General features: G+C 40.9%; 5 protein-coding genes and 5 long non-coding RNA genes across 16 annotated transcripts; 4 read left to right on the plus strand and 6 right to left on the minus strand.

Annotated features, from left to right (window-relative positions):
- Positions 1-230: 230 nt before the first annotated feature.
- LOC110953535 (potassium/sodium hyperpolarization-activated cyclic nucleotide-gated channel 2-like) lies at positions 231-38,012 on the plus strand. Its single transcript, XM_022197602.2, has 8 exons — positions 231-1,468; positions 4,460-4,883; positions 6,819-6,980; positions 17,512-17,730; positions 30,450-30,596; positions 30,775-31,015; positions 31,127-31,291; positions 31,861-38,012. Exons 1-8 carry the CDS (start codon positions 279-281, stop codon positions 32,808-32,810), a joined length of 3,498 nt encoding a protein of 1,165 aa, XP_022053294.1. The 5' UTR covers positions 231-278; the 3' UTR covers positions 32,811-38,012.
- LOC110953539 (uncharacterized) lies at positions 6,987-63,623 on the minus strand. 6 transcript variants are annotated; one of them, XR_007944221.1, is made up of 7 exons: positions 63,513-63,623; positions 62,545-62,688; positions 59,848-60,033; positions 59,226-59,282; positions 55,352-55,404; positions 54,483-54,585; positions 52,277-53,036 (listed from the first exon to the last, which is right to left on the minus strand). It is a non-coding gene; the product is annotated as an uncharacterized LOC110953539 (long non-coding RNA). The 6 variants fall into 6 exon arrangements; XR_007944220.1 differs by having other exon boundaries at positions 59,848-61,982; XR_007944223.1 differs by lacking the exon at positions 52,277-53,036 and adding an exon at positions 6,987-8,617 and having other exon boundaries at positions 59,848-62,688.
- Positions 63,573-69,856, plus strand: LOC110953538 (spindlin-Z-like). Of its 2 annotated transcripts, none has more exons than XM_022197605.2 (5): positions 63,573-63,655; positions 64,294-64,335; positions 65,150-65,409; positions 67,667-67,900; positions 68,731-69,856. In XM_022197605.2, exons 2-5 carry the CDS (start codon positions 64,316-64,318, stop codon positions 68,934-68,936), a joined length of 720 nt encoding a protein of 239 aa, XP_022053297.1. In that variant the 5' UTR covers positions 63,573-63,655; positions 64,294-64,315; the 3' UTR covers positions 68,937-69,856. The 2 variants fall into 2 exon arrangements, with proteins under 2 accessions (XP_022053297.1, XP_022053298.1); XM_022197606.2 differs by lacking the exon at positions 63,573-63,655 and adding an exon at positions 63,662-63,735.
- Positions 69,857-77,210: 7,354 nt separating this feature from the next.
- Positions 77,211-80,045, minus strand: LOC127535392 (uncharacterized). The gene is made up of 2 exons (XR_007944240.1): positions 79,425-80,045; positions 77,211-77,788 (listed from the first exon to the last, which is right to left on the minus strand). It is a non-coding gene; the product is annotated as an uncharacterized LOC127535392 (long non-coding RNA).
- An 8,867-nt stretch (positions 80,046-88,912) lies between these two features.
- Positions 88,913-94,855, minus strand: LOC110953541 (fizzy-related protein homolog). The gene is made up of 11 exons (XM_051953254.1): positions 94,663-94,855; positions 93,746-93,819; positions 91,911-92,039; positions 91,649-91,712; positions 90,773-90,903; positions 90,602-90,687; positions 90,324-90,507; positions 90,061-90,126; positions 89,501-89,603; positions 89,163-89,346; positions 88,913-89,026 (listed from the first exon to the last, which is right to left on the minus strand). The coding sequence occupies exons 2-10, from the start codon at positions 93,812-93,814 to the stop codon at positions 89,186-89,188; spliced, it is 993 nt and encodes a 330-aa protein (XP_051809214.1). The 5' UTR covers positions 93,815-93,819; positions 94,663-94,855; the 3' UTR covers positions 88,913-89,026; positions 89,163-89,185.
- An 891-nt stretch (positions 94,856-95,746) lies between these two features.
- plekhj1 (pleckstrin homology domain containing, family J member 1) lies at positions 95,747-102,718 on the minus strand. Its single transcript, XM_051953256.1, has 6 exons — positions 102,357-102,718; positions 102,155-102,225; positions 101,928-101,993; positions 100,985-101,075; positions 97,935-97,998; positions 95,747-97,312 (listed from the first exon to the last, which is right to left on the minus strand). Exons 1-6 carry the CDS (start codon positions 102,548-102,550, stop codon positions 97,220-97,222), a joined length of 579 nt encoding a protein of 192 aa, XP_051809216.1. The 5' UTR covers positions 102,551-102,718; the 3' UTR covers positions 95,747-97,219.
- Positions 102,719-103,007: 289 nt separating this feature from the next.
- sf3a2 (splicing factor 3a, subunit 2) lies at positions 103,008-107,068 on the plus strand. Its single transcript, XM_051953255.1, has 8 exons — positions 103,008-103,060; positions 104,520-104,814; positions 104,934-104,980; positions 105,398-105,507; positions 105,622-105,671; positions 106,086-106,226; positions 106,313-106,381; positions 106,471-107,068. Exons 2-8 carry the CDS (start codon positions 104,617-104,619, stop codon positions 106,702-106,704), a joined length of 849 nt encoding a protein of 282 aa, XP_051809215.1. The 5' UTR covers positions 103,008-103,060; positions 104,520-104,616; the 3' UTR covers positions 106,705-107,068.
- LOC127535389 (uncharacterized) lies at positions 106,742-108,240 on the minus strand. Its single transcript, XR_007944235.1, has 2 exons — positions 108,140-108,240; positions 106,742-108,048 (listed from the first exon to the last, which is right to left on the minus strand). It is a non-coding gene; the product is annotated as an uncharacterized LOC127535389 (long non-coding RNA).
- A 90-nt stretch (positions 108,241-108,330) lies between these two features.
- LOC127535613 (uncharacterized) lies at positions 108,331-110,061 on the minus strand. Its single transcript, XR_007944490.1, has 4 exons — positions 109,990-110,061; positions 109,368-109,468; positions 108,704-108,732; positions 108,331-108,621 (listed from the first exon to the last, which is right to left on the minus strand). It is a non-coding gene; the product is annotated as an uncharacterized LOC127535613 (long non-coding RNA).
- Positions 110,062-119,860: 9,799 nt separating this feature from the next.
- On the plus strand, positions 119,861-133,725 carry LOC127535322 (uncharacterized). The gene is made up of 3 exons (XR_007944177.1): positions 119,861-121,223; positions 125,908-125,968; positions 126,106-133,725. It is a non-coding gene; the product is annotated as an uncharacterized LOC127535322 (long non-coding RNA).
- Positions 133,726-144,179: the final 10,454 nt, after the last annotated feature.

Genomic DNA, 144,179 nt, shown 5'->3' on the forward strand with positions numbered 1-144,179 from the left:
GCTGGAGGTCATGGACTGGATGAGAGGCCTCAGCAGCCTGGAAGAGCAGCATCAGCTAATAGTTTAATGATGTCTGATGCAGTCAAAGGCCTCAATTAGTTTGACGCTTAAGCATTTCTGACACGATGACTAGTGAAAATATAAGTGTAGTTTGCAAATAAGTCACGTCCAGCCCTCCCTCTCTCCTCGCTCCCCTCTCCCTCCCCTTTCTGCCCCTCTCCATCTCCCCTCTGTCTCTGATTGGCTTTCTCCAAACATAATTGGAGGCAAAATTTGATATGCTCAATGTCATGGACAGGAATGAGGTTTCACCGGCGTCTGCTGCCACCATGAAAAAGAAGGCGGTGGGCGGCAATGGATGCAGCCACATCAGCGCACCCAAGGCTGTCGCATCTAAATGCACAAGGAGCAACAGCGGACACAACTGTCTGGACTCCGGTTCTGCCGGCGCACCTTGCGGTAAGCAGCCCGGTGTGACGAGCAACGTCGTGATGGACGAGACGGAGGACGGAGAAGAGGAGTCCAAGTTTCAGCATCCGCGGTTGCGCCGAGCCGGGGGGAGCGGCAGCGGCGGAGGTGGAGGAGGAGGAGGCGGCGGCAGTATCAGGATGAAGAACTTTACGCCAGGAGGGGGAGCCGCGTCCTCGGCTTCCAGGAGAAACTCCAACAAGGAGCCCAGCCTTACGCACATAGAGGACGCTCCTGCCGCCCCACGGCCCACTGCTGCCTCCAGAGCTACTGAGACACCCTGTCCGGGCGATGCTGCCCAGCGCGGCGACACCAGCAGAGCATCTGGGGCGGAGGCGTCGGCATCAGCGGTCGCGGGAGAGGTTTTAAACGCGACAGCAGGTGATGCTTGCAACGGCGCCGCTCCAATTTCCAGCATGAAATGCAACAAGAACGGAGAATGCAGGAGGGACTCGGGTACCGGGAGCCTGCGCTCAATCATCTCCAAGCAGGAGAAGCAGACAGGGGGGTCGGGGAGAGCCGAGGACGGAGGCAGCGCCAAGCGAGGAGCCTGTAACTCGACCACCGCCAGCATGGACGGCTCGATCACGCCAGGCGGGTCCCTGACCGGGGGCCACGGTGGAGAGAGCGCAAACCCCGGCGCTACCCCGGTCTCCAGCGGTGTCCCTGAGAAAAAGGACTCCAAGGTGTCCTTCTCTAACGCGCCAAGCCGAAAAGCCTCATCCTCGCTGCATGGCCCGACTCAGACTCAGACCCAGCAGCCGAGGAACTCTGTCACTTTCCAGAAGCCGGAGGATGGACCGCCAATTGTGCCCGCCGAGGATGCGGAACCTCGGGGCAGCCAAGCCAGCTTCATGCAGCGGCAGTTTAGTAGTATGCTGCAGCCTGGAGTTAACAAATTCTCCTTACGCATGTATGGTAGTCAGAAAGCAGTGGAGAGGGAGCAGGAGAGGGTAAAATCAGCTGGAAATTGGATTATCCACCCTTACAGCGATTTCAGGTAAGAGCTGGAGCTGCCATTGGATGCACGTTGGAAGTCATGAGGGGCCCGTGAGGGTCCTCATTGTCACCTACAACTTACTTTAGAGTGAGTAGCCTAAGCACTCCCTAGGAACACATGCAGGGTTATTGTTCACAGCTACCGGCTGCTAATTTCTGCTTCCATCTCCTAAGATCCAATTTGTAGAGGTTTCAACCAATCCACATACAACGAGCTGCCGTCAACCCCGCAAACAACCTGTTGTCAGGCAAATCGACTTTAGCAAAGAGTGTCCTTTCAAGGTTGTAAACAAGTCTGTACAGTAGCATGTCTGGGATGCTCAACAAGCCAGGCCTGCTAATACAGCTCGACTTTTCGTTGCAGTGCGCGCACATTTAACAATGAGGACAGCGCTCCGACGCTGATTCTTGGTAATTTGAGACAGAGTTCTGTTTTTTGGAGGATCTGATGAATAATTGTTGTAGTCTGCTCTGCGACACGAGCCGTGCTGACAGGATGTAGGCTATGTGTGTGTGTCTGTGTGTGTGTGTGTGTGTGTGTGTGTGTGTCTGTGTGATGCACTCAGTAATGGAATGTCACCTTGAGCCAAGTGTGCGAAAACCTCAAGCATGCTCACTGGAGACACATCCGCCTGCACGGCTTCCCAGATCCTGCATTTTAATGACGGATCCGATCTGTTTGTCGCGCCTTTAACCCGGCTGGACATCCAGCAGCGATTTTGTCATTCAAATATTTCGTGAAATCCACGAGCCAAGAGGTGCTCCTCGTGACTGAGGCTGTGTGAGCGGTCTTTTATTCGACACGTATCAGTCGCTGAATTGTATTTGGGTCAGAAACCCAGCAGGTTTTTCCTGCCGGCTCGGTTTCAGCACCACAGGGAGTGGACAGCTCCCATCTCATTTGGAGTCGGCTCGCGCGTTTTGAGCGCTACCTTTAAACAAACCCACCCTCTTCCTCCTCCTCCTCTTCCTCTTCCTCCTCCTCCACAGCGCCATTCATGTTTGGCCCATTTGTATCACATAACGCCGAGTCAGTGGACCACTCAAGGCTAAACTTGAGACACACACTCAACAGCAGAGATGTAATTTGACTGCAGGTCACTTTGAATACCTTTCTGGGGTTTTTTGCCACGCAAACTCCCCACACGGTGTGGAGCCCTAGCTGCTCCTTCCTCCTGGTTCTTAATGCAGATTCATGCACCGTCAAAGTTGCCTCAGACATGAGGATCAGGGCGGTTATTGTTGTTCCCGTGGAGTGGAGGAGTCAGAGCTTGTTGCATAAGTCGCAGTGTAATGACTCAGCGCTGCACCTGTCCTGCAGAGAATCCTCTGACGGGCTCAAACCTCAGTACTTTTACTCCGTCCGTCCCAGCTGCCAGCCTGTCACATCACTGCTGGCAGTAAACAGTAAGACAGTGTCTCCCTGATACCTATGCACACTGTAAAGTCACTGAGAGCTCCAAATGTGGCCTTTAGATGATCCTCATCCTTCTAGTATGAGACCTCGACCCACTTAACCAGCTCTCCTGCAGTCCTGATACTTCATGACATTTCCTGGTTTTATGAGAATCATTACTAAGCCTGGTTATGAACTGATCAGAACATCCACAAGTGAAATAATGCTTCTCTTTGTGGTATCTCACACACCTCAGCTATACAGCATGATTTCCTTGTACTCTATCGGTTAGATTAGTTTTATCAGTACTTTCTGTGCAGCACAGTGTCACAGATCCATAATTAATCAATTTATGTTATTGGGGTTTCTTCATGATTTAGCCCAAAAAATAAGTAACATCACAATGTCGGTCCACATATCTCTTTATCCGAAACAAAATTAATTTTTTTGGTTTATATGTAGTACAAAAAATACAAAAGACATAACAGTTCGGCACAACACAGCCCCTCACAGATCCCTAATGAGACAGTTTGTGTTTATGTTACTGGAGTTTTATAACAGTTTCTTTATCAGGAGTCCAGTTGAGCCCAGAAAATGAGTAACATCACAGCGTAGATTAACACATCTCTTTATCTGTGAATGACCTGTTGGCAGACAAAATAAATTAAAGATATGTTTGTTTGTCCATAATGCAGATAACAGACAAAACATAAAGCTGCCAACAGTATTTTCTGTGCAGCACAGACCCTCACAGATCCACAAAATAATCCATTTGTGTTCATGTTATTGGGATTTTGTAACTGTTTCTTAATGAGAAATCCAAGCTCAGAAAAAGCCCCGAGTAACAACAAAAATAGGTAACAAACAACACCACATAACACATAAAACATAAACCATTGCCCAATTTGGCAGAATAACACATAGTTGCAAATAATAAGGGCCTCAGAGTCATGTATGTTGTGTTTTCATAAGGTAGAAAAGAGTAGAACAAAATGATCAAGACTTTGTACACATAGAACACTTAAGTGGAGCATTGTCAAAAAAACACAAGGATGAAAGCACCTCCTATCTGTTCACCCACCACTTAAGCATTCAAAATGCAGCCTAAAGAGCAAATTTAGTTCAAACATTAAACCTGGACCGCTCCAATAGTGGCTCATTTAGTTGTGTTATAAAAGTGCAAAATTTACACAAGCACTGGTTTAAATACATGTCAATCTTGCAGGGAAAAAAGTGAATCCAGCAGAATGTGTTCTTCTCATTATTCTCTGCATGTTCAGGCAGGCAAAATGTAGCTCCAGGACTTTGTTTACACTTTTCCGTCTTGAATTGGGAAGTCTCTTGTTGCTCTCGGCTTTCCACAGCAACTCCCGTTTCTTATCTGACTCTATTTTTGTCTTTTCTCCCCCCTCCCCCTTCCCCCACCTATACTCCACACACACACACACACACACACACACACACACACACACACACACACACACACACACACACACACACACACACACACACACACACACACACACACAACACACACCCATGTAAAAACACTGTCACGTACACATCCCGTCTACACACCACACGCATGCCTGCTAGGTTCTACTGGGATTTTACAATGCTGCTGTTTATGGTGGGCAACCTGATCATCATCCCTGTGGGCATCACCTTCTTCAAGGACGAGACCACGACGCCCTGGATCATCTTCAACGTGGTCTCCGACACCTTCTTCCTCATGGACCTGGTGCTCAACTTCCGCACTGGAATCATCATTGAGGACAACTCGGACATAATTTTGGACCCTAAGACCATTAAGAAGAAGTATCTAAAAACGTGGTTCATTGTAGACTTTATCTCCTCCATTCCAGTGGATTACATATTCCTCATAGTGGAGAAAGGGATCGACTCGGAAGTGTACAAGACTGCTCGGGCCTTGAGGATCGTCCGCTTTACCAAGATCCTAAGTCTTCTGAGGCTCCTGAGGCTCTCCAGATTAATACGCTACATTCACCAATGGGAAGAGGTAAGAACACACTTTTCGTGGTTGTCCCTGAGCAGATACAGCGTTATATTAACTCCTATCACAGGAAGAAACCACCCAGTGTAGTCAGCGATCAAAGATCACTGATTTGCCTCCAATATGCTGCTGCTGGCTCATGACCAAAGCAACAATCTGCCTCTCTGTCAGCTCCAAGTAGCCTTCACCTGGAGGCTCGGTATTAATGTTCTCACCTGCCACCTGGTGAGAAATATATAATGTCAGCAGGATGTTTGAGCTTTAACAAACGCTGCATTCTAATTACTGTTATTGTCACACAGCCCCCCACCCCCCACCCCACCCCTCTGTTTGACCTGCCAGTCCCACAGGTGGCATCAGGCAATCTAATAAGCAGCCTATTACCAGGGCAAACATAGTTAATCAATTAAGGCACCAGAGGAAGAGCAGGTGAGTTAGAGCGTGATGATAATATGAAGCACTAGGAGGCCATTGACTGTGATTATACAAGTCACTAAGTGTTCATTTAAAGCGAGTGGAAAGCTTAAGGAAGATGGTATTTCTGCAGAGACTTCAGAGGTGAAGAATGGGTGCTGTTGCTAGGTAGAATAACTCAACTAAGTGTCCCCAGCCCTGCCCTTCGTGGCAGCTCAGCTTTTATCCACTCTGTGAGGAATGCTGCACTTTTTTTTGGGAGGGTGCTGCTTTGGCTGCTCCTCACACTCTGTCCTAAGCTGAAGGAGAACAGTCCGGGATGCAGGAGGTCCAATGATGTCACAAGATCACTTGACTTTTCGCTTATGCCAGTATTGGCAGCCCGGTGTTGGCATTTTGCAGTCGTGAGCAGTGCAGTGGGGCTCGGCTGCTCACTTGACCTTTGGATAATTGGATTTCTGAAGATATGATGTGATATGCACACATAGACACACACACACAGTGGTGCATGATGGGAGGCGATACTCGCAATGCATGGAGAATGAGGGTGGAGATGAGACGCTGGCACGTGCAGACACGGCCCAGTTTGAATGCCAAAAAATCCGACAGCAACTTTCTCAACACCTGCGTCAGCCGCACTGTGTCCGGTACAGCGTCTCTCATCCATCTTCAGTGAAAAATGATGAGCACTTCCTCTATTTTGTCAGTTACAGATTGATAAAAACTGACAGTGAAAACCTCATAAAGGTTAAAGCTGCATTTAGAAAGATCAGTGCATGTGATTCATGTCCAGTCTCATTCCTCATCACTCCCATCACTGAGTATCACTTCTCTCCTCAGCCGTACTGAGTAAGAGATGACCTATTTCTTATTCCTTCAAAGTAGACATTATCAGACCTTCCCACATGTTTTACAATGAAGACTGCTGTAATTGCTGCTCATTTAGCCCTTTCACAGATTCTTGTTTTATTTGAGCAGGCATTAAGCTGTTAAGCAGCATGACAGTGTGCTTTCTTGGGGTCAGTCAGGTGATACATGATTGGCCTAAGTGACTGTCCAGTGGCTGAGGATGATTGATGTGTGAGACGACACAGACTATCAGTTGTTGAGGATCATGATGCTTCCTGTCCGTCACTCTGTGTGTGTGAATGTGTGCATGTGACGGCCCGTCTGTCTGCCTTGACAGCACGTCTTTGTGCCTGCAGGCTTGCGTGAGTGTTTTGTGTATGTGACTGAGCCGAACTTGCGATGACTGATGCTGTGTGTCCCCGTGTAACAAATGTCCTGCCTGCTCCTGCTGTGTTTGACGGGAAACTGCCCCCCCTCACCCCCCTACTCATAAATCAAACTTGGTACAGTCCAAAGCAGCTGAGTGGGAAGACAGTACTGCCACTAAGATATGAATTCAAAGTCTTAAGTATTTAAAAAAAAAAGAAAAAAAGCCAGGCCCAGATGCAACAAATTTTTTGTCTGCACATGTCTCCGCTCACTTTCAGCTCCTCTCCCTGTCTCATTCTCTTGCTTCAGATCTTCCATATGACCTACGACCTGGCCAGTGCAGTGATGCGGATCTTTAACTTGATTGGTATGATGCTGCTGCTGTGTCACTGGGACGGCTGCCTGCAGTTCCTGGTCCCCATGCTGCAGGACTTTCCCTCAGACTGCTGGGTGTCCCTCAACAAGATGGAGGTATGTATGAGGTAGTCGTGTCCATCCATACTGAGTTGATCACATCACCCCAGAGCTGGATGTGCATCTTTAATTCTGATTGTGAAAGAGCCAATCGTGGTCACAGAGTGTTGATTCAAGTGTCTGACCATCGTTAGAAAATATTGGCTAACTGCCAGTCAATATTTGCAAACATGACAAACTTCTTCTTGTTGTGTGCTGCAATAAAAAAACACTGTGCTTTAGGGAGGTAGTTGGAAAAAGCAAAACTGTGAATTATGACAAAACCTATTTTACACATCAAATGTGGCTTTAAAGGTGCTTGAGTGCGCAACTAAATATGTACAAGAAAGTTGTTTAATTCCCCTTGTCACTTCAGAGGAAACTGTGTGAGTTGTGATCAACGTCAAGTGATGCCATTTGAAGTTAGCAGATATCTGTTGCCGACTCCTCAGAACAGCTCAAAGCTACATCAGCCACTGTTAGCACAACACACCTGACTCTCTCAGGCCGGAAGCAGTTTTGCTTCTCATGAGCTCCGATTGGGGTCATGCGTTGCTGAACTGAAGAAGAATTCAAGTTTTTAAGCTGCAGTCAAATCAGACACCACCAGACGTCATACAACACAAGTCCTGCTTGACTCAGCTGTTCAGATTGATGGTGACATATGTAGCCGGAAGAATGTGTGGATTAATAAAGACAGTATAGCTGACTCTACTCAAAGACTGCCGATAAAGACAGCCAAACCCTCTGTGACGTCACCCATAGGTTTCTTGGACAGCCGTTTTGAAGGTCACTGTGGTGAATCTGGGTATCATCTTCTCGGCAGTGACTTACTCCTCCTAACTCGCGGCTAACGCCAATTGAACAAATACATGAAGTGTATGCAGCTACGCCATTAACTATGCATCACTTTAAGCCTTAATAGAATTTACAGGTGAAATATAAAAAAATTCACCCTAGTACAGTTGCCATGAACCCAAAAAAACAGCTATAAAGACACAAACCGGTTTTGTATCAGGCTGTAAACATGTTTATTTCTGCTATGAAGTCAGACAGTTTTGCTTGGCGGTCTATGCTGACTGATTCACTTTTGGAGTCAGCTTCATGTGGCCATCTGAGGAACTGCAGTTTTTAAACCCCAGAGGTTGATTTTTGGGCTTTATACAAAAAATGTCCGTGGTAAGTCTGACATTGTTGTAGGATTGTTTGAATACACTTTAAATGACCATAAAATAAACATTTATCCCTGTCAGACCATCTTTTTTGATATTACTCACACAAAAGTACTAAGACATCGGGGCTACAGAGGTATTAATCCTGATGTCATACTAATTATCAGGGAATTGTTTATGATTCAGATTTAGAATTGAAAATCTTCCTTTAAAGGGTAACCTATGATAAATGTACATCCTGATCAATTTAAAATGCAGATAAGGTTGGCAATGGAAGCTCCATATACCAGCACAGAGCACTGTACTACTTAGAAAACCTTTGTGAGCCTGAGTTATGTTTGTCGCAATTTTATTATGATGATTCAGAAGGAAAAGTGAGAATTTCTTTCAGACACATCAAATAATTCACTAATTCCTCACCTCCTACAGCAGCCTTCAGCCGTGCCAGACGTAGACAGCGAACACTGGTTGCCAGCGAAGGAGCTGTAAACAAAAAAAAAAAAAAGACCAGAGAGATTTAAGCACCTCTCGATCCCTCCGTGCCTCCTCTTCTGCATGGTGGGGCGATGACATGAAAGATAAAAGGGGAAAAAAAGAGGGAAAGGAGAGGGGGATATGGCCAGGCAGCTGGGCTCTTTGTTGCCATGTCTCTCTCAGAGAGATAAAAGCTGGTTGTTTATAGGTCTGTCTGTCAACCCAGCCTTTTACTGAGCGAGGGGAGACCACAGCAACCCAGACACAAGGCACAAGTCCAAATGGGGTTTTAAACAGATTGGGTCCCGCTCCGAGATGTTGTCTGGGTCGGCCACTACTGCTTGTAAATTTCAGATTTGAAGAATTTGCTCGGTGAGAGCAGTGAGCCCTGTTTTTATTGCTGTACAAAAGTAATTCTGGTAAAAACAAGTTAATGTGACGATGGGAGTAAATATCCTCTTTGCCATATTGATGAAAGGAAAGGGATTCCTCTTTGTTTAATGTGCCAGATGGAAAGCATAGTTTTACAGATGCTATTTTGTAGAGCTGGCTTATGCTGACAAAATCATATGTGTGTGTTTACTTAGAATGTCAATACTAATAATCGAGGACACTTTGGGTGAGATGAATCGTGCTTTCATATAATATTAATCAATATTAAGCTATGGTGACTTGATCACAGAAAAAAAGTACAATAAGTATGCGCTACGGTGGCAAAACTGGCAGAGCAGTTGCTGCTATCACTGAGCTAAATAAGTCATCGAAGTCCAGAAATCGAAGTCAATTCCAGGCTGGTCGGACCATTACTGCACGCCACTCCCCTGCTTTAACTCCCATTATCCTGCTATATTTCCTTCCTGCCTGTTTTCACTGAATGGCAAAATTGCAGTTAAAAAAACGACAATATTTTAGGTATAGCGAAACATGCAGATGTTTTGAGAGTATTTTTAACACTTCACACAAGAGACAGCGTGTCCTATGCCGTGTTGGTACACTGCAGAGTTGGAAGTCTAGGATGATGAAGTTTGGGGCTGACAGCCGACTGACTCCTCCAGTGTTCCCTCCCGCTGTATAATCAAAGACAGCCAGTCTCCAGAGAGCCGTCACTCTCAAACTAAAGGGCCACTTTGGCATAGTACAGGCTGCATACAGCCACCTGAGACCACCCCCCTATTGAGTGGCTGACAACTTGTAACATTAGCCATTGTGCTGCAGCCAGACCATCCATCAAGGCTCACACCCTACAGCGGCTCTGGTGGTGTGCGGCCCACAGGCAGGACCCATGGAGGGCGTTGAGAACACTTTGTGACTCTGGATGACATCCACTAACCAGTAATTGGATTCGGCCGAACTTGTACCACCTCGGGGAACTTAGTTTGTTTTAGCAGTGCTTCCATCTCTCTCATATGTGTTTGGCATAAGCTTTATGAAGCTTGACAACCACAAAGTTAATTCCCATGCTAGCATGCAGGTAGAGCCTTGCTGTGTCAAAGTACAGGGGTGACTGAGTAATAACAGTGACGGCAGTACTAACTATCAGACACTGGGTGTATAGTTTCAACACTGTAATTACAGCTGTGTGTGCACCCATCTCTCGCTGTAGCCTCATCACAGAGACGTCTCTTTCCCATTATCCCCCACTGCCATCAGCAGGAGGTGCTCTGCAGTACAGTGGTCTGCTTGCTTGGAGACGATAAGCCAGTAATCACTATGTAGGGTGCCAAATCACTTTATTTACACACCGCAATCAGTTTGACCAAACAACATTACAGGTTTGCGGCGTGAAATTTCAGATTTGATTTATCATACACAGTAGTACAGAAACAATATATGAACATGGAAAGCCAAAGCTGCTGTCTGACCTCTGTAAATACTAAGAGGTGTTTGTTTCCTGGCTGAGGAGAGAAAAGGATGTGATTATCTCAAGTCCCACAGGAACTCCAGTGTTTTCATTCTAAAGGTTCTCGCTGTGCTGATCACAAGCAAACGCTGCTAGTGAACTGTGAGATTAGTTATGCTGAAAACTACTCAAGCAGGGCTGTGCTGAAGGCAGAGTAACAGGTACTTTGTTACATATTGGCACAGTAAGAAGAATGACTCTGGCATCCCGACTGTAACTAATTCCCAAATACATGTATCCTGCCAATGCTCCAAATCTGTGGGCAATATTTCATTATCAAGTGTAATATTTCTCTGCTACCTAAGAATCTGAGCCAGTATTACTCCTTACTTTCTTATTCAAGTCTTAGTTTAGTTATTCTGTTTTTTAAAAATATTTTGTCGTACTTACATCTTACCGGTTTTTCGTAGCTGATGCATTTATTCTCATGTTATGTCATTTTGTTCTCTAAATAGTAAGAAAATTCCATCTAATCTCATCAAACAATCTCTGGTTCAGTAATGGTTTCCATAAGGGTGACCATTTAATGTGGGAAGAAAGTTTTCTCATAGATTATATTACGAGAAAAAGAAAACACTCAAAGCAAACCCAGTCTGCTGACGGCAGATTTGCAGATCATTGTCACCATCATCTTCTCAGATTTTACACATGAAGCTCAGGCTGCTGCTCACAGTTAAACAAATCTATTGTATAATGTCTTTTGTAGCCCTGAATCTCTAAAGTCTTATATTAATAAAAACATTTTAGGGACAAAGAGTCAGCATATGTTGGCCTCTGTATCAACATATACCTCGTCTCTTTTTGTCTGTCTTTCCCAGTTTTACCACTCCATCCTACATTAGTATGACAAATTGCTTACAAGTGCTCTTTGTACACCCGAAAACATTGTTATCTGCACTTGTAACTGCTTGTGCTGTGCAGGATTACAACAACATTGGCAGGACATTTAGGGAGATACACATATTTACTATCTGCCAAAGAGTTAAAAAACAGGATTAATGCCACTTATGTCTGTACTGTCAATGTGAAGCTATATTTAGGAGGTGGTTAAATTTGTCTCGCGCAGAAATGGGAGCTATGCGGAAACAGCTTGCTTTACAAAAGGTTAAAAATACATAAAACAAAGCCGCACAGCACCTCTAAAGTTCACAAATTAACATTTGATGTTTTTTTTGTTTAATCCCTGCTCAGACAGAAATGTAGAAATGACACGTTGAGGTTTCATGCTGCAGCTTGTCCCTGTTTTCAGTCTCGTAGCTGAGCTGAAGTCCTCCTTCTGTCTCTACTTATCCCACAGATATGAGACTGGTGTCTGGCTTCTCAGAATAAAATGATCTAAGCAGGCTTCCTATAACTGAAATCTCCAGTTTTGTTGTTAATTTGTGTGAGAGTTGAGTCACTCAGGGTACCTACACTCGACCAGGCAGCCATCACAGAGCGTCCACTTTTCTTTTTTGACCTTCCAGTGAACTGTCTTGGGAGGATGCTCTGCCTCCCACATTTAGAATAAACATTTCACCGTCCACCCTGCAGATTACAAAGAGACCACGCACACTGAGGCAGACGAGAAGAAAGGAATAAAGAGACAGAGTCAGAGAGGAAGCAGCAGACTGAGCTGACTGTACAATACCCTCAGATAAGCCATTGTAAACTAAACTGGTGGGTGTGTGGCAGGGCCAGTGTGTCGATTATCTTCTGATATTTGTCCAGCTTATCGGCCGTCCGACACATAGAGTTATTGGTCATTTAGTGCGATATAACTCCATTTTCCATTATCTTCTCAGCCGTGTCTCTGTTATTTCTTCCATCACTGCACCAGACACTCCTCCTAGCGATGCCAGCGGTGTGGCTCTGGGAATGACTCTGTTGATTGGTGTGTTGCTCTGTCTACTGCTTTGGTCTACTGTGGACATTACTGCTACTGGATGGTTAGCGGTTCAAGTTAGTGCAGACATTCATGGATCCTGAAAGATGAATCCTAATGATTTTGTCATCCTTCTGGTTTTCCTCTGACCTCACCAGCAGGATGTGTCACCATTCATCATGTGTTTTGTGCTACTTAGTAGGGCTGGGCGATATGGCCAAAAAATAAAATCGCGATTTTTTTTTAGTCATCTTGGACGATTACGATTTTAATCGATTTTTGTTGTTTCTTTGCGGTCTGTTTGCTATGGCTAGTGCTAGCCATGCCGCACTCCCGTAGCTGCGGGCACTCTTCCCATTCTTTAGGATGCCTCTGCCGGAGGTGCTGAAAGAGGTTAGTTGTGCTGCTACTCTTCGTTTTCACAGTACTTTTGCAAACCTTGCACATGACTGTAGTTTGCTCTGTGTCAGTCTTGTCAAAGCTGAACCACTTCCATATAATCGACGTAACATGAGGCCCTTTTTTCGCGACCAACTCTTCGTCTGCTGTTCCGTCCGCCATGACGGGGATGTGAGTGTTTTGGTGGGAGCAGATGAGAGGCGGAAGCAAACGCCAGTGCACAAGTCGTGAAAGGCAGAAGAAGAATCTGTATTGCTATATATTTAAGCTCGCCTCGATTTTACGATTTGGCAAATTTTCAAATTGTCAGGTTTTAAAAAGGCAAATTAATCGAATTAATTCGATTTATTGCCCAGGCCTACTACTTAGCTTCAGGAAATTAAAAAAACAAACTGTCAACCAGCACCACCAGTGGCTTCATATAATCTCACAAGTGACTTGTAATGTGTTATCAAGTAATGTGTATAAAAGCATTTACACTGTCAGCAGGACTTTTAAACATTAATCTCACTGTAAAAGAACAGTTTTTAATTTTAATATTTGGAACAATTTGCTGCTATTTTATAGGTAACTAATAACTTTAAAAAAGTACTCCTTTACACGTCAACCATAAAACAAGTAAAAACTGCAAATAATGCCCACATTAAAAATCTGTAGTTTTTACAAAGGATCATTTGTTCTCCTGAAACTTTGACCATAAAATTCCACAGTTTTTGCTGTATTTAGATCAGCAAAAATATAATTATTTAACAAATATTTGTATTTTTAAAGAAGAAATATGGAAACAATTTTGTAAACTGTTACTTTATATATTTTTACAGATTATCCACATTCTGTTAAATTACATGAAACATCTAGTAAAAATCACAGAAAAATAACATTAATTTTTTTTAACTGTAACAATAAAATACCAAAACTGTACATAACGTTTACATTGAAAAATGTATGTGCATTTTTTTTTACAAATAGTGAAAAATGTGACTGTAACTTCACACAGTTTTGCTGTATTTAAATCAGCTAAAAATGTCATCATTTTACAGATATTTGCAGTTTTTAATGCTACAATATTCAGTAACTAACACTCTTGTTGACAGACTTTCACACGTTTTAAATGTAATTATATTCTGAAGTGCTTCTTATCAGTCAGATTTTGTTTACAATAAGAATTACGTTATCTCAGTGCCGCTTTCATGGGTACAGAACAGTTCACCTTCACAGTTTCACTTCTTGAACTCACGTAACTTCCCTGCACGCGGCCACACTTTACCTTTGCATCCACATCTGAGGCCTCAGGCACAACAAGCCTGCAGCAGCCGATACAAAGAGGCATTTTAAGACACCGCTTGATAAATTTAAAGCCCCCTGTGTTATCAGTCAACTTCAAAAAGACTATCTGCAGCTAATGGAGACGCCGATTACCAACAAAGCAGCGGATAGTTCCCAAACTGAAATCTCCGGGGAGGGCTGTTGAGACTTATGAGGATATGGAGTCTCTCCTTCTCTCCTGCCTGTGCTATTTCAGAATCAAAGTGCTCATCGTTCATCTATTATTCAATCTGTTTCACTCCACTGTTTCTCTTTCTGTTTTCACATACAACATTTAGCCTCAGCCCACTTGGTGGAGCTATATTTATTTTTGGACTCTTGATTTTCCTCTGCTCATATGGAGAGATCCTTCTATCACTATGCGCCTTTTAATTTGTGTTGCTTCGATGATAACAGAAGACATGTGCTGCTCTGTTCTACCTGTGATCCTTTCCTCTCACATCTAATGATTACTTCCATAATTGATGAGAGTGTTACGGGTCTGATTATAAAAAAAAAAACAAAATTGAAAGGAAAAAAACATTTCCAGAGCCCAACAAAGTCGTTAAAACCTCAAATATTAATTTAGAATCATATAAATTAGAGTAAAGTAGCTAATATTCACAGGTGAGAAGTTCAAATTGTTGACACTTAACTTTCAGTTGACAAACATATCTTCCTTCTTTCAATCAGTTATACACTGATTTATAATAATATGCCATGCAGTAGTATATGTTGCTAGTGTTTGATTGTGCATCTCGTAAATGTTTCATATAAAATGAAGAAAATGTTCCATGAGTTGACAAAACCCACCTAATTCTGGAGCTAAATAAAGAATTAAATTCATAAATTTTTCAGAAAAATGCATTTACCCCTCCAAAAATGTTTTTATTTTTCCTGTAGTTATGTGAAATGAGCAGGAGAAGAGTTTCATGTTTTATAATCTAATACAGGGGTGAGCAAACTTTTTGGCTCAGGAGCCACATTGACTTTTGAAATTCGACAGACGGGCCAGACCAGCATCAGATGGTTGGAGATTGTGCAAACTAATATGAATTACATGTTAAAGACAATACTGACAAAGTAAAGAATACTCACATTCAGTTTCAGTGGGAACAGTGTTGTTGGTCACCCTTTTCTGCCAGTGCATCAAAGTCTGGTGTCAGTTTGGTTGTGGCAATTCTCGGGATGGATCTGAGGTGTTCATCAGTTAACTGGGATCTGTGGTGTGCTTTGTTGGTGTTCGTCACGTCTGCTCACACACGTAGGTAGATCCCAACAACACCAGCATCCTCTGTGCCATCTTACCAATGTTTGGAAACTTGGTTCCACTTAATAAAGCGTAAAAGTCATTCAGTGTTAAGGGAGCTAAACTTCTCCTTTAAGACCGAGTCACTCTGAAGATCGATCAGTTCCAACTGCAACTCCTGAGGTGCTGTTTCTGGGTCTTGTGACAAAGGGTCTATGGAGCAAAAGCTTTTTGGAGCCAATCCTAGTGGACAGTGTGATATTGCAAGTTTTTGACACTTCCGGGTGGGCTTCAATTTTGGAGCCAGATGCTACGTCCATCTTTATATACAGTCTATGGTGGTGGCATTGGAGAGTTTACACCACTGCTTTTTCCTCCTCTGGATGACCCAGACACCCTGTCCTACAGTCCTCTCCACATGTTTTCCCCTTCATGGATTCCATGGTCAAAAATTCCTCCGTTATCTTAAAATGTTCATTAATCCCTTTAATAAAACAATAAAAGCTGAGCAGTGTCTTTTATGTCATTACTTTCGTCCAGTGCTAATGAATACAGCTTGAAGGACTCTGCTTTTTCGTTCAGTGAGCTGGCCAAGTCTTCGTCGATTAGTTCAACACGGCTTGCAATTGCCTTTGCAATTTTGAATGCTAGCAAATAACTTGCCTTCGCACTTGACTCTTGAATCGTAGTTTGCAGAAAAAACGTATTTTGCTGAGTGTGTAAACTGGCTGCCAGCCTCTGAGCCGTGGCTGTCCGTTCTTGCGCTGACTGGTTGCTAGCGTAGTTAGCATGCTTCGTGGAAAAGTGCCGGCTGATATTGCATTCTTTAAAAACCGCAACAGTTTCATTGCAGATAAAACATACATCCTTTGAAAGGACTTCAGTAAAAAAATATTTAATAGTCCACTCCTTCTGAAACACTCGACACTCACTGTCGACTTTTCGTTTCTTTGATTCACTTATTGTTACAGCAGGGCTGAATGCCGTTGTGAAGTAGAAGAAGAGAAAATAAATCAACAAAGGTCACGTGTCTGGAGAGCGCCATCTAGTGGAGACAACAGAAACGTCGGGTACTGCAGGGGAAGGCCAAATGAGTGTGGTCTTTACTGTAATTTCATCAATTCTAATATTGACAAAATTATTTCGCGGGCCGGATTGAAAAGCCCAACGGGCCGTAGTTTGCCCATGCCTGATCTAATAAAAGTACAATAAAAGACTGCTAATGCGATTCTTTACAGTAGGTTATAGAGAGGATATATGTAGTTGATATTCTTTTCTATCTGAGTGCGACCTGATGGTGTGTTTCTCTCTGTCTGAATGTATGAGGAACCCTGATGGAAGATGATGTTTTTTGTGCTCTTGAAAGCAGATTTTTAGGATGCTGTTTTTAGCTCCCATTCACAGGAGCTTTCATAATGCACTTTCATTACACAGGCAACTGCGGGAGTTTATCTGGTAGAAACAAAATAAATTACACACAACCAAAAATCTCAGTTGCTTTTCTACTTTTGGCTTTTTCTTGAATGAATGGCATCGGCAGTGTGCTCAGGCAGAGGTCACTGAAGTCACCACTCAGTGCTGCTGGAAGAAAAGAGGAGAAACAAAGGAAGCTGGGTGGACAGAAACATCGGTCCTGTTGAGTTTGTTGCTCAGTCATCTGCCTCTTTAGTGACAAGGTGTTCCTCAGCACAAAGCTACAGCAAAATATCGCTGAGGCTTTATTTACATTAATGAAATCATACCGAGTGATCAGTGCATGTTCTCAAAGTGGTCGCAGATTAATGCCTCGAGGTGTCTGAGCAAGTTCCAGCCGAAGGTTTCTCCCTTCATGAATCTCCACAAGCAGCCTGGTGACCGCTGGCTGGCTGTCATCGTCTGTAGTAGATTCCTATTCACACTGCTCTGAAAGGGCATATTTAATGACCTCTCATTATCATTCCCCTCTGAGGAAATAATTTCCAAACCGTCTCTACTTTACTGATTAGGCCTCGAAGGATTCCCCGATGTTGTTTCCACTTCCTCCCCTTTCCTTTCAAATACAACTCCGTCCCTGGAGTTCTCATTTGTATAAGTGTTTTTCCATGACCTCCCTGTCCCCACAGCTTTTCTTCTAGTTGCCTTCTGTCATCTTTTTATGTAGCGCTGATGTTGTTAACTGTTTGTTCCCCCATCTTTTCTTCCCACAGAATGACACCTGGTCTGAGCTCTACTCCTTTGCTGTCTTCAAGGCAATGAGCCACATGCTGTGCATCGGTTATGGCCGTCAGGCCCCAGAGAGTCTATCAGATATCTGGCTCACCATGCTGAGTATGATTGTAGGAGCCACTTGCTATGCTGTTTTCATTGGCCATGCAACAGCTCTCATCCAGTCCCTGGACTCCTCCAGACGGCAGTATCAGGAAAAGGTGAGGAAACAACTCTGTCCCATGTTTTCAACACTGTTTTTCTATTAAAACTCCTTAACCAGCTGAATTCCCACGAGGTTCTGGGCAGCTCATATTTTTACTCACTGTGGGCTCATTTTTCACTGCAATATAAAGTCCTGCACCTCTCTGGAAACCACATAACCGTTGTTTGAAGTACAGTTAGATCGAAATAGACTTTTCGCAATGTGACAAAGATATACTGCCATAAATCTAAAAATAGATTATGATGGAAATTGAGGTGTTTTGGTGATCTATTTTGAAAAATTTATTTAAAAAAAAAAGAAATAAGCACGTGCAAATGTTTTCCAAGTGCCACAGGTGTTACCTTTACTAGAAAAAAGGGGACTGTCCGCAGTATAAATATTTTACACCTTACATTATTAATTTGTTTCCATACAGTCTGCAGTTTAGCCCGGTTCAGTCACATGACTGTCGGTAGCAGCTGAGTCACTAATGGCTTTACAACTGCACCAAGCAACACAGGATTTTTTTTTTTTTTTTTTTTACAGAATCTCTTTAGAACAAAAGGTATTATTTACATTACTAATATAAATAAAGTGAATTTAATGGAATATAAAGATTCAAGCTTTGTTGTTTCTCTTTCGGGGCAAGTTTTAACATTTGGGAATGCACTTATTCACCTACTGGCAAAGTGTTTTCTGAAGGTAGCAAATTCATGTACCAACCCTTCTAATAGCGTAAGTTTATACATTATATTACACATCTCCTTTGTTTATTCTGTTGTTTAATTTGCTGCCAAATGAAACTTAAATGAATCATCTCTACACTGCAGTTTTTGGACAGATTTAATTGATATATGAAAAGTTAAGTTTGATCACGACAAGCCAAATTAGACGTATACTTCTCTATTCTGTCCCAGCCTTTGTTCTTAACTAAGAAAATGACAGCATGACACAGACATACATGGTTGATAAATGATGCAACAAAAGGTTCTCCACATATATTTTTAGGTTTAAGTGTTTTGAAAGGTCATGTGGATGAAATAAATGTTAGCACATGTTTAACAAAGCTTGATAAAAGGCTCCAAAAACTCAGACTGACATTATATCTTATTAATGAAGCCTCAAAAGATATTGATGTATGAGCGTCTCTGTGTCCTTACCAAGGTCTATTTATAGTTGATGACAGAATTATAGTGTCACAATACCTCACATATTGAGTAATGACTTCATTGAGTTCCTCACAGTGAATTTTACAGATGTTAAATTTGGGCTCACTGATATCAGACAATACTCAGTACTGTGTCTGCTGCTGTGTTGAGTTTGTTGTGGTGTGAACAGCATGTAGAAGGATAAAGTTGGATGTGTGGCAGCACAGCATTGTTGTACTCAGTGAGCCTGACAGTGCGGCTGAAGAGCTCCTTCAGTAATCATTTTTAAAATTCTCTCATTAACACGTGCCGCTTTGTTCATCTTTGGCTGCGGCTGAGTTTGCATTTTTAAACATTTGTTGCTGATTAAACGTAAATGTCATGTAACATCAGTTATTTATCTCCAAACAGGGCAGGATTTCTAGGGTATATTTTTAAATGAAAACCTGCAAACACGTGGCGCAACTGCAGTGTGGCATCAATGAACACCAAAGCGTTCACATCATGACCTTAACCAAGCACCACCGACCACTACATGCACTGTCATTATTGTTTGACTATCGGACATCTTTGGCAGCAGAGATGTGCATCAGAGCGGTGCTGCAGCAGTGGCCTGTGGTGGTAGCAGCACAGCCGCTCTGTTTCCAAGCAGAGTCTTGCTGGCTGGGGAGCAGGGGGAGTGCTGCTGGCGCTCAGCAGCCAATCAGAGGCTGCGGGTGTGTTTGGCCAGGTAGAGCCACGTTGCCAGGGGCCGGGCGTGTGTGTGTGTGTGTGTGTGCGTGTGTGATATGATGTCCCCTTGGGCAGCAGCAGAATTGATGAGGCAGCAGACCTGTGTGTCCTGCCAATGTCATCCTGAAGGTGACGTAAGCAACCATGGCTGCCTCCCTCGCTTATTCTCTCCCCTCCCGATCACTCACTCACTCACTCACTGGGTCTCACTCCACCTGCACTCTGTTTCATCGCTTATGCATCTTTAACTATCCCACTTCACATGATCTCATCCACCCCCTCAGTTCTGATCCCCTCCACCACTTAAATATCTCCACCTGATTTCCTGCTTTATCTCCCTCTTAATCTCCCTCTCTTTCTCTCTGTCCTCACCTCCTGATCTAAATTTCTCTCCACTTATTTCCTCCTCTTCCCCTCTCTCTCTTCCTCTATCCTTTCTGCTGGTGGTGTCCTTGAAAGGTGCAGTGCTACTGCTAACAGGCTGCTACAGGGAGCAAACTGAGGGGGAGGGGAAAACCTGTGGGAGACGGAGTCCTGGTGCACTGCAAGATATTTGAACACTGTGTATTTCATATCATTTGCAGTGTTTTTTTTGTTGACTTGCTCATCTGGCTAGCATCGTGTGTGTGGAAGGCCCCGTAGGATTTAGTTTGTGCTACGTGGCAGGACACTTGAGTACAAATCATGTCCAATAAATGGTTTAGAAGACCACCATTCAGCAATTTGAGTGCTGACTGGAGCTCTTGTTTTCACCATTTGTCCTGGATGATGGAAGTTAAAAGGGCTAAAGAGAAGTCTATTGTGTTTCATCTGGAAGAGGTAGTTTTTGTCCACAGAGGGGTCACTACAGTGTGCAAGCTGCCCAAAAAAGAATCAATCATTCATACACCTTTTTTCCTGTTTTTTAGTTTTAAATATCGGCGATCAATGACAATAAACTGAAGTCTTACATATTTAAGAGCTGCAATGAGCTGTACAAGTTTGTCTAATCCTCAGACAGCCTGTATTTTTTGTTCAGTTTAAGGATAAACTTCAGAAACATACGTGCTTTGACATCAGAAATTTATTCATGATTCTGTGTGTATTCACTAGTATTTAGCCATTTTTCTAATACGTCCTTCACCCATCCCAGAAGACGGAGTATTTCTGCTGAGGGCAGGAAAGCGCCTTTCCCTCGCACCCCCCTTTTCTGACCAGTTGTCAGATTTTTTTTTCCTTGCAAAGTTTTTTTCTGCTGCTTTGCGGGGATTAGTATTTGAGCTGAAGACGTGTTTATTAAAAAAAATGCACAGAGCAGAGAAGTGCCAGCCATGCCAGTGTGGCTGATGCTGATGCTGCTGGGGGAATTCGCCATGCCTCCAGATAGGACTGTGAGTGACATTTTTATCATTTGGAGAGTGTTAGCAAAACAAGTCTGCTGGCAGTCTGCTACAGCCCCCAGTGTGGAATCAAGCTCGCATTGTGTGGAGCTTTCCGTTTCGGCCCAGAAGTAATGTCGGAGTCACAATTCACACAGGTTAAATTTAGGGAGAATTTGGCTTGGTGGCTTTGGAGCAGAGACCTATGAGTTATTTATACACAGTAGCAGCACACGGTGACACATAGCAGAGGGGCAGATACATAAAAGTAGCTGCCTTACTTGTACCGCCCTCTGTAGATTTAGATTTAATACAATGAAAATGATGCAGGTGATGAATTTGGGAATTCATGACTAGAGATGATGACATCTGACTGTGAGCTTATGGAGGTTTATCTGACCACCATGCTGCCTTAATTGTTCATCTCACACGCTGGCGTTCAAAGAAAGTGGCCCTTAAAATTGTATAATAACCTGAGTATATCTTAATATGTCTTACAGATTGCATCAGATAAGATTGACACTCGTAGGTGATGTTGTAATATTGCATCAGCCGTTACTTTATAAAGCACACTCTGCAAGAGTTCCTGGCTTGTGTCAGCATGGTTCTTTTTGAGCTTTTCCATTTAAAATTACAAACTGAAGCAACTCAAGGACTTTTGATAACACTTTCTGGAACAAAACGTTTGTACAAAGGTTACAAAAGCACATTTCAAGATATATTAGTTACCTTTGCTTTAACTAATATCTTTAATAAATGTTTAGTTCACACATCAATTTGTAATGCTTGTCATAAATGTAACTGGGATTGCAAAAAAAAAAAAAGGCTAAAAATGTGAAACTCCGTATAAGTGATGCACTGTCTTTGATGAAAAGTGTGCATTTTCATCGTCCACAGTTTGATTTCTGTCCAGGGAACCTTTCTTGCATGTCATTTATCGTTCTGTCTGCACCAAAATGCCAAAAATGTGTTGTTTGGCCATTTGAAATCATATCATGCATCATTCTGTGATTCCGACGTTAACCCATTTTGTGTAGAACTATGCAAATTCATTAGAAAATGCATCATTAAAAAGCCCCACACACTCGTCATCCAACAGGTCTTTTCACTTATTTTATCTAATTAAACTCGTCTAATACTGTATTCACACAGGGTCAGCCAAATGTGAAAAAACAAGCAAAAACTGTCATTAATCTAACTTAGGAGTGTTGATGCATTACTGCTGGATAGCACTAACAAGCCTTGTAGTCACACCATTTAAACAGCCACATGAGCTACTTTGTGGTGTCACATATTAATGGTGGTTCATTAACAAGTGAAACCAAAGACAAACAATGCACAGATCCTTTTAACTGGGATGAATCTATTGTGTTTGTGTCAGGAAGAGACCACATCAATGCTGTGGTTAGTTACGCTTTCAGCTCTTTTCAAAAGAAGGAATGTCTAACTCAGACTAACTGCAGTTCATCATTATGCTCTAACAATATGACATGAGTGCAGCATGAGGACCGTGTGAGCATTAGGTGCTATTCTTGATCGATGCTGCTACTTTTTTTTTTTTTTTTTTTTTTTTTTTTTTACATCTGTTAGAGTGCAAGACAAGACACGTTTATCATTATAATAGGTTACTGAAGTTTGTTCTAATTTGCCAGAATAAGTGAAAACTCCTGCGTCTGCGTTCAAGGCCTTTAACAGTCACTTGTTATGATGTGGTCTGACTGGACTTTCCTCTCAAGTCATTTCTGTTTGAGAGTGACACCATGGATGGATTATACAAACTGGATTCCGGGCTCAAAGATGCTGCCCACTCATCGCAGAGATAAAAAAAGATTTGTATCCAAAAAAGGAAAACAAAACATCCCTAATGTGTATTGTGCAACCAACATGTGGGGTGAGTTGCACAATCCATGGTGTATGAGCTTCCATTCAGTCTTTCAAGTCCTTCCAATTCGCAGCATTTTTCATCTGAAGGTGCTCCACAACATAAAATCAGATCATTATAAAATTATAGAGAAAACTCAACAAATCCAAAGATTCCTTGGGAAAGCCTTTGGGAACAGTGGTAGGTTAAAACTCAACTACCAGGCTCAGGGAGGGTGGTGATCTGCCTCAATCAACTGGGGAAAGAGTAAAGAGAAAAACGAAAATGTAAGAAGGTAGAAACGGACAGACAATGCATGAGAGAACAATAAACGGTGATAAGGTTGGTGAGGCCAGAAACCACGGATCAGAAACATGTTGGTCCACAGCCAGAGATACCTGCAGAGAGGACAAAACACAAACTGCAGGAGATAGAAGACACAAAGTTAGCAACATGCAATGGTGACATAAAAGTGTATGGAGAGAGAAAGAGACAAGAGTAGAGGAGAGGTGCTCAGTGCATCATGCTAGTCCCCCAACAGCCAAGAGACCTACAGCGAAATATCTAAGTGATGGTTCAGGCTTACCTGTGTTAGCCCAAAACTGTAAGATTTTACCAAAAGGAAAGTTTCAAAGTCTAATCTTAAGAGTAGAAAGAATGTTTGGCTCCTGAATCTAAACTAGGAATTGGTTCTACAGCACAGAAAACTAGTAACTGAAGGCCCTTTCTCCTGGAATCTCAAAGAGCCACATGTAAGCCTGCATTGTGCTCTGTTCTGATAAGCTGGTACTGTGAGATCTTTAAGAGACACTGGAGCTCGGTCAATAAGGGCTTTGTATATGACGAGAAGAAGTTTAAATTTGATACTGGATTTTACAGGGAGCCAATAAAGTGAAGCTAATATGGGAGAAATATGATCTGAACTCTGGCTGCAGCATTTTGGATCAACTTGAGGTTTTTCACATAGTTATTGGAATATCTGTAAGATATTCTTTGCATGAAGTATTTGTTATTTTAGTCTAACCTAGAATACCAAATGCGTGGACCAGTTTTTCAGTATCACTCTGAGATAAGATGATCCTCATTTTGACAGCATTGCACGGATCCTTGACACTTGGTTTTTATGTGATTTAAAGGACATGTTCTGGTCAAAAATAACTCCAAGTTTTCTCACAGTAACACTGGAGTTTAAGGCAAAACCATCCCTAATGATTAAACATTGTGTTTGTGAGATGTTTAAAGCCAGATACAATAACTTCAATTTTGTCTGAATTGACAAAACGCTGGAGTTTATGTCTTCACAGCATGCTTGAAGTTTGAGTAACTATTTAGTTTTATTCAGCTTCATAGACACTGTAGTTGAGTGTCATCTGCATAGCAATGATAGGTTTACGTAATGTTTCCTCATATTTTAGTGTCAAAGGAGCATGTATGAGGAAAAAAAGCATTGGTCCTAGTACACAACCCTGTGGTCCTCCATAACTAACTCATGTGTGTGCATTGTTTGATAGTCATAAACGTGAATGAGCTGGAAAAAGATGATTTAAACCAGCTTAATGCAGTTTCTTTAATTCCAATGACATGTTCCAGTCTCTGTAATAAAGTGTTGTGATGATCTGTATGAAAAGCAGCACTGAGATGCTGAGTCATGATGTCAGATCGAGGTTAGCCTCTGCTCCATTAGATGCAGTAACTAAAAGCAATTTCTAATTCACCTTTTCTGTCATCTGCTACTGTGAAAAAATAAATACAGCATGTTCCTGTGGATTTCTGTCCATATTCTAAGGATTAGTGCTATATTTGCCATAAAAAAATAGAAACTTTGGTGAGTTAATGATTGCTAAAAACTACAGCCCCCATGAAGCAAACCTACATATGTGGTAACATTACTTAGTTTTGTCTATATCGCACATCAATGGTCTCTTCTGAAGTAATTTTCTAACTTATCTAGTTGTAATCTCTGAAGTGTAGAATCTATACTTCTGTATTGATGCGTGATCAGTTACACAGCAGCCACATTAAAAACTGTTTGTGAAGCAGTTTTGTTGTGAAGCCCGAATTACATTTGTTGTGAAGATTTTGGATGCTTTTCAAAGGTCTTTTATCCAGTCAAATATTTTAACTTCTCATAGGATGCAGAGCAAGAGCATACACAAGAGTAGGACCCTTAAACTGGAGCAGCTAAATGACATTCAGCCATCAGTCATTTTATCATTTACTCCTGTGCATTTCCCTCCCTGCCAAAATGTGTACTGTGAAAAATGTCTGTAATTATTTATAATTATTACAGCTTTAAAATAATTATTTAGAGCATTACAAATATTTCTGAGTCATTTCTTTGTTCTACTACACGTGTATACCGAGAAATTTGCAAATGATTTGAGAAAAAATTGCAGTTTCTGATTTTGTACTTTGCTTTTTTGGTGACAGAAGCTTCCTTTGGTTTACACTGAGAACATGGATTGAGCCTCTGAGACATGCAAAAGAACACAGTATACTCATTTACTGTAACGCTACACAGGTACACGCTTTGCATCGATCATCATCTCCTAATGGCCTCTCAGGGTTTTACATTAAATCAGCTCTAACCTGAGTCAGCAAGACAGAGAACAGAGAGTGGTTTGAGCTCGCTCTGTCTAGATGTGGCCCGGGACAGTGAACAAGGTTGTTTTTTTTTAACTTTATCCTCCTCCTCTTCTTCCTCTTTGTACCACTACTACCATCAACAACAATGATCTGTCTTCCTGTAGTCAAACAGCTTGTCACTGATCGCTCTAATTATCCAAAAGCAGGCTGGCTTGGCAACGATAGTGGCCAAAGAGATTCCTACACTAACGGCTACAACTAAAACTGTGTGTCTTTAGTTGTGCCAGATGATATTCATTGCTCTTGTAAAAAAAAAGAAAAAAAAAATGTGTCTCATGAGCAAACCTTATCACCCAGTCTCCTGTGGCTGTCGCTCCCTTTGACTGAATTATAAAATTTCCTGTATTTCCTTAGAAGCTTCATTTCATTTAATGAGACTTTGTAGTGTGTGAGACCCCACAGTGTGTTGTTCCTCCCTCTGTACACATCTCTGAATTGAAGACAGACAAGACAAGCTCTGACTTACCGCTATCAGATCTTTCTCTCTTTGGCGAATGTGCTTCATAATGTAATGAGGCGATTTAGCAGGGAATGAAGTGAATGAATTATACATCCACATAGCCGTTCGGGATGAACCTGAATTAGAATTTCCAATGGAGAGAAGTTGTGGGATGAATGGGCGGGAGGCAAACTGAAAGACGAGGATATGAGAGGAAGGAAAAGGCTGACGGGTCAGTAGTTAATGGGCTTAAAAATGGAAAAATGTAATCAGCGTCAAAGACAAAATTTTCTTCTGAATGACAAATAAGACTTCCCAAACAGCAGCTTAGATGACAAAATGTCAGTGGAGCGTTTTGTTGCCGTATACACTGTCATCAAAGTGCCACAGAAAATGGCTGTCATTTTCGCTCTCATTTGGGTGTTTGTCAGTCCCCTCTGGGTGCTGTGACGCAGCGTCCAAACGCTTGTTCCTCTCCTCGGTGACACTGGAAAGATTTCAGGTTGGTGATGATCGATACAGCACACTGTGACATGGCACTCAAAGTCAAGTCATTAGGCTGAATGCCACCATCTAAGTTCAATCGGAAAGGCTTTAGCTGCCTCGTCTGCTCAGTCTTAGCTGAGTCACAAGCTGCTGGAATGAGTTTCACGCCGAACCACAGCTGCTCGGTCACGTCTGTGAGGTTCTCCCTCGCTGCCAGATCACCCCACACCTACACTTTCCTCACAATCATCACTTCTGTTCCACGAACTGCAGTGTTAGCATCGGCATGTCAGGTAAAGACTTGTGACACAGGGTCATGTCTTCAGGCTGCTCTCCATCTGTAGATGTCAGGAAGCAAAGTCGCTCACGCAGGTGAGACTCGGAGTTGTGTAACTCCATCAGAAGAGCTGTGCAGCTGCTGCACCCCACCAGGCTTTTTCTTACATAGTTGCTGAATAATTCAAATGTTGCATGTTTGGATTATTTATGTTTATGTTATATTCCTGAAGGATGCTCTGTGGATATCAGTCAGAAGTTTGCATTGCCTTTTCTGGGCAAAGTGGCAGTGCTTTTCTCTGCCTTCTCTGCAGAACAATCTGCTGTCATGGTAAAGCAACTTCCCTTCTGCAGAAACAGTGTGGTGTGACTCCAGAGGGTACCATTAACTTACACCGCCGAAAGTATTAGTTTTCATTGTTGTGGCTCAGTAATCCAGCTCAGTGGATTTAAAATATTACAGGAACCATGAGACTGAGCTTTTACCCCCTACTGCTGCTCATGTGGTATGCAGGCATTATGTAGAGTATTTGTGGACTGCAGTATTATATAAGTTTCTATGGGTTATAATCATACCTTTCTTAATCGGAATGGTCAAATACAAAAACAAGACAATGCTAGGCGCTATGTGAGACCTTCAGCTAAATACACTGTAAAATAAAATGAAAAAAAAAACACAAACATAATCAAACAAAGGTTAAATAACTGGCAGCAATGGAAGCGAAACAAAAAAGGAAGAATGAAGATACAATAGTCTTATTCAAAAATAGTGCAAAAGTATTTCCAATATATGACAATTTACAGTACGAACCAATTGTTTATCAGCTTAAGAAAGCAGAAACAACATTGTATAAACAATATAATACAATTTCTGTCAAAAATACAAAGCAAAAAAAAAGAGAGAAATTATTGGCATGATGCATAAAATAACTACTGGGTTGTTCATTTCCAGATAATATCTGTCATATTACAGAAAAAATAGAAGAGACCAGAGTTATTTTGTGTAAAATTAGTATTATTTGTACGTTTTTTTTTTTTTTTTTTTTACTGTGGTTATTATGTTAGTTATCTTTGGGAATCAGTGTTTGCTATGATCACTTCACATCTTCGTATCTTAACGTTTTCTAATTAGCTAAAACCATAGCACACACACAGCTGAGGCCATCTTTAGTGTTAGGTAAATTATTACACATTTATTATGCATCCACCTGACAAGAATGTGAAGGCTAAATATCTACAAATCTATAAAGAGAAAAGCTGAAAAGCATATATTATGGCTCATTTTGCTCAGAAGTAGACCTGCAGCCCTTTATAGTCCCTCAAAGCTGGAACAATTCACCTGAATAATATTCATAAATGTGCAGCCACAGGGGCAAAAACGGAAAAGCTCTCGACTAGCAGATTAGTCACCAATCTTCCTTTGTGATTCTATGTGCTCCATTCACTCAGACTGAAGGTAAAAAGTAACTGAAATGTGCTGAAGCTGGCTTGAGTGAAAACCTGGCAGAGCCTCACCAGGAAGCTGCCAGACATCTGCTGGTACCTACAGGTCAAACGCTAAAGCCTGTCATTGACCGCAAAAGATTAGCATCTCAGTGGGAAGCAGGAAGATGTTGTACAGGTTTATGTTTAGCTGTAGCTACTCTTGCATAGTTTCTCTCATTAAGCCTTTTATTACTAAGTATTGTTTCATTTCATATCCAATCCGCTGCAGCAAAGATCTAAGAATGCACCGAAATGTTGAATGAAATGGTGCTCGCAGTCTGCTTAGTTCAAAGACAAAACCCTCTCTAGTGCAGTCCTCCAGCAAGCTAATGCTCTATTTGGCAGTTTTAAACTAAATAAATCCGAATCCACAGCATGTAATATCTTCCTTTGCCCATCCTCCACCTCTGTGCTAAGGTTCACTAAATTTAGCTCAGAAGTTTTTGCATAATCTTGCTTGTAGACAGACAAAATCAACAGCACTCAAATCATACCCGACCTAAGATCTCGACTTAGTGTGCGACTCGGAAGTTTTTCTGCACGATATTACAACTGCTGCACTGCTGTCATGAAGCCAGGAAATAAGAAAAGTGCAGATTTCTTTGCCCTGTGCTGTGAGGATCTGAGACAGAAATTCTCCCTGTGTACACACATGCATTCAGTTGTGTGCGGCTTAAAATCTTTGTTTGCCAAATGTGCCTTTCCTTTGAAAACAGAGAGCTGTACCGTCTGTTTCTGATAGTAAACAATTCTCAGTTTAGGAATTTATATGCTGCTCTTGAGGATTCGGAGCTTGTAACAGTGTTTGAGCAGGTGGCCCTCACTGTTTTGCTCGGGGCCTCTGACAGGACGCACAACTGCTGACAAGATGTTGTCTGTAGCAGAAGTGAACCGGGGACCTCGTAGGTGTGGGCCGGTTCTGCTCCTCCGAAGCTGCTGAAGCTGATGTCAGGGGATGTTGGTTGATGCCAGTGGACAGTTTTCAGAGTTTTAGGACCGCCGGGATAGATGTGGGATGATGACTTCCTCAGTTCCTCAAAGTTGTGACTACACAATATCTGCCAGCCCGCTGACTTCTCCAAATTATGTTTTGGACAGCTTTATAGGTTCTGGGTTGAGCCGTGCTCTCGTGAAGCTTTCCATGTGAGCTGGGTTGAAGTGCACACAGTCTGACAGCCAAATACAAGGAGAAATCTTCTTCTCTCAACCATTCACTGTCGGTTCTGTTTACCGCCACATCTATCACTTCCTCCTCTGCAGCCCGGACACGTACTTTTTGGTTTCTCAGAGGTCAGTTTGGATGGATTGTGATTAGCATATCCCAACAATAGAAGCTGATTGTTTGTGTTGCCTCCGTGTTGAACATTTGACTTTCTATTGATCTGCCATCGATTAACTTCTAGGTAGCACTGATCGAAGGGCGACTGTGTTCATTTCAGCCGTGTGGCTGTTTGTATTGTGTTTGTTGACACGGTGGAAGAAATGCGGCTGGAATACAATACTGTTGTATAATGACCCGTGCACTGTTTTTTCACATGATCTGATCCTGTGTGCTTTCAAACAAGTGTAACAAGCTGAACCTACATGAACACTACATGCATTTTTAAAAGGTTGGTGGCTTTTTACATGTGATTTATTCATTTCGCTCGGCGTCCTACTTTATGTAAAGAATGAGTTTGACCATATTCTATGTTTTTCTTCCTGTCAACAACCCCTTGAAAAGACCAAAACTAGCAGCAGGCCACAAATGTTTGCAGTTTTTAGCTTTCAACTCATAACAGGACTGAATATGCATTTTTTGGGACTCTTTTAGTGGCAGATTAATACTGAGTTGATGCTTGAATGAGTATTTACAGCAGAAGTACAGTATGTTTAGAATTCACTCAGACTAAGCTATAGTGCACTGTAATACGAGAACATGTCACCTGTTGCATTGGTGGTTTGGGGACAGCAATGTCTTTGACGCAGACGCATAGGCCTAACATATGGTTAATCCTTGTTAATCAGATCAATCATTTGCTGCTTGTAGTGGTTTTCTGGTATTAAGTATAAACAATATAAATGTAAAATGTCACCAGAATGACCCTCTAACAGAGAGAACATGATTCAACAATGCTGACATACAGTGCACACTACAGTATAAGCATCTTGCTCATTTACAGCCCCCATTCCATCCTGATTAGGCCTTTTAATGCAATAGCTGACAGTAGGTCGACAAAAACATTTTTTTCTGCCTGGTTTTCGAGATAAGTACATGCACTGCATTAACAGAACATCATCCCTGTCCATCCCACTCTCTCTTAGTACAAACAAGTGGAGCAGTACATGTCCTTCCACAAGCTACCTGCTGACTTCCGACAGAAAATCCATGACTACTACGAGCACAGATACCAGGGCAAGATGTTTGACGAGGAGAGTATCCTGGGAGAACTCAGCGAGCCTCTCAGAGAGGTGAGACTGAAAAATGAGACATTTAATTTCAGTGTGCAATTTTATGATTGTATGTTGCAATTTTTTTTCCTGAGATACAGGATAGACTTATACACTTACCCTGTTGCATGCAGAAGGAAACACTTGATTTACATGCTTGACTGTTTGTGTTTGCACCAAACTTTGTGCCTTTTCTTAGGAAATTGTCAACTTCAACTGTCGCAAGCTGGTGGCATCGATGCCACTGTTCGCCAACGCAGAGCCAAACTTTGTAACAGCCATGCTGACTAAGCTACATTTTGAGGTGTTCCAGCCCCACGATTACATTATTAGAGAAGGCACCATTGGCAAGAAAATGTACTTCATCCAGCATGGAGTCTGCAGCGTCATTACCAAGGGAACCCTTGCAATGAAGCTCTCCGATGGTTCTTATTTTGGAGGTTTGGAGATGCATTTTTTTACTATTACTGGATTTTTTTTTTGGTGATGCTATTTGGCTGTTTTTGCCTTTTGTTTTTTAAGCTGTTGCATTTTCTCTTCCCCTGTTTCAGAGATCTGTTTATTGACAAGAGGTCGGCGAACAGCCAGCGTGCGAGCAGAGACTTACTGTCGGCTCTACTCTCTGTCTGTTGACCACTTCAATGAGGTGCTGGAAGAATATCCCATGATGAGACGAGCCTTCGAGACTGTTGCCATTGACCGTCTAGATCGCATAGGTAACAAAAAACAAATAAAATCAAAGCAAAATTTCAGATTCAAAGCAGAGCAGAAATAAGAAACTTAAATTGGAACGAGGGAAATGATCCTCCATGAGCTGAACTTATGGGTACATTTATGCTGTCAGACATATGACTAGCAGTATGAAGGCATTTAGCATTTGTATGCTATGTATCAACAGCTAAGTCACTGCAGTTGAGTCCTTTTTTAATAAAAGGTTTGAAACAAATCTCTTGCACAGAAAACAAAAGGAAATGTTTACAGAATATTAATGTTGAAATAGGCAGTAAAATGAGCTGCACTGTTCCCTCAGAATGACACAGGACACTGTAACAGTAGATGACAGTACAGGGTGACACATCCACTTTCCTCAGGGCTCGTCCTGCTGGAGAATGTACCTTGTCTGAAGGACATCATATGCTATATGTAACTCATATTGTTCTCTTTTAAACCCTCCTCTTTCCGTGTATTTACACTTTGTTCATCTTATCCCTGTCCTGTCCTTTTCTCTTTTCTGTTCCCTAACTTTGCCTTTAATAATTGTCCATGTTTTCATTTCCCCCTGCAGGTAAAAAAAACTCCATCCTGATGCACAAGGTTCAGCATGATCTCAACTCTGGTGTCTTCAACAACCAGGAGAACGAGATGATCCAGGAGATCGTCAAGTACGACCGTGAGATGGTGAAGCTGGTGGACCTGCAGCGGCCGCGGGCCATGTCTATGACCCCCTCTATCGGCGGCATCTTTGCTCCTCCCGGTCAGCCGCCGACAGGCTCTGCTATTGCCACCCTCCAGCAAGCTGTGGCCATGAGCTTCTGTCCTCAGATGGCGAGTCCTTTGGTGGGTCCAGGGACTCTGCAGTCCCCTCGTATGGTGCGAAGATTCCAGGTTATGCAGAACCTGTCCAGTCCAGTTTCCATGTCTCCTCTTCAGTCTCAACCCCCTCAGACGCTCGGAGGGGCGTTTGGATCTGCAATTTCGAGCCCACCGGTTCAAAGCCCGCTCGCAGCTACAGGACGGACTTTCCAGTACATGGCGAGCGCAGGACCCTCTGGGTCCCAGTTGTCCCTAGTACAGCACCATGCACCCAGCCCCACACAGACCCAGCAGAGGCCTGCCTCACACAAGAGCACCCACTCCCTTCATACGGGCAGCTTGAGCCAGGATACCCGAGCCCTGTCTGCCTCCCAGCCTTCACTCCCTCAGGAGGGAACACCACAAGCTGCCTCCGCAGCCCCCAGTCCTCCGTCCTCCACCCGCGTCTCCAACACCTCCATCGGCCCCCCGCAGCCTCCTCACCCGAGCATGCCAGGGCCCTCGGGGGTGGGGAGATCAGCGGTTGCCCAACAGAGGGTGGCCTTTGCCTCCACACCTCCTCCCGGCGGACCTGCTGGAATGGGGGCAGTAGCAGCAGCTGCTGGATCAGGACCTCCAGAATCTGGAGTTCCCAAGAAAGATTCAATTGTCAGCCTTCCAGAGCTAGACTCTGCCAGATCCCGGCTGTCTTCCAACTTGTGACCCTGGTAGAGTTCAGGAAAGAGGCCTTTTTTGTAGGAGAATCTGTTTGGTTTAGGTCAATCCAGCTGATCTATCAGCCTGCTAAATGACCAATCAGCTGCTGCCAGTGCCACCAGTCATTCGACCTGAATGCACTGTGTGCTGGTGTCAGCAGAAGGAAAAGAGCTACTCAAAGTCTTGAGACACTTTGGCTAGGAGGAGTCTATACAATTAAACTAGTATAACTTAAGGTTGGACTGGTCTAGTCTACTGTGCCAGCACCTTTAGTCTTAGTATCACCCCTTTCACTCTGCTTCCAAACACCTACTGTATATCGCTGTCTTTACTGTAAAGATATGAAGAAAAGTACGATTAATGTAACTATTGCATACTGTGTAGAATCCATGCAATGCAATCTAGCAGGAGCTGGACTTAAAAATGAAAATCAGGGACTTGAGGTCAAATGACAATGACATTTTAAGCGTTCAAAAGTGTTTTGAGTGTAATTTTTCTGTATAAGCTGTTGTAGCAAAAGAACACATCGCTCTTCATATTGTTTAAACTAGTAGTGGAAATAGTGTTTTAGACCGCTGGTCGATCTTACATCGATGTGTAAATAGTTGATGAAAAAAGTACGGAAGGATATTATATTCATTGTATCTACCCAAACCAAAGTTGAGCTTGAACACCAAGTCTGGTCGTGTCTGTATCAACTAAAAAAGAAACATAGAAGAAAATGCCATTTATTTAACTGCCTTGATTCAACGTTAGAAGCCATATATTTGGTTTGTGTGTATGTATATATGTGGGTGTAAGTTTGTGTGCGTGAGTTTGTTGATACGTTTTGGTTCCATTTTCAGAGAATGGACTCACACTCTCTACACTGCTTTGTCAAGCACGACTGGTTTGACATGCTGACGGCGGCACTGACCCGCTTTCATGAAACATCTGGAAAGCGGTCAGCTGTTTGTTTGGCGCACTGATTGTAACCCAGAAGGCAAAGGTGGTTAAATAATCTGAGCTTTATCGAAAGGAAACATTTGTGAACAACCCATACTGTATACTTGCTTGTTTCTGTCTAGGTTTATTGATTAACACATGCAATATAATTCTGCAATACTCTACCCCGCCTATATATAAATATATATGAATATAAATATCTATACATATGCTGTACAGGAAAGTGAACTTCTTTCTTTTTCCTTTTGTTTTTCTTTTCAATGTGAAATCTTAAAGAATCCAGCAGCTATTGTGGCTTCACTTGAGGTATTGTAATCCAGTGACCATGTTGTTACCTTAACCAAAAATGTTTGTGGGAATGAAAGAACGTGCAGTGTCATTTTCGTTTAAAACAGACGGGACAAACTGCTTCAAACTGGTTTAGAGTCACAGGAGGAGTCCATGCTTGAGTTCAGCAAGTCAGATCCTCGAAAACGTCACTTTAAAGCCCATTTTAAGATATCAAACTGTAAAATGAGCGGAGCTGGCTGGGTGGGTTTGGGTGGACAATATGGGGCACCCACGCCTCACTTGTAAAAAAAAAAAAAAAAAAAGTATTTGCTCCATATTGAAGTCTCTTTGTGCCCCATTTCACTCCAAAACCCCTGTGAATGTCTCAACATTTCGATCCATAACAATCCCACGGTTCAAATTCTGGGATTGGGTTGAGGCTTTGGTTACATTTGTTCTAAATATACTGTTGAACCTAAGCTCCTTCTCCTGCTGAATGTATGCCATATGGGAAGGAAGACAGCTAATCAGATATAAACTGCCATGTAAATAACGGGACAGAGATTTAAAGAGGCTTTTATGATGCAAGGGGGTTGTGGGGATTGCTGTATGTGTTGCTGAGTGTCTGTGTGATCTTTTTAGGTTTGATGATGCTTCTCTGGGTTGAACGTTGCTGTATTTAACCTGTATGCTACAACCCAATCCCTAGATCTAACATGAGAGGATAATTTTCTTTTTTTTTTTCCCATTTATCTATTGAAGTTGAGCGAGAGCGAAACACTTTGAACTCCTCGGTCCAAAGCGAGCACTGAGGACATCCAGTTAAGCACCTTGTGTTGCACTACAACCTTGTCATCAAAATGAAAATCGATGCTCTATTCTCTTAAAATGGTTGCAGTACTTCTCCCGCGCCCATTATCTGGTTAAACTGTAAGGATGAAAAGTGAATCCAATTGGGAAACAAAATAGGCAGCTGATTCATTGTGCTAAACAAACACGGCAACCAACTTTTTCAGCTCGGAACATCGATCCGGAGCCAAACTGTAAAATCAATGCGATGGACATTTCACTCAGGTTTGCTACCTTTCCAGAGAGATGTATTGATTGCCGCCGCGTGGCTTTCCATTGATTTATGTAGACTCGTCTATCCTCCCATAATCAACTTGTTGATTTAACCATGCTGAAAGATTCCCCTTGAATTTTGATTGGCTAGGAAAAGCACGGAGGATAACACTTAGATTGTCATTAGCGTAACTCTCTGCCATTTGGTTTTGATCTCCAATCCTGAGAGCTGTTTAAATCTTGAAACAAGGTGTAGGTGATTGTTTTTATCCAAGGGCTTCATTATATGGCTTGTAAATCTTGGCTCATCGTAACTGTAGAGAACCCACATTTTCCCCTTTGTGTTTGATCAGTAACATGCACTAAACCCTGTTCTTTGTCATACCTGGGTTACAATGCCGTGACCCGCTTCATCAGCAACACGGGAACTTTGTATTGCTTTTTTCCTATGGGAAAGGTACATGCCAAAATGCCAATACGATTGTGAATGAAGTCCATTTGAGTCAGTGGCTGTTGTGTGCTTCAATACTGTTCCAGTGCAATCAGTTGGTCCTCTTCCCTGTTCCTTTGTGCTAATACCAGAGTTTGCCCTATTAAGCTGCTATCAGGACTGTGCTGATATTATTTGAATGAGTCCACAGTCAGTGAGAGCAAGATGGAAGGAGAGTCAAAGAGCTAATGTTTCAGGCAATATCAGCCACCGTCTCTGTTTCATTGCATCCATCCAGTAAGATATGTAGTGTGTAACTCACTCCCACTCAAAGGATGGCATCCCAGACACTTTGATCAGTACCACTCTGTTTGAACCCGCAACCATGATGCTGATACAGCTCTGGCCAAGCACGTACTTCTGTCAGTAATCTGTTTTGTGTCTGTGTCACAAGTGTGTTCAGTCAGCTGACTTGGAGCCGCTGTCGACAAGTTGTGTGTGCGTGACATAGCGCTGTGTTTGCCTGATGACGGTGGGTTCAAAGTGTGATTGTTTATTGGTTCTTCTTCTGGACCTTGCTGTGAAGTGGGATTGAAATCCCCTCATACATGTTTGACACTGACTGACAATTATTGAGAATATCTAAGTTTCAAACCTCTCATTCTTGCTGTACCAGATATTAAGGGTACTGAATGCCTTGGTGTTGATATGTTAGCAAATCAGGGTATTATTTTTGTTTGTGAAACTGTCTTTGATTTATTGGTATATTTCGTTTGGTTGTTGTTTTAAAATTTGTTTTTACAATGTGCCCCATGCACACGGACTGTATATACCTTGTGCCTAGTACATCTAGTTTCCACATAGTCTATTTTTGTGGTATGTATGTGCCTGTAAAAATGCAAATACGTGTTTTTATTTTCAACTTGCAATATATGTAAAAAAACCATTAGATGAAGACTAGTATTGCTGAATTACAATGACAATGTCAGTATATATAATTTTCCCTGATACGGGAAACACAAAATTGCACATTTTTGTTGGTTTGAGCCTTCCAACACCATGCGCGCTGTACTCTGTACTTTCATGTTCTGTACATATGGTATACACAGAGATGTGGGGCACATTGTTGTGTTTTTACCACAACCTGCTGTATAAGAAACATTTTCTACAGTGAGAGGGTGAGCTCTGACAGGCTTCTGGTGGATATCGGCAGTCTAGACGTTAGCTTAGATGACCTGCTTGCTGCAAAGAGCCAAAAATTACGGAAAGTAATAATTAAAACTGTGGAGATGTTTGCACAATATCAATAGAGTAACAAAAGTAGACTGTGCACATGCTGGAAAATTGTTCTCAGACTATACTGTTGCACAGTCCTTTACACTCTGACGCTGGTTGCACACTGATCTGGTGTTTGCCATTAAAGAAAGAAAAAAATAAAGTTCTCTCCAAGGCTGAATTTGACTCATGAACCACAGCAGTCACGAGCTTGACCCCTGGTTGAGTTACCTTGACAGACAATAGCAGAGTGCATGCTTGTATTTTTCTTATCTAAGCAGAGTTCTGTGTATGATTCTTAGTGGGACCTTCAAATCTAGACATTGTCGTGTACCAACTACTGTACAATGATTTTATTTAGTCTACCAGTTAAAATTTTGTGTCGTAGCTACTGTAGCCTGCTTAGCTTACCTAAGCCTTCTCTCTGCTTCAGGACTCTGTGTGCTTGAGTTTGTGTGTGCGTGTGTGTGTTCCTGTGCCTTTCCTTCTATAATGTTGGTCCCACTTGAGAATATGATGCCATTTAGGGGTTTGACACCCACATGAAGCTGAGAGAGATGCCAGCACAAGCTGGAGAGTCTTAAATGGTCACATTTGTTCTACAAAAAAGGAAACCACCAAAAAAAAAAAAAAACAACAAAAAACACTGTAATGCTCCTAGAAATTACTCTAGCACATCCCTAGACTTAGTAGCATTCCACAGCCTGCACGAGCAGCTCAGTGTGGGCATCCAGACACACTTTACCAGCACCATGTAGACAACAGCACAGATATCTGACACAGCATGTGTTCTCTCTCTGTCTCTCTCTTTCTCTCTCTTTGGAGGCCAGTCTGCAACCATCTCAGGCTGTGCTCGGCTTTTGCTCTTAACAATAAGGTATTTCAGAACTCCAGCTCTGTCTAAGTTGATGTCTCTAAATCCAGGGACAATTTAGCTCCCAGCCCGAGCCACGGCGCTACCAGGTCAATCTGAAAGGATCGAGGCGGGGTTGCCTGGGATGGTGTTCTGTCTGAGATGGGCAGCTCGTGGCGAGGGCGCGGGGCTGATTTGAACCTGAGTCCAAAAAGGCTGTCTTGTCCACCACCTCTGCTGGCCGAGAACACAGAGCCACACCCTGGTCTCTCTCAATAAGCTGGTCTGTCAGTCAGTGGCAATGTTGTTTAAGCGTTCGTAAACAGACGATACATTGTTGTGCAATAAAAAGATGAGCGCATTGGCATACTTATATCTGCGTGTGGACTTTTATTTGTCTGTGTCTCTGTTGCTTCGCATGCTGTGTGTATGTGTGTGAAGCTTTAACATATACCAGGTAACACACGTGCACGCAAACACACACACACACACATCAACTTTGTTAATCAGCAGCTAACCCCTCCACCCACATCCTACCCCACATCAGATGAGATCTTTCTCTCTCTCTGCAGACAGGAGCTCTGCTGCATCCCTGATGAGATGTCTGAGCTCAGCCTAAGAGCTTTCCGCTTGTGTGTGTGTGTGTGTGTGTGTGTGTGTGTGTGTGCGCGCATGTGAACACAAACACATGGCACCACACAGCAGTAAGTGAAATTTTTCCGGTACCTAAGAGGGTGTGCATGCGCATGCAAGCCCCAATTTTGTATTTGTCTATCGGAGAGAGAGAGAGTAAATGAACCAGTGGCAGGACTGTGTGTGAAAAAGGGTGGATGGGTGTGTGTGCGTCACAGATGAGGGCAGTCCAAGGACACACTCCTCTGGCAGCCTGGGAGCAGCATCCACCCATTCCCTCTCTGTCTATATCCTTTCCTTTACACACACACACACACAAACCGGCGTCTGGCTGCTCAGTGATTATGCACGACACACTGAGATAGAAAGATTAAAATTACATGCAAGGTGAGATTTCGGCACAAGAGCCAGTCATGTTGCCTCCTCAGATCTACATGTAGCTGGTACAAATGTGGGTGAGGCCATCCGCAGTGCGTGTCCGTACTTTTACCTTGACGTGACATAATGTCCTCTCTCTTTCGCTCTATCGACACTCTCTCTCTCTCTCTCTCTCTCTCTCTCTCTCTCTCTCTCTCTCTCTCTCTCTCTCTCTATTTCATTGTAATTCAATGAGGAAGCAATGTACTGATAGTGGCTGCAGGCAGATACTACACCAAGTTGTGAAGCTATATGAGTGCGAGTATATAGTTTCATCCTGCATATGGCTGAGGATTGTCCTCTACCTTGTTTCCTCTGCAGTGCTGGTCCTCTACTTTGTCCCTGGCTGTCCTACTTCAATTAATCATATCAGCATCTCCTGCACAACCCTCCTGGCTGTTTACCTCCAGAGGGCAATTTGCTTATTTAGCTCCTTACTAGTATCCTCGTCCCTTCCCATCCATCTCCTTCCAGTTCGCCCGCACTGTTAAGAACACCTGGGCTTCATCGCTCTCCTATTATGTCCATTTTTAGAGGCTAAAAAAACATTTGTGCCCCCTCCCCGGATCTTCCCATTAAGCAAAAAGTGCATTCACAAAAACAGACCTGCTTTGTTGTTTGCTGTAACATTTGCCAGTGTTTCTTGTAAATGTGCACAGAAACCTGAGGAAGACACTCATGCATAAATTTTCACCTTTCCTGCCCCAACATGCCTCGGCCATGTCTCTCTGCTCTGGTGGGTACATCTGGAGGAAACACAGCTGAAATCTGAATACCAGGGATTAGCATTTGGTCCACAACTCCGAGTCCAAGAATGAGTCAGTGAGCGAGACAGAGAGAGCAGAAAAAGACGGAGCGAGCTACAGTAAATCATCTCACAGCCGCAGGCAGCCTCAGTAACATCACAGTTTGCTGGACAGTGGGCTGGGGAGGAAGTGAGAAGTGCGTCAAGCTAAAATGATCAAGAGAAAAACACACAGATAGCGACAAGAGAGGAGGGTCACGTGATCTGCTAAAGGCTGTGCCATTCTCTTTACACAAAATATTTAATTTAAAATGCTAGCTTTCGTCTCTGGGGGTGTTTCAGTCACCTATTTAGAACAGAAATCTAAATTATTAGGAAAATTGTGGCAAACACTGTATAGTTAGTGAATTAACCAAAGACAGATGTTCAAAATGCCTTATTTGAACGGAGAAATTATATAAATCTAGACTTGTGATGTGCTCCAGCACCCCCACGACCCTAGTGAGACTTGTGATGCACAGCTCTTTAGAAAAATCGATCCACATGCTCGAGTATTTAACAGTATCTGTAAGTTTGCTTACAACAGCAAATTACACAATGAAAAGTTCACCTTAGGGGAAAAGATGGCGGAGGAGGACAACAGCAGTAACAAGGGCACAGTCTACACATACATGCAATGTCTTAAACGATGATTCTGAAAGGTTGTCTTTTTCATTATGACCGTTTAAATGTTTCTTTATAAGAAAGTACCAGTTTTCAAAGTAAAAGAGCAATTAAGCTAAACTTTAGACAAGGCTTTTGTCTGTCCAAACTAAGACATAAACTCCTCCCTTCCCAGGCTCAAAAGTACTAAAAGCTTTTAACATAAAGCTGAGAGAGGAGGCAGAGGAGCTGGGAGGGTGTCTGCTGGGCTCTCTGGGAGCAGCTGGCCTGAGCAACACTCCATGCATCTGCTCCGCTAAACACTTCCATTACAGACGACCCAGAAATGTTCATGAAGCCCCGGCCAAAAGAACAGGAGAGAAATACAGAGGATGAAGCTAAAGCCTGGGAGCAGAGATAGCATATTGTAGAACTCACAGAGAATGAAAAAGGAAAATCTCCAGGCAGATATTAATGCCTTTTCTCCCCCACAAGGACTTTGTTTTGTTAGCAAAACATTTAATCTCCTCTGGTCTTTAGGCTCTTTCAGCTGTGATTGTTTTGCGACAGGAAACGAAGGCCCCGCTCAATAATTTCACTCCATCATCCACTTCCACCAATAATATTTGCTCTGGGCCGCCAACTGAAGCGATGAGAGCCAGGACAATGCTTTGCTTCTGAATCATCTCATCTGTTCTGCTCTGTCAAGGTCTGTACTCAGTGACACTGTGGCTATTCATCAGCGCAGACACACTCACACGTTCACACATTGTCACGCACACACACACAGCCAAGACAAAAATATCCACCACCCGAGTGCAAAGCTTTTATTAACTAATTGCATATTAACTTTCCACCCAATCGCTGTGTGTTAGTGTGTCATCGCAGACATTTGTCAGCTAATTGTAAAGGTGCCCTGTGGGGCTTTTGATAATTTTTACAGCTGGAACTACGATTTTTTAGCAGCGAGTCCTGCTTCTGTTTCTGTCCTGCACATGCATGAACATTTGGATTGCATGATACATCACGCTAATGGATTCACTACAGGTCCAGATAGCAAACTATGGGTGAATCAATGTTGAATCTATGTTGAGACCTAACATAGAAATTATACAGAAGCGCAAGGTTGATAAAATGTTGCATCAACGTTTGCTTTTCAACCATAAATCACACTTTACCCAATAGCAAAAGATGTTAATCAATGTTGAATTAGGTTTAAGAAGGTTGAATTGTGGTTACGGTTGAAGATTGATGGTTGGATCAACGTTGATTCACAACATTTTGTCAACATTGAAGTTGTGTTTAAAAGATACCATTGAATCTACATTGTATTTTGGTTTAATTAAAATGTTTGACAGGTCAATGTTTAATTAATGTTGAATCTATGTTTGCAAACATGTAATCTATGTAAGCAAACGTTGACTCAATATTTTATCAACCTTGCGCTTTCCTGTATAATTTCTACGTTAGGTCTCAACATAGATTCAACATTGATTCACCCATAGTTTGCTATCTGGGGTGGCACCAAGAACAAAGGCAGAGAAGAAGAAGACTGATAAACAAAGCAGGCTTCAATGTTCAAAAAACTGGCTTTGCTTTCTAAGCAAGCTAGCTAACTTGAAAAATTAAATCTAAATATATATTATAGTGTAAAGCCTTCATTATACCCCCTGTGCACAGGCATTCGGACATCTATGGACATTACAGAGGCATAGTTGTTATTATACAACTCTCAACATGACTTACAGTCTCTTAGAGGACTCCATTCCACAGGCTACATGTGCAGCATGCTGTTATTGCTGTGCAGACTGACTGACTCCATGAACAGAGCTGGCAGACCCTTGAATTCTCCCAACTGCAGAAAGCATGACTCTAACTTAAGGGCGTTCCTGTATTGAATCTGGTTTGTGTTCCTGTAATCAAGCGAAAGATGAACAAAATCAAGGGGGGAAAAGATTTGAGAGAAAACAAAGTGATCTCAAAATGAAGCAAGCAAATGACTTGGTCTTTTCTTTTTGATAACACTTTCTGTTTTCAGCCCCCGCTTCTTCCCTCTCTCACTTCTCAGACACCTTTAACCTTGGCTAAGCGGGTTCCAAAGCCCTCTCTGTTTGCCAGAGCAGTGAACTACAAAGCGAGATTAATGGGCTAGTGAGGTACGTTGAGCCAAAAGCCAGAGTCTCTTTTACCCTTCTACATCACCATGGTTACTGATGCTGCACAGTTAGCCTGCCTCCAGAGGAGGTTCTTTAGGAGTTTGGTATTTGCCGTCTTTTACCAATTCTTTCTCTAACAAGATTCTCCATAATAATAATAATCATCCATCGATTGTCCATACACACACGTTCACATGCTTTTTTACTTGGTCTCAATTTGGCTGACAAGCTGATCTTACAGTGCTGGTGTTGTAACTATAGAACACAGACGAGAAATTGATGAGTCTGTAGGTATTTATCACAGAAAATATCCAATCATACAATAATTCCACTTTGATTTGGCCAAAACCTAAAAGTGTTTCCCACATTCTTCATTAGGGGAACAGTGTCAGATAAAAAATACACTTGTCTAGAATCTTGTTTAAAATGTATGAGACATAAAGTGTAAGAGCTGCAATGTGCAGCTGTCACATCAGAAATAAGTAACTGGCATTGAGTGCACTGATGGGTAAATAGCTGTATTCACTTAAACTGTCATATTCTTCACAGCTGTCCATTATTACAACCTGCTCCTCTTGACTGAAGTAGGCAGCACATAATTTGTACATTTTGACATTTAGAAAAGTAATATACATCAAACTCACCCTTTGAGAGGAGTGTGCACAGAAAGGGAAGAAAAGCCTGGATTAAGAATTACAACTGATAAACCCCATCGTCTGATTGAGGTTTAAGGGTTTGTTGAACTAGCTAACATGAGGAAAGCCTGGTTATGTTGTGCTTGCTTTGTAGTGCGCCCCTTTGTGTGAGGTTTTTGCTTCGTGTCTTTTGGTTTTCCCAAGTTCGACTCCCCTTTTGCTCATGATTTGTTTGATGTTGATCGGTGCAAAATGTCACTATTTCATTCTAGATTCCTCAATCAATAGTTTGTACAAAAATATTCATATTTCTAATTTCTATGGCATACATTTGATGCTGAGGTGAAGTGTGTAAAGATGGTTTAAACTGTGAAGGACTGCATGAAATTTGCTTTAAACCACCTCTGGTAAAAGTCATCAAGTAGCTGCATGGCCCCTTGCAAATAAAATAAAAACACAGAACCTTAAAGCAAACAACAGCAAGGATTTCTTTCATCTTGACTCAGCTTGTAAGGGCAAAGAAGCAGCATTGCAAAACTTGCTTGATCAAGGTCATTTTTCCTGTCTGGACACTGCTCCACAGTCACTGTGTTGATGTGGATGAGTGGAGGCAGCGAGCAAGTGACAGGAAACAGAGAAAACTCTAAACAAGATAAACCGTTTGCTGCTGTGACCCTCTAATAGAGCTGTTAATTCTGGCTGTGTAGGGCTCCTCGTTGTTGTTGAGCATCAGCCCAGAGGCCGGTCTGTTCTGCTCTGTCACTGTGTTTGCCGATGTGACCATAATCACTAATACACTGCGGTGGTGTCTTGCATTTTGGAGTAGAATCCAGTCCTCTGTGCAGAAACATAATCTCTCGTAGTGATTTTAAGTGGCCTTAGTAAAGATTGATGAATGTGCTGAGGCATTTCAAGCAGGACATTGTTTCTGGGTGGGGGGTTAGGGGGTTGGGTGGGCGGCAGCAGTGATGGTCTAATTGTCAGGAGGATAGAGAAACCCTACAGCATCCATCATCTTCACACAGAGCACCCCTGGGTCCTAACAGCACCCTCGTCTGTCTCACCTGGGAACAAACAGACCTTGGGCAAGTCCTGCTAAGACAAGCAAATACAATAAAAATGTCCTCCAGCCTCTGTGCCCAGCATCGTGTCTGATGAGTCTCTGCTGTGTCTGCTTGTTTGTTTCTCATTAGAACATGACATATTTGCCTTTCTTTACTTCAAGGAAGCTCTGCACAGCTTTAGAAGTCTGGACAGTCGAACAACTACAAATGTGTGAGTCTCCATAGTCCACCACACTCTTTAGGTTTGCGAAAATATAGACTTGCAAACATGCAAGCTACATAGAACATACAAACTTTAAAGCAGCGATGCTTTAGTTATAATGAGCATTTCACTTCTACAATATTGAAGCAGGTAATGCAGGCAAACAGAGTGCACTGATGCACTGTCCAATTGGAAGTTGAGTTTTCAACCACCTATTTGGTTTTGGGTCACAGTGACAGCAAGCTAAGCAGATCATTCCAGATGTCTCTCTCCCCAGCAATATTTTCTAGCTCTTCTGGGGAGAATCCTGAGGCGTTCCCAGGCCAGATGAGATATGTAATCCTCTGACAAGTTCTGGGTCTACCCCAGGGTCTTCTCCCAGTTTAACATCCCAGTAAAACCTCAGAAAGAGATGTCAGATAGTTCCTGTCAACACAAAAGCAAGCAACTCCACTGTGAGTTCCCTCTGGATGTTCAAGCTCCTCATCCTGTCTCTCTCTTGTTTAGCCCAGTTATCCTACGGGAAAAACCCAAACATTTTATCCACTTGCATCTGTACTCTTATTCTTTCAGTTACTACCCAGAACTCATGAAGACCATCTCGTAAATACAGAGCCTATCTTTCTCTTCACCCCAAAGTGCCATACAATGTCTGCATTACTGCTGACACTGTCCCATCCATCTGTTTACCTCAAGTTCCATTTTTCTGTTGCTCAAGAACAAAATTATGAGATACCTAAACTGTTTTGCTTGGGGCAACTCACGTCTAACCCAGAGGTGTCCAATGGTCTCAGACTTGGAGGTGCTGCCTATCATAGCACAAATTAAAAAAACAAAATTGGGTCTATTGCCATGAACCCAAGATAGTTTGCTGACCTGCTTCCCAAAGGAGACTGTTCCACAGCCTGTAGTTGAGACCGAGGATCTTAAATTGGAATCTAAATTTAATTTGAAGCTGGTGTTGTGACATCAGAATAGGGGGGATATGAGAGTGATTTAAAATCTTATTTCACAATATTGCTGCAGAATTTTGGATTCACTATAAACGAGCAACAGCATCTTGAACTAGGCAGGACTGAAGGGACTTGCATTAGTCAAAACAAAATGAATAACACAAACAGGATCAGAGACAAGGGCAACACTGGTGGAGACCACATCTTTGATGTTGTGCTGATAATATGAACACAACTCTAACTTTGACTACACAATGGATGGCTTGTAACAAGAGCACCGATACTCCATACTCCCACAGAACCCCTATAATGTTTCCCAGGGGAACACGGCGTTGGTTCGACTGGTTCCACAGTTGGTTGTAGCCTTTCCATATCCCTTACAACACTATAGAATGAACTTTTCCAGGGAGGCTGAGCACTTTGATGCTCTAATAATTGGCCCTCATCTTTCAGCTAAACTTTTTGAAAATGGAAACCACCACCCAGATCCATCAAAAACAACTTTGGTGTCACTATTTTGTCAGACCTCCATCACTCTTGCCTGGGCTCAGCAGCAGCCAGCACCGTGGTGATTGGTTTAAAGAAATGCAAACAAGCCAAAGTGTTTCTTTCTGCTATGGTGTATTGATAATGAGGTGTAGTCAGACCATTCTCCAGTGCTAACGTAGTGCTGTGGACATAGATCTGGCCTGTAAGACTAGGTCTAGGTCAACCACAGCTTTAGTTTGGTTTTAGTTTTGCTGAAGGAAATGAGAAAGCATCAAGTTTTGAATCTTGGCCAAACAACGGTCTAGAAACAACCAAATTTTCAGTTTTCCTCCACAATGGATAAACTTTCTTAGAAACATTGGATTAGCATGCATCATGGCTGTACACATACAGAGGCAATACAAATGAAGATGGGAACTGTTTTAATACCTATAATCAGCAAATTAATGTTTTTATGTGTAATTTGTCTATATTTTTCATGTTAAACCAGTATAGTGTGTCTGTGCTGTGTGTTCAGTGTGTGGGTGCAGAAAAGCCTTAATGTTTTTCAATTGCCGCCTTCTAATAATTATTTGTGTCAACAGCCGCCTCTGCAATTAAGATGAGAAACATTTGAAATTATGATAAAAGCAGTTTCAATTAATGTGTCTGATTGTCTGAATATAGTTTTAAAAGCTTTACCAGGGGCAGGGGCTGCAAAAACACTCAGAAAGTCTGACCTGCAACAAGGATTCTGCTGAGAAAACAAACAAATACATCTTATTAAAGTCGGCAGTACAAAACATTAGCAAGTAAAAGGAGGATGGGTTGGTGGAGGAAGTGCCAGGAGCAGACAGTGTAGGCATGAGTGAATCAGCAGAGTAACAGTGAGACGTATCAGGTCTAAAAGGCCACGCTGTGAGCCTGCGTGAATATGACTGGACATTGTTAGTCAGCTGGTGGACAAGAGGCTTTGCTCAGCTTTTTGTTTGTATGAGATATTGGGCAGTTCACTTGTTTACACATGCCCCTGAACAGTTCTTCTGCCAATATAACTTTCTCTCAGAGATCAGTACGACTCACTTTGTATTGACATTTCAAAATGTTGTCACTCACAGATGCAGTCTTGAGGAAGGACGGATTACCAACCGAGCAAAGTGGGAAGCTGCTGCAGTTTCATCCATCTCCACTTTTGATTAGTAACGAATGTTTCAAGTTATTTAAGCCACACTAAAGTACAGTATTAGCTCAGCATTTTTTCACCAAGTGTTTGAAAAACAACTTTTACTTTGAAGCATATACCAAAGGGCTCTTTCATCAGAGGGCACAAAACATTACGACGATACGGTCCTGTCATCCTTTTGGCCTCACTGATGGGGAAAATTGACAAAAATTGTGGGAAAATTTGACTTGAAGTCTTTCTTTCTCATCAGGCATTGATTAAATAGCTAGTAAAAACTCATCTGTGGATCAAATTTGCATTTTAATATATTTTTTCTCTTAAAATATTCCCCTCATACCTCCTTTAGAATGTGCTCACCCTTCTCCACCAAGCCCTCCACCTTTGACTGCTGCTGGAGCACACCAGCTCACTCCTCTGCTCAAACACTGTAAAACTACTCTGCGCTTCAGATTCCACACTGTTTAAAGACAGAGGGTTAATTTAAACACTTTTGATTTTCAAAATTTCATTTTGACTGATTACAGTACATACAGACTTTTTTTGACTGAAAAAAAAAACACATTAATTTAAATTTTTTGGTCAAAAAATCTTCTGCAATTATTCAAGATATCTCTCATTTATCAAACAAATCTATGTAAAATTAACCAATACAGTTTTTTTGTTTATGTCCATAATTTTGTATTTTAGAAATCTATTTACAATATTAAAGTGAGTTTAACAGTTTCTGAGCGTATTTTAACAATCTTTTATGTTGAAAAAAACACATTTTCTTGAAAATATGGACATTGTATGGTCATTTGGCGTTAAAGGCTTTGATCTTCTTTTTTTACATAAGAAATGTAAATTCACAATCTATTTTTGTAGATTTAATGGTAATTTTTTGTATTTCAAAAATGTCGGAAAAAATTTTGGAATAAGAAAGAAAGATTTTGGAATATTTCTGAAATATTTACAGTGAGAAGAAGAATAACGATACAGAAAGTTCCAGTCTGCAAATTGACAGGATTATTTCTATATGTTAGTTACATGTAAAATCTTAGAAGTCTATCTCTGAGCCTACCATCAGCTCACTGCAGTTAAATGAACAGCCATGGTGTTGACTACTCTTCTCACGCTTGATGTCTTCCAGCATATAAAAACCACATTATGGACATCTTAACAAGGTAAAAAGAAAGCCTGAGTTTCATCGAACAATATTTGTTTACTTGCATGTAAAATGATTATGTGGTTTGAATTAGCATTCTACACTTTTTTCTACTTTGTTGCATTCTCCAGATGTTTTTCCAGTAGATCCAAACATTCTTCTGCACAGTAGATTTGTAACTACAATGACAACGTCCTGAAAAATTTTAACCTGCATTGTTGGAAAGGTGAGCAGTTGTACTTTAAAAAAAAAAGACAATTACAACCAATTTTCTGCAATGTCAAGTAATAACTTACAATTCCTTTGACGCCCTAAATGGCAAAAATCTGTGGAAAAAATTGACTGAAGAAAGGATGACATGCAGAATGCAGAATGAAATGATGTATCCATTAAAAACCACTCATCCATTGATCCATCCATTTTGGGATATCACCTTGTTCCATGACAATCTGGGCAAAACCGCTGTGGAAAGCATGATCTCCTGCATCACATCTGCTTTTCATGTGACACCACAAACCTTTTTTTAATAAGAGGTGACTAATGGAAATGACACACTGAGCTTGAAGAAAAAGTCAAGAAAGTCAAGACAACCTATTTTTCAGAATGACGTGGCTGATGTGAGGTTCCCTCTGATTTGTAGAGATGTAATTTCTAAACTAAGCCCATGTCAACATGTCTTCCTGGTGTCATCATGACAGGTCACAGCTGACGTCACAAAGAGTTCATACATCGTGTTAGACTGTTAGACCTCAGATAGTCATCAACATTTTGATTATTTTTTGATCTGTGATTCAAACAGGTCTGGTCCTGGGGTCTTTCATGCTGTCAAATTAAGACTGACCTACTGATCCTTCATAAATACAGAGAGGACATAATCTTATTAAGCCAGTCTGACAAAAAAACAAAAAAACCCTAAATGACCTTATGACACCATTGGTGGCAATATCACTCAGTCCACCACTTAAAATATCTTCCACAAATAACTTCCACAAAGTTTTGTAGCCTCCAGACATCCATGGTTCAGAGTCCACGAGAACGAGTCTCTAATGCTGTGGCAGAATCTGTGCACATCTTTAGGTAAACCTTCACAAAGCAACTAGCATGACTGTAGACTTTTATAGTCCTTTCTCACAGAACTAAACAAAGGCAGCTCCATTTAAACTTTGAGCGCAGTGCACTATGACGTATCTGTGCAAAACAAGACATCGTATTTTTGGGGTTCTTGCAACAACCTAAAAGCTTCCAGCTTTAAGATATAAGGTAACATAGTCCTCTTTGTTCCGTGACTTGTTTTCAGATTTGGGGCAAAAGTTAAAAATCTCAATTCTATTGTTCAGACAAGAAAAGAGTTAAATTTAGCCAAATTGTTCACAAAAATGTTTGTTCAACTGGTGAGAAAATTTTCGACCATCAAGTTAATCCACAGATGGTCAGGTCAGGCTTTGAATTACAATGATCAGATAGCGACCAGCAAACAGACTCTCTTCTGACTTTAAAAAGCAACTTTAAACAGCTTAATCAAATGACACAATGCCACAGATGACAAGAGAAAGACAATAACAGATTGTTGCCATACTGGATGCTACTTATCGTTGTAGTTAGGCCCTTGAAAGTTCACAACTCCAAGAAATTGTGTCAGACATCACGGTATGATGGACAAACTGCCACATGATGCTCTGAATGTCCAACTCTGTGATCCTGTCTAACAACATTCCTGCTAAATTTGCAGAGCCCTTTAAGAACAGTGAGAAAACATTCCACAAGTAGCATCAACAGCCTCATTAAACCTATGCATCTCAGATATGTGGCACCATGCATGCAATTACTGACATGTGATTCTGCTCTATGACCCAACTCTCCATCTTCCTGTTATCATTTCCAATACACTCTTGCTTAGTTGATTCACGAGGTCCATTCTGTTGCAGAGATGCTGTATGTCAAAGCAACAAACACTCTCCTGTTAGAATAGATAGAATTTGATAAAATATTACACACTGCATTTCCCTTTTCATGCAGTATAAAAAAACCTGATCCGTTTTGCCTCTATGATTTCGAACATTTGTGACGGCTGATAGTAACGTCAAGCAGAAATCTGGTAACATGTGCCTGATATTAGGAAAAATAATCACGAGAAATAAAACTGTGATTCTCGCCGATTATCAGGCTGACATTAAGTAAGTCCTTTAACCTCAATGTGCTGGTAATTGATCCATCTTGGCCTGACGAGGACAATAATCGCTGCCGGATTTACATTTTACACCCTCCACACACATGCTCTCACATTACAAATGCACTTCATTGTTCCCATGATCCTACTAGACTCTATTCCTAATCGAATAAAGTGGACATGGAGGCTCATTTTCTTCCCCCTGCCTCTGTCTTCTATCAGACCACCGCTGCTGCTGCTGAGGCCACCCCACGGCTAAGAAACACAACCCACTGCACGCTTGTATTTTCCATTGTCTCTGCTGGAGTTAATTCTCCACCCCACCAGGCTGGAGAGCTGGTGTTATCTAGGATGGCAGAATACCCAGGGCCTCTCCCTTCTCCTCCTCTCCTCAGATATCTCAGTAGGGTCTATTTCTGTCCCAGCATCTCTCTGTTTTCAGCAAAGTGCCTCTGACGTCTCTCTCTGCACTAAACAGATGAGGGCTGTCAGTGATGGGTATTCAGCTGAAGATCATTCTGCAAACCAAAAGAATTTAAACACTGTCTCGTCCTTTTTTGTTGTTTTTTTTTTGTGTGAATTTTACCAGATTATGTTTCCCACTACAATCACTTTTCTAGAAGAGAAGCGATAATAGAACAACGGATGTGTGATGATGAGTTTTCAAATTTGCTGTCCCTCTTTTGTCTGATTGAAAGTCATTAGAATGATGAGATGCTATTTTTATGTACAAAAGCAATTAAGTAATGAGACATATATGATTAGTAGAAGCGCGGCGGCAGGATGGGGTGATGGAGTGTGAAAAGGGCAAGGGGGATAAAGGGGTGAAGGAAGCAGAAATGAGAAGAGGGGATTATTTACAAAGAAAAAAAATCATCTGTAAAATTGCTGAGTCACTGGATGGGTAAAGCTGCAGACCGGCTCTCTTTCTCCTTCTGTCTCCTCCTCACCCACAAGCCCCACACCAAGAGACACAGCTCGTCCCCACCCCGCTGCAAAAACACACTTACGCACACACAGCCCAAGAGGAAGGAGGATGAGGCATATTGTTACTCCACAGCTACCCCGTGGAATCGGCTGTGCTGTCGTCATAGGGATTTATTACAACCGACCGGATCGCAGCAAAGTGAAGAAAAACAGCCATTTATCTGCAAACTAAAGCAACAGATTGGAGGCCTTGCAGTCAGATGACGTGTCTTTGACATCAGTTCCTGGTATGCTTGGGCACAACGTCACATCCCAAATGGCCTTTTTGCATTGTTGCAAGTTCCAGTGTTCGCCACAAAGAGCAGGTTGAGGACTTAATGCCATTTTAACAGTCGCAGCCGCTGGTCACAGATGGCATTTTGTGGATTTTGCCACATTTCCATTGCATGCATCGTTTTGCTTCTGCATTATGAGCAGGGTGCTATGACATTTTCCCAGATCAACATGTCTTCCCATATGTTGCTCTGTGGCTACAAAACCTCTGACTTCATATAAATTCATTCACACGCTCCACTTACCGGAAAGCCACAGCCCTCCGCAGAAATTAGTGTGTGAAAATCAGTGATTGGCAAAGCTTGATAATCCTATCTATTACACTGCTCAGTGAGCAGAATGCATTTATATGATTGCTCAGGATGGATTATTTTTATAGTTGTACTTGCCAACAGTGACTATATAACAACTGCAGCAGGCTGGAAAAGATGTTACGAGGCTGGTGGAAGTTCAAACGACTGTCAATGAATGTCTGACAGTGTCAATGAAACCAGAGCCACAGTCGGTTCTCATGTGGTGCTCGTGTGAAAGTTTCAACCTTGTGAATCTCAAGCAGTTTCTGAATGTTTTCTTTTTCTCCTGTTACATTTTTACTCCCTGTGGCCTCATTTTTCACTGAAATATAAAGTCCTGTACACTGTTAAAAAAAAAGAAGCTGTTTTTACAGTAAAATTCCGGCAGCTGGTTGCCAGAATGCTATCGTAAAATTACGGTAAAGCATTTTCTGCATTTACGGCAAAGTAATACATTGATATTGTCGATTTTAGGATTAAAAAACATGTTTCATTCTATATTTTACTATAAGAAAAGTTTTAACCTTTAAAAATTTTGAAAATTTACATGAAAATACTATATAAAATAAAGTTTGTGTAACTTGTGTAGCAATAATATATGTATTTTTAGCAAAAATTGTGGTTACAGCCGTCATAAATACTAAAGCATATGTCCCTTATTAACACCAAAATATATCAGTTTGACCAGTAACTGTATTTATTACATGTAATAAATGCAGAAATTGTCATTTTGCTTGTTATAAATATGGCAGCACAACAGTATGTACATTTAACTGGTAAAAACTGTATTCTTTTTGAGAATTAAATGTAAAAATTACAGTAGTATACATATTATGGCATTTTTCCATTAAAAATGTACAGGAGTCGAGAAATATATTTTTTAAGAGAAAAACTAAAAAAAAAAAAAGACTTGTCTGTTTTCACTTTTCTCCTGATTAACCTATTTACGGTGATTCAGTGTTATAAAAAATGCATCAAAGTGTTTTAGAGTTCACAGATTACCTTTTACTTCATTCACATTACATAATCTGCTGTTTCATCTTACATTTATTTGATGGTGACTCAAACTACCACTGACTACTTGCAGATTTAAGTCTTAGAAATGTGCTTCTATTTTTATTAAAGTATTGATCAGGATGCGTCTTCTTTTCCTACAGCTTTAATGTGCTCTTTGTTGATGTTCACGATCCATTAACGTCCTCTAGAGTGACGAAATATACGATGCATTACATTGGAAACAATTAGCTGACGATATAAATACACGCTCCGATCAAGCATTTGTTTTTTGAGTGGGGAAATAACACTTGTACGCACACACACATATACCGTTAATACAGCCTGAAGCATGCAGACGAGGGGGAGGCCATCAGTGGAGCTCCTGTGAAATCAGCAGGCAACATTAGGAATCGATCACCAGAGAAGCACCCCCTGCTGTCTGTGCAACAGTGACAGGAAGAAGACACATCAGGAGAGGAGAGGAGAGGAGAGGAGAGGAGAGGAGAGGAGAGGAGAGGAGAGGAGAGGAGAGGAGAGGAGAGGAGAGGAGAGGAGAGGAGAGGAGAGGAGAGGAGTCAGGAGAGATACAGTATGACTCAGGGCTATGAAGTCAGAGTGGGTTTATGCAGAGATTAAAGGATTGAAGAACAAGGGAGAGAAAGCGTGGGCAGGCAGACACAGAGTCCATAAGAGTCCAGAAGGCTGCTGGAGAGACTACAGAGAGCAACACCGAACAGTTACTCATCAAAATAAACTGTAGATCCAATAGTACCTCTGGAGGGAGTGGCGATCAATATATTAGTACTGTTTAATATCTCAGAGGGGAATGAAAAGCTTGAATCCTGGCGTAGTGGCAGACAACCAGAGGCCTGTGTCCTCTAAGGTGGCTGTCACACGGTAAATGAAGCTGTCCCGTAAGCAGGCAGTGTCAGATTGCTTCTCCTCCACAGCTACTCTGTGCATCAATAACATGTCGAAGTGTCCTTGAGCAAGACACTAAAACCTTCCCAGTTATGGCAACTAAAGAGGCTTTCAAGTAAATTTGAAAAAGCACAATTTCCCACTGTGACAAGCAGATCAATCTGGAAAATTTCCATAATACTTTATATGTCATTCTCATCCAGGTATACTCATAAATTATAAATACTTCGACAGCTACCAGAGGGTATCGGTAAAGAACGGGGTGGCTATTGTTCGCAAGAAAAAATAAATATGATTACAAACTGCTGTGATGCTGTGCGCTATAATTAGTTTTTAAATTAACCCTGTAAAACCCACTGATGCAAAACACACAAAATCAGTTTTATTTTTTAAATTATATTTTATTATTATTTGTATCAAAATAAATATAAATTATTTTTGCATTTTTTATATTTGAGTTTTACAGATTTTATATAAATATATATATACACACACATATATAAACATATTTTATATATATAAAAAATATTTTGAAATATTAATTTAATGTATTTTTTATTTAAATATATATCTGTTATTTTTGCTCTTTTTTTTTCCATATTTGGGTTTTACAGGGTTAATAATAGCTCACATAAGTACCCGAGTGCAGTGTCACTCATTGTGATGAACAGACTGAAATTATCATTCAACTCATATCATTGCTTTGGTTTTATGACTCACAACTCTGTGGTACTGATTCTCCTGTACTGCTCTTATCAGCGTTGTTTTCAGCCGCAGCAGGAAGTTGTTTTCAGTAAAAGCCTCTGTACACTCCTGCTCAGCACCAAACAGCAAGACACACTGACTCAGCAACTAGCCCACGACATAGTGGATCATTTAGCAGCTAAAGAGGCAAATATTAGCCTCAGGAGTTAGCGACCAAACACTACAGCATCAGAGGGCAGTGAACACAGTGAGTACTTACATTTCCCAGGTGTCCAGTAACACGACTCCAAATGGATGATAATGTTGCTCCAGAACTGCTGGATTTGACATCAAACTGTTGTTGTGTTCACAGCCTGTTTCTGCTGCAGAAAAAAAAAGTCAGTTATCAGAGATTCAGGGTTTTCTGACAGACTTCAAGTTACCATCAAACTGAAACAGCTGGAACAGTTTTACAAAACAAGATGGAGCTGAGATTACATGAAAACACGAAAGTGAGCAGAAAAGTCTTGGTTAACATCCAGCTTCTGCGACTATTAAGCCACAGAGTAGTCTGCAGGAGTGGAAAGTAGCTAAGAACATCTACTAAAGTACGAAACTGAAACATGTTTTTTTTAGATTGTATTCATTCTGTGCGACTTTGCGGCACCACTCCACCACATTTTAGTTAAAAATTGTACTTTCTGCACCACTATATTTATTGACAGCTTTTTCTTAGTGAATAATACACCAAAGCTTTTAAAATAGAACACACTGTAAAAGATTAATCCAGTTGTTTCCAAAATTTTCAAGCTTTACACAAAAAGCAGCATGTAGTTTAAACTACATTTCAGGTGACTATGAATAGTTTTCATCTCTCTACATTTTACGACTCATTTTCAAAAAGTAGACTTTTGTCTTTTCTTGTTTTTTTTATTTTATTTTATGAGGACCTGTCATCTTTATCTGCTGTCTTTGAAAATAAAACCAGCTGTAAAGCTGTTCAAAGTAGCTCCACCTGCAGCAGTAACCTGAGGCTGACACACTGATGCTTCACGTTTAATAATCTAATGATGTTAATATATCAGTCAGAGGGATCAAATCAGTGTTTTTACTTTACCGTGCAAAACTGCATTTTGTTGTAATACTTACTTCCTTTAACGCAGGATCCTTCATGGAAAAGTTATACCACTGCTTGACCGAACCTACCGAGAAAATAGGACGAAGTTTTAATATTGACAAGTACTGTAGTAGAAGGGCACAGTGTGTATGTTCATATATAACATTTTAAAACTGTACATTAATGCTTCTTTCACCACATGGTCACGCTTGCTTGATTGAGGTCAAAAGATCTCATGTCACACACACACACACACACACACACACACACACACACACACACACACACACACACACACACACACACACACACACAGATGCATCCACTCACTCATGCTTCCCTTTCTCGTTCTGGTGGCTGTGTTAATTAGAGTTGTGCATAAATGGAGGCAGATGTACTCCACCTCATTCTTGGGGTCAATTAGCTGTGACAGCTAGAGCTACACAATCCTAAGACCCAATTAATGAGAGGATTTACTTATTATCACACCGACTGAATATAATTACATTGAAACATTTCGTGTTATGGTTAAGTACTGGCTGACAGATGCTACAGCTGTCGTTAGTTCTCTCTACTTCATGGCATCAGTCATCACCTAACTGCTGAATACAACAGAGATACATAGATGCTCTTTACTTTCAGTCTTACATACACTAAATGTTTGCAAGAAATGCAAAACTTCTGACAATGACCTGACCACAAACCAGATAAATCACTTGGGTCTGAGGGTTTTTCAAATCTTTACTCTGTCCAGACTACAATAAATCTTGTAGGCTCACACATCAGCTGTGGATGAGTCGAAGAATAGACGGGGAAAAACACCTCAGGGAGATTCAAACTGTCAACCTGACAATGCAGCACTTCATCATCACAAATACCAAGAGATTCAACTATGCACATGGAATTCATCAGTGATTTTTTTTTCTCTCGCTAGAAATGGGGAATTCTGACTTTGGGGATTTGAATATACTAGACCAAATATATGAAATGAGGCTGCCTCAAGCCAAAGATAGATGGTAAACCTCATTCCACACTGTGAATTTTCCAAAACATTCTTGCTTCTTTCTTTATATACTTGTCTGTGTCTGTGTTTCTATATTGTGGGTTTAGTGAATATGTAATTATTTATTTTTCTACATTAGTGTATTTTTTTAAATTATGTCACTGCACTTAGCTTCTATGTTTGACATTTCTCCTGGAACAAATGTGACCAAAGACATTGTTTGAAAACAGTGCAAAACATGGAAATACCCAGCAAGAAATTGTGTGATCTGATAACATTCTGAGAATATTGTGTAAAGTTCTAGTATTGTCTATAGTGAAAAAAAAAATCTCTTTTAGTTCCCAGAATGTTATTCCTAATAATAGTAGAACTACAGATATTCCAAAAATGATCAGTGATAACATTGTTGGAACATTATACCCGAACATTCTTGAAAATTCTCTAACCTCATAGTGGAAAAAATGAATTCCCTCTGTTTGGAAATCAGCTTTTGTTCTCCCATTCTTAAAAGGGGGCCACTCAGTGATTTTAACTAATTATAGACCAATCTCTAATCTATCAGTGCAGAACAAAAATCTTGAAGCTCTTGTGAGTGAGCAAGTAAAGAAGTTTTTATATTCCAATGCCATCTTATCGAAATATCAATCAGGCTTCCGAAAAAAAAACCCTAGAACCATCACAGCTGCCATGAAGGTGGTAAGTGACATTATTTTTTCACTTGACAAGAAACAGCATCATTTTTTATTGATCTGTCAAAAGTGTTTGACACTGTTGACTGTGATATTTTGAAACTTAGATTCTTTCATTCAGAACTCTTGGAACACGCAGCTGCTTGGATTACAAATTATCTCAGTCATAGGACTCTAGGCATTAAATATGATGGTCTGTGTTCTGAATTAGTTACTGTCTACAAGGGAGTGCCGCAGAGACCTGTATTAGGTCCCCTGTTATTCATTATTATTATCAGTGATTTGGGTCTAAATGTCAGATGCTAATTTGCATTTTTATGCTGATGACACAGTTATTTACTGCTGTGGATCAACTCTTTGTTGCTGTCCACCATTCATTACTTCACCTCAAACTTGTTCTCAGTGCAGACAAGACTAAACGAATGTTGTTTTCCAATTCTAGGAGGTGGCCACAAATGATTCCCTTAGCATCCACACTTGAGGGAAATGAAATAGAGGTGATTCACATGTCTAAACACCTGGGTGTCTTGATTGATGACTCCCTCACTTTCAAGCCGCACGTGGAGAAACTTGTGAAGTTGAGGCTAAAACTGGGTTTTTATTTATGAAACATGCTGTGTTTTTCTTTAAATGCAAAAAAACAACAGCTTGTCTGTGTTGGATTTTTGAGATCTTTTGTGTATGAATGATTCTGCTCAGTGCCTTTGAGCGGTTGACACTGTTTATCATGCTTCTCTGTGGTTTATTACGAATTATAAAGTGTCGACACACCACTGTGAGGTACACTCTCAGGTTAAATGGCCTGCTTTAGCCACCCAAAGGATCTGTCATTGGTATACTTTCATATATAAGGTTATACTTGGACTACTGCCCACCTACATTTGTTCCTTAACTGCAATCTTTATTCTCTCTGTTCATAAGATCATTTGTTGCTTTCTGTTCCATATGAACATAATGAATTGGTTAAAAAAGCTTTTGTTTACTCTGCACCTGCTGAATGGAATATGTTGTAGAAAGACTGGAAACTAACTGAGTTAATCTCATGGAGTGCTTTTAAAAATCCAAACTGTGAGTTCTCGAGGTCGACTCCACAACATACAAACGTTTTCATAACTTTCTTGTAAATTTAATATTTTTTATTTGTTTTTTTGCTAGTGTTTTAATTATGTTTTGACTGTGTCATTTTGTAACTGTGTTTTGTATTTTACTGCTGCCTATCTTGACCAGGACTCCTGTGAAAAAGGGGTTCTTAATCTCAGTGGAACTTCACCTTGTTAAATAAAGGTTATTTTTTCTGAATGCTGCATTGATCTAGCCTAGCCGCGCTATACCCATGTTCTGAAGGCACAAGGGTCTAGGACCGCTCGACAGGGAGGGAGGCGGGCTAAAAGGTTGTCTTTCAAATCACTCTGCAGCAATTGGGTAGGTATACAACCAATCAGCGCAACGAATAGGCTGACGTAGTTTCGAGAGCGCCAGCGGATTGTGGCTAAGTCCCATTAGCTTCCCAACCAGCGGAGCCAACTGGTATATTAAGGATTTGCCATATCCCGTCAGCATAAGTCCAAATACGTCTTTCTTCTCAATGAAACACTTCAGTGCTGTCCTTTGTTTATCTTTCAAGTTGAATTTTAGCTTCAAATCTTTAAGGGCTGTGGCCAAAGCCGAGTCGAAAGATAACTGTTTATTGTGCACCGGTTGTTTCTGTCAGAATCGTCGCGCCTCTGTCGTCACTTAGTTGCGCCCGCCTTCTGACTCTACACTTTATGGTGATTCGTTCGGCCAGTTTTAGGAGAATCCAGCCTCGAGCCTTATAGAGGGTAACTAGACCCACCCTGGCAGAGAATTTAATTCGTAGCCGTGGGTTGTCTAGTGCGGCTAGGCTAGCATTGAGCTGCATTGCCATAATTTAACATTGTTTTCCAGAAAAACTTTCCGTAATGTGTTACCCCAACAACATCCCCAAAACATCCTCAGAACATTGCAAGCAGAATAATCCACCTTTGTTCATACATCACATTACAACAATATTTTATAAAGAACTTTCTGTCTTCTGAGGCTGCAGTAGTCCTCCATTATAATAATCCTCCGTACATTCTCTGAATGTTGCAGCTAAAACATCGTGTCTTAGTTAATGTTTAACTTCATAGAAACATTATTTAAGAAGACAAATATTCCTAAAATGAGATTAAAACATTCAAACATTATTCCAACCTGTAGATGATGTCCACCAGTGTTGCTGGGATGTTGCCTGCCATCTGGGTCTTTCATCTAAACATGAAAGAAAACACAGAAGAAGTTGGTCGCCATCTGAATGCACACATGTTCATATGTAGTCGTGCATCTAGTGACCATGCAGCATCTCCAAACTCAAAATACTCATCATGTTTGGTCTTGATTTGCCAGACATGTTCATATTTGCCTTTTCAGCCTCAGAGAAAAGGTGTTCTGAGATCCAGACAGAAACAAAACCCAGAAGCTAATTAAAGCTGCTGGAAACAGTCATCAGCAGCTCCAACACCCTCCCTCACACACACCACAGTGTCAAATTCAATTCAGCTCCAGACATGCATGGTACAGCCATGATACGCCATCGCTTTAAAGCTGCCATAGTTCAACTTGCATAGAGATGGTGCTAATAATAGAGATATCTAATCAATGGAGACACACACACGCGCATAGTAACCTTGGGTTGACTTTACGACTCTGCTATGCAATCTCTCTGCAATACTTGACAGCAACCATCAACAGCATTTCTCAGTGTGGTGCAGATAATTTCTCTGAGTGTGTCCGCTGGCCTGCAAAAACAAACAGAAGCAACACATAGATACTGTACCTGGAAGAGCAGATGAGGTGAAAGGAGAGGAGGATACCTCTATTTTTGGAGTCGGTATTCTCATGGCGTCCCTGGGAAGAGGGCCGCTGTGGGCTCTCCTCCTCCGATGGCGCCAGAGAAACCCGCAAGCAGCAGAAGATGTCAGTCAGGCAGACGAGTAAACAGAGAGATTTTGAGGCTTTGCAACTGAAAAAACATTCAGCATGAATCAACAGATTCAAATGGCAGAGATATAGCAATCGGTTTTAAGAATGTGCTGAGTTGCAGTCTCGCTCCATGTTTTGCCCTGAAAACTGAGTGACCTCCACTGATTAACCGAATGCCTTTTTGAGCCGCTTTGGATTAAAAAAAAAAAAAAAGGAAAAAAAAGACTAAACAAAGAAGCGGGCCCTTTTCTCCAACATCCAGGCCTTTTCTGTTGCTGTGACAACAGCAAGGACAAGAGGAGGCAACCTTGGATGCCGGACAGCTTTGTGTCGATACAACGCTGGCTTTCTCACAAATGCTCCGAGCTTTACAGCGCACCAACACCTCACAGCACATTTGTCTGTAGCAAATGGATCTAAAATATATGCCAAACTGTTTAAATCCAGAATAATAATTTTGCTATTAGACTAAATGAGCTCAGGCTGAAATCACCCAGACCACCATAGTTGCTCATGGAAAACAGAAAATGTCTCTGTCTGCAAAATTATCTCATTAAAAAACTGAGCTGAGAGCTCCTGTTTGTAAAAATGGAGTTTGGGCTGTGACTGTATGATTGGAAGGTGGTTAAAGGAGTGTAGGTGAGGTGAAACTGAGCAAAAATAGATTCACCTCACACTTAAAAGACAGTATATATAAATCATGATCAAGGCTGTGGGCAAGCTTTTAAATATTGATGTTATGACAACAAGTTCCCCCAACATCATCTACATTTTTATAAGAAAATCTGGATCTGACACTAATACCGAGGGCTTAGTTATTTTCAAATTTTTTGGCTTTATTGAAAAAGTCAGAACTCAAGTATTTGGCTCAAAGTGGAGCTAATCCTCTTCTGCAAAGATCTACAATACATACCTACAGTGTTGTCAAGCCTATTTAATGCTAGTAATACAATTTAGGACACTAGAGCTTCTGTTTTCTTTTTTAAGTCCCAGTTTAAATGCAAAGACTCTAAGGATCTGACTGTCACACTGCAGGACAGTTTATCCAAAAGTGCTGGAAAGGAGGACTGTTTCATCTCAGATTCAGGATGAGCAGCAACAGTGGAACTTTGTGGAGTTGCAGTCTGGGAGATGGGCGTTTGAGCATCCAGTCCATATGTGTTTTATGGACTTGGAGAACTAAGTGACCCAGCCAGCCCTGTTTGGGTACTGGGGTCATTGCTAAGGGGCATCCAGTCCTTCCATTGCTGTCTTTGTATCACTGGCACAAAGCCAGACACATTTCCGGTGGTTGCTGGATTTCTTCAATTAATGGACAGGATCTCGAGGCACAGTTATGTGGTTTGGAAACTAAGAATCACATCTGTTCCATTTGCAGATGACATCATCCTGCTGTCTTCATCAGACCGTGACCTTCCGTGAGCTCTGGGGTATTTTGTAGCCGAGGATGAGAATCAGCACCTCCGAGTCTTAAGCCGTGGTTGCTCTGCCAGATACTAGTGGATTCTCCCTTTTGGTGAAGGGGAAGTTGCTGCTCCAAGACAAGAAGTTTGAGTACCTTGAGATCTTGTTTATGAATGATGTGAATCAGCAATAATGCCGGTGACTGTTATGGTGAAGAGGGAGTTGAGTCAGAAGGCAAATCTCTTTAGTTGGTCTATGCCTCAACTCTTATCTAAGATCATAAGCTCCTGGTATTGACTGGAAGAATGTGGTCATGGATAAAAGCAGGAAAAATGGGTTTCCTCCTGAGAATGGCTCAGTTAGAGATAAGGTGAGCAGCTGGACGTAGAATTGCTGCTCCTTTGTTTCGATGGAGCCCGCTAACTTGGTTCTCACATCAGATTAAGTTGCCTTCTGGACACCTTCCTTTGCAGATTTTCTGGTCAGATTCAACTTTGAGGAGATTCCAGGATAGACCCAGATGTTGCTAGAGAGGTTATATATCTCATCTGGCCTGGGAACACCTTTGGATTCCTCCAGTAAAAGCTGCAAAATTTAATTACAGAAAGGGGCACCTGAAAACCTACTTAACCCGACAACAGATAAGCAGAAGAAAATGTATGGATCAGCATTTAAAATACCCAAGTTTTTCATTATAAAATGTAACCCCTAAATGAACAGGAAAAAAATACACAGGGCTTGACCTTGCAGTCCTACTCTGTAAAAAATCATGATGATCATCATGATTACATGAAATAGATGCAAACATTAGCACAGGCCATTTGGACTATTATTGGACTAAGTTGCCATCGATATTCATATTCATTAATTCACTGTTTTTAAAATCAAGCTATTTTTTCTTCAGACTGACAGTGTGTATAATGTTTGGTGAAAGGGCATTTCTATGTCTAAGTTCTGGCAGTTTAGAGTAAATTTAGAGAATTAAAAACAAACAGGCAACCTTATAATAAATAAATGAGAAACAAACAAAGGTTAAATAGAAAAACGATAAAGGTCCTTTTAAGGAACTGAGCCATGTGTGTCTTTTCTAAATGATTTGTGGCTAAAATTAACAGGAGGTGAAGGTTCGTGCACTGTTTCTACTCACCTCCACATCACAGATGAGTCATACACATACAGGTGGTTTGGCACAAGATAAAACCAAAAGCTTTCACCCTGAAAGAGCTGTCAGACAGGCGCACGGAGGTACTGCATCATCCAGTCTCCACTCTGCTCAGTCCATCATCCAAGTCTGTTAAAAGAGCCAGTGGCAGAGATTTTATGTTTAGTATGACATCTTGTGGTTGAATTAAGCATTTCACCTACGATAAATACCAATTATCCCTCAGTGGTTAATAATAGCAAATAGTTCAAGTAAGTACAATAACATTTGCAAGCAACTGCTGAAAGTATTTTAAGGTGCAAGATTTTTTTTATATATTTTCTCATAATATTTTTAAAATTAATTAACACATAATCAGTTAAAGCCTTGCATGCATTTTATATTTCTTTTTGCGTAAAAATGCAACCATCAGTAATAATAATAATGACAATAACAACAATACATTTCAGTTTCAACCATTAATCTACTCTGTCTATAAGCTTCAAATGCTCTAATGTCAAACTTAATTAGAAAAAAATTAAATATGTATCATTTGTATATCGTTTTTTTCACTAAAATAGTAGATTCATGTGTAGAATTCCAACTGAAGAATCAAATGTTTCTGTCAAATATAGCAAATTACATCTGCATTTTGTTCATTTAGAAACGCTGTATATTTGATGTCCTCAATAACCTCTTTACCTCGAACACTGCGACTTTAATTTTTACTTATTTGGTATTTGCTGAAGAAATGAGCAGTTGACTTTACGGAAAATGTGGACTTAACATTGGATGAATGATGGGGAATGTAGTTTTAGGGGAAACAAACATCGTATGCAATACAATTTTAAAAGAGAGAAAAATGTTAGTAATATAAATTTCCGTCAACAGAAACGACACAAATCTATAAATGTAGCTATATCTGGGTCAAAAGTTATCATCGGCTACGCTAAATTAAAAGGAAATACATTAACCTGACTACGAATCCCAGAGTGCTTTGCGAGCTTTGACGTCCACCTGGTAGTTGAAGTCCACAAACCAGGTTCGTTTCCGTGTATCTAGCCTAGGTGGAGGAATCTGCTCTGCAAAGACAAACACATGTGAAATTATTGATCAGGTAGGGCAAACAGCTAATTCTACTGGCTCCCGCCTATTCAACGAGCCGACCACACGAAAAACATTAATTAATTTCTTATGGTCAGTCCATATTTTTCCGTTAATCTAGCAGCTGAAGCTAGGGTGCAAAATCAGCGCTTACATGGCGATGCATTTCCTTTTGTTCGGCTAGCTTATGTGCAGAAATGCAGAAGCCAAATTCTTAGAAATGTTGGGCATTTACAGTAAACAGTAACTGAAAGGATTTCTTAATTTAAACCACCTGGCTGGTACTATTTTAGTCCAAGTGTGTCTTCACGTTTCCGACGACACTCGACACGTCGACGTTTGTGCCGCCATCCTCGGTGAAGTTACACATTTATTAGCCTTTTAGTTAGCTGAATAAATATGTAAGCTTTAGTCGTATTAGCATTGGGGCTAGCTCGGTTAGCGTTAGCAGCGGGCTCGTCGCAGTTGTGTTGTTTACATCCGGTAATGCGGGTTTGTTTGCATGGCTGTGGCTGATTAAGCCGAGTGTGTTTGCTCTTTGACAGCTAAAAATATTTTAGCTGACGTGAATTACGGTGTCCGGTCAGTGAAAAATGTGGGCGTCAGCTGCTTTTGTTATTTTCACTAACTGACTTGTCTTGTGTCTCGCAGGGTTGAGTGAATTTATGGAAACATGTCAAAGAAACGGGGCAGGTAGGCTCAAACAGAAAGTCTCATTTAACTCATCGTGAGCCAGCCATGAAAGTGAATCATCTCTCGATTTTACTGTAGTGAATGACGGCAGTTATATATTGTTAATCTGCTCAGCTGGCTTCTTATTTACCACCGAAATAAACAAATTTAACCCTCTTGTTGTCCTCATTTACGGGCAGCAAAAAATATTGTTCCTTCGTCTGAAAAAAAAAAAAAAAATTCCCCAAATTTATAAAAATTTGAAAATCTTAGGGAAGAAAATTCTGAAAATTCCTTAAAAGTTTCTCTTGACATTTTATTTTTTGAAAAAATCCCCAAATTTGGTTAGAAATAAAAAATGTAAAAAAAAAAAAATGTAAAAAAAAAAAAAAAATTAAAAATGAATACAAATCTTCAAAAAATTATCTAAAGTGATATCAGTAAAACTTCGAAAATATTCTTTGAGAACATTCAGAAAAAAACTCAACCAAAATCCAGCAAAATTCGCTGGATTTTGGTTGATTTTTTGTGAATGTTCTTAAGAAACATTTTTAACATTTTTTTTTCGACCAAAAAATGTTGACAGATTTCCCCAAAATGTTGAAAATGTGGACATCAGAAGTTTCACTGTGAAAATATATATACTTTTCCACATTTTCAAACTTTAAACCGGGTCAATTTTGACCAGCAGGACGACACGAGGGTGAAGCACCTCCTTGGTTAAAACTAATTATCTAAACATTATATTTATTCAAAAGTTCAAAACATACCTGAAAAATGAGTAATCCTGCCACTGACATGTCGTGTAATATTAATTTTCTACTCGTGTCTGCAGGAAGCGTAGCAGTGGAGAGCTGAGTGAGAGCTCGGCGTCGACCCTCAGCCCGGACCCTGACAACCTCCTGGGCCGCAGGATCCAGCACACCTGGAGAGAGAAGGGAAATGTGACAAAGTGGAAAGGCACCGTTCTGGAGCGTCTAACTGTGAACAGCTCCCTCTACATGGTCAAATATGACGGCTTTGACTGCGTCTACGGCATCGAGCTCTTCAAAGACAGCCGCGTGTCCAACCTGCAGGTGTTGGCGGAAAAAGTCGGTGAGTGTGACGTCTTTGTGACTGCTGTTGCACAGTGAAGTATCCATGTGTTTGTTAGTATGTTAAGAACTCTGAACAGACTTGATCAGGTCTGTAGTTTGTTGCTCAGCACTTCAGGTTGAAATTAGATTATACTTATGTAACGTGAGAGGGAGTTCAACTTCAGCTTTATTGTCATTCAGCATTGTATGTAGTACACAGTTAAACGAAGTGACGTTTCTCACATCCATTCACAGTGCAGAAATAAGGGTAATACTATATAAAGTTAAGAATAAATACAAGGTAAAAATAAATAGAAGATAAATTAAAAAGACTAAACTAAAATAAAAAAAACTCAAGCACAAGCATACATCAGACACAAGCGTACTCACTACTGCAGTGATAATGACTGAGATTATTGTGCGGTTTTGGGTATGGGGGTGATGGTGTGTGTGCAGGTCTACTTGTGTTGTAGCCACAGGGTGTTCAACAGTCTGCCTGTGGGAAGAAGCTGCTGCAGAACCTTGATGTGTGGGTTCTGATGCTGCGCAGTCTCTTAACTTTTTTCTTAATCCATTTTGTGTGGTTTCTGTTGTTCTGTTTACTACAAACAAAGCACTGTTGTTGCTGGCAGACACACAGAACACATGGCTGCATTTTTGGCAAAGGAAGACACCGCATGCTGATTTATAATGTATTAAATTAACGTATGATAAAGTTGGGCTAGCATGGTTTTTCTTGGCATCGTACAGCAGTCGTTTTCTGCCGTTTATTTACCCGTACATGGAGCTGTTTAAGCCATAGCTGGCACTTTTTGAGCTCCTATCGCTCCGAGTCAGAGTGGACCTGAGAACAATGGCAATTAAGGGGTTGTTCCACCTTCCCCAAAGCCCACAGGTGAGCCTTGTCACCGGATGCAGTTTAACGTCATGCCCAGGACATGATGATGTATTACCTCCAGTTCTGTTTTCATTGTGTGGCGTAATTATGTTACGGGAAATAAAGGATATACCAGGCCGAGCAGTCAATGGCCGACAAAACTAAGAACCCTCAGATGCTACATCGGGTCACTCTTGCTATATGGATTCAAAACGTGTACATTATCAAACAATATGAAGAAGATACTCCAGGCAACAGAAGCGTGGTTCCTACGAAGAATGCTGAAGTTATTGTGGGTAGAAAGAGTAACTAATGAGATGCTTTCGAGAGCAAATGCAAATGGAACAATGCTGGCAACCATCAAATCGAGAAAAATTCAATTCCTCGGACATGTGATGAGGAGGAATAGTATAGAGAATCTTGCAATAACAGGAAAAATGGAAGGGACAAGACAACATCAAAGATTAGACAAATATATCGAACACCAACATTGTACTGCATGCAACGTATGACAGAGAAAAGGGCAAAGGCATGGTCTTCAATTAAGCAAGACACCTGAGAAGAACATTAAAAAATTGTGAGACATAATGGCTCATCACTTTGATCATTCTTGTGCTTAATTTTTGCTGGGTTTAAGCATTTTTTACTCATTCATGTTTAATCTCCCGTCCAAACCTGTACAAACCCAAGAGCTGGAAAGAGTTACAGACATCAGGTGAAGCTTAGACTGGCTGCCCCCCTCAGATACATTCACAACAACACCAGTCACAGTAAACTAAATTACAACACAATGTAAAGAGCAGTGCAAAGAAGACCATAAAATCCAAAGTAGATTAGAATGTTGTCTGGCCTTAAGAAGAGACTAGGAATTGGCAGAATATCGCTCCACTGTCAGAGATAGAAAACAGAGACAAAAAACTCGACACAAAAAAAAATCATGCAGAAAACAGAACACTGCAAAGCACGAAACTAGATAAAGAACATTTATTTTAACAAGTTGAAACCTGTAATTTCAGAATTCAAAGAGCTTGATGAGCTCTCAAAATTGAAAATACTCCCATCAGAAGGAAACAGTGCACGTCTAGCTAGTCAATACGTGTCAGCATGCCACACGTTGTTGTATTAATGCTCAAATTACTGGTATTGTGTCTTGTCCAAATATTTGAACAAATAGTTTTTTTGATGCTTTGGCTGTTTTCTGTCTATAAGCTTTCTTACTGATTAGATTAAAACTACATTTTTATAACAGTAGAAACTTCGTTTCCTTGGGCTAATGTAGAGCTAACATTGTCAAAATAATGAGGCAGTTATAGCTTAATGTGCCATAATAATATATCATCTGGAATCTATGAAGTTTTCAGATTAACGAGCTCATCTAAGCGTCTTCTCGTTCCTGCAGTGAACAATAAGATCAAGGTGCCTCCTGGGGCGGAGGAGCTGGTGGGTCGGGCAGTGGAGCATCTGTTCGAGAAGGAGGACGGTGAGAAAAACGAGTGGCGAGGCATGGTGCTGTCCCGAGCCCCCATCATGACCCACTGGTATTACATCACCTACGAGAAGGACCCCGTGCTGTATATGTACCAGCTGTGGGACGACTATAAGGACGGAGACCTACGCGTCCTGCCAGAGTCAGGTAACATAGCGAGAGCTTTGCCGCCGGTGTGCAGAAAACTGTCAATGTTTTACATTTCAGAGGCTCGCGGAAAAGTGGGAGGAAGAGAACAGGACAAATTTACATAGTCAGCCTTACAAAACACTCCAGTGCCTCTGCCTTGTTCTTTTTTTTTTTTCCTGAACATTTTGTGCAGAATTTTTGACTTGGTTTAAAGTAGAAGAGTATGTTCTGTTATGGCAGTTGTGTCTTACTGTAGAGAGACAATGCTGTTCTCAAGAAATTGTAGGAGAGTAGGTAGAGCGCATAAATGAACTTGGGCTCACTTGTTTGGTATTAGCTAAAGAGTCCGTATTTTGCATATGTGCAGAATTATGATTTAGCTTTTGGGTCTGCCAGAAATGTTGTTTTCCTCATACGACACATTAGAGCAGTACCTCTTCTCATCCTGTCTGAAACATGCCGTCTCTTTAAGGCCCCCTTCTTGAAAAGTCCAGTCTGTTCTGATTGGTCAGCCGGCCTGACAAAGTGAGGCAATGTGCAGAGAGATGTAGCCCTAAAAGTAGTGTCTCTAGAAAGCAAATAATGGCAGACTGCAAGGAAATTAGAAACGCCCTTAAACAAAGACTAAGCAAAGTAGCATCTATGCACGTATTATGCAAATGTATAACATGACGACATAGATACAAAGCCCAAATCTGAAACTCGGCTTCTCTGGCAGTGTGTTGTCAGAAAGAAAATCACTCCATTTGGCTTTTTTTTTAAACCCAAAAAAGCAGCTAAATAACCCACTCCGGTCTGCTCCTGTGACTCTGGTCTCATCCTGTTGTTTTTTTCTGTTGGTCCTCCAGAGAACAAACACCTGCTGCCAGCAGACAGGAAGCCGGGTGAGGAGCCAGAGAGCCTTGTGGGTAAACAGGTGGAGTACGTCACAGATAACGGTCTGAAGAGGACGGGCTTGGTCATCTACCAGGTCCCAGCAAAGCCCACAGTATACTACATAAAATATGACGACGATGTCCACATCCACGTCTACGATCTGGTGAAGACCACCTAGTACTGACTGTCCAGTTTCATTTTCAGCCCATATTTGTCCTGACCAGTCGTTACCTGTTAAAGTGTTAAAGATTTCAATTTTTCTCCAGTGGAAGGCAACCTGCCAAAAATCGAAAGCCTCTTTTTTGGGTTTTTCTTTTCGTTTGTTTTCATAATAACATTACAAGACATCTCGGTTTTTGATTCTAAATTTTAAGTTGAACTTAATAGTTGATTTTGAAGTCCTTTCCAGTGTAAATAAAGCAGGTCTGTGACCGGTTGTATAGCCCAGCAGATGAAATGGAGCTAGACGTTTGTTTTGTTTTAGTCACACTTGTATAGTGCAAGTCTCAAACTCCAAATTCAAACTTTTTGTAAGCTACACATCAAACTAAGAAGATTTCATTTCACTTTTATACACCTGTGTTATTTATTTCATCTGAAATCTCTGGCTGTGCTGCTGGTAACAAAACAAAACGTGTCTGCTGTGCTTTATGTGTGTCACTGGGTAGGCCTCAGTTTGTTAAATATAGAAGTAATATTCATTTGACCAGTGTGCTGATTTTTCCATCACAGTGAACTCAAATTTCTGTTGAAGTGTAAAGCCATCGAGACTCGTCTGTGTCTCACATCACGGATGTAAAACACAGAATAATCTGAAAACTCATGTATCATATTTCTGTTCTATTTCATCATATAAAATGTTTTCTACATTATTATATCAGAAATACTGATGTTGATGTCAAGTTGTTTCCAACAGTGTTTGTGCTACACACTATTTATGTAGTTGAAATTGGCTAAAGCATTGTTTAGTATTTTGGACTCCAGTCTTCATTATTTGCCAAAAAGGAATGAGTTATTGTTCATTGTGACCCTAAATATGTTTTGTTCTGTAAATATGAGACATTTTTATGAACGTAAAACAAAGCTGCTTGAAAATGATTTTCTCATCCAGTTATTGTTGCATTAGAACTCATACTGATTTAACCAAACACATTCTAATCGGATAACTTCATGAAACTGTACAAAACCGACTCCTGCTTTTCCAGTAAAGCTAAAAAGAATTGTCATAAGCATGAAAAGCTTTTTGACGTGCTTTGAAGTGTTCGACCTTACTTCATCCAGTTTTATATATAATGCTGATACATCGGCACAATTGATCACATCAGAATGTGAATATTTTCAGAAATATGCAGGCCCAATCTGTATATTAACTAAATGAATGCTCCTCTTCACACATTTGCATGAGCTGAGAGTCCGCTCTCCTTGACCTTTTCTAAAATTCAGTGAATACTTCAGAACAGTGAATGAATGCAGATACTTTACACGTTTTAACAGAAATGTGTCTCTTTACTTATCTGTGGCATTGGTTAAATAACTTTCACACTTATTGGAATAGAATATTTTTGAAATTCAATAGATGCTGCATCTGACATCCTTATACACCGATTTATATTAGGAATAATCTTTAGATAGCTGTAGAAAAATAATGGCTCAGTATGTGACAGATTTAACATCCAACATAAATCTGCTACCTTTGTTGCTGTCGCTCTCCGTGTGTCAGAACATGCAAGGACATTACACGTTAAGTGTGACTGTGTTCTGGAGGGTAAAAACACCTGAAGTTTCTGAGGAAGAGCTCAATCCCCCTGCACAAACCGATGTGAAGAAGGTGTATGCTGAGGTGTTGTATGGAAGAGGGAGGCAGAACTTGACATGTATGAGTTGTTGTATAAAACAGGGCTAGTTTTAAATATGAGAAAAGTCTGGAATGGGATGTAAATCTATCAATGGCACATTTAAAGATGTTTACAGTGTCAAAGCTGTGCTGTGTCTGCCTTTTAATTTAGTGGATAGATCCTTTTGGCTTGGTTTTATTATACAGCTTTTAAAGTGTTAATTCTGAAACTTAAGCCTATGATGGTAATGGTAGATGGAAGGGGTTTCAAACAGGCACAAAAACAACAAAAAACAAAGCAATTAACACGACATTGGAGCACGTAGCCTTGCTAGCAGCTCGGCAAGGCTGATATGAGCAAGGCTAATGTTCTCACAAAGGCGACACTAACAGGTGCAGATGCTGAATGTCCAATTATTCAAATTCGAACACCTCAACAATTGCAGGTTTCCAAATTTCCAAACTACACTGCTCAAAAGATTTAAAGGAACACTTCATTCTCACGTCATTTTGTTCTCAATTTACACAGTGTGTATCAACGATTGGACCGTGGAAAACAATTATTAGCCTTTTGAAGGGGCCATTCATAATCAGTTATCACTTATCCCAGAAGTTTAATTAAATAAAATCATACTGTGATGATTAAATATTCCCATAATTTTTTTGAGCAGCATATTTCCTCATAGAATCAATCAAGAACAGTTACTTTGTAGAGACTTCACTGAAAATACAGGCTCCAGTGTAGAAACTCAACGCAGCAAAACTGAATTATTCCATCTCTGCCAAGCTTCTGCCCAAACTGTGATGGCTTAAAATTGGGTAAACCTGTGATTTCCACTTAGTGTAACTGTATGAACACTTATATAAAATGACTTGTAACTACCAGACATTTTCTTACTTTTGGGCTACCGAAGGAAAATGATGTGACTGTGGGCCTTCACAAACATGGAAAAGCAGACAGGGGAAAAAAAAAAAAAAACAGTGACCAACTAAACGTCAATGGAAACACAGTGACAGTGTTACGAAGGTAGTAGAACCCAGGCGCAGACACAGAAAAACTGGCAGACAGGTGATTATGAAAAATGATTTTATTTTACTGAATAATTAACCAACGCATAATTGATGAACGGGACTGGGGGAGACTGCAATAAACCAAACCATTCAAAACTAAAAACACAAAATACCAAAACTGTGATCTTCTAAACTAACCGAATAACAAGACTAAGCTGAGGAGGGGTACTCACAAATGGGGAAACTGACAACGGGGGAAGACGGAGACAGAACAGGAAAACAGGCTGGTTGGAATCCAGGGGAGAACTCAGTCCTTGAGGGAAAATCCAGGAGAGGGAAAACAGAGTCCATGAAGCAACGTGGGTGGCTGTGGAGATGAATCTTTATGATCCAGCGAGGTGTAGCTGAATGAACAGGGCTTAAGTAGTGAGGAGAGCTTGTGGGCAGGTGAGCTGATTATGGCATTGTGAGGCACCTGCAGTAATCAGCTGAGTGCAGGAAGGTGTAGCAGGGAGAGAGAGAGAGACATGAGGGAGAGGTGACAGACAGAGTGAGCCCAGGAGAGACAGATCAAAACAGAACAGATGAGGAATGAAAGAGAAGGAAAGAGGGAAAAGGAGGAAGGGCAAGAGCTAGAACAGGATCATAGCGGACAGCAGTAATCAGGGCGTATAGAACGAGTCATAGTAACACCAATAAGAGCCGCCGTGGCTTTCCTCCTAAAATGATACCACAAACACTTCACTACTTGCACAATGTAGCTCTGAAAAACAGATGGGCGCAGGGGTTATCAGTGGAAAAAGGAGTTTCTGTGACAGCTCGGACAGTGCATAAAGTCAACTTCTTTGAATGGAATCCAAGAGAAGCATACCAGCTTGGTGTTTGGTTCAAAACTGCAAGATGAAGCTCTGCTAAAGGACAGTCTGATGAATACTGGGAGTGCATTTTTTGACCGGATGAAGCCATGATAAGTTTGTTCAGCTCAGACGGGGTCCAGCTCGTTTGGCATGAACCTGGCCATGACTGTCACAGTGAATGCATACTCCTGACAGTGAGGCGCGGAGGTGGGACTGTCATGGCATGGGGGTTGTTTGGGAACATAACACTTACAGATAGCACCATGAATGGCTGTGGATATACAAAAATACTGGCTGACAAGATGACTCCTAGTCAGCAGAAGCTTGGCAGGAAAGGAAAGTTTCAGTGTTATAATGATCCAAAACGCTGCCAAAATCACACAAGAGTTTCTAAAGAATGAACAAGAGAAAACTTTGACCTGGTCAAGTAACCCCTCCAGCAAAGAACAACTGAAAAAAAAATAAAGGTCTCTGAAGAATGGTACAGAAATTCTTGCTACGCTGGTATCATCCATGATAAGAAGGAATGCAAGTATTTTGAAATAAAAACCACACTGTAGAGCAAAATGAAATCTTGATTTGATCATAGACCCAGATGGAGCGTTACGGTTCATCCTGAGGGGAACATGAATGTATTGTGTGTCAGTCAAACCATCTGGATTCATCTTCTCTGAACCATGAACATCCATACCAAACTGTGTGACAGTCTATCTGATAGATGTATTGAAATATTTTCACAAGTGAATAGTTTCACCTGCTGGTGTAGCAGGAAAAATCAGAGTCACTAATACTTTTTCCACCACTGCTACTAGGAAGCTGCAATACATGATGGAGTACTTAGATAAAAGTATGTCAGTGTGTTGTACTTACTACACTACTATACGACTATATGCTGCTATTTAAAGGTAATGTGACTAATTAGATAACATTTCCTCTGGCTCAGCTGCTTCACCTACCTTGTTCCCTATTTTATTCCATGTCTTGATTAGCTTCTTTTTTATGGAGCAATGAAATCAGAAAATAATCTATTAATGTACACAAAAGGTAATTTAGGATTAGAATCAAATTTCTACCAGATTTATAACAGGCTGGACATTGTTATAATCCTTACTGACTGCTTCATTCTTAGGTCAGTCTGTGTCAAATCAGTTGGAATTTGAGAAATATGTTTATTGATTTGTCATTTAGAACAAGTGAGAGTAGTAAATGTAAATATATATGGATGTGTTCACATTTCCTACAGATAATGCAGTCTTTGGTCGACATTTCGCTAACTTTTGAGGCCTCTAACATCAGTAGAATCTGATGTGTGGCAAGTGCTCTTAGCCTAGCTTCCCTTTTTTGTTGCTTTGACATATGCTTTGCTTTGAGCATATGCTTCGACATTTAACAGCACATGAGGCTGACTTTGCCTTGTCAGATGTTCTCTGACATATACTTGTGACAAATGCTGAACAGAGAAAAAGACGATGATTTAACACACATCACAACACATCATAGACAGGTGAAACAGGAGATCAACGCTCCACTAAAGGCAACAAAAGAAAAATGACTCCTCAGTAAATTTGTTTTTCATTTATTTGCAAAAATGTCTGTGTTGGTCTTAATGTCGAGTTTGTATTGTGGTCTCTTCCTCGTGGTAGTTGGAGCTGAGGTAGGTAACAGAACAGGTAGTATTTGCACCAACAGATATCGCATGGAGGCCACTTGAACGACGCAGCACTGTATGTTCGCAAATGGTGGTTGAAATTAACCACCAACATGCATGAAGAGGAGCAGGATAAGTGGAAACTTGATGCACTAAGAGGGCCAGATAAGATCTCTTTTTTTATGAGGGTGAAAATGCAAAACTTATCTTGTCTGAAAATGTACAAAATTCTCCAAATCCCGCCAAAATGTTTTGCGGAACTATCAAGTAGCTCAACAATGCAGCAACACCACTATCTGATATAACACAGACTGACCCAGCTGTTAGTTGTTTCCCATTAAGTGGATTGTTAAAGTAGCTGCATTAATGTGCAAAAGGCCTATTAGTTCCTAACATATTCTGAGACCATACTGATGATGTTTGTCCCTGGTGCATGCTTTAACTGGAAATAACATTCAGAAGACCATACAATTACTCATAACTGCTTGTCTTTTCTAACTAAAATTCATGTTTGTAAATATTTCCTGACCAGCAAAATAATATTAGAGATGACCCTGATCGGTTATTCGTAATTATTTAATGCCAAGCACAATCTGCTGTGAAGTGGAGCACATGTCTCATAGCGGCGCTGTTCAGAGTGTGCCGATCAAATGTCGGCTCTGCTTTAACGACGGCAAGACGAGTTCTATCCTGATTCCTGATCTTCCTGACCACACATGTAGCCACATGCTGACTCCCTCTTCCTCCCCCGGAGTCTTTTCAGAGGTGCCAGGGCTGTGGTGATGGGTGCCAGTACAGACATTGGGGAACAGTTGGCTTACCATCACGCCAGGCTGGGTGCCCAGATAGTAATAACAACGAGGAGGGAGTACATGCATTACACAAGGTCTGTGCTCTTGAGAATGTGTCTGATGCAATTTGTCACCTGTTGTGCACTTCCTTTTACACATCCATCACTATTTTCTACCATTTTCTTTCTTTGTGAAACCATCTGCCTGGCCTCACAGCTTTTATTGTTTAGACACAGTAATTACACCCTCAAGCATCTTTGACCGTGACTCTATCTTTTCTCTCTCTTCGTGTGAGAGCTTTGAGTTTTAATTCAGGCCTGTTATGGCTGTGATGTGTGACTTGTCCTCTGGTTGGCAGTTCTTTTGGAGGTCCAAAAGGTTAAAAACATATAAAAAGAAGCACGTAAAAGGTGATGTGTTGTTGTCCTTGTGCCGTTTTTTTGTTTTTTTTTTTGCCTTTCTTCAGTAATGTAACAGTGAGAACAAACTAAGCTGATCAAACCACAAATACAGCCAGAAAGTGTTGTAAAGCAGCCAGATTTGCTGCTGACCACTGCCTCTTTCACACAAGAGAAAAGGGATCTGCCAATAGTTTGGACGCTTTTTATGGGCCTAAAACCAACATTGAATCAACACTATTTTACTTCTTAACCAAACAAGCTGAAAGCAATTTTATGAGCTGTGCGAGGGAGCAGGAGGGAAGCGTCTATCTATGCACGCAATGAAACACATGAAAGGCTGTAATGAGAGAATTCTCGACTCTACTTTTTTCTTCTCTGTTATCATTATTACAGGACCTTCCTCATAAACCTTGAAACTTTGTCTGCATTCTTATTGGCCAATAAACAAATGCACTTGACTCTTTTGTGTTGCTTAGCAACGCAAGCCAGTCCCTGGTTTTTATATACGAAAAACCAGGATGCCACCAATCTGGAGACTTACAGGGTGCAGTGTGAAGGAGACCAGCCACGATGCATTTTTAATTAAAGCACTGCAAGCTTTTATGAGCGAAAAGGGCTGAAAACATTTTCCGCGATGATCAAGCGATGGTGACACGGCTGGTTTCAGTGGAGATGAGGAAGAATTATTGTTAAAATGTAACTTACATGTTGGTTTCTCGTCAGCTTTGGACTTCAGTCAGACAATCTTTACTTTGCTTTACCTGATCTGATGTAAATGAAGAGACTTTTTCCTGTTTGCATAACATAGATGTGGTTTCTGTCCAGCCAGTCATGCAGGTATCCTGGTAACGATTAAAAAAATATGGTATGTGTGGTATGTTTTAAAATTGTTAATGTCAGCAGCCTCGAGGCTTTTGAATATATTTTTTTCAAATAATTTCCTACATCTAGACCTATCTGTGCTTCTTTCCCTCAGCTTTTATTTAGTAACCAAATGTACCACTGAATTTTACATAACTTCTTTAGATGATGCAGTGATTTGAAGTCTTTTAGTTGTTTGTTTGTTTGTATGTTACTATATTTTCTGTTCTATATCAGTTACATTTATGTCAAAGTTTAAAAAAAAGACCAAAGAAGACACAAATGCAGTGGAGCAGAGAGCAGACTCTTCTCTGCTGTGTGAGCACGCCTCTCAGTCTTCTTAGTGACAGTAGGTATCTTATATTTGCTCAGGTCTGTTTACTGATATTAATCAAAGCTCAGAGTAGGCCCGGCTCTGCACCCACCTCATACACAGACCAAATGCAGGCAGTGAAGTGTAATACAAGGCAAAAACTAAATAGAAATGACAAAAAGCACAGGGTACAGGTGCACAAGATCCATCCCATCATTATTTCTGACCCTATAAGCACTATCAGTGTAGTTCAGAACCTCAGGTCAGCCTCCTAGCACCACTTTTAGTGTCTGATTGTCTGTATCTGGTTTGGTGACTCTTTCACCATTTCTTGTGCTTTAGACGTCAGCTGCAAACATTCATGCATGCTTACACTACTAAGAGGACTTCTGCTTACCAAATCTGAGAGACCTGCTCCATTTCTTTACAATTCTGACACACGCTGAAGAAGCTACAGCAGGAAGCAACCGTTACACACTGTCCATTACAGGTACTGAGGCAGCCTGTTCCATTCCCAGAGGGATGTAGAGCCCCCTTATTGATTGATGGCTTGTATTTAGTCCTCTAAGTGTTGCACAAAGTGAAGAGTTAAGCATGGCTTTCTGGCTCCAGGCCATCCCATAATATCTCTGAGCACATGAACAGGATTTTTTTCCCCCTCTGGTTTCTCCTCTAATCTCAGTGTCCAACTCTGTAATGTTGGTGTTGATGTGAGAAAATGCAGAAATACACATAAGAGGTTTACAATTGGGTTTTATTTTACCAAAATAAAAGACTTTAAATGCTGTTTGTTCCAATGGAGGATAATCGATAAACAATAGAACCTTGGATTAAGAATATGTAGTATAACTGGAAAGTTTAGAACAATAATGCTCAACTATTTCAGTCTGTGGCGCACAAAGTACTTCATGGCATTATTGCATCATTTCCCTGAGCAGCTTTTCTTGTGTGTGATTCAGTTCCATAAATGCTTAATTGATGCTTTTGATTGCCCGTGATTAACACTGCTGAACAGTTTGGCTACACTCATTCACACGGAGACTGAATCAGACCATTTTAAGTGTTTTTTAAAGAGCATGTTTCAAATTGTCGCCACTGAAAAAAAAGCAGAATATCCCCGTCAACGATGCCAACAGTGAAATGTGAACTGAAGAGTCGTGCAGGTTAAAGCTGACGTAAACCGGAGGGCACTGCTTGTGCTGAGAGGTAGACTGGGACTTGTTGTTCTTTGAGCAGCGTCACAACAAAATCACTAGTCTTCCACTCAGCACCACCAACACTTTCTCACGTCGCGTCCACATCCTCTGCTTCGATCTGTAATAAAAGAGAAAGAAACAGGCTTTTAACACCGCGGGGCCTTATTGAATCTGAACCTTCCCCTTCACTGTGCTGGTGTTAAACGTGACGTATCGATCTCACGGCGTCACCATCGTGGACTTGAGGTAATGCATGTGTCACAGGTGTTGCAGAGCACCGGCTAGTGGTGTGCTGATGGCTTGTAAACTTTAGATGTCGGAGATGCTACATACAATTCCCATCTCTGTGTTTCCCTCGGCCCATTTCTCTCTGAAGCCTGTTGACATTCCATCCTTCCTTTGTTGTTGTAATGCCAACCTTTCAGCTCCTCTCAAAAGAGGGAGACAGGAGGAGGAGGAGGAGGATGAGGAGGAGGGGGAGGGAACACAGAGAGAGAGAGGGAGGATCACACCACAGCACTTAGATTAAATGCTGTTTCACCATATGCAGGGAGCAGAAACCCTGAGCGGTGTACAACCAGGCCCTCAAACTCTGATTTTATTTTCTCCTGCAAATCGAATCACATTTATGCTAAGGTGGAGAGAGAGAGAAAAGAGACATACAGATTGTCCTGCATATCCAGTATGTTTTTTGAGCTGGTAGCTATGCAACAAGACTGGGAGTCAGTGGAAGAGGGGGATGGGAAGATGGGGACAGTTTAGAGAGAGGAAGGAAGCAAGGAAGGAAGGAATGAAGGAAGAAAGGAAGAGGGTAAGATGGGGTCCTTAAGTGCAAACTAGAGAAAAGAGGAGTGCTGAGGGGAGACAGTACTCTGTTTATACCAAGAGGAAGACCCATGATCAATAATGTCCCCTGAACTCATTTTCATACAGTAAAACAAACCATTTGCTGTTGCTCTTGGAGGCTTTCAAAGAATCTGCCACTCAGAAAAATCCACCATTCAGTCCCCAAACATCAGCTGAATTGAATAATATTCAGTGGATGTGACAGCATGATTGGAATAAAGCTATAAGAGCCACAAATGAGGCTGTTATTCCTTCCAGATCGCAGCTAAATGGAAATGATTAGCCCTCGACGTGGGAGCTGTCCAGTGTCTCGGTGCTGAATGACGCCCTACTTTTTTTTCTTTCTTTTTTTTTCTTTTTCTTTTTTTTTTTTCACGTCCATCTCCCCCTCAGCATCTCGCCTCGATTCCGGCTCGGAGAAAATAAAAAGAAAAGAAAAGAAAAAAAAAAACATGCCACCTGTTGCTGCACCGAAGTTTTCTCTCAGGAGGTTATAAAGCCAAAAGACCTGCGATTATGTGACACATTTGATCCCGATCTTCAAGTGCAGTCAGGTCACTTGTCTGTTATTTTTCTTCTTCCCTCAAATCACGGCAACATGACGACACGATAAACATTTTCCCTCAAGGCACGAAGAGGAGGAAGAAGCTGCTGTCATTTTCATCTCCCTTAGACACGCTAACAGCTGTTTTCTTTTTTCTTTTTGTTTAGGACTTGATTTTTAGCCTCGTTTGTTGTAATTTACTTGATTTTTTGGTTCTTTCAATCCGGATGCGCCCAGAAAAAGGAAGAAAAAAAACAAGAAAAAGGTGGAGCGAGGACAAACAAACATTAACATCCTGCAAATGGTGAGGCGATCGTGTGGATCAACCGGGAAGGATGATTAAAAAAAATAGAGATGGACTCACCGACGGAGGGAACAACAGGTGATGCTGACATTATGCTGGATGAGAAGGTGGACGAGCCTCGGTCGCTGTGGGGGCTTTTCTGCTTGAAATCAGCCACAATCTCTTCGCCTGTGCGCCCTCCCATCCGAGCTCCACGTAATGGTTATGGTGATGTTACTAGGTAGGCTGGAGGAAGATGGTACAGTGTGTTTATATACGTCCGCTGCCCGGAGAAGACAAGGAGGAGGTGGGACAATGTGGAGTGACGACTGCTGGAGGAGACCAATTGACGTGGATTTTTTTTCTCTCTCTCTCTCCAGACCTTGTTATGGGTGCGGCCCAAACCCAGCAGCCAAATTACATTATACGAAGGTTAAAGAAGCATATGAATAAAACATATGGAAGCCCAGGATGTATGTCCATGAAAAATAATTAATATTTCTACCATCATTTCTATTTCAATTTTTGTTTTTCACTGTTGAGCTCATGCAATGTCATTTAGAGGCGCGTAATTTTCACTTGATTGAAAGGGAGAGAAAAAATTCAATTGAAATCATGCCTCCTTCCCCAAGAGTGCAACAAACTTCACCTCTGCGCCTGGCTTTGGTGAACAGCACATGTAATTGAATTAAAAGCTGAACCGCGAGATCAGGATTAAACATCTTATTGATTTTTCATGGGGGAAAAAAAAGAGTAAAATGTTACATACTGTACCTGGGGATGGGGAAACTGCATGGCCTCAATGGCAACATAGCAGAACAGCAGTGATAAAACCAGGTTTTTATTTACAATGCTGGGTTTTCTTTTTGGCTTGCATACAAAAATAAAAAGTAAACAATTAAATACAGAGATAAAGGACACTGGAAAAGCTTAATCAGCATTACAACACTCACATAAAGGAATCAGATTACAGTGTATTTGGGTAAAATATGCAAATGCTCCTGCAACCCGTGTTCACTCTTGTATCACTGTTGGAAACTAGCCAATGTACAGTCATCTATCAAATGCAGAGTCCCCGAAAACAGGTCATCAGCATCTACATCCATGGGAACACACCATCCACCCACCTCAATGTAAGTTTTTTGCTGTCTGAGAGAAAACCCATCCCCGTGATGCAGCACAGAGCCGGACAGTAGGTCAGGAGATGAGCATTGTAAGTCATTACTGCATTAGAGCCACCGGTCAAATGACATAATTATACTATTATTCACTGTTCTCGACCTCCTTGACAGTTTAGCAGTGGGCTTGTGGGGGCGCAAGAGAAGCTTGTGATTTAAATGAGCTATCATTTTAGTTTGAAGTCTCTTTAAAGTCTGTTTAAACCAGCCAAAAACCCCTCAATATGTTTTATAAGAGTTACATATATCTGAATTAACAGGCTCAGGTAGAAGTCCACACAGTTGCTCACGTCAAAATGTGCAGGTCTATAAAGTTCCCGCTTCTTCCTGTGTAAAACTACTTGACACCACGCGGATGGCAAGTTGATTCTGAGGAAGAATAATGATTTGGACAGCCGTACCTTTCACTATTGCTCCCTTTAGATTTGCATGGATCTTACAACTTAACTCCCTCTCACAGCTCGAGCACACCAGCTCACCTTCAACGCTGCAAAACACTGAAAACTGCTCTACACTGCACACTGGCAAATTGTGATATTCCAGTTCAGACAACCATCCAATTCTGAAGAACAATAATGATGCAGAAAGCCCAAGCCTGCAAGTTAACAACTGGTTCTCAGGTGTTACATATCTGTGTGTTTGAGGCTGTCATCAGTTTCAGGGCAGGAATGTGTCTGATGTGTCTTCTAGCATATAAAAAAAACACATCATTTGAACATGTTATCAAGTTAAAAACATATATATTTCATTGTATGGAGTATTTAAAACACTACAGACTGGATTCAACATTGCTGGGTTTATTTCCAGTCCGGTGATGAGTGTAACATCGAGCTGCACTGTCACAGCCAGCCGAGGTGTCGCTGGTCCTGTTTCACTTCATGCTCCAAGCTCATCATATGTGGACTTGGAAAAAACTGCAGCAGTCTTTACAGAAAACACAATCTGAACATGATTGTTGAATATACCCCTCGTGAATTACAAATCACAGCCACAGTAATTGTCAGTAGGTAGGTTTTGTCTGCAATTAGACAATTAGGTAGCATCTGTGCTGTGAAAGTAGTCCATGAGGAACCATTAAAAAGTAAGCACTACAGCTCTTCTCTTAAAAATCATGCTCATCTCTCAATTATTTTCACTTTTGTCTATAAACTCTCAAAATGATGACACATTCTCTGTTTCAAAGTGTTCAATTTACAGTGACAAGCAAAAAAAAAAGAAGAATCTCAGGTTAACATGTTGAAGACCAAAACTGGTTATTATATAAAATAGTTAGCCTATGAATTTATTGAGTAGTTATCTCAGCTTTCAACTTTAATTTCCCACCTAAAGAAGATGTTGTGGCACAATTATAAGGACGTCTCCTGAATGCAACATCACATCAAAGTTTTTATGTCGCTCCATTAAGCTTTTATTCCAGTGAGCTATTTAAATCGCAGCGTTCTCTCTGACACCAGCTAACTGACGGATCATCCCGACGGAAAAACACCCTTCCCACCCCCCCTGTTCTATGAAAGGTGCTGCTGGGGTGAGTGTCCGTCTGTCCACCGGCACACGAGTGACCCGTTCCTCTCTCTTTCTGTTTTCCTCTGACAAAAAAATGACCAAAAAGAAACCTGGGTGGCTGCAGCTATTAGTTATCACAAAAGCCTTGTTCCTTTGATATCCCTGAAGCCTGGGTATCAATGAAGCTCAAGAGTCGGGCTTAGGGAGGAACCTGGGGGAAGATCCTGTTCGCTGTGTTGTGAGGCTTTAGTTGTATAACGAACATCACACTCTGTGCCTCTTGATAGAAACATCAGGAGGTAGGATTATGCATATTAGCGATCCCCCTCTGTTCTCCCCTCTGCTTTCAGGGCTTAATGTTAACATCTGCACACCGAGAGCCACAGATGAGCTGAGAGAGTGTGTTGAAAGTCTCCCATTCAGATGATTTATATGATCACTATAATGGACTATGCATGTTATTTCGATGACATTATAATGGAGTCTGAAGGGGAGAAAGGCTCGTGCTCTTTGCTGTTGATAGAAGCTGAGTCACTTAGGCTTACACCATCCGATTTTCACCCGAAAAAACAAGCACTTCACGATAAAAGACCTTTAATTTTTGATATCGCTCAATTAGCAGTGGTATTTTACATTTTTTCCCCACCTCAGTCCTGCTTATTAATTGTCAAATTCCAACAATGTAGCTGAGGATTTCATTTCAGATTCCTAAATTAAAGCAGAGCATAATTATTCAGCATCACCCATCATTCGTCATGTATTTGGACCCTTCAGCTACTGTTTACACCGATCAAATCCATTTGCAGTTTAAATGTGTAAGAGGGAGTTTGGAGAAGCTGCAGGGCTCAAGCAGAGGTGTAGGAGGCTGTGAACATTCATTATTTTTCATGCTCTGGGTCAAAGCTATGCATGTGTGGGCTGAGCTGATAATGTGATAAAAAGAAAGACAGTCTACGCTATTGTCAGGATCTTAATCCCGTCAGCGTCAGATCTGATCGTCACCTCTAAGGTTGCATGTTTAAGGTGGATTGGAAGGGTGTGGTAGCAGCACTGTGGCACTGAATCACTGAGTTAGGATGCGCTGGATGGCTCCCTCTGCTGTGCATTTTGGATTTGGACGACACAGAGAGACACATCTGCTGGAAAGCATTCAAATGTGTGACAAATTAAAGGACAAACCTGAAATAAATGAGCTGAGAAGATTAAATTAAAGCATATTGCTCTGTACAGTGTGCTAATAGGTGAATTAAATGTTACAGCCTTCGCAATTAACCCAAGAGATTTTCTCTTGGCTTAGAGCAACGTGTTAATCACTGCCATCAGTTTTTCTCTTAATGTCAGCAGGCAGGTGATTTTGCTTAGTAGAGGCAAAGAATACAGGAAAAATAGGAAAACACAAACCTCATATGTCTGACTGAGCTCCAAGTTTCAGTTTTTAACCTGATGCTTCAAACCACAAAATGTAAATGTAAGGTTTTTAAGGTTGGCATCATAAGTACCATTATTACTATTTGGACACAGTGATGTGCTCGGAAGAATTTCTAAGCTGGATCAGCTATTAAAATAAAATATAATAAAAATAATTCCCATTTTACTTTTTCTGTGCTCTTGAAATAAAAAATATCTGCAAACAAACATCTCTTGGCATTTAAAAAAAGGAAGCTGAGAAAAAATGTATACTAGTCTGATAAAGGATAAGTCTGGTGGTTTTCAATATTTTTCTGTCAACATGTGTTTCAAAAAAGACCAAAACCAACAATTATTTAATCATTTTCACGGCTGTTGTCTCTGATTAACACAGGACTTACAATTTGCTTCAATCTGTAAAATATTCACCAGAGAAATAATGTGTATTGATACACAGCTGAATAGAGCTAACAATAACAACAGCATAATTTAGTTTATCCTTTACTTTTTCTTTTTTGAAACTACAGCTATTGTAGGAGATTATTTAATTTTTTAAATTTAATTTTTTAAAATTGTAGCGTCAACCAGAATGCTTTGCCTTTACCGTACTTGACGTGCTCATCTGCACACTGTTTCAATCTTAGCTATATATGTAGTACATTCAATGCCAGAGCCTTAAACCATGACAGTAAACTTCTGAATCAGTTTCAGTGTTAACTTGTATTTTGTATGCCTCATCTATCTTATGCATGTATCCAACTGTGTGTTATATGTTCCTTTTCCCCTCACCTCTCTACATCTCTGTCCCTCTCAACCCCCGGCCAGCAGCAGATGGATCCCCCATATCAAAGAGTCAGGTTCAGCTCGAGGGAGTTTTTTCTTGCCACTGTCACCTTGGAGTTTGCTCTGGGGGTTCAAGTATATGGGTTCTGTCAGCATCTTGAGACAATTTGAATTGTAATGGTGCTATATAAATAAAACTGAATTGACATGAATGAACATACGGACAGCATCCCAGAGTCAAATCACTGCTTGTCCTTTAGAAAGCAACAACAAGACCCAGCCTTGCTAATATACACAAAGAAGCCTGATGCTTTTCGGGAACACATCTTTCGTCAGATGCGACCAAAATAGCTTTTTTTTTTTGGCTTAGATGGAATCCAGCATTGTTGCTGTGAACCAGGTCAGGACCACCACAGTGAATGGATGTCCCCAGCAGTGAAACACGGAGGTGGAAGTGTAATAATACTGGACTGTATGAGTACAAAAGATGTTTGTGCTTGTCGATACATCCGAATACCGACTGACAAGATGACTCCCAGTCTGCAGAAGCTTGGCAGAGGAGGAATATTCCAGCATGAAAATGATCCAAAGCACACTGCCAAAATCACACAAGAAGGTTAAAGTGAAAACTATGCCAAGCATGGCACCTGACCTGAATCCAGCAGAGCACCTTGGGGGTATTCTAAAGAGGACTGTAGCACAAAGAGCAGCTGAACAAATAGTAGACAGGGAAACATCTCAATTTGTGAATCACTGGTATCCTCCATGCTCAGGAGAATTGAGTCCGTCATCAAAAACTTGGGTGGACAAGATTAGACGCACCTACGCAACTTAACAGTTGAGAAGAGGATACAATTTCGAATCATTTCACAATAAATTAATGTGTACTAACGTCTGCTGTGAACTGTATAATTGTGAGCCTTTTTGGTACATATTTGGTAGAACTGAACAGGCTGTGGGTTGAGTCTCAAAGACAGAGCAGGGACGGACCAAAAGAACAACTGACAAATTGATTTTGGAATTTTCATGGGACTTGTTTGCAGTAAAAATGCCACAAATGAATCCAATTCATGCGTAATTCAGTTCATATATCTTCACATGCTGCTAGCGCTCCATGCACTGAAAGAACCTGGTGTTTGTGCACAATCCCGCATCTGTAAAAGGGCAACAAAGTGGCTTGGATCAGTGCACACAACACAAAATTAACAAGTCCTGTGCATGATTTTGCTAATGGGAGGAAAGATAGGTGGGAAAGGGGCAGTAAAAGTGAGAGGAAAAGGTGCATTTAGCAAATGCTAACTACTTAAATATCCACCATCTTCCACAAGAATCGCAGACTGCACCTTTAAGAAAAGTACACCATACTACCAGGCGTCAACTAACCGTGACGTCACCCGTTGGTTTCAACGGCGAGAAAATGAAGCCGGATCTTGCTACTTCCTGGTCGCCGTTTTGGATTTTTTGGAGCCAGTGGCATCATCAAACAGACTGGACCGGAGAGCAACTATGGGCAGGATTGGCTGAGGACTCTCTTATCCCGCCCACGTTTTACCGCAGAGGCTTCTGTTGCTGTCTATCAAGTATAGCCACACCCCCTGGCTCCGCCAACTTTAACGATTTATTTAAAATTCAGTATTGATTTATTTTAAGATCGGCCACCTGATCTCTCATTTTGACCATGAAAACTAACGGGAAAAAAATCCTGAGCTGTAGAAAATCAGTCTATCAAATTTTATTTTTTCCAAAAATGAATTGGGGTCTATGGAGAAAAAGCTTTTTGGAGCCACCCGAGCGGACGGTGTGATATTGCAAGTTTTTGACACTTCCGGGTTGGCTTCAATTCTGGAGCCAGATGCTACGTCCACTATATATACAGTCTATGCATACTACCAGCAGATGCCATTGAAACATCTCCATTCTCGGTGAGGTCTACTTACTGGCCAATAAAACAGCAATGACATAAATTACAAGATATGATCATTTATTTGCTGATTATCGCTCAGTACAGAAATATTTTCCTTTTTTTTTTTAAAACATTCGTTCTGTAATTATAGTTGGCAGCATTGTCTTGAAGTGGCATTAAAAGAAATTTCCAGAGTTTAGCAGTGTAACGCCCATCAGTTTCCCTCAGGTAACATTAGTAAGCAAACACGCTGTCTCTGTACGATAAACTTTCACAAGACAAATAAATAGCATTCACTTAAATGCAGCACACTAAGTTAACTCAAACATTCAAACAAAGAGAATGGGAGAAAATGTGGCAGATGATTTTTTTTTTTTTTTGTCCCGGATTAAAAAACAAAATAGGACCTCAGCATGAATGCTCAACACAGAAACGGTCTGAAGTAGCAAAAGACAAGTGCCCCGAGCTTGACTATCTTAGCAGACAAAACACAAAGCAGAAGTTCTCCTCAGAGCAGCGTTTCACTGCCTGGTTTAATCCCAAGTGTTTTTATCGTGTGCTTTAGTTGCGGTTATAAATGACACTGAGAAGCCAAAGCGGTTTCCATTTAATTTCCCTTGCCTGATTTTCCAATTAAGAAAGAAGGAAAACAAGACAAGTGAAAGATTTCACCACAAGTCACATTAAAAGGTTGTATTTTTCTATTTCTCTTAGTAACTTAATGCTCTAATGTACAGTAACACCAAATAGAAACTTTCTTTTAAGATGTGCTTACAGGATTGTTCTTGAGAGATTATGAAACAATGTTTGCCAGCCCTGCTTGATATTTTCACACTAAAATAAACTCAGATTGAAAACAGGAGACCAGACCCTCTCATCCAGTCCTGATTATGTAATTATCAGTTTAAGTGAAACATTATTGCCTGTCAGGAAAATGCAAAAACACAACCTTGGATTTTTCTGAAAATGTTAATTAAAAAAAAAAAAAAAAAAAGCCAAACTTGCTCCACAGATCAGACCAAAAACTGGACATAAAAGTAAATCTACCAGCCTTTGAAACAAACACACTAGTAAGAATTATGCTTTAAAAAAAACTGTAAAAAGAAAACAAAAAAATAAAATAAATACACATTTAAAGGACAAACTCAAAATTTGGCAGTTACGCACAATGTCAGCTTGTAAACAAACATAATCGCACGGGAGAGAACGGTCCGAAAATTCTCCTCGTCATCGGGGATCACTGGAGGCAGCGGCTCCGTCATTCAGGAGGAAGTGGAATACTGCATGTGCTGCCCTCGACAGTCAGGCTGTTCTCCTCTCCACCTCCTCCCACCGTCAGCTACAACTTGGCTAAATAAACTAAGGCCATCGAGGGGCCCTCTGCAGACTAGCGAGATGAATATTCAACGGGCCCATTTACAACTTGACACATGCAAAGGTATATTCTTTTATTCCCTTGTAGAACAGACTATCGGATCCTGGTGAAGAGATTCAGCACTGAGACGATTCCTACAAGAAGGAGAGTGACAGGGAAGGAGGTAAAAATAATATCACGGACAGGAAATAAAGCTGATCGTGTGCATTCAAGGGATGCGAGAGATATAAAGTGAGAAAAAGGAGAGTCAGTACCTTTGTAGATCTCATCTTACTAAAGACGTTCCAAAATCTAAGCGTTTCATCTCCGGCCCCCGTCACAATGGCTTCTCCGTCAGGTGACATGGCCTGCGCAGAGCTCATTATTAGACACCGAATACAGAATTGAAATGCTTTGTTTTCAGAGTAATCAGGAGACAAATGAGTGGTGATTTTAGTTCGACTCCAGCAGGGGTGGCTTTAATGAGCACCTTGTGTCCTCTTGTGCTCACTGATGCTTAATGATTGAAACAGTAAAAAGAACGTCATATGTAGACTTACTGCTATTTCTTTAGCTGAACAAATAAATAAAGACACAGAGTCAAAACACTTAGTTCTTGTAGTGAGCACCTATTACGGTACATTTATCTTGCAGTTTTCATTAGAATTACTCATATTAGCGCCACTTTTAGATTACTCTTGTAAATGTGAAGCTATCTTCAGGAAATCTCCGACATACAGACATTTAGATGAAAACAGAATATACTGACCAGGTAGACCTTAAAGAGGATACTTCCACACCAGGATCTGGTTCTGGAATAACCATGTGCTGACCTGCAGAGCAGGGTTTCAGAATATTTACCTCACAAGACCTGAAGCAGCGCTCTGATTAGGAAAGCGGGCGTACTTTATAATTACAAATAGGCTTCCTTAGGACTGTATACATCCACATACATATGGCTATCCACTAACATATTCAACTGTTTTCAGACCTAAGTTGGCAACAGACCAGAGAAGTTGATGTCATGTAATTCCATACCACTTCTTTCAGTGCAGAGAGATGTGTTTAGGTTAAGTTCAAAGACTGAAGGCAGGGGAAGAAAGCAGTGTTCCTCAGTCAAAAGTGTCATAAATCTCCTTCAATTCAGCACACCAAAACTGTAAAATTTTATTTAGATGCGGAATCTTCTTGGACAGCAAGCGAGTCACCACCACATAATTTGACCTCAGTTTTAGTCTGCATTTAAAAACACAGATCATGTATTTTATTTTGACATCACGCGTGTAGACCAGTAAAGGGCTGATTGTGAACTCACTTCAGTTCGTTGGTGTGTTTGGACCCAGGCCAGGTTGCAGACCTGAGAACTCGGTGTCGGTGCACTGCATGGGCTGGACGGTCAGAGTGTTCCAGCAAGCGGCATGCAGCGGTCACGTGCCGCCCTTCCAGACGCCAGCGGCCCGTGCTGGTGAGGAGACCAGCGATTGGCCTTCACTGCCGCCAAGTGCTCTGTGTACTGCTGCACTGGGAGGACGCTCGAGTGGTTCCACACAAGTAACTGCAGACAGCAGATTTTAAGCAATGGGAGGATAAGAGCACAGACATGGGTACTAATTCATTTTTGGGGGGAAAGAGCGATCCTGGCACAGATGCGCAGCTGACAGAAGTACCAGTCAAAGTCTCTGTCTGCATACCTTGTTATCATTTCCACCTGAGGCTAGCAGCTGGTGGTCTGTGCTCCACTTGAGCCCACAGACTTCCTGTCGGTGTCCTTGGAACGGCGCTCTGACTGGAGAGGTGGGGCTCTGATGTCCCGCTGCAGGATCACCCGATCACGGCTCCCAGACGACAGCTGGTCCGCATTCCACGCCAAAGCACCTGGCAGCGAGGAATAAAAGGCAGATCAGAGGAGAGATGATTCATCGACCATGAATGAGAGATGTCGCTAAGCAATGGCGTGAAAATGAACGAAGTTTGTGATAGCTCAAGCCTGCAGTTTCTCCGCCTCCATCTCCCCAGACTCTCGACTCACCCACTCTGGCCGTGTGTCCTTCTAGTACAGAGAGCTTCTTCCCTGCTGCAGCATCCCAGATCTGCACATAGCCTTTATGAGTTCCTACTGCTACCAGGTTACCCTGAAAATGGAAAGCACACTTTGAACATCACACTGACATATGTAGGTGTCTAATTGCATGACAGCAGAAAAAGCTCACAAAATCATTTACAACAACAAATAAAACAAGCTCAAACCTGCAACACAGATATTTATAATGCCACCGTTTATGAGTTCTCTGAGCTGCAAGGCTGAAGCCTAAAAATAGAGTCATTTAAGTTTTGAAAGGTTAAAGCGGAGCCTGCAAATCAAAATTGCATTTGCATTTTTATTGAATATGAAGTCGCAGCCCTGTTCCATGGTGGATTTCAATGGTCCACCTGAGTGACTCAACTGATTATTACTCACCACAAAAAAATGTACAAAATATTTATATGCAGGCTTAATTATTGTCCGTTTTACTGTTTGTTTGTTGTTGTTTTTTTTTAAATATAACCTTACAACAGTTTTGTCAAGATGACAAAAGATGAAAAACCCACCCTCTCTGACCAGCCCACTGAGGTCACAGAGTCTCCCTCTACAGAAAGGTCACAAAGACGTGTCACCTAAAGAGATGAAGGAGAAACAACAAAAAAGAGAATAGGACTGACATGGGCATCCAGGAGGCACTCAGTCACATTCTACCTGTAAATATGTATGATACACGAGCAGTGAGACAACTAATTGACAGATGTGATGTGACTAGAAACATTATTTGATCGAGAACCAAATTTGTTTTTTTTCTACTAAACACATCACACACCTGGCTGGTACAGGCACTCCACAGGTAAACACAGGTGCCCAGTCCAACACTGAGCACATTCAGAGAGGACCAGTCCACTAGGTTGAGGTAGAAGTCATCTTGAAGTTCTGGAGCATCCAGAACTTTGAAAGGAATTTTGGAAATCTTGCGTGTAGGTTTTCTAGGAGACCGTAACAGTTTCTGGCTGCAATGCACAATGAAATTTATAGAGGGATTTCATTCTAATTCACTTCAAGAAATAAAATAATATTTGAAAAACAGCTGGCAAAATGTATTACCTGTTGCTACTGACAGGTGACAGAGAATATGGAGAAACTGTGTTTCCATCCTCCTCTGGCAGAGCCCTCTTAGTGCTCACAGAATACTGCAAAACACAAACAGATGATTACTAATGCAGGAAAGCCCCTCATAAAATGAGTGCATTACACAGACATGTCATCTCTTTTTACACTAAAAAGGCTCCTCTTGGCAGGGGTAGATGGCTGTAAACGACGATCTTCTGACTGGGGGTCCTGGACCTTCTCAATGCCCGCTCCTAGCAGCTCGTTCTTCAGCAGAGCTGAGTAAGCCAGACCATCAGCTGAAACAACGGAAGAGACAGAGGGTACATCAAACCAGTCTGTTTAAATGATTAGGTTAGAAACGCTGTGCTCCCTCTGCAGTTTCTCAGCTCTTGCTCCGTCTCTAAAGATCAGGGAGAATTTTTTCACTACGCTTTATTTAGTCCTTATCTCAAGTTTCCATGAGCCTGCCCAGGCTCAGCAAACAAGAGAAGGACAAATTATAAAGTTTGCCTGGAGCAGACACAGAAACTCTGGAAATGAGGTGAAAACAGAAAAGACTCACACTAAAGTACAGCTGCAACAGAGGAGACTATCAGTGGAGCTGAGAAACATGGAAACTAAAGGTACAATGCTATAATGATAATTCATCAACTCAGGCGTCATAATACAGGAGGTTCAGTTTACATCAGCAGTAACAGCTCTAACACAATAAACAGTAATATAAGGCCGATATCCAAATGTAGAATGAGGGACACTGGAGTGAAACTAAATCCCCAACCTGAGACATGATAAAGACACGAACTGAGACAGATTTCTCCTGTCTCCAGCAGAGTTTATGTGCTGATGACAGGAGAAGCTGTGATCAGCTCTGCTACCTAGTATCTCCACAGCAATGAAGCTCAGTGCAGGTACACCCTGCTGCGAGGCTGCACAGGAAATGTATGTTACCATGGTTTGCTGCAGCACAACATGACTATAATGTATCAACCCAGGCTAGTGGAGAAAAACTATTTTATGTATATACAAAGAATGTTACGCTACCTTTGTTGCTGTCGGTGGTGCCATCTTTGGTTTTCCTGTTTTGATTGTGGGATTTTTCTATTTCCTGTGTCAGAAAATAAATCAGTAAGTGATCCTTCCCAACCCAAATATGTGAACTGAACGTGTAAAATCACAAAACCTGAGAGAAGTAATCTAAAAGATTAAGTTTACTCATCAGTCATTTTCAACACTTTCATCTTGAGAACACTGCTCTTTTGGCAGGACTGACAGTGGAATCCTGGATGTGATGCAGCAGACTCACATTAATGCGGTGGAAGTTGACACTCCAGTTGGCTCCAGCCCGGGAGGGAATGAAGCGATCGCCATGCTTGCTAGGGGAGGACAGTGGGGAGCTGGTAGGTGTCAGAGATCGCACCGCTCCTACAGCTTTCTACATGAAGGAAGAGAGGAGAGAGCACTTTCTGACTGGTGGCCAGACACAACCAAGCCTTGGACAGTGATTTGAAAACTTGATAACAAAGCAGGAGGATGATTTAGGTGGCAGATGGTGCATTTGTTTGAGCTGTTAATGACAGGAGGCAACATTCACAAAACCCAGTCATTTGGCCGGTGAGGTCTTGTTTTCGCTCGACACTCATGACACTGTCAAATGACTTGCCTGTTAACCCTTTGAACCCCAAAACCTGCAAATAGAAGCTTAAAATCATGTCAATTTACCAAAACCAATGTGGTCTGCATGTATCACTTCAAAAACTGCCAAAGATTAAACTATTTGCTCTCACTACATTCTGTAAAAACAATAAATTCTTCGCGCCTTGACGCAACCATAAAGTCACTGAGCAGTGACCAGCAGTCTCATAACAAAAATTCAGGGGCTTTTTGGCTGAAATGGCCTGAAATGTGTGGGAGAAAAGTTCTGTTGTCATTTACTCATGCAGTCTGTCTAGTTACTATTTATTTGTGTATGCTTAGATGTGTGTGAGTTTCAATTACTGGTATGATTGTGTTTTACTGATTCTCATTCATAGGTTCGGTTAATGTATAACATATGAGAATACTCTCAACACCCCGGAGACAAAGAGTAGACAAAAACATGGCCTTTCCTGTAAATCAGTGAAAACTGGCAGGCTATGGAAACACACCAATGTGATATCTATGAAATGAGACCTCTGTCACTATTAAAAGAAGTTTGTTATGCGAGGAACAAATAACATAAAGCTGACCATTTGACTGCCTCTCATCGAGGCATGACCAGTGAATGATCCAGTGGAATTTACCCTATGGGAGAAAAATACATAAAGCTTGTTTCCAGAAGATCGGAGGAAGAGGCAATGTAACGCATAAATCAAGTGTGCAACCCAATTATTTCCATTACATATTCCATAATAATGTACAAAAAACCTTGTTGAATGAGCGGTGGCACTCATTCGATGGCTGACTGGCTGTGATTGTGCAGGTGAATCCATTAACACTCAGAAAAGAAACCATTCTATTTGTATTTATTCAAAACCAGAAATTTACATAATAAACTGCCATAGTTGTACTATTTCCACAGAGATGAAGGACTTTATATTGCATGGGAAAAAAAGCCCACAGTGAGTAAAAAAAAAAAAAAAAAAAAAAAAAAATCTTACAGGAGTAAAGAAAGGCCAGAAACTGCTTAAGATTCAGAAGGTTAAACCATTTTCTCTTTCAACATGTGAATAGTAACGCTCTGTCTGCCAGTTTAAGTCCTTTGCTAGTTAACAAGTCAACAATTGTCTTTAGATGAGGCTATCATTATTCTATCAATAATCAAGATAATAACCTAATTATACTAGTCATTCAGCTTGAGGTGTAAAACTTAACAGTCTGTACTATACGGTCTTGAGGTTCAAGGTTCATCGTTTATTGTCATATGCACAGTGAAGAAACATGTTTCACTGTACACTGAAATTCTTTCTTTACTAACCACAACGAACACCAAAATACATCAAAAAATAAATAAAAAGATAAAAGTGAAACAATAAATCAATAAAATTTGACTAGACAAATTGGTGTTAATTCTTTTAGGAGTAATTATTTAAGTCCAAGGACAGCAACGTAAAAGACAAAAATTAACAACAAAAAAACCCAAAGACATGTATGATTACTTACTATGGGGCTTGCATTCTCATTTTGGATATTGATCTGTCTGAGCAATCTGCACTCATAGTCCTGATCCATGATGCCTGAAAACAGGTTAACACAGCAATAAAATTATACCTCAGAAACACAGATAATCAAAACATTTCTTTATCAACTCAGTAACTAATTCCCAGGACACGGGGAGTAATAAAGGATTACCTTATCTTAACGACCACTGGTGAATATTGTTTAAGCAATACAATGTCATATGACACAATAAATAAGTGATCCTGTTTATCAAACTCCATTATCAATGTCTATCTGTCCAGGACCTCCTTGTACCTTGTATCTTGCATTTGCTGTTAGGCAGAGAAACCAGAAACAATCCAATCCATAAAAATCACGTTTAACTGGATGCTAACGAAAAGACAAAGTCAACAGTCACCTAGAGAAAGCAGATTACCGTCGCTTTACGGTGATAAATTAAGCAACACAGCTGTAGCACGGTTCACAGTTTTAAAATCTTCCACAAAGATTACAAAGAAAACCCCGATCTGTATCTAAACTGTAATTATATCCCATTACATCTGTTGACAATGACATTACAGTGTACATGATCAGCTACGGTTGAGCTCAGTCTAATGCGCTAACAACAGCACTTCAATTATCTTTGTGAAAACTAGCAATTCAGGACTATAAAATCAATCTAACGAAAGGAATTTACTTGTATGGTCAATGAAACAAAAACGGTCGTGGTGGCTATCTCTGATCCTTAATCGTTGCACTGAAATGAATCAAAAACCAAATAATCCAATTACCCAGGACACACAGCTATGCTAATGCTAACGCTAGCTCAGCTGACTGACCTAACGTAAGATAAGCTAGCCGTCCGGCTAATGCACTGGTAACATTGTTTGTTCACAATGTTCACTAGAATTAACTCTTACCTTCCCCCGAAAAACCCTTCCCCTTCACGCGCTGTTAAATACGTTTTCTTGGAGGCACCAATTCTGATATATTTATCTCGTTTTATGCTTTTTACGCTTAAAAAGAAAACATACAAAATACAAATGTTTTCTTTTGCCGAGCATTCAATTTGGTATCGCGAAGCACCACGGGAAGGACGTGACGTCACTGTTTTTGAATCACACATTTGGCTTTGCTACCATACAGTCTATGGTTGCTACGGAAACCTGTCACACACAGCGCCTTCTCTGCTCCCTGCTGTTAGAAACATTGCAACAGTCAGTACTGTGACTGTATGTTAGCATCATAAAGTGTATGTTAGCACCACAGATTATATGTTAGCAGCACAGGCAGTATGTTAGCAACATGTTTGCACCACAGTGTTAGCATTGTAAACTGTATATTAGCACCACCGACTGTATGATAGCATGTTCGCACTACAGACTGTAGGTTAGCATCATGAACTGCATGCTAGCACCACAGACTGTGTGATAGCATCATAAAGTGTATGTTAGCGTTAGCACCACAGATTATATGTTAGCAGCACAGACTGTATGTTAGCAGCACATACAGTAGGTTAGCAACATATACTGTATGAGGCATCATATACTGTATGTTAGCACCACAGATTGTATATTAGCATCATAAACTATATGTTACCACCACAGATAGCATCATAAACTGTATGTAAGCACCATTGACTGTATGTTAGCATCACAGACTATATGTTAACAATGTAGACTGCATGCTAGCAATACGGACTGTATAGTAGCATTAAGCTGAAAGTTGGCAGGATTGGTTCGTTTGGTTTGTTACATATGAAACCCCAGAAGTCTGAGTCCATGTTTTTGAGACTGTCATTGGTGCACTGCTGTTTCTTGGTGAAAGTACTCAGCCATGATGTTTGCTGCTTATTTCTCTCGTGATATATGGAAAATTCAACACAGACATGTGACCGAGATTTTAAAAATGAATTTACTTCAGAGGGATTCTTAAAAGTAACATTGTGGTTTCATCAAATGTTTTCATTTTGGTAAACACACGACACACTGCATGACTTTACAGTATCTTTCAAATGGCTTTATTAGTATAAAAAGAGATACCAGTGAAACAGGTGTAATATAACTAAGTAAAAATAGACTAAACACATTCCATGTGCAAAAGTTTAAATGAAGACACACTCAATGACATATGCTCTTTGTAGAAAGACTCTTGACTTGTGACATAAATATTTTACCAATTTGCAGACTACAACAAATCCTTACAGTGAAATATAACTGATAGCAAAATGTATTTGCTGGAATTCTGCAAATGTCGGTGTGTTATCAGAATCATATCAAGACCCTGGTTTTCCAACATGGTCCAACAGCTTTGTCACAGGAATCTGATTCAAAGTGCCAAAGAAAAGGTACAGTAGGTTCAAGTAAATTACTGTGATTCTAATTTAAAAAAAAAAAAAAAAAAAAACTCAACACCCAGAAATATGTGCAAAAGTAAAGATTTTTAAACTACACAGTTTAAATGGGCTACATGATAAAAACACACCAGGACAGCTAAAAGCATGTTTTTCTCACAAAAACTGAGCAAATATGTGGCTCAAGTCAGCAGCTCAAAGGGCTCATGTAGTTCAAATCAGGACGGGAATGCTGTCAACAGCTTTCTAATTTACTCAGGGTATTAATTGTAAGCTTTACACAGGGTAAATGCACCCTGTTTGAGATTAGATTAACACCGGTTTAAACCAAATGTTCATATGTCCTGGACTGACTCCTGTTAAATGCAGTTGTGGTCACGTGACAAATGGTCCTGAATAGGGTGAACAATTATTGATTTCAAATCAATAATGCAGGTTGAGACAACGTAATTTGCAAATCACAAAGGCTACAATTATTACAAAATCAATGCTACGTATTTAACCCAGGGTTTAAGCGGTTGTGTAAATGGTTTTACAAATTCATGTCATTCTGCTTGTGTGACACCAATGCTATAGATGGTATCTCGTAGTAATGCTTATTCACATATTTTAAATCTGTTACAGGGTGAATACTGAAGTGACCTTGACTTTCTCTATGAAACTTAGATATTATCACCTAATCATTAAACCCTAGTCCTGAATGAAAGTCACACCCCAGTTTAGGTACAATCACAAGCTGTCAAACATTGTCCAAGTGTACAGCATGTCCAGTAGAAAACTAGATTAACAGGTTTATACTGACAATTGAGGCAAAAGTTGAAAATGGCATGGAAAATTCCCCGGAACCAAAAAATAAGACAGTGTTGAGTTGTCCAAAGCCCTGCATTACCTGTGATAACTGACAGCAACACAGAAGGAATAGTCTGAGTTGTAATATCGCTTGGCCTCAGAAACCTTCTCCAGTCTGAGAGAACACTAAACACATTTATTGCAGAGAAGTAAAGAACTAAACAGCTAAAGTGTGGATGCTAATCATGTGGGTTTCAAACCAGTGTGGAGTGAATACAGGAATGGCAGAGTGAACTAAAATGAAAATGAAGTATTTCTGGACACAGGATGCTGGTCTACAGGGAGGAGGTATCTCGCGGCATAAGTTGCAGACCATTGCTGACCTGGAAGCGAGTTTCATCTGATATACCATATTGCTCCAAGGGATCCTGTGGAGAAAAACTGGCAGTGAGTACAGACTGCCAAAAGAAAAAAACAAACAAACAGTGTACAGCATAAATTCACTGTTTTTTGAGGAGACTCAAACTTTTCACCAAAATCACTCACAAAGTTGAACACAAAACAGGAAGTATTCTAACTTCAAAGTATTCTACTCACGCAGAAAGTCTGGGTTTTACGGGGTGAAGTTTGCAAACAGAGTGTGATTTCAGCTGTCATTCTAACTACTTTGAATATTTACATTTATTATCACCTTTTTCAAGGTCTTGACCAAGAATTGTCAAAGAAAAATGTGTGAAAGCCTGTGGATCATCCTATGTAACAAGGAAGTCGTTTCTACAAAACACACACTGCTAGCTGAGCTTTTAGTTGTCATATGTCTTTCAGCATGCCAAGAGTAACTTTCATTGTGATTACTGTATGAATCTCAGCAGAGACCAACAACAAACCCTCAATTGTCTTTCTTAATTTCCCTTCCTTCTATCTTCTACAGATACTAGAGCCTGCTGGTGTAATTCACACTGCAACCGTTTTCATGGTGTGACAAAGTTGATTAGAAGCATCATCTGTGTGGCATTTAGTGCGCTGACATGCTGCTGTGAGGGGTCTCACCTTCCCAGTGAGCCTGTGGATTTCAGTCCGATAGAATATAAGGTTCTTCCTCATGAACTCGTAACTGCAAGAGATGAGACCACAAATGAATTTGGCATTTAGGTGGGTAATAAGGTTCAAGCAAATACAGTGAAGACTAGGGCTGTCACAATCCTGAAATTTTAGTTGATAAGTAAATGTTTTTCCAAATAATTTTGTTTAATTATTTGCACTTTTCTGCTCATATTATGCTTCTGTAATAACATAAGCCTAATAATAGTTTGACCCTCTAAACTCCAAAGTCTGTGTGTGTGTGTGTGTGTGTGTGTGTGGTATTTATACTGCAAAATGAATTCATCCACCTGTATAGAAACAATACAACCATGGTGTGAAGTAGAAAGAACTCCAAATGATGTCTTTTGTGCAGTATAACAAAGATTACAGTGCAATGAATAAAGAAAAGAAAAAAAATATTTAATTTATTTGATTATTTATTTTTGAAAGATTAACCTGAACTCAACATGTACCACATTTTTTCATTTTTCCAATTGCTCACAGGTGTTACCAATACTGGATAAAAATGGAAGTTCCATTTTCAATAGAATAGGCTACAATACCATACAAGAATTTTATTTATCCTTGAAGGGAAATTCAATCGTGTGTAAGTCTCATCCGTTTACTTCAGAATTATACAGTGTAATTGCTGATGGTATGAAAGATTTTCTAAATCTTTGTCCTGCAGCACAGGGATAGGAGTCATCCACCGATGTTTCTTTGCTCATTGAGGCACATATGAAGTGGATGATCCATGTTTGTCAGAATGGCCTCCACCTTGCTCAGTGCACGTCTCTCCACCTCATCCTCCAATGAGTTCAATTTGATTCCAACCACAGAGCCAGCATTTTTAACCGGTTTGTTCAGACGCCTTGCATCCTTGTGTTTTATACTTGCCTCCCCAGCAGACTGCAGCATAAAACAGAACACTTGCCACCACAGACTGATAAAACATCTGCAGCATCTTACTGCAGATGTCTGTTGATTGAAGTCTTCCGAGGCAAAAGAGGTGGCTCTGCCCTTTGTTGAAGATGAACTCTATGTTTGTAGACTAGTCCGATTCATTATACAGGTGTTCACCTACATATTTATACGATGTCATCACCTCGATGTTCACACCACAAGCGTTCCCTGACTGAAGAGGGGGTTTGGATCTGTGGAAATCTATGATCCTTTCCTTTGTCTTTGAGGTATTGAATAGCAGGCAGTTTTGTGACTCCACTCATTGAAGGCATTTATCAGATCCCTGTATTGGCTTCATGTCCATTTCTGATACATGCCATGATAGCAGTGTCATCAGAGTGTTTCTGAATGTGGCAGGACTCAGTGCTGTATTTGAAGTAGAATGGAGCTAGGACTGTTCCTTGTGGAGCCCCAGTACTGCTTAATAATGTACTGTGTAGTTAATATAATCTACTACTTACATTTTTGATTTGTTTCCATACTTGTAATTTACTTGCATACTCCTCCTTTGTGAAAGTGCCGTTTGAAGTTCAGCAAAACAGTCCCTGAATTTCTGGCATGTCACTACATTGCATGTAATGATTTTTTTTTTTGGAATCTGATTCGTGCAACACTATATTGAAAGCATTTTTTTTTAAATGAAACATGTTGAATACATATTCTTATAAACTGTCATGATTTTAGACTTAGATTTTGATGATTTTCTGATGGAACAGTATGACAGATGAGTAGTTCAAGAGCATTAGAAAGCTAAAAATTTGACGATTCTTTTTGTTTCTACGGTTTTCTGCCTCTGACAAATGGTGTAATTTGGTGATTTTTATAAAAGATACCATGCTTTAACTGTTGGTTAATTCTAAATTCTGGTGACATTAAACCACAGCAGAAAAAGAGGGCACAGAGATATGATACCATTAAGGAATACCAGTCAAAACTCAACCTGTGGAATGATGTGGAAATACTGATGGTAATATAATATTTCTGCTAGCTTCATACAAGTAAATGGAAAAGATTTATATGATTATGCAAAATGGTCACGTCGTCAGCTCGCATAATCATGATCAGATGATTATGAAAAAAGCTGAGAAGGAGCTAGTTGAAACTGGGTTTGTATTAGTACGTCTATTTCTTTTACCAGCCTTTACTAGAGAAATACTGTCTAAATACAGAACATCTTGGCATATGCGCAAAATAAAAGTGCCAGTTCCACCCAGAAAGCACCCGGTGAGCTTTGTGCTGTTAGTAGATTGTTGACTGTGGGTGTGCATTGCTTAACCATGCTAGCCAAATCAGCCCAGCTCATTTAGTAGTATGATCAGAAAACCCAATGAGAACCACTAAGATCCCTCATTCAATCTCCTGTTTGGGAGCACTATGTTTTCCAAGTAAGCTGGAACACAAGACAAGGGAAAGCAGAGATGGATCAGCTGGAAGCCGCTCACCAGAACTCACACGGCAGACATTGTACATATGGAACGAGCAAATTTATTTGTGACAGCTTCTCCCATGTGAGTCTATTATTGGTGGCTAAAACAAAACTTCAGGAGCAAGCTGCTCTCAACACAGCATTCAAATAGCACCCAAGAGGCAGATAATAGACAGGTCAAACATATGTGACCATATTAAGCTGTAGAGAACACTGACCATAACTTTCTAATGAAGTGGGAACAGCACTACCATGGCTATATGTAGCAGTCACAGCAAGCACAGAGTTTTACTTGTTATATTTTTTAAATGTATGTAAGTCAACTGCATTTTTGTTTGCAATTATTTTTAGCTTTAATGTATACATAATTTGGCATATAAGACGTCAAAAAGACAGATGAACAACAAGTTTAGATCTACAGTCATGTCCTTAATTGCATGGTGTGACCAGCATTCACAAAACAGCAACATATTCTGATAGAATTTGTATTGCTATTTGATAAATGGCTAACATAATGAAATGCTTTTCGGCATTTATATCAGCATGTTTTTCTCATTTTATTAGCAGTTAACAGGAAAATGTAACTTTATGTCTGCTTTAATAAGGAAACAAAACAAATCAATCCTACCTCGCTTTGATAATGGAGTCTACCCACTCCCCACACTGCTCCTCAGAGTCACACTCAAACAGATACTTCCTCTCTGCTTCATCCAGAAATGCTACAAAGAAAAACACATAGCAGTAACTGAGAAATGCATAAAAAGAACACAAACTTAAACACAAAGTCATGACAAATGAGCTTGTCTTCCAGTTCAGTGACAAATTATCAATGAAGTTTGAACAGTATCAACACAAACATGCAAACTCACAACCCAAGAAAGTGTGGGTTCGTCTAGGGGTTGACGGATAATCGGCTCTGAATTTTCCAAATATCACTTTTGCTATTCTTCATTAACTCATTTCTGCTTAGGTCAATAAATTTAAAAAATGTGCTATTTTGGATCTGATGGAGCCCATGACCAGAAAATCAATACAGCAGCTGACATCACGAAGGATGTCTGAAACTCCAAATGCAAATCAAGAAGAGAAGATTGAAGAAGCTATGTCCAAGGATGCACAGGTGTGTCCTCAATGTATCGTCGTAAACTTTTTACCTGTGACATTCAGCTACAATACACAAGCCATGTAAGCAGGCAGGACTTACAAATGTGTGTGTACGCTAGATTTTCAGTATCACAGTATATGTCACTCTGTATTTGTGTAGCGCTATTTTGTGCACTGCATGTGTGTCAAAGGAGGTATCTGTAGTCTCTGCTCTGTGATCACCTACAGCACTATTTTATTAGTCACGCAAATGAACACTGAAGGATCAACGCTGTAAAGTTGTCTTATAATTAAACATCTGTAAAGCATGAATAAACAGAGGCTTGTCAGCAAAGTTTTGTGTTGAAGTTTGAGTGCTTCCAAATTGTGACTTCATTGATTCAGTTCATTGATTACTAATTGTTGATATCGTGGGGAAAAAAACAATTAAGGCCGGTGTAAAACAGAGAACTGTGAGGATGGCTCACCAATGGAGAAGGTCTGGCTGTCCTCCCTCTCCACCCTACACTGCTCCAACAGCAAAGCTCCAATTGCTGAAAGCAAATAATGATTTAATTTTGGATCAGCATTTTGTTGTTCTTCTTAAGAAGTAGTTTCATTTAATTATGAGGTGCAGGGAAGAAAATGATACATGTTAAACACAGGCTGTGACGTTAGAACGTGACATTGACAGGTGTTCAAACATTGACTCAACTGACCTCTTCCTCATCAGTCCGGAAATAAAAGAGGAAGTTGACGACCAGTTTCACCAGTCTCTCTTTACAACTGTGGCGACAACGAAAATGAAAGGAGAACTTCACAACACAAGACAGGCACAGTGCAGTCGAGTGGCATGAACCTTCTGCTGACTGACATTAGCCTGCTGCCCAAAAATCATGAAATAGAAAATTGATAACACCGCCTTACCGTCTCCTTTCTTGGGGCCTTTCATGCCCAGTTCAGCTGCCATCTCTGAGGGCTGGCGGCTCAGAGACACAGCTCCTTCTCGTTGAAAACGCATCACTGACGCAGATACACACCGTTTGGACGCAGACAGACTCGGGACACTGTGGCTACGATCGACCCGTTTCCCAGACACTAAACATGACATGGCGCCGGCTTAACGATAGCACGATGTAGTAAATATGATGTATATACCGTCAAGTTCACGTCGCTGCTTCGTTATCTGATGTCGTCGAAATGTGACGGAAGTGTTTCGGTCATTTCGGGCTCAAATGGATACAGCGGTGTCCTCCTTCACGCTAAACACCGCGACACACACTCATCCTCTCGGCTGGCAACAGTGACACTCCTCACGAGTAATAGTACGGTGGTCGGTGAGGTTCAAACAAGGCGAGCGGCATTACCAAAAGTGCACTGCAATGAGAAGCAAATAAAACATTAGAAAGTGAGTTATTATTAAGCAAATACGCAAATACTTGGAAAAATTGAACAAATTGACATTTAAGGGAGAAAATGACACCGTTGTTTGGCTGGCGTGGCCACTCCAGGAGGTGGCAGTAACAGACATGAAGAAGTTGTCAAAAACAAAAAAACACGAAGAAGTCAGGCACATGCGCACTACGTATCTACATTTGCGTGTTCCTGACGTTGTGGAGTTGTGAGTGTTTTGTACAAACTCGTTTTTAATCTGTTCATTTCACATGTAGCTAACTAGACACTAATCACATACACAGAACTTGTTTAATTTTAATTGTAGTTTGGTCATTTGGGCTGCATTGAAAGCTGTGTATTATAGCTGGAAACGCATTTAGCTTAGCAGTAGCATAGTCACAATGCATTCACTAGCTAACGTTACTGTATGCTAACACTGCTAACTGGACGTTTTTAGGATTCATTCATTAGAATGTACTGATGTTAAAGCGGGATGTATTTCCCTTTTGTGCCGTGGTGAATTATTTCAAGAAATTCAGAAGTATTTCTTAAATAAATGTACTTTTAGTCTACTTTCTTAGTATATACACAGATTCTTTGCAAGAGAAGTTAGCATACAGACTCTTGGGTCAAGATGAGTTGTGTTGTTTTTAAGAAAACACGAATTACAAACCAGACCTGTTACCCAGTTTATATAACATGTATGTGTATAGAGGCTAGGGCTGGGCGATATAGCTGAAAAATATACGCAGTAAAATGTTTCATTTCAATCAATATTGACAATAATGTGCTGTTTTAATCAACATTTGAAAAAATGAAACCAGTCAAAAACTGGTTGCAACTGAATTTCACGACTGTATTTTGAATTCAGCACTGAAGTCTATACATCTAGATACATGTACCCACTTTAATGTTAACATAGCAGTGAGAAACCACGAATATACTAATTGTACCCAAAAAAAAGTAAATATGTATAGACAAAGGGATCATCTCATCTTGATAGACATTAAAAACATTAAAATATAACTTTGACATGCATAGAGGGCAACAGGGAAGGATGTGTTGTTTAGGTGGAGGTGGTTAGAGACAGGTTCATGGATGATTTTAAACTACAAAGCCCATCTTGAAAGGGCAACCATATGTCCCTGCTGGCCACCGCCTCCACCGAGTGAGGTGAGTGATTAGAGGCCCAGACGGCTTTGATGAGCACACTTTGGGAGGTCTGCCCAGATGCCATGGAAAGAGTGTCAGAGGGCAAGGGGCCTTCACTGTCAGAAGATATGATTGGCTGTTTATAAGCCAGGGAGGATGATGTTTGAGATTTGTTTATGCAGCTGAATATTGTGTTTTCTTTTTGTGCTGTCATGGTGGTTTGCATTGTATCAATTTAAATGTATAATTCTTTTGGACAATTGTCTTATTGCAATTGCAAACAATGTGTCTGCCAAATTGATGGCATACAAGAGATAGACAGGAGAAATGAATGTACTTTGTTGTTTACGCAATAAAATAATCAATTCAGTAAATACTGAGTGAAATTAGCAGCAAAGATTACACACAGGTGGTTTTCTAACATGCATGGTTGTGCCACAATTTACAGTACACATTGTCATAATAGTAATAATTAGTCATTTCTATCCATGTTTTCCATCTTTGGCAACTGTTTGTTTTTTTTTCTTTCCCCAGATAATCAGGAAGGATCTGTTTGGAATTACTGTCCGGTTTTGACTGGATACTCAGGTGTAGGTGTGTCTGTGTGATCGCGTCCATCACCTTGCAAAGATGGATTTCCAGCATCGAGCCGGAGGGAAGACAGGGAGCGGTGGAGTGGCATCTGCCTCTGAAAGTAACCGAGACAGGCGAGAACGGTTACGTCAGCTGGCCCTGGAGACCATTGACATCAACAAAGACCCCTATTTTATGAAGAATCACTTAGGATCATACGAGTGCAAACTTTGTCTGACACTTCACAACAATGAGGTGAGGAGGCATGTGAGGAAAATGTTCTTGATTGGGTCGTCTGAACTTGGTGCTATTTTTTGTGATTAGAGTGTCTGGTTAAAAAGACAAATGACTCACTGCCCTCTTCTGCATTACAGGGCAGCTACCTGGCTCACACACAAGGAAAGAAACATCAGACCAACTTGTAAGTTCACAATTTTTTGACGCTTCATGTCAAACACACAAGTGCAAGGGCAGTTGCTTTCTTTGTTTCATTTTGGTTCTCTTTTACTGGTGTTTTTTAACGCAACTATGTATTGAGATCGGTTTGCTGTTATGTAAATGTGTCCTTGCATAACATCTTTGGGTGAAACTTGTCTTTTTGAATTAAACATAGTACATGAAATACTCATGTGCAGTGACCGTATTGAACCTTACGTTTGTAATGCATAGCAAACAGTATTCAGTTGCTCCATAATCTTTGTTCAGATGAAGCTAACTTTGGCTATGCTTGTCCCAGCAACAACAGGGAGTTTTCTATTTGAAAATGCAGCTATTAACAACCTCTGGTGTCCCTTGTGTTTATTATTAGATAAAATCTTAATATTTTTGTGTGTTTCAGAGCACGGAGAGCAGCTAAAGAGGCAAAAGAAGCTCCTGCTCAACCAGCACCAGCAAAAGTTAAAGTTGAAGTCAAGAAGTTTGTCAAAATTGGTCGACCAGGATACAAAGGTAGGCTACCTTTTCTTCATGTGTCAGTGCAATCATCATTTAGTTTATGATAATGGTAGTTTGACTACAGATGCATTTTATTTAATGTATGGTCCATGTCTTTCTTTTTTATAGTAACCAAACAGAGAGATCCAGAGACTGGACAGCAGTCTTTACTTTTCCAGGTTAGTGTGTTCAGTGAGAATTCCTGTGTGAAATCTGCTGCAAAAATAAATATGTTCCGAAAACCAAATAGCTGTGTAGTTTCTCCAGCTTCTCCATCACCACTCATCCAAGCCTGGTTACATACTAACAAGGTCCAGTACTCACTGTTTCACTGTGGACATCTGTTCTTTCTGAGGTGCTGGATCGCTTGTAGCAGGTGTTGTTGATAAATCTGGCTTTGTATTCTACACTTAAATCCCACTTATTTTTAGTCACTTGTTAATTAAATAGTGAAGATAGCTGATACTGAAACAGGGTCATATATATAAAGTACAACCTCATGCTCTAAAGACTGACTTCATGGTAATTCTGTCATCCTACTATCAAAAAGGAACTGGCTGTAAACTACCCATTTTCTTATCTCTGTCCTTTAGATCGACTATCCAGAGGTTGCTGAAGGAATTGGACCCAGACACCGTTTCATGTCTGCTTATGAACAGCGCATCGAGCCCCCTGATCGTCGTTGGCAGTACCTGCTGTTGGCCGCTGAACCATACGAGACTATAGCCTTCAAAGTGAGTGGTCCTGTAGGTTTGCTGTGCCCTAAAGTGTTCTGGTTTCGTCTTGCTGAAATGTGATATCAAAATGTTTCCTCTTTTAGGTCCCCAGTAGAGAAATTGACAAAGCAGAAAACCGTTTCTGGACCCACTGGAACAGAGAAACTAAACAGGTACTGATAGTGTAGAGTATGGCAATCACAAAGACACACACCAGAGGAAATAGATGTCCTAAGCTTTCTTTTATGTTTTTTCCTTCCAGTTCTTCCTACAGTTCCACTTCAAAATGGAAAAAGCCGTTCCCCAGTCCAGTGGTCCACCGCCTCCTGCCAGTGTGAAGCGCCCCCCTCCTCTGATGAGTGGTGTTGGACCTCGCCCACCAAATGACAGTCTGCCTCCTCCCCCACCCGGAGGGATGCCTGTCCCTCCCCTCCCACCTGGCGCACCAGGTGCCCCCAGATGCCCCCTCAGATGCCCATGCCTCCCATGCCAATGAGGCCGCCCCCTCCAGAGGGCCTTGCAATGTCTAATAATTGATCCCCTGCTAGGATTTTAGGATCACGCTCTGTCATTTTGTGCAGTCACACTGCCCTGCTTGTCAGCCACAGTGTCAAGGTCCCTTTGGATATTGCAGGTGTATTCAGTTCAGTTATTTTTACAAATGTTTTAAGTCCACATTTAATAGATTTTTACACATCTGTTTGGTTTATGTAAATGTGCAGGGCAGTGTGTTATTGCATGAGTATAAATCTGACCACACTCTTTTGTATTACAGTCTAGGTTCTGGATATGGAGCTATGGTTGGTAGCTCTTCCTTTAAGATGTTGTTTTTGTAATTAAATACTGTGAGAAACAGGAAACATTTGTGTCCTTGAGTCTGCACTCCTCCATAAACATCACACACAACGATTTATTGAACCAACCATCTGAGCTCAAGGTTGCTGATCAGGATAAAAGCTAGAGTTTACTTCAGAGACGAGCCTTTAACTAGGCCCTCTGAAGCAGCTTTTAAACAATAAAGCAGGCTAAATTGGACAAATTATTGATAATGCTCTGTCTTGATCTTAGGTTTGCTGTGTTACGTCATTGTTGACATTTAACCAGGCTTGGCTGGACACAGTTTATTCGATGTCTCTATTTAAGCACCAAAAAGAATCAAAGAACCAAATGATCACATGAACATTTTAAATAAAGAAGTCAACACATAAGTTTTAATTAAACTGTAGTTATCCTCACAAGTAATTCAAAGTTCCATCACACATCAATCACATCTGACCTGGAGAGCGACACAGAGCTGCTGATTCTGTTCTGCCATGTGGCTGTAAGCACACGTTGAGACTCATTACTTCTTAGTCTGATGGAGAGAATTAGGATTTTAATAGATGAGACCAGAGTACTTCAACTGAAGAACATTTAGAAAACGAGTTCTATAAAATCTGCCTCAGTAGAAAGAGTCCACTCATCCTTTTTGAGTCTTTTTCTTATCTTTCTTTCCCTCTGACTTCTTACTTTTCTTTGGAATCGTGTCTTCCTCTCCTTCATCCTCATCTTCATCTGCTTCTTCTTCTTCAGGGTCTTCCTGTTTAGCTCCGTCTTTCTTGTCTTTGACTTCTTCATCTCTGGCCTTCTTGGCTCTCCTGTCCTTCAGTTTTCTGTCTCTTCGCTTCAAGAGTTTTTTGTCTGGCAATGGCTTGTTTCTGAGACGGCTTGATAATTGCGCTCCTCTCTTTGATTTTGCTTTTTTGACCCCTCCGTCATTATCATCCTCTTCATCTTCATCGTCTTCATCATCAAGGTCTGGCAGCCACCAAAACAGGACTTCCCACAAAGATGTCTCAGGCTGCAGAGGGGAGAGTAGTGATCAAAAGTGTGGGGGAAAAATATGCTAATTGGTTGAGTGTAAAATAAACCAGTATTAGATCCCAGTTTACCTCTGATGGTTGCCCTCTGTGTCGCAGTGCCCCTGAACGTCTCATCGTCAGTCCAACTTCTTCCTCCTCTTCCTCTAATGTGCCCGGACCCCCACGTAAGGTTCTGTTTGTAGAAGGGAGCACTCAGTCACAGCAGGCAGTCATGAATTCCTTCAAATCTAAACTGTGTTGACTAATTTACTTGCCATTCAGTCTCTGAAGGCCTGAGGTGAGCACCAGGATGGTGATGGCCACAAACAGACAGCGGTTTAGAGTCACATTCTCCCACGGTTTCTCGATGTCGGTCAAATTCTGGATTGACAAGGTTTTGTGCAAAGAGACTAAAGGAAAGATTAAACAAAAACAGCGATGAGGACGTGTGTGTGTTGTACTCAGATCTGATAATGGTTAAGGAGGAATGACTCGCCTGCTCTAGGGATGCTGGGTTCTCTGGGTAAAATCTTTGGTTCTGCTCTCGGTTGCTGTGGAGCTGCAGCTGCTTCCTGTTGGAGAACAACATGCAGCTTATAAGAAAAAGAAACTAAGGATGGTAGTAGTGCAGTTGTCTTTTGTTAATCAACTAACCTCTCTGATTTTCCTGGTAGGATACATGTCTGGAACAGACAGATGGAGATTTAGTGACGGCTGTTCTCATTAAACATAAAAAACAAAACCCCAACAACCATGCTCACAATCTGGAATGCATTCATCTACATTTTATGTATATTCATAAATCCATGGTGGCTGAATGTATGCTTTATTTTATCTATCCTCTTTTATACAAAAAATAAGTCTGCTGTGCCAGATTTTACACTAAGGATATAAAAATGACTCCAGCTATGCAAATGAGTCTAGACACAGTGGCGCCTTGAGCTAAATAAAGTCATTCTATTCTATTCTATTCTATTCTATTCTAAAGGTTAAAACTGAGCAGGTAGGCAGGAATCTTTACTATATCAGTCAGGACTACAGTGGTGACAAATAATAACACATTTACCACTTGGTCGTTTTTAGACTTTTAAGAGCTCACAAGAAGGATTTAGTGTGTTTAGAGGGAGTCACCTTACTACACTCCACTGCATAGTGAAGTGATCCATGCAGCATCGCTCACCATCATTATCACTGTGTCGCCTTTGACCAGGAGTCAGATTTCAGCAGCTCCCAGGTATTTATAGAGTTGTACAATACACATGGCATTTATGCGGCGGCATTACAGATTCAGTGTGCGTGTTTGCATGTGTGCTGCCACCTGGTCTGCGGATCTGTCGAACAGGCTTCTGTGGAGGAGGTTCTGCTCTCGGTGGCCATAACTCCTCTTCAAATGTCTCATAGCTTTCCTCCATTCCTTCCCTGACAGAAAAGAAGAAAGGAGATGGAAGGAGCTCAAAATTAAGTTTCTAAATGACCGAGGAGGTTTGGAGATGTATATGTGAAGCAAAACTACAGTTAGAGGACAGATCAACTTATGGAATGTTTTTTTTTCCTGCTGTTAAGATTTAACAAGCCGACACAGCAGCTCTGAATGTCATTACAGCTGAACTTATTGGTATTCTTCACTTGGAAGAAAGTTTCTTTTTTTCCCAGTGTCTCATCAGCATTCAATTTTGACTGCGCAAGATGATACAACTAAAAGGTCAACTTTTCCACTTTATGAATGAAATTGAAGCAGTTTCTTGACCTTCACATTTACAGATGAATGCTGCGAGGCCCTTATGTCTAACATGACATTTCTAAACGAGCACTGAGCTAATGTCCTTGCAGCCCTATAAATAGATGAAGCACCACCACCGGAAATACGCCGTTACTATTGTTTATCTGACTACCAGCCTGATCTGTGTTAAAGCCTAACCTTTGACCCCGACTGAAATAACCTGAATCGACATTTGGGCTCCCTTGGGCAGCGTCAGGGAACCTTTGTCACAGAGCCGTTGTTCCTCTGCAGAGAGTCACACACTGAACTTTGTGACAGTCAAGCACAGGTGCTGGAGAATGAAAAAACAAAAAGCCATTGAGTGTCAGTTAGAGGCGTTGACTGAGGCAGGACTGACGTTACTGTGAGTGATACAGCTGTCAGATCCCACATTTATAAAGGGGGAAAGTTTCGATAAACTAGGAGCCATGCTGGTAGAAATCTCTTTTGATAATAAAGGAGTTAACCATTTTATATACATCCCTATAAACAGTGATTTTGTTTTTGCATTTTTTAAAAGAAATATCTAAGAAGTGCCACAAATGAAAGACATTCATTGTGTGCTTTCTAGGAAAAAAACAAAACAATGCGAACCCCAAAGGCCACAATTTCATTTCATATCTATGTCTTGCAAATGTGTCTGGCCCAGTTTTTAAATTGTCAATGGCTTTGCAAATTCATGTCGTCCTCTTTGTGTAAGAGTCACGCTTTTGATGGTATCTGGTACGGTAATGCTCCATCTCATGCTTTAAATCCATCACATAGTGAAAGCTGCACTAAAAATCATATCGCAAATCCAGTGGTAATTACAGTATCTATCTGAAAAATCCAAATTAGAGATATTCCCTAAATCATACAGCCCTAACGCTCTCTCAGTGATGGGTAGTTTGGACCTGATGTGGATGGTTCACCAGCAGAGAGCGCCGCTGTACTTGTTAGATCCAGTTTGAGGCTCTACAGATGGAGTCGGTGGTCTGTCAGTCAGACTAACTGTCACGCAGATTAACAGAGAGGTTGACACATTTCTTTCTTTTTTTTTTTTTTTTTGAACTGACCAACAGCTGCTATGTCAAGCACTTAACATAAACACAGGCGTTATTAGATTGTATGTCTGCTCATGCTTCTGTGCATATTTCCTCGTTTTTCTGTCTTGCTCATTGAATTAGACGAGTGAGGACTGTCGTACTGTGCGCATTGTGAAGCCTTGGAGCAAGCTCACCTCTTCACATGATGCAGAGGCCGCTAACAAGAAGCTACGTGAACAGATGTAAAAATGATTGGGTTATATCAGGGTGAGGTGGTTGCAGGCCACCTTTTATGTGGGAGGGGAGAGGAAGTGTTGATAAACAGACTTGTGGCGATGTTGATGACTCATACCTTTGCTGGTGCTCTGCCCAGTTCCAGCTGAATCACACACATTGCTGTACCCATCAGTAATCAGAATGGGACATTAGCTCTGTGACCTCTGATGCGAGTAGACTGACCACAAGGAAGTGGGGATGGACCCGGGCTGGTGTCATGTGGCATAATGTACAAAAAGTGACACAACCAGCTTGTGTCTGCAGGGATGCTTTTGCCTGATTTTTCATCCTGCACGAGGTCAAAGTCTCAAGCTGTTCAGTGTTTTGGTTTTATGACCAAATACCAACAGTAAAAACTCATCTGTGTGTATGTTAACAGCTTTAAAAAACACTAAACTAAGATGATGAATGCGTTAAACATTACACCTGCCTAAGATCAATGTTCAGCTACAGCCTCATGCTTAGTCTTATTACCCAACATCTACTCTTCATGGATGAAGACATTTACAGAAACTATTCATCCAGCCATTACTTATACCCGCACTGTAACAATATAAATACTGGCTTTCCAAAGTATGGTTAAAACGATAACATTTTTTGATTCCGATAAAGACGATTGGCAGCAAGCTACTGTAAAAACGGACAATGTAAACTGAACAGACCATTTCTGTGCAACAGTTCACAAAGCACTGTTTAGACTAGCAGCTTGTTGAAGGCAGAAGATAACCCAAGAGTTTATTAATCCTCAATTGTGAAGGAAAAACTACTCTCTTTCCCCTTATTGAGGTATTTTCTCGCAGCTGTTGGCTAAAGACATCCCAAAATATCATGCAGGTTGCATTTGTCAACTACAGTCACTTTAATCAAGTTATAGAACCTATAGATCACCTCAAATTATCCTACAGGTTATTATTATTTGACCCCGTTCCTATTTGCTTCCCCCAAACTGAGGCTGGGAGCTCATTCAGGAAGATGCTGAAAAAGAAGATACAAGAGAGAGAAACAAATGCAATAAAAACATGACTTGGTTAAGATTAGATATTGTCTAGTCTGATGTTATGGAGTATAGAAGCTGTCTCCATATTGGCCGTAATCTAAATATGGCATTCCTCCCAATTCAATTCATGCCCAAGGTTGAAGAGAATCTTCAGAATTGAAGCTGCCAGTGCTCTCATCACCGTGTTGCTTGTTGTATCACTTCTCCTGATATCCTTGTTCTCAACATAAGCCATCTGAGTCTCCAGAGTGCCTCTGAGTCTGCCTCCTCATTTGTCTCTCACATCGCAGAATTCCTCAACACCAATAAAATTCTTGTGCCAATAACTAGAACAGACAATTCCTGGAGAAATTGTGATTGCTGAATGCTGCTGTATCTTGCAGTTACCTCAACAAGTTCATCTTTGAATCTATGTTTCTATTGTTAAAAAATACTATTTGGTTAGGCCTTATTGTGTTTTCAATGATACGAACTGTTGAGGTAATTATGCAAATATGTGCTCTAGGAACACACAGTCTAGTAAACAGGACACAGACTGAACACTACAGTGACATTGTGTGTTCTTTCGAAGTTATTCTTGCTTATAATGAGTTTGACTGCAGGCTTAATTGACCAAATGCACACTCTCACCCTGCTGATTTGTCAGTGCTTATTAGTCCCAAGGATACAGCTTCACTACTAGTCAGAGTGCATCATCTGTGAGAACAGTGCTGTCAATTGCCACTGATTGCAAGGTGCTTTAGATTTGGATGAATTAATTTGTGCAAGTGTCAAAGTGAACCTGCAGATTAAATTTCAACTAATCTAAGCTCTTTCTTGTTTCTCACTCTCAGCACGTTCAAGGTTAAAAAAAAAAAAGCAAAGAAAAGTGAAACTTGAACAAGTTTGGGCCGAAGTCTTAAAGAATGTTTCAAGGGCAACAGAAGTCTCCTGTGGACAGATTGGTGCCCAATAAAGTGAGCAACATTGCTCAGGGACATCTACGTTCCAGATTCAGGCAACGCAGAGATTCGAGCTGGGTGAAGCTTTCTGTCCCCTTTTGTCCTTACATAATGAGGACTGTGCTCAGAGGACAGCCTGACTGTCCAGCACCCAGTGGGAGCTGCTCCATGCCCTCCCCACTGAATAATATGGTGGAGCATGAAGCAGCATTAACGGTCTGGAACCCACAGGCTTACAGGGACTTGTATTAATATTGGAGGTAATTGTTTTAACTTATTGATTTTCCAAGATCCCCTCTGGTGTAAATCAGTTATTGACCTTGTTAACATTTCCATATGGTGTTTGCTACAGGCTGGAAAACATATCACGCACAACATGAGCAGTTCAGCAGTGTGGCTAAGCATTTCCATCTTGAAACCGCACTGCTTCAGACATCTGGGTTTTCATACATGACAAAATTAAGTGACCAATCCTGTTGACTTGGAAAGTGATGCTTTCTATTGCATTATTCTTCTTCAGAATTGGGTCTCCTGTTCCAACATGTATGACTGAATTACCTCCAGGATGACAACTCCCCACTGAGTAACGTAGAATAGCTTTTCAGTGTTTGAGCACATTTGTAGGTGAGCTGGTGTGCTCAATCTGCAGCAATTGGAGAGAGGGAAAGATCTGCACATTCTAAAAGAAGACAAGAGTAGAGCTACATCTAAGCCATATTATAGTAGGATTATTTTAGTGCAAGAAATCTAAATATGTAACTTTAATACACAGAGATTGGTTTTAGGGAGTTTAATCAACAACTCAAGAAGGACTTTAATTATTTAGTTTTTGGTCTGCAGTGATTAGTATTAAGAGTGAGCATCTCTCACATCAGCACCTCTAATTATTATTAGAAGAGCGGATGTGTCTTTAAAAAGCAAACACTTACAGTGGATGTTTCCAGAGCTATAAACTTGAGACTTGGACTCGTTTCAAAACCAGAATATATAAACTGCATTTGAGTGATCTGGGACTTAATATACATAATTGTGTCTTTCCTCCTTTTAAAGAGCATACTTGACTTAGACTTAAACACACTCAGAACTCAAGTAAAGTTCTGAAATAGTGTCACCTTGCATAGTGCAAGTCTCCTTCCACTGAAATGTTAGATCTTTAAGATTTACTATGCACAAAGATGTCTGGCACTTGGCAAAGGTTTGGGAAGTTGTGATGATTTCCCTCCGGGCTCTCCTTAAATGTGAGTTTATAGTGGGTTTGTATGTGCAAAACTATATTGAATGAAGTAGGACATGCATTGTGTGCATCAGTTGAAGAGAATTTTGAATAAACTTCAATAAAATGTTCTTGGAGGATCTTTGACTATTGGACCTGCTGCTTGAAAAACAGCTTGGCTTCTAGCATTGATACTGATCTTAAGATACAACTCAGCTTGTCTTATACATGCAGATTGTGTTACGTTCCAGCTCAGTATCTGTTAGGTCCTAATTATCTCTTTAGTCATTTATGCTGGCTTTAAATTTAAACCTTGAGTTAAAGCACACTCTTGACTGAGTAACAGCGGTTCAATAAAACATTTCCTGCTCATCTCCTCAACTTAAAATATTCTAGAAAAAGCAAGCAAGTGAAAGTTAATTTGACATGTTCTTGTCAATGTATTGACATATTTTCTGGAAACATTTTCAGAAAAGACTGTTCACAGAACCTCTCTCTTTTTTGAAAAAGTGAGATAATATTATTTTTGACAGACAAAGCCTTGACTTGAACTTGTGGTGCTGTAAAAGTTCTAGATGTTTATCGAGATGGAGACAGCGCATGTTCCTGGTTGTTGCAGATGGTACGGGGAACAAAGAAAGACTGAGTTTGGGTTAATGAATAGATATGAGTGAAGCTGAATCTGAGGCTGCCTAACAGAAGTCGAAAATGATTCATCCTTTCTTGGACTTTCTGTGTTTTCCAGCAGTCTTGTATTTATTGTGCTGCTTCATTCAGCACTCTGTTTCTCTGAGTCAAACCTCTAAAGAGCAGCATCAACACTTCCAATTTAAATTATTCCACATACAGGGGGTGAATGTTGGAATATTTACAGTATGTATGCCTGTATACTGTAAAAAAGTGTTTAATATACAGGATCAGTTGCTCTGTGTGTTAGTATCATGAGGCTAAACATATTCTGGCTGCATGCACTGACAAGGCTCATGTGCTTTACATATTGCTGATGCTGCAACATGATGACTCCCCTCAGAGACCCTATAATCATATGGTGGAAAGTGAATCTATAGTATCTTTTGCATCTCTGATTGAACTTTTTTTTTTTTTTAATTCTGGCATTTTTATTCCTGCATTACATTTGTCTCTATATGCAATTTTATATATGGCTATTAAATCCTTTAAAAAAAAAAAAAAAAAAAACAGGCCTGAACCGGCAGCCTCATTTACCAGGAAGCCTGACAGGACAACCTGCCTGCCTCCCAGCACAGATATCAGCTTATGTGTTAAACATCCTCCTTCTCAGATGTGCTGACAGTGTAAAACTTGCATTTGAAGAGGAATGACACTGGATCCACAAGGATTCAGTCATATGTCTCAGAGCTACTCTCCTATCACTTTGAATTTCAAAACCAAAGCTTTCATGTTCTCTCAAAGCCACTGTGGGACTCGTGTGTTTCTCTGCCACTCCGTATCTCTTCAGGCACCTCGTCCAGCCTTTGATCTCTCAGAGACCACAACATGTAACTGCCCGGATCATGAGCGCGAGTCCTGCTGGGTTCAGGGAAAGAGGTGCGCTCTTCTGTAACCTGGACTGTGCCCTCAGGCAGATAAGTGTTCACGTGTCCAAACAATTTGATAACCTGTCCATCATCTCCCCCTCATCACAAAGGTGTAACATCCAGAGAGGTGCGTCTGAGGAAGGAGCTAGAATAACACAGAGGGATGCTGGAACATTCCACTGGATGGTTCTGGTACAGTGGAGATAAGGGTTTAAAGAAGAAGACAGGTCTGCCGGTTTTCATCATGTGCAGGCTCTGTGTTCCTCACATTGATCTTTTCCCCAAAAAAATATCTTGAAGCCTTGTTTCATCATTATGGGATGAGCACAGAGGAGATCCAGGCAAGATGAGAGAACTGAGATCCAAGAAGAAACAGGAGTAATTGGTTGGTGGTATTGGATTTCTTAAAAAGGCAATGGAAATGTAAATTGGTAGTGTTTGATCATGAATATTAAGGGCAACTTTATCATCTCCCTGCTACAGAACAATTGTCTGACTATTTTCACTTAACTTTGAGGTGGTATAATACTGGCACCTTTTGTTTTAGCCTGTTTTTAATCTTCTCCTTCATAACATTTCTGCACTATCTCCAGTTTTTAACAACCAATTTAAGAACTTATTCTTTAGTCTCGAGGGAGGCATGACTGAGTGATAGGCCCCCTTTTTTTCATTCAAACGCCTGAAAGTTGCTTGGCCTTAATATGTGCAGCCCCCTCCTTCTTTGTGTTTCTCATTGTGTCTGCAGGCCATTTTATTGATGGAGTAATTTTCCCTGAGATTCTACTGCAGTCTCGCGGGTGCTATGTGTATTAATTACCATCTATTCATCCGAGGCTGTTGAGCCTTTCAGCATGCTCCAGAGCAGTAGTTCCAGGCCAGCGCTTCATGGCTTCTGTCCACAGCCCTAATGCGCCAGCAGAGAGGTGAGTGTGTTGTGTGCGTGTTTGTGTGCCTGTGGGAGACCAGTAATGTGAAACCACATGCAGCGAGGAAGCGTGTGATTTATTACTACGGCTCAGCGAAGACCACGTTGTTGACATCTGGAAGAGATGCAACAAAAACATGAACCTCACCCTGCAAGACTTGAATCCACGATAACAGAATAAGTGAATTATGTCGCGTTTTGTGTCCTCAACCCTGCCTCCCATGTATGTTTGCTGTACGCATGCAGGCCTGTGATCAATAACTCATTCCACTGTCCTAAACTCGTGAGGAATTTGTGAAATTACTAATCACTCCCGTATGAAGCTTTCAATTTGCACACGGTGAGAAAATGATTGGAGTGTTTTTGCTGTTAAAACAACTAAACACATCACATTTGCCCCCACACTCTGGAACTCCCTGCCACAACACATGCATGACTGCACAGACCTGACTACTTTCAAATCACTCCTCAAACCCACCTGTTCAGAACTGCTTTTAATACATAATACAAACTTATTTTTAGGATGTATTTTGTGACTTTTTTGATGCTCCTCTATTTTTAATGTTTGATGGTTTATCTGTAAAGTGTCTTTGAGTGTTTTGAAAAGCGCTATACAAAAAAAATGTGTTATTTTTATTATAAGAAACGAATTGTTGGTATCAGTTTGACTATTTGACATCGAAAAGGGAGCAAATTTCACTCTCATTCATACAAAAACTTGGAATTTTATATAACAATTTTATATAACAAACCAGCTCAAGGTTCATCATGAACTCACTTTCCTAAAAATGTCATCTTAGATCCTTCATTGCTCACTCAGTCTTATACTACAGCTGTTATGAGGAATGAGTGCACACTGACAATGTTCTAAAGCCTCCTCTTACTCATCCATCAGCCTCCTTCTCAGCCTAATCCAGGAGCTAACACATGCACTTAGTTTCTTTCCCCCCCCCCCATCTTTGCCATTAGTAGTTGTCTTCAGTCTGAGCTATAGGAGGCATAATTTCTAAGGCTTTACGGGTGAGAGTTTGCAAGTTGCAAGGACGGCGAGTGAGACAAACCATCCTGAGAAAGCAGCAGACTTGTAACTACTTACACATTGTATAAAAGCAGAGGTAAAATGCAGCTCACAAATGACCGTGGAAAGTGAGTTGTTTAACCCTCTGAACCCCAAGTTGGCTGCTTTTGGCTGCTTTTTTCTCCTGTCAACATTTTCATTCATCGTGGGCTTATTTTTCCACTGTAATATAAAGTCCTGCAATGCAAGGGAAACAGCACAAGCATGACTAGAAGTAGAAGGAACTTAGAAATGCCATTAAAGATATGTCGTTAAAAAGAAAAAAGAAAAAATTGAGTTGAACTGCTTTGATCACTGAATTTACAAAAAAATTTAATTATGAGAAAAGAGTGCCCAGATGCATCCCGTATTGGAAAATATATATATTTCCAGCTCCTAAAAACATGTTTTTATGACACTACTCTGCATACAAACCATAGAGAGATATTTGACAATGCTCGATGTAACTTCTAACAACTTGCTGACAAATTGCTTCTCTTCTGTTTCTGGGGAGTTTTTAACAGTGCATTTCCAGACGTTTGCTTATGGGATGGCTTTACTTTTTATAAACTAAATTTAACAAGATTGAATTCTTAGTTGTTCATTTATTCAACTCATCATTTAGAGTCAAAATGCCTCTAGTTAGCCCACTAAGACCTGATGATTTTTAGTTGCAAAACCGGTTTGAAATAGAAATGTGACATTTTAAGTTCAACTAAAAATGCCCAAAATTGTATTTGATTAAAAAAATTATGTTCAGAAAGCAAGAAAAGATAAATTGACATGACTAAATTCCTTCACGGTATTTTACAGCGAGTTTTCCCGTTTAATTGTTGCTCCAATCAACTTCCTTTCGTCCATATTATGAAAATAGTATCGTACTATTCAACATGTCCAACAAATGAACCCATGTAACCTAGTTTCACTCATACTGTGAAGGACTCTGTGGCCATCTGATCCAGAAAGGCAGAATAAAATGCACTTACACAAAGGATGTACACAGCTATGCAACCTGTTCTCCCTTTAAATAGAAATGTCTGGGGAAAAAAAAACTGTTTTGCAGAGAAACATGAGGTTGTGTACCAGATAGATGGTTTAGAGACAGCAGTCTTTCTTCTGCTACATTTCCTTATCTCATTTGTATTCACATCTGCCGCAGCTTGATCTCAATTATAACATGTTTTTACAACCTTGCTGCTCTGATTTTCAAAACTGCTTATCGCTGCCGTTATTTCTTTCCTCTGCCTCAGATAGTCTACCCTCCGTGGCCCTCAATGCCTCTCTCCCTCCACCCGTGTTTGTGTGTGAGCAGCCTTTCAGCCAGCCCCTGGTTGTCAACTGATTGCAGAGTAATTACAGCTATTTGACTGCAGCTTTCACAGCCAGTCCTTTCTGAAGGCACTTACAGAGGGAGAACATGCCAAGCAGAGGCCCTTAACTGCCTCTGGAGATAACTATGGACACAATAGCTCTGTGAATATGACAGAAGAAAAATTATATATCTGGCTGATGCTGGTGCTATCAGGCATATGCAACATAAAGCTGCCAGCCAGGATCTAGTGAAAATTTCAATATTCAAACAGCGAAGGTTTACACTGAAAATGCAATATTAACCAACCCCCATTAGTTCTGTAAGACCCCAGTGGAGCAAATTATAAAACCGTTTCCCTTTTCCAAGATTAAGCATTTTCTATGCTGAAATGACATGAAATGCTTTTTAAAGTCTTGTGAGTTCAAATATCCAAGACTTTAAGTGAATGTCTCCATTTAATATTGAGGAGTAAAGTAAGTTTCACCTACAGACATAATTTGGCGACAGTCTTAGTTGAAATTGACTTCTTTCTAGGTCTACATTTGTGGAGTCTGGTCTGTTCTCCTCCATATTATGAACCTAATCCTGGTTGGAAGGAACGTAATTGTTCTGGAGCTGTCGTACATTAGCTACATGCCTCTCAGCTCAGTGCTATAATCCAGCACAGTAGGAATGAGTCAGACTCTTTATGATGACAGCTCTCCCCGTCTTTCTCCCTCTCTTTCTCTCACTGCCTGCCCTGACACTTTTTCTTTCTCTTCCCGTTCTTTTTGGTCTCTGCTCGTTGTCTTCTGCGTCCTCCCTCCTTCGCCTCCTTCGCCTCCTTCGTCTCTGGCTTACATAAGCTACGTTGTGAGCGGTGACAGCGCAGACCTGAGAACTCATCACAGGCCTCACTCAACAGGAACACCCCCTTCTGTCTGTCTCCTTGTTTCACGGGAGCCATGGCAGCTGTACACTTGACCGCAGGCGAAAAGAGGATAATAGCGAGAGAGATCAAAGCAGAAAAAGATAACAGACGCATGCACTTTCTCTCTCTCTCTCCGTCGTCTTTCCGCATCTCTCTCCCACATACACTCCTTCTCTCTGACTCTTTCTCGACATACGGGAGGTACATTTTACTTTCAAAGTGGGACCAGAAGTTCAAAGCAGTAAACTTGGGGTTTTTTTCTTTTAATGTTTTTGATTTTATTCAATGTAGTGATTTATTAGACTGCCAGACATTGTCCCCCATGATGAAAGGAGATGCAGGGTTGCCAGAGGTTGGAGGCAAAAGAGGGATAAGGACATGACAGGGATCAGACTCTGAACTCCTCTGTGGATTTAACAGTCTGACTCTGAAGAAAAACGAAGGAGAAGGATTGGCTCTAAACTCATTAAAAATGAAATCCAGTGTTGGGTTTCATGACTGTTGGTATCGCAACTACAAAGAAGATTTTGTTTCAGGTTTTTGCAGAAATTCAATTTGAGCAGCATTAACACAGCAACATTGCAGACTGTCGCAGTTCCTGCCTATAGCCTCCCTTCCTTTCTTCTTCTTCTTTCCCCTCTTCTTTTCTGCTCTCTCTACCTCCTTTTCTCCTTGCTTCTCTCTTTCTCTTTTCCTCTCTCCACCTCCTCTCCCTCACTTCTACCTGTCTCTCTCCTCCCCTGCCTCGGTCCAGTGCTGCACACCTGACTGCAGAGCCAATCAGAGCTAATTGGAGACAGCTGCAGGAGGAGCACAGCTGCACGGCATTATTCTGCACTGGATGAAGCCCAGCTCACTCCTGGCCAGTTACTTCCGTTTTATTCTGCAATAATCCGCATCCTTGTGTGGACTCTTGTAATTTTACTTCCTCTTTGTGTCTGTTCCCTTCTCTGTGATTGGCCTCATTAGTTTCACCTCTGTCTTGTCTCCCCAGTTAGCTCTCTGCGTTGTCTTTTGTCAGTTTGTCCAGTTCACTACTGTTCGCTCTCTTCGTGGTGTCTGGCCTCATTCTTCTCCTTGCTCCTCTCATTTGCGTCCTTTCGATTTTTTGGGAATTTTTGGATGTAGCTTTCTTGGATCATCTTCTTTTTTTGGTGGTGTTTTCCTTGGATTACCAGTCTCCATAGCTCCACTCGCAACCCAGTAAGTTTCTTTATTAGAGTTTGTTCTTTTCCACACACTGCCTGCAGTATCTACACTTTGGGGTCAGGTTTTAAAATATTTGCCTTACTTGTTAATATAGAATACTGAGTGAACCCTTGCCTTTAATGTAAAGAGAATACGCTATCACTTTAAGAGAATGAGACGAAAGAAGCACAGTGTGTACTACCAGGACATGACTTGTATAAAGTGTGGGCTTCTCATTAAATGCGACAACAGTGAAGCCTGAGTGTAGCAGAAGAGGAACACCATGTATTTCATAGTGATTGGGATTGCCAGTTGTCCAGATGAGGGAGATGACTGCACTGGAGTGTCGGGGCTTGTTTTCATGACAAGGAGACTGAGAGGCTTTATTGCCACTTCTGGGCAGCAGACACCCAAATGTAAACAACACTGACAGAGAATTACCTTTTGAGTTGAATGATGGTGAACTTGCTAGCAATTATTTACACACCCATCAGTTTGAGAACAACATGGTCTTCCCTGTGGATTCATGTTCTATCTGCCCCGATTAAATCCAGTATTCACTGTTTTAGTTCTGTTCGTGGCATCTACCAACTCCTGAGGGAAATATCTGGCTCTCCTGCCACTAAATGCTTCACTGTGTTCACATTTTGGTATCTATTTTAATGCAGTGCCCATATGTAAATTGAAACAGTTATGGCTGGAAACACTCATCCCAGTTCTTCTGCCAGGGAATAGACATTTTCTCATGCAATTCCAATGACAGAAAACAAAGTCCCACATCTTTTCTGGCCAGTACAAAGACGATAATTAATTTAAAAGTAATTGCAAATATGAGCGTGTGAGAAGTTCTTCAAGACGGGTTTGAAAATGTATGAATCCACACAGGTAACACTATAATACTATTCCTTTTGTGTTAACCTTATAAAAATCAATATGTAAGCAATCAAAAGATTTGCTGTGCCCCACCAGTCTGTCAGATATTTAGTGTTAAGCAACAGTGCTCATGTTGTGATGGGCTAACAAGAATACAAAATAGCTGCTTTTGTTGTGCCCTAATGGGAGTTGTTTTTTGCTTTCTTTCTTTTTTTAATCTCTGGTCTCAGTTTGTATTTAAGAGCTGTGAAATGACGCAGCCAAAAGAAAAAGCAGGAGATAGAAGAACTGTGAAGGGAGTGATGGCAGTAATTATATGATTATTGCACTGAAATGTGCCCCTGGTCTTCATCGGGTTTGTATTGTCCTGGAAGTGAGAGATTCAGATGCACACACTCGCGCACTGACAAATGGGCAAGCCTTGGTTTTTTGTTTATCTCAACACCGCAGGCTCTCAGACAAACCCCTCTGATTTCACATGCAGGCTCACATATGCGGTTGTTATGCCCACGGAGTGTTTGCTGGCACCTGACAGCGGATTCCTTATTGCCTGTTTGTTGAATCTATGTGTACACTGGACAAGCCTGCACATGTATGCAGGAGCCAGAAGTGATTTCTGAACATGGATTGTGAACATACAGGCGACAAGGATGCTTTAAGCCAACATTTATTCCCTGGTAGGCCGGGTATATTATTCTGCAGATGAGAGCAATTTGCTGCTGCCTCCCTTCATTTCTGCATGATTGTCACCCTGTAATGCCAGATCATCTAGAAATGTTTTGTTGTTGTTTCTGTGCTGCTCTGGACATGTGCTTTTTTTTCCAATGGTGTGTTTGATAGTTAATCCAGAGAACCGGATATGTAGCTTTTAATGTAGAACAGCAGTGGGGGAAAAAAACCAACCTATATGAGATCAGTGCTGGGAGCCATGTGTGACTGCCTGCTTGTGAATGTATGTGTGATGGGATTTCTGCTTCAATGTGTATTTCTGTCTCTTTGAACCTGCAGCTGATGATAAGACGCTGATCAATGTGTGCCTCATAATAACAGTCCAAGACTGTTTCCATTTCAGCTGTAAGTAGGAGTCCCACACCAGGTGCCAACATAAAATAAGATTTCCATTTATTTTCTCGGTGCAGTTGGAGTGCAGTAATTAGCGAACCTGAGCGTCATTTATCAGCGTTTTCTTTTCTGTATGCGTGAAATGCCATGACGTTTGACCAAGAGCTTGTTCGTTTGTAAATATATCATAAGATAATTGGTGCCCACTGTGCCACGGAGCTCAGAGTTATCACAACTTTTGCCAGAACTATCAATCTTTCTGCAGATGTGAGGCATTAAAAAAGCAGAAACAAATTGTGCTTTTTCCACCACGTCTTTGCCAAGACTTGTGTGGAGGTAATCATTCACTGGGTATGTGCTTTCTGTAACAATGAGGCCTGTATCAGCTGCCTTGGCCCTGGTCTCAGGTGTTAGGTGGTCATGCCAGGCCGAAAAGATCTCAGTCTGCATCAACACACATCATCTATCCCTCTTAGGCTCATTCTCTGCTGGGAGATAGAGCTCTCATCACTCTCCCTTCTCCATCAGCCGCGGTGATTGGCTTATTATCAGATGTCCTGCACTGAGGAAGAATGAGCCATGCATCATAGCACATATTGCTGTTTCCACACATTTATGAACCCCTGCACAGACACTCACACAGCCTACACAAACATGCACATCAAGGAGTCTGAAAGGAAAACACCTTTTTTGTCTCTGTCACTTAAAATAGCCTGGTGGGACACACTTGGATGTGAATGCATGCTGGTGCACACATAGCAGAGAAGATGATCTCACAGACAGCAGACAATGAAACAATGCCCATGTTGTTGCTACAGCACAAAACTTTGTTCGTTGTCATAGTTACATTAGTTACCTCGACAGTACACTATCTAAAAAAAAACTGGCAAAGAAAGAAAAGGTGGCAGGAAAAAAATGTTAAAACAGTTGAATGCTCTTATGTTCAAAAGTTGCCAACCCCCCACACACACACACACACACAGAAAATGTGAAGATAACATGCATATCTGTAAAATAACATGTTTTGTAAAATTGTAATTTTACAATTATGCAAAGAATTAATCACTTTTGGTAAAAATACAGATTCCTCATGTGGCCATTATGTGTAGTTTTGGCTTGTTTTGTTAATTTTTTTTCTCAGATTTTGGTATATATTATATATGCAAAGTAACTTGGAAAAAATGCCATTTTAAAATCCTTAATATACATACATTCTTTTTCATTTATTTTTTGTAAAATGATACATAAAAATGTGCAAAATAAGTAGTATGAAAAACATAAACTTTTTTTTACAGTGTAGGTCATGTTAAAGAGGCTCTCCAGCAATATCAATGTCAAAGACGGTGTCTAAGTTATTGTTAGTACTATGGTAAGCTCAGATTACACATTTGTAACATAAAATTTAGAACATGAGAACATAGGATTTGAACAACACACAAACATGCCGTCAATGTTTCCAGAGATTGGCCTGTTTTAGAGACAAAAAGCCTGGTTATTCGATACCTGCTGCCTTAGTTTATTGTAACCTATATTCATCTGTCTCCCAAGCATAAAGTGCGATACTGATGAAGTGCTTCTATGATTTAGTGTGCTATTAATGACTACAAATCCTCCCATACATGTTCTAGTGGAACTCATACATGCCATCACTGTATCATGCTCTGCTGCAGTTCTCTTAAGTGCATGGAATCTGTAATGCCTACATCACATCCGTGAGTTGATGGTGCAGTCAAATGTGCCAGCTGTCCCTACCTGTCTGTTTACGAAAGCTATGCTTACTGCTCTCACTTGGCTGTGGGGCTTTAGCCATCTAGGATTTGTGTTCAGCTCCAAAATCTTTATATAAAAATCATTACTAAACAATGAGACAAGGGTGAGGGCCTGTGCAGTGTATTGCAGGGTATGTTGAATATAATGTGCTCCTCACAGGATGCATCTGCAGCGGAGCGGAGCTCTGGTGTAATCGACTGCAGTGTGCTGGAGTCATTGCTCTGCGTTCAGGTCTAATTCATCTCTGCTAAGGAGGGAGAACAGTGATAGGACAGTCATCAGAAAAAGAAAGTGTGTTGTCATGAGCTCCATGTTGGAGTCCAGGGGTCCAGGATCAGCATCCTACTTCATGTGTGTGAAAAGAGAAGGAGAGTGAGAGAACATGCTCGTGGGTGTATTGGTTTGCGTATAGCCAAGGATATATATATATATTTTTTAGTCTGAGGTGAACGGAGGTAACCACCAGAAGCCTCAACAGTCTCCTACCTTCCTTTTCCCTGATCCTCTTGCACAATCCTTTCATTTCTTGGCCTCTCCACCATCATGTCTCCAAATGCACTCTAATTCTGCAACCAATTTCATACTGTATTTCTGCCAAAGCCTTCATTTCCCTTCACTTCTACCCACTCACTTGTCAACCCTCCCTACTTCATGCTTATTGTTCTCATTTAGACCTCCCTCTTTCAGGCCAGTTAATCTCTCCCAGTGCTGCTCCAATCCCCACCTTTTACTTTCCTCCTCTCCAGATCTTTTTCTCCTTCTGTCCTTCATCCCAGTGTGCCCTTCTCTCTGACCTCTTCAAACCCAACTCTAAGCCTTCCTTCTATAAACCCTGTGAGTTGCCCCCAGGGCTTAAACAGCATGGAACTGTACTGCTTTGCAGGGAACTCGAAGCGCTCGAGGGTGTGTGAGGTTTAGAATGTTTAATTGTGTGTGGGGGAGTTGCGTGTTAGACTGGTCACGATTAATGTGCCGTCATTTCTCCTCTATGCAGATCGGACATCCTGGGAGGAGGAAGGCGACACAAGGACAGCAAGTGGGGCAGCAGAAAAGAGGTTAATGAAAAACATTTATTCTACTTATTTTAGAAGGAAATGGTGCTGAGACAGTAGTGTGCAAACATTTTAGGCACTTTGGATGTAAAAAAAAATTCCAATCCATCATCATCTGATTGGTCCCAAATTCATTCTAGAGCACAGCAACAAACCCAACGATGCAACCAGCGACATTAAGAACTATGTTACTGCAAGAAGAGCAAGGATTCCTGCAACAGATGGTCTGGCCCACACAGAGACTGATCTCAGCAACATGGAGTCCGTCTGGGATTGTAAGAAGGAACAGAAAACACTGAGACAGTAGGTCAGGTACAGTTCAGTGCTTTAAAACTGAATGTACCATAAAATTACCCAAGATCTTTTTAAAGACTTTATTTATATTCTTCCAACTAATACCAGTTTCCCCTCATTTAACATGATATTCCTCTAAATTGTGTCCCTACTCAAGGTGAGGTGTGAAATGGAGGTGTTGAAGTCACAGTAGGTGAATAGAAAGGTGTTCACTATGTTTGTTTTTTTAGCTATGACATGTTTTTGCCACACTTTAGCCAAGTGTCTTTGCGCCTTTGTTGTAGGTCTTTTTAAATTACAACTCAAAACCTTCCTGTTTAACCCTTTAAGCTGCAGTCAATTCCAGCCATTTTCTGTACAAAAAAATCGCTAATATTCTATTTGTAAATAAAATATGACGAAAAATACAGGGAATATTGGACACGCATCGTGAGGTGCATTTCCTCGAAAACGGCCTATTCGTGGATTATATACCGACTTCAAGACATGTTTTGGACAAAATAGTTTACTGCCTTGTGTCGTCTGGATGTCCAAGGTTGGATTATGGCCATTTTTTGTGGAATATTTTCATCTGTGTGTAATAATGAACCCGGAAATGTGAGTCGCGCTGTGTACGTTGAAGCCGTGTACGTTGAAGCCGTGTACAGAGAACGGATGGATGGATATTCATTGTTTGTCAGACAAATGTGTTTATATTACCCGCTGTGGTAATCACATCTGAAAGTGGTTTATACTGGCGGATTCATGAGAATCTAAGCTTTCCATCGGCGTATAGTGTTTGTACAATCGCGTTTGCAGTTTCACACATTTAGCAATTGCTTATGCAGATCTCAGAGTGTACCGCGGGCGGGACACTGAAGCGCAACGGGATAAGATGGCTTCTCATACCTAGTGGCATGGTGACATTTTACTATTTTTATTCCTTTGGCTGTATATTTCAGGGCTGTTTTGTTGCTGTACGTTTTGTTCATTTTAGAGGCTGCATAATGGCGTGGCCGTTAGCATTTTGGCCTTGCAGCTATAAGGGCCCTGGTTTGTGTCCCGGCCTTCCTGGGATCTTTCTGCATGGAGTTTGCATGTTCCTCCTGTGCATATGTGGATTTCCCTCCTACAGTCCAACATATGCTGAGGTTAACTGATTATTCTAAATTTGCCCATAGGTGTAAGTGTGATTGTTTGTTTTAAATTATTTTCTTGTTTTTCCTCTGTGAAACACTTTGGTCACCCTTTTGGGCTGTTGTAAAAGGCTCTAGAAAGAAACTTTGATTGCCTGGAACTAAACCTACCTTAGTATTTACCACATTATTTCACCCCCATCCATCCACTTTTAAGATGATGTTGGCGGCAGGCTTGGCAGGTCGTACCAGATGTCCTTCTCCCCAGTAACATTTTACAGCTCCTCCTGGGGGATCTTAAAATGCTACCAGGTCAGATGAGATATGTAATAGCAGTGAGTTCTAGGTCTCTACTAGGGTCTCCTCCATGTTGGACATGCCTGGAAAACCGCCAAAGGAAGGTGTCCAGGTGGTATCCTAGTCAAATGTATGAACCATCACAGCTGGCTCCTTCCTACATGAAGGAGCAGCGACTCTACTCTGAGCTCCCTCCATATATCAGAACTCGTCATGCTATCTCCAAGACTAAACCCACCCATACCAGAGAGGAAATGTATTTCAGCCACTTGTATTCATCATCTCATTCATCCAGTCACTGCTCAGAGCTCATAACAATAGATAAAGATTGGAACATAGACGTACCAGTAAGTGAAGAACTTTACCTTCTGGGTCTTCATCATGACTGTTTGGTACAACATCTGCATTACATCTGATGCTGCCTATTCCATCCGTCTGTCTCCCACTCTGTTTTCCCGTCACTTGAGAACAAGATTAAACTGCTTTGCTGGGGTCAGCAACTAACCCCAAGCCCAGTGGGAGCCATCCATCGGTTTAGAGAAGCATAGACTTAAATTTGGGGGTGCTGAGTCTCATCCCAGCTGCTTTGCACTCAGCTGCAACCTGTTTCAGTGTTTGCTGAACATCACAAACTGAAAACTAATAGTCACATCATCTGTAAAAAGCAAAAATGTGACTTATATTCCCAAACTTTACACCCTCCTTACCTTGGACCCTGAACCTTAATATCCTGTCCCTGAATATAACAAACATGACTGGTGGTATACAACAACCACTGTATTTGACTTAATGCTGGCAACATTCGCTGGTATACAATATTTCTAAAACATAAAAAATTCCAGACTTTTAAAAAAAACATGCTGGCATGAAGTATATTCCAGGGTTTTGTTAAATTGTCCAACACTGGGAGCCTTATCTGACAAGTGATTGGTTTCAATCTCAAGCGGGCTGGTCTGACCTAATAAGAACCTGCCAGAAAACAGACATCAAAAAAGTGAGAATAAGAGTGGAGGAAGGAAAAAGGAGTGGGCAGATTGTGCAACTTTTTGTTGAACCTCTACATACTATAGAAATTCACTCCTTAAATTATTAAGTTGTTTCCATATTTGGCTCCCATCTGCCATGTGTAAACACAGCCTGCATTTCTGCCAAAAGTAAAGCAAAAGCATTTTGTTTCGTGACTGTAGGCCCATTTTCACTGAATATCACAATTTAAAGTTTAGATTTGGTTAAATTTCCCAATAGGGCAGTATGTTGCAGATGTGTAGTTTAAGGCTTGTTAGAAAGTCTCTAATAAATGGTGTCATTTTGGCATGTCTTTAGAGCAAACTCGCCTTTCAAACCCACCAGCAGGTTTTGGGGTTCAGAGGGTTAAGGCAAGGGAAAGCTTGTAGTAACAAGCTGTAATTGCAGGTCTGGGACTTTAGGAGAACTACAGCCTCAAGCAAACGGCCTACACATCCTTTCACAAGCTCAACCTTCTCACCTTTACTTTTTGCCTTGCTTTATATGCAGTCGACCACTGCTGCACTGAGCGTTGGCATTGCACATGAATCATTAAGTAGGTGCAGAATATGGAAGAATTCCTTCAATATGGACATAATTCCATGTTAAAGGTTTGGGTCTCAATAAATTGATCACCTGAGCTACACTTGTCTTCATGTTATAATGTCCATGTTTAGTTGTACTGGATAAATAATTCCCAGAAGTAAATTTGCATATAAGTTACAGAATACATAAATAGATGATATAAAGTACAGTCAGAATTTTTGTTCCGCTAATGGGAGTTAATTACTTAATATTTGGACTGAACTGAATGGACTAAGGGTGCGGTTGTGCATTGTTGCCTTGCTGGAAGAAAATTCTGGATTTAAACCTATTAGTTGGTTGTTGCATTTCTGTGCGTAGTTTGCATGTTCTCCCTTCACCTTGCATGGGTTTCATCCAGGTGCTCTAGCTTCCTCCTACAGTCCAAAGAAATGTATGTTTGTTAAGTTAAATGGTGATTTTAAAGTAGCTGTTTGTGTGAATGTAAGAGTGCACGGTTGTCTGTTTCTGTGTGTTCGCCCTGTGACGGACTGGTGATCTGACCAATGTGTTCCCCGCCTCTTGTCCAATGTCAGCTGGGATAATTGGGCTAAAGGAAACCCAGCAACCAGAGCATAGACTGTATATAAAGATATATGGTGTGTCTTTATATACAGTCTATGAACCAGAGCTGTGTGGTAGTAAGTGCAGAATTTTGTCACTGAGGTGTGAATTTATTTACTTGTTGAAGGGTTGACAAAAAAATGTGTGCAGTACGCTCAACCCTGCGTTTCTGGATGAAGACTTTAAAGACAGAACCCTGGGTGGATGGTGTGGTATTGAGGTGTGATAAGGGTGTTGAAGAAATAATTGCAATTCTCCTGTCATGGAGGCTTGGGCTTGACTCCAGGTTACTTTCTGCCTGCGAGGACTGTAGAGCAGGTGGATGGAGGGAGATATAGACACAGAAATTAATTAAAATTCTCCCTCTCCTCCTTTTCCCATTTTATGCATACATAACTACTCACTGCTCATGACCACAGGGGTTGAGAGCCACAAAACTGGGAGGAGGGCAGAGAATGAAAGGTTAGAGTGGGGAGAGGGAGAGATTTATACTGAGGGAGGTGGAGAGGTAGAGGAGTGATGAAGGTGAAAGATTAATAACCGCCTAGTCCTTTGCTAACAGGCTACTATGTACTTATAAAAGTGTGCGTCTGTGTGTGTGTAATAGCTACTATGGGATTCATGTGAGCAATGTCACTGCGTTCCCCTTAAAATTCTTGATTTTACACATTATATACCTTCTCCAAACAGGGTTCCTGTTACGTGAAATTCATTCTTTCCTCCTAGCTGAACACATCCTTAAATACGCATGCTTGATTATATTTTAATTTATAATTTCTTAGCAACATAGCTGTACCTTTTCTTGCACACCTGGAAAAAAAAATGAGCATGTGTGAGCATGCAGCACAGAAATGCCATATTTAAGAGAGAGTTGGTGTTTTTAGAGCAGACGTGGATAGCGTGTGTGTGTTTGAGAGTGCTTTCATTGGGTTTTAATCAGGGCGTCACGCTCTCGGTTCCGATTAGGTACAGCAGGCAGGGCTCTCCAGCCTGCTGCTTCTGAACAACAACACCCTCTAAAAAGCAGATAATGCCTCGACACTCACAGGCTCAAAGAAAATGAACAACTCTCCCTCATTCTCCCTTCCTCTCTTTCTCCTTCGCATCTGCGGCCAAAATCAGATCGATGCCGAGAGAAAATGAAACTCCAAAACAACAGGAAGGTGAGAGCAGCCTCAGGTATGAGATGTGTCTTGTCACGTGAGGAAAAAAACAGAAAACAGGAGAATGTAATATGAGGTGCAACCAATATGATTCAGTGTTGTCCTCTGGCCCTCCAAATGTCACAAACCATTTTCAAAGATCATCAGATGCAATGCACAAGTGCACAAACACTCAGATACACACAAACTGCAGAATATGTAACAAACTGCGAGAGATTCACGGCCATAGTAATTGTCTTTTTGTGTTTGCGCATCTGCAGTGACAATATGTGATCCTCACACTTCATTCCACATGTCAAAAGACATTATTCTTGTTGCTTCACATTAATTGACTCATTTTTCTTTCATTTCATGTCTAGCCAGTGTGTAAGAGGATTCATCTCCAGGCTCTGTCCCTGTCTATTGGAGACATTACGAGAAACAGAAGTAGGAAAGTAATGAAGATGAATATGTGCATAAATTATTCGGCCATATGTGCATCTTTTTACGAATAGGAAAAATAAAGTTTAAAGGTTGGAGGGAAAAAAGTTAGGATTCTTTATGCTGTGTGTGAGCAGCTTTTTATCCAGTGACTTTCATATCATGATACAAACGACTGCTTTTATAGCAGAGGAGAGAGTGCAACTGTTCAACAATCGCTTTTATTGTGTTCCCAATATGATGATATTCATAAATATAATTCAGCACCTGACACAATAGCTGCAACGTGCACCTGGACACCCACACAGTATCACAAAGCACAATCAGATCTATTGTTAACAGAGTACAAATCACAAGCGAGAAATGACACGAGACTGTAATGACACGAGAACTGCACTGATAGACTTCTTTTGTCACCATATTTTTGTTAATTCATGACACTACTGTTTTCTTTCACCTATATGCATTGATTTTTTTGATACAAAAAACATGCTTATAATGGCTACCTTTATCACTAATCCTGTGTGATAACCTCTCCATTTTACAACCACCATGCAGAATTGTTTGAATTTATTTTCATTACCAAGCCTTCAGTCATGCCTGCAGCTCCGTGAGGCAGCACTTGGGCACAGCAGTGCTTTGAGCTTAATAGTGGTTTAAAAGTGCAGAGCAGCAGATTAAAAACAGCTGTGAAGTGAGTCCTGTTGTCTGACAAAAGAAACAGAAAAATATGCATTGAATATGTGAATTCAACTGTATTAAAATGCCGGCTATGTGAGCACAACAAGTGACAGGAAGATGAATAACTTGACAGGTCATTGTTTATTACTTACAAGTTGCTATGAAGCGTCTGCCATCTTTGGAGGTCCAGGTCCCACAGAGCTCTGACTGTGGGCGTATCATTAAAGCTAATGGTAATGTTAGCCATATTAGCTGCATAACATGCTAACACTAGGAATTTCCATACTGGTGTGGTGACATTATCAAGAAATTAAAACAACCCTCGGGATCTTTAGTTCCTCAGATACTGGCAGTGCACGAAGACTCCTGTGTTCACTGAACTATGAGGCAGCTCCTCATTCACTTAGAGGCAGCAGGCACTGAGGAGCCAAAGTTTGAGGTTCAAGAGTTTAGGGTTCTGAGTTGGAACGTAGCAGCTCAATAAAATCCATCTGACCTGTTTACTCGGAGGATTTTCTAGTTGTGAGGGGGCTTGAGGAATGGCAGATAATAACGTCTTAATTCTAATAATAGCCTTTATACCTCCAAGTTTATAACAACCATGACACATAATTAAAGTGGATTTTCACAATATGGAACCTTAAACAGCTGGGGCAAACTTCATCATAATCCGTCCAATAGTCGTTGAGACATATGAACCTCAGAGTGTTGCTATAGAGGATAAGTCAGTGAATCAACAAAAGCTGTGGAATTTAACCTCTGGTGATCTTAAATGTTGATACCACATTTCCTGACAGTTCATCCAATAACTGTTGAGATTTTTTTTTAGTTTGGAGCAATAAGGTCGACTGACAGACAAGCCGTTCAGAGTCACGGTGCTATCATAATATGTGTGTGCATGTGAGTGTGAATGAATGTTTACATGTTGTGACAGACAACAACCTGTTGAGGATGCACCCCGCCTGTCACCCTGTGTGAGTCGGGATCATCTCCAGTCCTCTGTGACCCTGCACGGAATAAACAAGTACAAGTTCTGCATATTGTATATGTGTGTGTGTGTGTGTGTGAATTCATGATGAATCCTGCACTCTGACAAACTACATGACAACCAGAAACAGATATTAAACATAGCCAGAACTGACACATCTCCAGCACCATAGCTTCTGTTGCAATCCAAACACAACACATTGTAATGAAATGCTTGGTTGGATACCCAGAATTTGCCCATATGGTCTGGAGCGACTATGTGATGGAATATTGCGTAAGTAACTGTGACAGATGCCCTGATTTTGGCTCTGAATGGAAACTTTGAATTCGCAGGGACGACGCTTTCTGCCTTCTGTTTATTCCTGCCACATTTTTAATCATATTGTATCAGCAGGTGATGTGAGGCAATCAGGAACAACCCTGCCGCTGACCAGCCGACACTCAATTACACGCACACCAAGGCTTGTGGAGGCAGAAAGCTGGAGAACATGATTTAAAAGAGGATAGAGTCGGTATAACTCTTGCAGTGTCTTGTTCAATTTGCACCTTCCAAAAAAAATCCTGTGAAAAATGGATTCAAAATGTTTCACTTTCCAATCTTTGCATATAATGAATTGTAAAAATGGAAATAAAAGCTGACTCTATATTCTAACTTTGCATTATGTTATTACTGTGTGTTGAGCTTGTCACTGGACTGTACCTGCAGGGAGCCTCTATCCAACAACTGACCTAGTAGCACAACTGCATTATGTATGTTGGATATGTGACCATGCAATAATTTATCATCACCCTATTTTGGAAGGATTTGGAGACGTATGTGAACATTATTCATAGACTGGAGAAATGGGTCAATTTATTGTTGTTGTTGCTCAGGATAAAATAAAGTGTCTGAGTGTATCTCCGCTGCCACATCTCTGCAACTGATCCAAAGGATGTGTGTTTGTCAAAATATGACAATATCACGTGTAATTTGCACATTTGCCTTGGTCGACATTGCCTAGCAACAGAGACCGCGCCCACAAGAAGCCAAAGGACAGGTTGAGGACCACAAAAACAGCTTCTATTCATTTTATTTGCTTCAACCTCGACACTGCACTCGCTCAGATCCCCAGCAATACAGCCACCAAATGTGAAGTGGATCAGACAAATGGTTGTCAGTCAGTCCTTCACCGTTCTCAGTAGCTGTTCATTCACTATACTTTACACACAAGTTCAGTGTCAAAGTCCTTTGAATGAGAAATCTGCATATTTTGGCTTAAAGTTGTTTCCTCTTCTGCCTTCACAACAGTATTCTCAGCAGGCCTTTGGCTGTCTGTACCAGAGCCTGAGGGCTAATTTGTGCTTTCTGGATCCATCTGCACAGACCAATATGGCTTTTGAAAGCAGCAAGTGAGCGTGCACCACATTGTGTTCATGGTACGATAGATCTATGCCAGTCAGCGACATGGACGGCCACTTTGCCCTTTAGATCGAACACAGAAAAACAGAAAGGGATATAGTAGCTGATGAAATAGGCTCCAGCACCCCCCGCAACCCTAGTGAGGATAAAGCGGTGTATAGAGAATGGATGGATATAGCAGCTGATTACAGATCATAATGAGATTATTCCTGAGACGTACCGAGCACAGTGGGCAGACAGAGCACAGGATTTCTGGAGAAATTAGGACTTTCCACGATGTTTGTGCTCCATTGACTGAAACCATGTACTAATCAGAGCACCTCCAGTCCAGCAGCAACTATTTTATGTACAGCTCTTCTGTTATTATGAATTATAAAGGTCTGTCCTCTACTAAACATTTGTTTTCAGCAACATTTGCTTTCCTTGTGCATGTGCTGTAGGTGTGCTTGCCATATGGACAATCTGTGCGATCATAAATTCTGCTGCATGCGGACATCTGCGAGATCTCTGCCGATTTGAGTGGAAAATGAAATTTACGTCACATTCCTTTGCGAACACAGAACACATGAATTAAGTTGCCCCAGTTGCTGGGCAAAATCATTAAAGGCATTCATTTTTTATGATAGCATTTCTTCATTCTCCATTGGTAATGAGTCCTTCATTTATAACAAAATGTTTCTTTTTGTTCTGTGAAGCGCGTTGTGTTACATTTCTTTGGTATGACAAGTGCTGTAAAAATAAGTCTGATTGAGGGGGTTTTTCTTTGGTTTCTTCCCACTGTCGCTGACTCCCTGCTCATAGGGAATCTATGGAAGGCAACTTTGGGTTGTTGGGTTCTCTCTTTTAAACTTGTCAGGTCTTACTATGTGAAGTGATATGAGATGACATGCCGTGAATTGGTACTATATAGATTAAGATGAATTGAAGTGATTAATTAATTGATTGATTCCAGATTATAGGCAGACCTACCAACCAAAATCACTCGCGTGTCCCGACAATTGTTCACTCAATCTGCTATCAGCAATGTTGCTAAGGACCCAAACTTATTATGAAAAGGAAGCTGTTGTCATTAGTTTTAATGGTGCTTCCTTTGACTCCACCTACTGTCAGCCATATGTGATCATTTGAAATAAGCATTTTTCGGTATTTAATTGTTTCGTTGTACCTCTTAGTTAAATCAAGAACCCTCTGTTTGTATTCTATGTATATCTAGACAGCCACTTGTCCAATCTGCTTCAAACTTGATGGGAGGAAATGCACATTTTTCATATATCTTACATATCTTGAGATACACAGACACACAGAGATTTCTTGCTTTAACAGAGGTGCAATGAAACAATAAAAAACATGAAATACACTCATTTATAGTGATCAAACATTGCTGACAGCAGGTGGAGTGAAAGGAAGCAGCAGTGAAGCCCAAAGCACAGCACCTCATCTTATATAATTAACCAACCAGCTAAGACTTCAGCACAGCCCTGTTCTTCTAAATACAAACTTGTGCATACAGACATACAGTGTGTTTGCATTTTATTAATGTGTAATATACTGTGTAGCTGTTAAATGATTGCATGGCTGATATTAGCTCATGGTGGTGCACTTTTGACTCTGTTGCTGGACTCCTCCAGCTGAAAACATGAGAATGGACAATTATTTTTGTTCAAAAGTCTAATCCTGAAGTAACAACCCAAACGTGAACAATTACATATAATTGATATAAATTTGAAAACCAATCATCTACTTGTGAGGAAATTGGAAAAAATGACAATTTGGATTCATTCTGTTGATGCAAACAAATTGCACAAATAACTGCAAAGTGTTTCATGGACTGTGGTGCAGACATGAGATTCCTTTTCCTTTTTGCTCCACGTGTCTCCTTCTGTTGAAATCTAAACACATATCATAGAGCACTGTGCTGCTCTCCTCTCTGCAGTGGCCTCAAGAGATTCTTAGATTTGATAGTAAAGTTTTAATTATCGCATAAAAGATCTCAGTGGGTCTTCTAGCCGACTCCATTTTCAAGCTGCTGTTTCCTCCTTACAGCAAGTAGGCCCTCAGGTCCCTGCAGGAGTCCTGACTATTAGAGTCAGGCATTAAAATCAAGAAGCAGCCGAGCCTTTCTCTTTCAGTCTGGAACTAACAGATGCTCTAAATTTCCTACTGTGTTAGAAACCATAAGGCCTCATCAAAACAGAGCACAATGTCAAACCAGTATATTCACTCCTGCATCTTTCTCTAATGGTTCTGGTAGACTGTTGATGATTGTAGACAATATTCGTGAGGGAAATGAGATAATGATGTAAAATGCAGGTATTCACTGAACCTGAGAACAAGTTGAAAAAACTTTTTTACTGCTTTACTGTCATAAAGCCATTGCCGTTTTCAACTGTGCTGCTGTGGATTTACATGTGTTTAGTGAGTTCGACAAACCAACAGGAGACTGAGAAGTAAATCAAAGACAGGCTGTGTATGCCTCAGCGATTTTGAGTAAAAGTCTGAGAATTATTTGTTCTAAACTATTCATGTGTGATACCATAATTTCATGAACAGCTGCAGACAAAACTTTGCACTAGACTCCAAAGATATTATACCACAGTGTATAGTACATTAGCAGGGGTGTGGCTCTAAACACGGCAGTGTCAGCCTTTCTACCTGCCAGTCCAGAAAGAGTCAGAAATACAGCGCGGGAAACAACATTTTTTTAGGAGGATTGGGCAATGGGTGATAGTCCGTTCCAGAATTCTAAAGCTAGAAATTGATCTGATCAAGCAGAAGCAGAAAATCATCAAACAGAGATCCAGGATGAAAAGTAGGTATGGGTCAAAATCCAGAACAGGCAACACATACAGCAGATAAAATGAGCAAATAATGTAGTAAACTGGCTAGTGTCTATACAGAATGTGATGAGTGGATGAATCCCAGGTGTGTGACAGGGTGAAGAGGTAGACAGTCTGATAGACTGACAGTTGGAGGTTGGTAGCTTGAACTAGAATTATGACTAATCTGAATCAAGCTGTAGATATCTAAAAGTTTAACTGATACAAGTCATGCTTGAGTTGCAACTCAATGATTGTAGTGATGTCATTTGTTAGAGACAAAAAATGATGCTGTTGATATCTGAAATGATTTTTTTGAGAAAAAACTGAAATATGGATATCTGCATTATGTATCTATCTAGCTTATCTAACCATCCTATTAAATGTTAAAATGTTAAAGCAGCTTACCATAGGTGTGGTATAACCGCCAACTAATTGATGATGCCACCTAACTGATGCTTTGGCTTGTGAGTACAGACTTTCAGAGTAGTTTACAATTAAATTAAAGTGTCTTGTGTTTATCATCATTAGAACAAATATTTATAAAATAGTAGGTTTGGGATATCTCTATTTATACAGACTAACCCTACTGTAAACATTTCCTGTCTGAAGTCAGTTATGTCAAAACAACAGTGGAGAGAATGATTTATTTCAGTTTTATTTCTTCCTTTACTTCCCAAAAGGGTCAGAAGCTGCCAACCACTTTGCTAGCATTTAATTGCACTGTCTTTAAATTGTTTGTCTGTGGTCAAACGCTTTTCACAATAAATTGCTGGAGTTTTGGCCCATTTATCCTGACAGAAGTGGTGTAACTGAGTCTGGTTTATATATAACCTGGCAATAGCCAGATTAATAATTGTGTAGTACTTGATAGTACTCCACAATATCAATCTGGGACCGCTCCATGTAAATCCGTTTGAAGGAAAGAGGCACGGATTGGACAATGCAACAGTATGTCCCGCCTCTGACAGGTTTGTTTTTAGCAAATCGCGGGATCTTCACAACGAGCGGAGCCAATTGGTAGATTAAACTCTTACCAAAACCCGTAGGTAAAAAAGCACAAACATCTTTACCATCCAGAAATGCGCAAAGCGCCTCTCGTTGTTCTTCCTTCAAAGAAGCGATAGGAGATTCAGCTAAAACTGACTTAATAGCAGCATCTCGTTGTCCTCCGTTGCCATGTTTGTTTTGATCTACTGGCGCTTGGTGTCGTCTTCACACCCAGATATCCCGCCCCACACACGAATACTGCTGCGTGATTGGCCCGTGCCAACTTGGCTCTGTACGAACAGTGAATGCGGGAGCGGAGCAAGATGATTTCTTGAGAGATTTGTGAACTCACAAATATCGTGAGAAATAAACTTGCTGGCAAGGTTAGTTTATATAGGCTTCATTTGGAGAACCCACTTGCAACTAGGCTTTGACCTCCTTGCTATCACTTTTAGATATTGTTTTAGTATATCCTTATAACTTTTAATTCTCATGATGTCACCTATTTTAAGTGCAACATTCACTCTTAATTCAGGGCACCTTTACAGCATGATGATGCCACCACCATGCCTCTAGGCTGCATTTCACCCTCTTCCTCCAAACAAAACAATGGTCATTATAGTCAAACAGTTCAGTTTTTGTTCTATCAGACCAGAGGATTTCTCTCTGACGAGTAAGAATTTTGTTCCCATAAGCAGCTGCACACTGTGGTCTGTATTTCTATGGTGGTTTTGGAGCAGGGGCCTTTTTTTCTTGCTGAGCCGTCTTTGAGGTTGTGTCAGTAAAAGAATTGTTTTGCTGTGGATATACAGTGGATACTTTTGAACCTGGTTCCTCCAGCATCCTCACAAGGTCCTTTACTGTTGTTGTGGGATTGATTTGTACTTCACTCTGCAGTGCATTTGTTTCTAGGAGACAGAACTTGTTTCCTTCCTGAGCAGTACGATGGCTGCATGGTCCTATGGTGTTCATACATGCATACTACTGTTTGTACAGATAAACATGTAGCTTAAGGCATTTGGAGATGGTTTTGTGCAGGTCCAGCATCTCATTCTGAGGTCTTGTCTGATTTCTTTGGATTGTCCCACAAAGAGTCACTTTGCGAGTTGAAAGTTAGGCCTTATAATAGATTCACAGGTACACTTCTAATAGACTCAAATGATTGCAATTTGTCTACAATAAGCCTCTAAAACCATAATCTTTTCTGGACTTATACAAGCTGTTTAATCAACTTAGTCTAAATAACAAATGACTTGTGTCATGCTTAAAATTGATGTCTTAACCAACTTGCAAAAACTGCAGCCTGCTGACAAGCCAGCTCCTCGCTCCAATTTAGTCGGTGATTTTAATGACTTCAACCAAAGTGTACGTAACCTCTGACTTTAGCCTTACACGTCTGTCTCATAGCAGACTCTGCACACTAATCTGTCTCTGGGTCAAAGAAGAAAAGCAGGTGGGGTAACTGCTATTTAGGCCATGCAAGGCCCATTTTAGCCCTACGTGACGGTGAAACAGATGTAAATGAGCTTTTAAGCTGTAGCTAGTGAAACAGCATTCTCTGGAGCTGCCTCATTTATCCCCCTCATCCTCCCTTAAGCTGGGGGTCCAGACAGTCGTTGGAGGCTCGTTTCGGAGATTTTGGAAGCAAGGGAGTCATTTGGGATGGTGACCCACACGCCCTGATCTTCTGTCCATCAAGCCTCAGTTTCAGGCCTAAAATATTCTCATCTCCTAGAAGCTATGCCCATCGCTCTGTGGGCTCCAATCAGGAATTTTCTGACTAAGAGCCCTGCGACCTGCAGCGGCACGATAACAAAACATCTCTTCCCCCGTTAGGTGGCTGATAGTAAAAATACCATCAGGCGTGGATTATTAAAGACGGATTCTTGGGGGGGATTTTTAGCTTGAGATGTTTAGCATCTGTGATTTTGCTGCCACACCTGATATTATGTTCTCTCTGTGTGAGAAGCAAGTGGCTGTTACTAGTGGATTACAGTTGCCATGGTTTCTTCTGTTTTGATCGTTCTTATATAATGTTATTGGTGACTGGTTGCTGTGAAAAATGAACACACACACACACACACACTCACAGTTTGTGTCAGTAAATGTTGCTAACCACCCCCACATTCTTGTCCTTCCTCGAAGAGAGCAGCCTGAGGACAAACAACAGCTCCTCTCACATCATCTTGCTCTCTCTTATATTCATCACACCCTCTCTCGCTCCCAATCACTCTTTCGTTCCCTCTCTCGACCCTTCTCTCCTTTGCCCTTCTTCCAGCTATATTGTCACCGTTCTCTCTCTTCCCCTGCCCCAATTCTCCTCAATCTACTTTATCTCTCTCCAGTCATAGCTGCATTGATTTTCACAAGGCGTCTGCTGTCATATCTCCATATCTCTTAATTCGCACTCACTCCATCTCTCTCCACCTTTGCAGGGTTGTTGTCATTTTTCACGTACACAAATACACATACACACACACAATCTCTTCCTTCCTTTCTGTCATTCTTCTATCTCCAGTTATCTCTAGCAGGCATACACTCTGTCTCCCCTCTAAATATGATTATTATTATTAATCTCCTTTTCATTTCATTTCTATCAATCTCCTCTAAAATACACATAGTACCTCTGCTGCACTAAGCTCTGTCCCATTGACTTTTTCAAATTTTTCTGACACTCCTTTTCATCTCTCCTCTCTTTTTATGTCAGAGCTTTTGTTGTGGGTTTCTGTTGGAAGTCACACGCTCTGGCTCCGACTGCCTGCTGCGCCTTCTAAGCGAGGCAATGTGTGTTTGTAGTACCTTCAGGGCACCGCATAACTGCAGAGTGTTTATAGGGCAAATCGCTGATAATGCCCTTTTCTCTCCGACGGTATTGCTGAGAAACACACATTGTGTGTCAGTGCAATGCTGTAGATTTAAGTTTTTGCTGCTCGTGACTGCTGGTTGGTATGACAGAGCTGTTGCCGTGGAAGCGAATTAGAGAAATACCTTACAGCCCTCACGTAAGAATCCACAATCCTGCTGTACTGAAGGTCTGAGAAAGTCTGTGTGTATGTTGAAATGTCCTGCTGTAAAGATGCAACATTTTTGCTCAGGGCAACAAGGAAATAGATTTTAGGATAGCCCTAAATTGTTTTAAAAAGCTGATATCCCAGCAGCTGTGGCACCAAAAATACTTGAAAATAATGGAAGACAATCATCTTACAAAAATACAGTGAGAAGCCACAATAGCTAAATGATGTCGCTAATACACAGCTAACTATAATGAAAACTGTTTTGCATAATGATAAAAAACTGTATTTTGACAGATGAACAATGCTTGTTGACATTTTTCACCAATGAAAACACATTCATTCTGCATTACTGTTGGGAAAAAATTTGTCAATATGCACGATATCTGTCATTTAACAAACACATTTACACAGTTTTTTTCGTTGTTGTCACAAAAAATTATATTATTTACTTATCAAAATATATTGACAGTATTAAACTTAAATTTATCAGTTTCATCTATTAAATCAAAAGAAACTATTTGTAAAATTACAAAAATCCTTTAGTGTAAAAAAATAAAAACTATTTCAGTTGTGTTATTTTACTTTAGACATGGAAATTCACAGTCTTTTTTGTAATTTAATTGATACATTCATGTGTTTCAAAAATGCGGAAAGAAATCTCTAAAATAAAAAGAATTCCATAAAATTACATCTTTTTTACAGTGTAGATTTCACAGTTTTGCAGTGGAGCAGTTGTCCTGAAAAACTTAATTTGTCTTCTAAAGGTTTAATGAGTCATTGAACAGGCAAGAATAGCACCAAGAAAAGGCCAACTCTGCGTGAAAAGAAGTAAACAAATGCTAATTTCATTGAGGAAAACAACTTCCTCTCATCTGCATCTCATCATTATTTCCTCCAATGATAATAACAGCGACTTTTTTAAAAGCCTCTTTTAGTGTCATTCTGACTCTTAACATCAGAAGATGACGTGCAGTAAGAGCCCAAAGCCAGACTCAAACTAGGAATGCAATTACATGATATGCATCCCAAAGCACAAGCAACAGGGACTCCCACTACAATAATAATAGACTTCAGTTGTACAGCACTTCATAATTAACATAATCCAACAAATAGACACAGACTCTTAAAAATGCATCATGAATATGAACAAGATGTTCCAAAAAGACTCTGACAGATGAAAAATTAGAATCGCCTCCGCAGATAAAGTTTGTTTGGTTGTCAGGGAGCATCTCGTCCTTGTACGTGATCTATTTTTCTGATCCAGAACAAGCAAGCGGACCTTGAGAGATTGTTTTGCTGACTGTCATGTACATTGTTTGGTAAATGTGGCACTGAGCCCTGGTACAGATTGCAGTGGTACATGCATATGTGCTGGCAGACATCTGCTCGTCACTTTGTGATGTGCTGTTGGTTCTTCTGAGCATCCTGAATGTTGTCCAGTTGGCTGCATCAGCACCTATGGATGAGTATAAACTATCTCCTCCACTGCCCACATCTGAGTCGGTTTGATGAATTTGTCTTGGAAATGTTGTACAGCAATGTAATAGAGAGTAAAGTTTAATGGGAACAGATGTGTTTGGAGCCCACTGGGAGACATGAATCACTGATGCAGTGTTTTTTTAGATACGGCACCTGGACAAGTTATGTGCTTGATACAGACAGCACAGAGAAAACAGAGTTGCACTTGAACTTGATGATGTCTTCTAGCTTCAGACAGACACACCTGTCTGGAGCTTTATGACTCAAAGCTGCTCTGATCGATATGTTTCTATACAGAATGGGTAAAATATGATATACAGCTGAATTAGAACGTGTCTCTGCAGATCACCTTAGTGTCACTGATCACTAAAATGAGACTTTTAACTCTCTCACAGCAGGAAGGTGTTTTGAGTAAAGAGACTCATTACCTGAACAGCACCAAAATCATAGTTAGCAACAGGCTGGTAAACACAATTAGCCACTAAAGAGGCAGATATTTCCCTGGGGAGTTGGTACGAGGCCAAAATTAGAAAGAGACCGTTCATCAGGTGGCCAGAGAGCCAAATGAAAGCTAACGCTGCTGTGCGTCAGCTGGATGTGTGAATTGGTTTGTTAACGTGCCATAACAACTTTATTAGAGTGATGATATGCCAATGCACTGCTGCCAAGTGATCAAAACAATCAGTTATTGCAGGTGTAAGTGTTGCCCTGTCTGTGCCAAAGACACTCAATCCATTGTGAGAATTTGATTACAGCACACTGCATGTTTTATGCTCAGACACTCAAATAAACAGAGTGTATATTAAACACTGTAGCAACTACAGAATCTGTGACAGAGTAATTTCAAGGTGCAGCCGTTGTTGTATAGCCAGTGTCAAAACATGCAGGACATAATGTATGTTATGGGCACATGGTCACACGGTGAAACTCAGGCCAAGAGCAGAGAGTGAGAGATGGAGGCATCTGGCCTGCACAAAGGATCAGTTCAGCAAAACCTTCATTTCCAAAGCCATTTTCCTCTCACCTGCCTATCTTCCTAATCACCTTCTTGGCATCTTCGCCCTCAACCAACTTCTGTTCCCCTCTTCCTCCCAGTCCCGCCTGCTTCTCCCACTTTCCACCCGAATCACGTCCTATTTGCTTCCTTTTCCTCTCCCTCTCTCTTCCATTTTTGTCTTTTTACTCACACTGTTCACATCCCTTTTTGATACATGTCCGTGTCTAATGTCCATCTCCTCATCTCTGCCCGTTACCAGTCCCCCATTTATTTTCTTATCCTCCAATTTCATCGTTGCCTTCTTACACTTCCCCTCCTCCAGCCCCCTCCACATCCTCCTCCTGCTCACCACCCTGCTCACGTCCAGGTCTGTTTCCACTGATAAGACTCTCAGTAACACACACACTCACA

The sequence above is a fragment of the Acanthochromis polyacanthus genome, chromosome 9 (genome assembly GCF_021347895.1).
Source record: "Acanthochromis polyacanthus isolate Apoly-LR-REF ecotype Palm Island chromosome 9, KAUST_Apoly_ChrSc, whole genome shotgun sequence".
Taxonomy (NCBI): Eukaryota; Metazoa; Chordata; class Actinopteri; family Pomacentridae; genus Acanthochromis; species Acanthochromis polyacanthus.

Bases quoted from the DNA above. Each gene is read 5' to 3' on its own strand.
- LOC110953541 (XM_051953254.1), bottom strand. From the start codon at position 93,814: ATGGATCAGGACTATGAGTGCAGATTGCTCAGACAGATCAATATCCAA. The intron at 91,713-91,910 runs GTGAGTCTGCTG...TTTCTGACACAG, and splicing joins TCAACTTCCACCGCATTAAT to GAAATAGAAAAATCCCACAA. The intron at 90,508-90,601 runs GTAATACATTTT...TGTGCATTGCAG, and splicing joins TCACCTGTCAGTAGCAACAG to CCAGAAACTGTTACGGTCTC.
- sf3a2 (XM_051953255.1), top strand. From the start codon at position 104,617: ATGGATTTCCAGCATCGAGCCGGAGGGAAGACAGGGAGCGGTGGAGTG. The intron at 104,981-105,397 runs GTAAGTTCACAA...TGTGTGTTTCAG, and splicing joins AAGAAACATCAGACCAACTT to AGCACGGAGAGCAGCTAAAG. The intron at 105,672-106,085 runs GTTAGTGTGTTC...TCTGTCCTTTAG, and splicing joins AGCAGTCTTTACTTTTCCAG to ATCGACTATCCAGAGGTTGC.
- plekhj1 (XM_051953256.1), bottom strand. From the start codon at position 102,550: ATGTCATGTTTAGTGTCTGGGAAACGGGTCGATCGTAGCCACAGTGTC. The intron at 101,076-101,927 runs GTGAGCCATCCT...TTTTCTTTGTAG, and splicing joins CAGCCAGACCTTCTCCATTG to CATTTCTGGATGAAGCAGAG. The intron at 97,999-100,984 runs GTAGGATTGATT...CATCTCTTGCAG, and splicing joins GACTCCATTATCAAAGCGAG to TTACGAGTTCATGAGGAAGA.
- LOC110953535 (XM_022197602.2), top strand. From the start codon at position 279: ATGCTCAATGTCATGGACAGGAATGAGGTTTCACCGGCGTCTGCTGCC. The intron at 6,981-17,511 runs GTATGTATGAGG...TTCTTCCCACAG, and splicing joins TGTCCCTCAACAAGATGGAG to AATGACACCTGGTCTGAGCT. The intron at 17,731-30,449 runs GTGAGGAAACAA...ACTCTCTCTTAG, and splicing joins GACGGCAGTATCAGGAAAAG to TACAAACAAGTGGAGCAGTA.
- LOC110953538 (XM_022197605.2), top strand. From the start codon at position 64,316: ATGTCAAAGAAACGGGGCAG. The intron at 65,410-67,666 runs GTGAGTGTGACG...TCGTTCCTGCAG, and splicing joins GGTGTTGGCGGAAAAAGTCG to TGAACAATAAGATCAAGGTG. The intron at 67,901-68,730 runs GTAACATAGCGA...TTGGTCCTCCAG, and splicing joins ACGCGTCCTGCCAGAGTCAG to AGAACAAACACCTGCTGCCA.